This window comes from Acomys minous, assembly GCF_964271855.1.
Source record: "Acomys minous genome assembly, chromosome: 17".
Classification (NCBI taxonomy): Eukaryota; Metazoa; Chordata; class Mammalia; order Rodentia; family Muridae; genus Acomys; species Acomys minous.
Window position 1 is genome coordinate 19862796 of NC_140500.1, and position 144179 is coordinate 20006974.

At 47.0% G+C, this 144179-nt stretch overlaps 2 protein-coding genes and 1 pseudogene across 5 annotated transcripts; 2 read left to right on the plus strand and 1 right to left on the minus strand.

The window, feature by feature from the left end:
- The first annotated feature begins 5355 nt into the window (after positions 1–5355).
- Positions 5356–46568, plus strand: KCNA6 (potassium voltage-gated channel subfamily A member 6). 3 transcript variants are annotated; one of them, XM_084765590.1, is made up of 3 exons: positions 5356–13490; positions 39872–40157; positions 42509–46568. In XM_084765590.1, exon 1 carries the CDS (start codon positions 8775–8777, stop codon positions 10368–10370), a length of 1596 nt encoding a protein of 531 aa, XP_084621716.1. In that variant the 5' UTR covers positions 5356–8774; the 3' UTR covers positions 10371–13490; positions 39872–40157; positions 42509–46568. The 3 variants fall into 3 exon arrangements, with proteins under 3 accessions (XP_084621716.1, XP_084621715.1, XP_084621714.1); XM_084765589.1 differs by lacking the exon at positions 42509–46568 and adding an exon at positions 41040–41527; XM_084765588.1 differs by lacking the exon at positions 42509–46568 and having other exon boundaries at positions 39872–40265.
- Positions 46569–70666: 24098 nt separating this feature from the next.
- Positions 70667–92368, minus strand: LOC311587963 (pyruvate kinase PKM-like; annotated as a pseudogene). Its single transcript has 2 exons — positions 92335–92368; positions 70667–72208 (listed from the first exon to the last, which is right to left on the minus strand). The product of its transcript is annotated as a pyruvate kinase PKM-like (transcript).
- A 9672-nt stretch (positions 92369–102040) lies between these two features.
- Positions 102041–109956, plus strand: KCNA1 (potassium voltage-gated channel subfamily A member 1). Its single transcript, XM_084766700.1, has 2 exons — positions 102041–102180; positions 102557–109956. The coding sequence occupies exon 2, from the start codon at positions 103088–103090 to the stop codon at positions 104573–104575; it is 1488 nt and encodes a 495-aa protein (XP_084622826.1). The 5' UTR covers positions 102041–102180; positions 102557–103087; the 3' UTR covers positions 104576–109956.
- The last annotated feature ends 34223 nt before the right edge of the window (positions 109957–144179 follow it).

Genomic DNA, 144179 nt, shown 5'->3' on the forward strand with positions numbered 1-144179 from the left:
TGGGATTCCAGTCACTGTGTCCCCCAAACCATGGGAATTTGTGCCCTTATTTCAAATCCATCCCTTGGCATCATCAACACAATGCAGTTGTATAAGGTAATGACTATGGCCTCTTTTAGAGCCTGGTGTCTGCAATCTCCTTCTTCAATTATGTTTTCTGGCACAAACATCTCTCAAAATGTAAGGTGGTGACAAGTAGGTTTGCACAGCTAAATCCATTCAGAAACTATTGATTTAAGTAATGTACAGGCACAGCTCCTGCTGTATTCTTATCATTCAAGAGACTGAGGCAGGAGGATGACCATGAGTTTGAGGCCAGCCTGGGCTACATAGTGAGTTTCAGACCATATAGCTAGACTCTTCTCTTATTAGCTCATAACTTAAAATAACCCACTTATACTAATCTACATTCTACCACGAGGCTGGTTAACTCTTCCCAGGTGCCGTGCATCTGTTCTTGTCACATTTCCCTCCGTGAATCTTCTGTAGCTGGTTCCATCCCAGAATCCTTTCTGTCTACAGGATGTCCCACCTTCTATTCTGCCCTTTCCTGTAGGCCATAGGTTTTTTGGTTTTTAGATAGATGTTGCGTCCGTACAATGCATTCTCTGTACATGGAGGTTCTGAATAGTCCTGAAAAGCCCAGGTTATGGTTCCCCTGGCAGAATGACTCTGTTATGGTTTGGATCATAAGTCTTTCCCAGCAGCCATGGTTGTCACTGGGACATGGTGGAACCTTTCAGAGGTGGTTAGTTAGAGAAGAAGTTAGGTCATTGGGGATGTGATGGATAATCTTGATTTTTTTTTCCAGCTAGATGGGACTTAGAATCACCAGGGAAACAAACCTCTGGTTGTGCCAGTGAGGGTATCTCCTGAGAGGTTTAACTGAGGAGGGATGACCCACCCCAAATAAGAGCAGCACCATTTCATGGCCTGGGGTTCCAGACTGAATAGAAAGGAGAAAGCAAGAAGGGTACCAGGATTCAACTCGCTCTGCTTCCTGTCTGTGAACATGATGTGACCAGTGCCCACACTCCTGCCCATGCTGCTCTCACCATGATGGACTGTGACTTTAACTATAAACCACAGAAACCCTCCCTCCCCTAAGCTGCCTTTCCCAGGCATTTAGTCACAGAAGATAGTAAAAGAGCAAAAGGTAACTGAAAAGAATGATGGACCTTTAATTCCTCTCTTCTTCCTTGCATTCTTGGTGTCTGGGGTGAAAGACTCGACTACATGCTATCACCATAATGTCTGTACCATTCCAGGCCCCACGAAATGGGACCATGGGCTAGAGCCTCTGAAAATGTAACCCTGAACAAGCATTTCTTCCTTATATGTTGATTATCTCAGCTATCTTGTCGAAATGATGGAAAGCTGAGCCATGCAGACTGTCTGAGAGCCTTCTTAGGCGTTCCTCTCTGTCTTACAGACACCCCGGTGACAATAACTATGTGTTTGTTACATGTATGGTTCTTCTCAATGTAAACCTAACAGTGCAAAATATGATATTATGCGTTTGCTGTAGGAGGCTCCTCCCCCTCCTTCTCTCCCTCCCTCCCTCCCCCCTCTCTCCCTCTCTCCTTCCCTCCCTCCTCCCCCTCTCTCATTTTCTCCCCTTCCTTCCCTCTCTCCTCCCCATTCACTGTATTCGATTCAAACAACTCACTTATAATTGCTTTAACCTACCTTGTTTTATCCAGAGCCTTTGTTCCAGGAAGCAAGTCTGAGACCTAGCCAGCCTTCCTTGCAGAGACCTTTAAGTATTTGCTCACTTAATTGGGAGCTTGACAAGAAGCAGCTACCTCTGTCGGCCTTGAACCATCCCCCTCCCTACACACTTCTGGACTCTCTCTCGTATGCTCCATCTCGTCTTACTCACTGGCCAGGTCTTTACTGAGATCATCAATTTGGCGCACTACATTCTTACTCGGAGCCAACAGTAGCCACCATATGCTATTAGTGGTTTGTTTTTGAGCCTTTTGCTAGATAGGCAGATTTTATCGGCCTTCTAAACTGCCACAGGTTTTTTTTTAAATATTTTGCCTCTTGTGACATGTATTTCCACACAACACAGTTTAATAAGATTCTCCCTCCCCCCGCCTCCCCCCCCCCCACGGGTCACCATCCTGCCTGTGATGCAGTGTGGCTAATCGTTAATGTCTGGCTATAGCAGCTTCCCACTCCCAGGCACTAACATCTGAATCAACTTGAGTAGGCTCAGTTTTACAAAGGTAACAAGGCAGCCCTGAATCTGGGAAGCTTGGACCAGCTGGGGGTGCTCCCGCCTTCAGGCTACTGTTGCTTTGGCTAGGGGCATGAGGAATGGTCCTAGCTTCATGACCTCTCACTGTGAAATGCATCTTGGCAGAGCAGCCACCCCACTGTTCCTTGCCATGCTGGTCACTGTGGCTGGAGGAAAGAACACTCATGGGCATTTTCCCCACTGATAATGAAATGTTTCGGTTCAGAAGCCACAACCACCTCTGATGCTTATAACTCACTGGTACCACCCAGTCACAAGCAAGCCAGCGAGGACAAGCTCCCATGTTCCTAAAAGCTAGAGGGATGCAGGAATTGGCACCCCTGCTGGGTCCAGCAAGAAGATGGGAGGAAGAAGCTGATTGCTAACTTAGGATGCTAGCGAGCTCCTTTGGGACCTTCTCTGAAAGATAGGGGCTTCTTATGGATGAATTTCTTGGCATGGAGAACCCTTTCCGGAGACTGTTGATTTGCAGGGCGCAGATGTCTAATGCATTCCTTTCCCAATATATATCTTCACTCAAGTGAGAGCTGTTGAATTCTCTCTGGCAGATTCTCCAGCCCTAAGATCAACATTACCATCTGGCTAGCAGCACCTTCCTCATCATCATTAAAAACCTCAACCTTAGAGTCCATTATAAATAGCACTCATCTACAGGGTAGGTTTTTGCATTTGTTTTTCCTTGGTGTACTTGCTCATGGGGAAAGCTTAGGAGAAAGGGAATAGTCACATCGTTTCCAACCACTAGCTGAATAGGACAGGACATTAGCGCTGAGATTCACACCATCAAGTGGTGTTCACGTAGCTTGTGGGCACTACTGGCAGGAAATTCACCCTCAAGTTTAGGATATCTGGTTTATCTTTAATGCCAGTGTGTGTATGTGTGTGTGTGTGTGTGTGTGTGTGTGTGTGTGTGTGTGTGTGTGTAGGGAAGGTTGAAAAAAAACCAGTTGTCTGTGAAGTATAGAATCATCTAATTGCCCAGACCCCCTCTGCCACCCTGGCTTTCTAGGATCTAAAGCTTTCTCTTTCACCACTGCAGCAGAGAAAATATGGAAAAGCTGAGAGAATGTAGAAATGGCCTTAGTCTTGGGGAAAGTAGTGAAAGAGGCTAGAGCCTGTTGGCCATGACCGCATTGGGTCAGAACGACTTCCAAACAGTTCACGGTGCATTGTTGATCTACAGGCATGAATCTTGCCTAGAGAGGAGACAGCACTGCTAGACTGCGGCTCACCACTCTGTTTCTGGCCAGCTCTGATCTGTCTGTTCTCTCCAGTGGGAAGCCCAGGAATAGAGCACACATCTGATGGAGGGCATGTTTTCACACTCAGGTGACTCAGAAAGAACAGAACCGTGACCACTAAAAAGCAGCGCCCTGAGAGGTCACTCAGAACTGCCATCCTCCTCTTCCCCCACAGGGGACTCCTGGGGTCTTATGGATGGGATAAAGTCAAAGACTCAAATTTGCACTCATACACAGAAAAGTAAAAATGAAGCTTAAAAAAAAAGAAGAAGAAAAAAGAAAAAGAACAGAATTGCCATTTGTGCATCCAGACTGATATATTTTATGATGTGTGGCCAAGCTAAGGAAATAAATTAGCCAAGCACTGTTGCAATTCTAGTATATTCTACAGGCTGAGAATACAAGACCAGTATGGGCTACCTACATACTGAGTTCACGGACAGCTTGGGATACATAGTGGGCTCCTGTCTCAAAACAACAACAGGGGGAAAAAAAACCAGCCTGGAGTGAGGCCTCACACTTACAATCCTAGATCTTGGGAGGTGAATGTGGGAGAAGCAAGAGTTCATCGCTCTCCTTGGCTGCATAGTGAGCACAAAGGCAAGCCTGGCTTACAGAGAGCCTTCTTTCAATAAATAACAACAAAACCACAATAGAGTGCAAATCACTATCAATTATGGCCCATATTAGATGTGCCATCTTGTTTGTCACATAGCTCCAGGTGTCTATGTTCTGTCTTTTCTTCTGAAAGACTTTAATGCCGTAGATTTAGATATGTCCCAAGTTTAAAAATTCATAAATCATATATTTCTCATCTATGTCCCATACCCAAGTCAGCCACTACCTCCATGATGTGTCTTTGTTTGCATGCTTACTTTTCCTCTCCAGTTTAACATGTCTAAAAACAAGGTCTAGCCTGACCCAGCTGGCTTAGTCTCTCAAGTTCCATGTTTAATTGACTGCAACCATAACCCACCTTATTACTCCAACCAAGGCTTGGCACGGCCCTTGCTTATTTTTTCACAGATGACCACTTCTCAGTGCTACATCTCCTAAGGTCATCTCCTCCCAGAACCTCTACCCACTCTCCTTACCCAATTTCATTATCGTAATCCAGTTTTCCATCATCTTGTCTTTAGAATACCATGCATTTCCCAGTCTTTTTATTTCTCCCTTTGTCCCTGTGGTGGTTTGAATGAGAACGCTTCCAATAGGATCATATGTTTGAATGCTTGGTCCCCAGTTGGTAGAACTGTTGGGGAAGGATTAGAAGGTGTGACCTTGTTGGGGAAGGTGTGTCACTGGAGATGGTCTTTGAGGTGTCAAAAGCCCACATCAGCCCCCCACCCCCACCTCTGCTTTTGAGGATCAGATGGAAGCTCCCAGCTAGACTTGATGAGTGTGAACTCTTTTCCCTGAAACCGTAAGCAAGCCCCTAATTAAATGCCCTCTGTTACAAGTTGTCTGGGTCATGGTGTTTCATCACCACATAATAGGACAGTAACTAAGACAGTCCCTTGAGTTCTTTCTCATTTCATCCTTATTGTGTAAAATCACATCTCTCCCACATGGGAACCATCATTAGCATGACAAAACCTAAGCAGCTCTTATTTCTCCATCAGTCTCACTTACTTTTTCCCTTTGCATGGTCTTTATGAGTCTTCAATGCCCACAACCCGGCTACTTTGCACTTGTCTGTCCAGCATGTTCTCTTCCCATGATTAACATGGCGGATTCAGGATCCATTCTCTACTTTGAATTTCTCAATTAAAACATTCCTCCCCTGCCAGGGGAGCTGTGTTCATTACCCCTGTTATCACTGTGATAAAATAACCAACAAAAACAGCATGAGAAAGGAAAGGTGTATTTTTTGTCTCACAGGTTTGCCTTTCATGATGATCTGAAGGCATGGTGGTGGGAATGGAGGCCAGTCACACTGTGTCTGCATCCAGGAAACAGAGAGAGATGGATGCTAGTGGTCAGCTTGTCCTGCCTTTTTTTATTTTGTCTGGGACCCCAACCAATTACATAGTGCTGGCACATTCCAGGTAGTACTCAGTTAAACTCTGCGAATGACCTCTCACAGACATGGCTAGGCTAGTCTGTCTCATCAGCGATTGAGTCCAGTTAAACTGACAATTAAAATTAACCATAGCAAACTCGTTCCCTATCCGCCACACTCTTTAAAGTTCTATCCTCTATGTTCATCCTTGAAATAGCATCCTATTTATTTTCTTTACTTTGTATCTTCTTCATTGTACGCTGGGAAGAATTCCTGCCTAGAATGGAATGGATTCATTCATGGTTAACTGCTTAGCACCTGATACTATGGTGGCCACCCAGTAGCTGCTTAATTAATTAATGACTGACTAATTAAACAAATGACTGACCTTGGTGGTCATTGCAGATGTCTGGTTTTACATACAACAAAAAAATAAATGCTGAAATGAAATTAGAGCCCAGCAAATGGGGAGGAATGATCAAGTCCCAACTACCTGTCACTAAGAGTGATGACACAGTGTCTACAGGGGGAGGTGAGTCTAGTGCCTTCCTTCGTCAGGGAGCAGGCACTTCTGAAGGTGTGATTCCTTAAAATGCATCCTTAAATATACGTATGAGGAGCTATCTAGGCACAGGGAATAAATCCATTTCACAAAAGAACTAAAAACAGAAGTCTGATTCATGAATTTGCTAATGGTTTCTGCTTCCCAAGGGAACCTCCCAGTGCACAATGAAACCTTCCTAGGGGCCCAGCCTTACGTCAGATGTGAAGGTAACCACGATTCGGAGTGCTGCCTGTAGGATGGCAGGCAGCGCCGACCGATCTAACACGAGGATTCAAAGGGGTAGCTGCCATCATGTCAGACCCCGGTGTACGCTCTAGAAGAATGCAACTTATTCACATACCTTTGCTGCAATATTGCTGATCTCATCAACAGCCAATTGAGAAACAGTGGCCATGAGGAGAGCAAAAATGCAAATGAACCATTCATGATAGAAAGTGGAAAACAAACCCAAAGAATTATGGGCAAGTCAATTTACAACCCAGAAAACAATTGCAGAGCACAGGTCAGCGGGTGAGAGTGTATCTCCTGTACTGTATTTGTTGCTGCTCTATTCTATGGGTTTTTCCCCCCTTTGAATGGAGTAACTTTTGTGTAAAGTCTAAATGGCTTAATTACATAGCCTGTCAATGGGGAAACTATCGACTGGGTAAATACAGTATACTTGCTCTTTCACCCTTCATTGAACTGTGCGACGGGAGGGGAGCAGAAGGCATGAAGACCAAGAAAAACATATGGGAAGGAGAGGCTGCAGTCTGGTAGACCCGGGCAGGGACAGGGTAGACTACAAATTGCAGTGAGTGTCGAAGTCAGCATCTTTGTGATCTCTCGACTTCATTTCCTCCTTCCAGGTCTGAGACAATAAGATGGACCTTCAGCATCTTCATCCATGGGATCTAGGGAGGAAGTCCTCTAAAGCGTTGGCAGGATACATGGGATGTCTTTCTGACATTCTAAGAGAGGTGGAGTAAGGGGCATGGTTTCCTTCAAAACCCATTTTGTCCATCCAAATCCTACCAAATGAGTCTCCATGGCTCTGGAAAAGAGGCCATCTCTCAGGTGAAGTACCTAAACTGTGTGTCTTTTGATTGCTCATTGGACACAGCTGCGTTTTAAATTGACATTTTAATGTACTCCCTTTCCATTTATCCTTTCCTCCCCTTTCTTGATACAGATATGTATTTCTTCCCTCCCCCCTTCCCCCCAGGGAGGCTTGGAGCAAAGCTTCCTGGCTGCAATTCCCTGTATATAGTGTTCCGTCGATACCATGATCTTTGGGTTCTTTTTCAAGGAGCTGGTGGTGGATGTTCCCAGGACTCCATGTGAGGAGGGTTTCCCACTCCTTGGGAATGGGCAGGCTTTCCCATCCCTGTTACAATCACTATGCCTCGAAGGCGAGCCGCAGCCCCGCCTTTCCAGGTTGCCAAAGCAAGCGAGAGTCTATAGGGGAATTAACACTGGGACACCGCCTAGATGGAAAGCTCTCAAGACGTTTAAAAATACTTCATTTCCCCCCCTCCCAGTAGAGCTTGAAACTGGCAAATGTGTCTTCATAGATATACAAATATGGATCTCCCCCCTCCCCCGCCCAGTAAATAGCTGTTGGGGGAGTCAGATGCCCTGTATGGCTTATTGGGGAGGGGTGTTTGGGGGCCAGGTTGCGATTTCTTTTTTATGAAATACACTGCGCAGGTCAGCCCGATGAACAGAACTGAGAGGACTGTGAAGGATGGAGGGGGTGTGTTATTAGGATACTGCAGCTTGGTTGGGGTGGGGGTGGGGGCGTGCGTGTGAATGTGAGAAAGCGAGAGGCATGCCAGGAGAGCGCGGGAAAGATTACTGGGGAGGCAAGTTTACATATCTTTCCCCAGCCTTCAGGCTTGCTGCAGCCCCTGGCTGGGTAAGGGGTGTGATGTGAGAGTGGGGTGGGAGGGGGCAGCAGGCGGGGCCTGCCACGTCACTTGGAGAGTGTTAGGGAGGAAGGGCAGAGCCCAGAGCTGAGTCTGCTGCTGTTGCTGCTGTTGCTGCTGCTGCTGCTGTTGCTGCTGTTGCTGCTGGTGCTGAGGGTGCAGGCAAGGCTGGAAGCGGTGGGGAGGTGGGTCTCGCGGCTCGGGAGCCGGGGCAGCCCCAGGGCGGTACCGAGGCCCGTGGAACAGCTTCTGTGGAGAAGGTGGTGGCTGGAATCGCGACCTTGGCCAGACCTAGTTCGGTGGTGGACGTAGGGCGGAGGCGGAGGCCGAGCCCGGGCAGGAGTCTTCGGTGAGCCGGAGGGAGGCGCAACTGGCGATTTGGTACCTTCGTCAGCCCGGGGTCTTGTGCGGCTAGAGAAGCTCAGCGGGACCTGGAGAAAGCCAGCAGATCTGGAGGGCGTACACTTGACTCCCCGAGCCCAGTGTTAGGCACCATTGGGAGCTAAGCCACGCGTCTTTTCAGGCAACCAGTTTCACGCGCGCGACAGTTTGCGGGTACCTTGCATCCCAGAAATCTTAAGATACGGAGGAGCGGCTAATGGGAGCCAGAGCCACATCCCAAACCTAGCTTGGCAGAGGGATCTGCTACAGGGTTCATCGACCTAACCGCCAGGTCAGAGCACCGGCCCCACCCTAAGGGAGGGCGCACCCTGAGCTGGGAAGCGGGTACGGCGCTCCTGAGTTCGTGTCGTGGGCGCCGTCCTAGTGGCGGGGAGCGCACCGCCGAGGGGACATGAGATCGGAGAAATCCCTGACGCTGGCGGCGCCGGGGGAGGTCCGTGGGCCGGAGGGGGAGCAACAGGATGCGGGTGAGTTCCCGGAGGCCGCGGGAGGCGGCGGCTGCTGTAGTAGCGAGCGGCTGGTGATCAACATCTCCGGGCTGCGCTTTGAGACGCAGCTGCGCACCCTGTCGCTGTTCCCCGACACGCTGCTCGGAGACCCTGGCCGCAGAGTCCGTTTCTTTGACCCACTGAGGAACGAGTACTTCTTTGACCGCAACCGACCCAGCTTCGATGCTATTCTTTACTACTATCAATCCGGGGGCCGCCTGCGGAGGCCAGTCAACGTGCCCCTGGACATCTTCATGGAAGAAATTCGCTTCTATCAGTTGGGAGACGAAGCCCTGGCGGCCTTCCGGGAGGATGAGGGTTGCCTGCCCGAAGGTGGTGAGGATGAGAAACCACTCCCCTCCCAACCTTTCCAGCGCCAGGTCTGGCTCCTCTTTGAGTACCCAGAGAGTTCTGGGCCCGCCCGAGGCATCGCCATAGTCTCAGTGTTGGTCATCCTCATCTCTATCGTCATCTTTTGCCTGGAGACCTTGCCTCAGTTCCGTGCAGATGGTCGAGGTGGAAGTAACGAGGGTAGTGGGACTCGCATGTCCCCGGCCTCCAGGGGGAGCCACGAAGAAGAGGATGAGGATGAGGATTCCTATGCATTTCCTGGTGGCATTCCCCCTGGGGGGATGGGGACCGGAGGAGGAGCATCCTCATTCAGTACTCTTGGGGGTTCCTTCTTCACGGACCCCTTCTTCCTGGTGGAAACTCTGTGCATCGTCTGGTTCACTTTTGAGCTCCTGGTGCGCTTCTCTGCCTGTCCCAGCAAGGCAGCCTTCTTTCGCAATATCATGAACATCATTGACTTGGTGGCCATCTTCCCCTACTTTATCACCCTGGGCACCGAGCTAGTGCAACGTCACGAGCAGCAGTCCATGAGTGGTGGCAGTGGTCAGAATGGGCAGCAAGCCATGTCCCTAGCCATCCTCAGGGTGATCCGCCTGGTCCGGGTGTTTCGAATCTTCAAGCTCTCCCGCCACTCCAAGGGGCTGCAGATCCTGGGTAAGACTTTGCAGGCGTCCATGCGAGAACTCGGGCTGCTCATCTTCTTCCTCTTCATCGGAGTCATCCTCTTCTCCAGCGCTGTCTACTTCGCAGAGGCAGATGATGATGACTCGCTCTTCCCTAGCATCCCAGATGCCTTCTGGTGGGCTGTGGTTACAATGACCACGGTAGGTTATGGGGACATGTACCCCATGACGGTGGGAGGTAAGATCGTAGGTTCACTGTGTGCCATTGCTGGGGTGCTCACTATTGCATTGCCGGTACCGGTCATTGTTTCCAATTTCAACTACTTCTACCACCGAGAGACGGAGCAAGAGGAGCAAGGCCAGTATACCCATGTCACTTGTGGGCAGCCTACACCAGACTTGAAGGCGACGGACAATGGGCTTGGCAAACCTGACTTTTCCGAGGCTTCGCGAGAACGGCGGCCCAGTTACCTTCCAACTCCACACCGAGCATATGCAGAGAAAAGGATGCTCACCGAGGTTTGAGGGATGCAGGCAGGGCCTGTAGGAAAACGGGAGCTCTGAGCAAGCCACCTCTCAGGCTTCCTTCTCATGCCCACTCCGCCCGCCGTAGCTCCAGAGGACCTCAACCTCCCTCCCCTGTACCCAGTACATGGCATCCTGGACAAAGTATCTGGACTATAGACTGTTGCTCCATCCTCGCAGCATTCGAGGTTTCTCCACCTTAGTGACATTTTGGACATTTCAACGGTGCCACCCAATCATGTCCATCTGTCACGCGGATGAGATACACATCTCTGACTGACCTTCCCTCAAGACTGAATTTTCATACCCGGGTCTTGTACTATCTCTAGGAATGGTGACATCAATAGAATAGAAAGAAGCTGTACTCAGGTCCCTTCGTTAGTGTCCTTTGCTTTGGGTCATGTACCTTCCTTAGTGTCTGGTCACTTGGTCCCTGGCAGAATCTGAGAATGAAAAAGAATTCAGCTTGCTGTTTTAGTGGCCTGCCCATCTTCTGGCTCGTAGAGCTGCTAGCTGCACAGCTTCGAAAGACACTCACGGTTAAATTTGGATGGAATTAGAGAAAATACTACCCACCTGGATTATTTGAAGGACATGTGGGTCAGGTCTAAACCAAAAGCGCCAGGGGGATTCCTCTAGGTGTGATCTGGCACAGGAGCCACTGACTGTGGGTCAAGTCATCCTCCGTACTCTGATTCCCCAGCTCCCTTGAGCTTCCAGGAAGACACCTTCTCGGAGCCAAGTTCTCATTTTGTGCAAGCGCTTTCAGGTGCAGAGGAACTGGAAAATGGAACCAGGGAGCCAGGAGAAAAGGCCAGAGCCAAGTGACTGGCTGGACCACACATCTGAAGCTAGGTGTCACCTAGGTCACCTCGGACAGGCAGAGCGATGACTCTCTGCTGCAGACAGCAGCCAATTTGCCCTAATTAGGCCAGACCTCCTCTCTAAGGTACACTCCACCCTCCTTCCTGGGAATCTGACCTAGGATTGCAGATGAATTTTCAGAATTCAGCCTCAGCTGTAACCTGCGGTCAGGTTAGTTCACTCATGGGGTGCCAGTGTAGCTTTCTTCTCATGCCACAGGCAACAATTAGTTTGGAGCCCGGAACAGGCATGGCTGTTTTGTTGACAGCCTCTCTCTTAGAGGGTTTTGCTGAGTCAAGCAAACATTCGTCTGCTCTGCTCTTCTTTAGGATCTGCATTTGGCCTGCTCTAACTGCTAAGGTAACTTGGTGGTTCCCACTTGCACCAAGCCATCTTCTCCCATTGTGAAACCACTGCCCCCCCTCCCAGCTGCCCACTGCCCCCCTCCCACCCCAGTAACATTACCATTCTGTTTTGCCTTTGATAAACTGTGATGTACTATTCTCAGTTCTCATGGGTGTGGTTCTGACTGTTACCATGTTTTAATTTTATATTGATGCTTTAAGGCTCTTTGAAGAGAATGCTTTTTTAAAAAGATGCTCTTGAAGAGCAACTTATGAGGGACTGACCTTGGGAGTTGGCTTAAGAGGGCACCATGGCCCCAGTAAGTGACAGGCCACAATCTGGATTTTTGCCAAGGCTTTACAGGGTAGCTTTGGTGTCACAGTCCCTCTTTGTGCCTCAGTTTCCCCACCCATTAAATGAGAACATTAATGTCTTCCCCTCCTTACCTTATGAGGAATAATCAGTAACTCACCCAGGAAGGTGTGGGAGATGCTATGCAAATGTATGAGTTATCGTAATGGTCTTGAGTTTTAGCTCATTATCCTGCCTTCCTGTCTCCCAAAGGCAAGGCCTTTCCCCAGAACTTTCTACCTTGGATCCAAAGCCTAAGACTAGGCCATTGTAGACCACCAGCTCGCTAAGTCTCTTTGTGGCCTTTTGGGCTGAGCCTCCATCTTTTCTCTTACTCTTCAGAATGGAATGTATTCTTGAGGTAGACTTGGAGGCCAGAGGTCATTTTTCTTGGGAGCTTGACTTCTCTGAGCCTGCAACACAATAAAAGAAAGATGTTTAAAACTTAGAGACCTATTTCAAGGCCAGTAAGAAAGTAGTTTTTGTTTTTAATCTTTTCATTTACCCCTGAGCCCACTCCAGCAGCCAAAGGGATGCCCCCAGCTGAGGATAAATGTGGGGACATGTGTTCATAGACCTCTGTGTATGTATATATCATCACCCTCATCATTTTCCTTGTCCTTATGCAAACATTGCCTTTTCAAGTCAGAGCATGCCTGAAAGTAAAAGGTTTGTGGAAAGCCAGGCTTTCCAGGGACTCTGGTTGCTGTAGCAACCTTCCAGACTATTCTCTCTACTGATTTGCTTATCAAGGGAGAACAGACTACATATCCCAGCTTCTCAAATGGGAATACCTCCCATCTATTGGCTAGACATTGGTAGAACTAAGACAAGACTCAGGACCTTTGAAAACGTGGAGGAAGTAGATTCTCAACACTTCCTGCCTGGACCTTTTTTTTCCTGGTTCCCTATTTGGTCTCTAAAGCAGCCACATCTTACCCCGAGTCTTCAGAAACTTGAATGCTTAAAACTTTCCCAACTGAAGCCAACAGCAATGTTAAGGTTTCCAAAAGGACAACCGGGGTGGGTGGGTGGGGGGCAGGTACAAAATGTCCCCTCCATAGCAACCAGACTGGGCGTTGAGGACATGGATGACCCTAGCCTGGGGTGTCATGGCATTCTCATCACAGATGCAGGCTCTTCCCAGCTCTAAGAGAGACCAAGAAGAATGAAATTTCTCCCTCCCAGGGAGCAGTGTTGCTCCTGGCAAGAATCTCAGAGGTGGCTCTTAAGATACCAGACAGAAACTGAGAGCCTGTGACTCAATCTACTTTTTGTAGAGAATTTTGTCCAGTGACCCCCCTCCCTGCTTCTGAGCCTCCATGTGGACGTTGTAACCTTGGCTTCAAGAGGATGTGCACTGTGTGCGGCCTCAGCAGCTGGAATAGGATCACAGCTGCCCAAGAAGGTGGCAGTCTGAGCCATCCTAACAACTGAAGTAAGCCAGTGGGGGCTCCCAGAGGACTACTGGGGACTGCTAGTTCCTGCTTGGGATGACGACACTCCTCCTGCCTAGCATCCCAGAGGAGCAAGGGACAGCTGGCCTTCCTTGCATCTGAGGTAGGTGCCTCAAGTAGAGTTATTTTACCTCTGGCAGGGTGAGGAGGGGGTGGCCTCGGTGTCTGGTGAAGCAGGGCTTCATTGTTCATCTTTCCTGCTGTGTGGTTCTGTCTGCCTTCATCTGTTTCTGTCTTCTTTCTTTCACACTCCTTCCTGTTTTTCACCCAACTCTTCTTGTCTGCAGTCTTCCTTTTCCTCCCATTTTGTCTTTTTTTTTTCCTCCCCTGATTACCTCCCCTCCCCCAACACACCTCATTTAAACCGCATCTTCCGTCCAAGAGAGACATCAATCTCTCTCTTTCTTCCTAACTCCACCCTTTTTGGCTTTTGGGAACCTTTTCAGCATTCCTGGGAGGACCATACCTTGAACTATAGGTCAGCTCTGACCCAGGATCATAGTCAGAAGGTTCCCTGTTTTCTTGGCACCTCATGGTACCGTACTCCCCTTGCAGACTTTCTGTTCCTGGAGGGGCTGCACTTACACAATAAGATGAGATTCTATTTGGTTAGTAAAATGTCTTTTGGAAATTTCTTGAGCACGAAATGCTAGGATAAAAGAAGAAAGGTGGCAGGAATAAAGAATGTGGTGAGAGACAGAAATATAAATAGAGAGATAATAGATAGATAGATAGATAGATAGATAGATAGATAGATAGACAGACAGACAATTTGAATCTCAGAATCTCAGACATTTAGCACTAGACAACGTCCACATTAGGGTCCCCCAACCTTAGGAGCTTTGCAGAGAGGTTGAAATCAAAGCAAATGTAAAATGGTAAAACAGAAAATTGGGCTATCCTGGAGAAAGCCTTATCTCGAGGCAGGTCTGGTAACTACTCTGCACTCACACGAAAGCTTGCTCAGCCTCTGGCTGGCTCCTTGAATGCTCAATGCAGAGCAGGAAGAAAAGGCACCAATCCTAGAGCTATAAAGTACAAGGCCCGTTCTTGATGTGGCCAGAGATTCACTGGCTAGTCCATAGGGAGAGTGTGTGGACTGTCCCTGCCCCGGGGCATAGCGTGAAGCCCTATTGACATCAAGACATCCTGCTGGCCATCAGGACACACAAGGATCAACACAGGCTGTTACACTAGAGAACTTTTGAGGGTGACGTAACCGTTCTGAAACAGATGTGTTGATAGTCACATGACTTGGGTGAGGGAGACATGAGTCTAGTAACCCAAGCCTTCTCATGAACTGTGACAAAGGTCTGGTTTTATACATTGGAAAGGATGGAACATGCAGACTATCTGGATGAGAGTGAGGGTTTTTTCTTCTGCTGCACGGGCACGCTTTAGAGCTATCGTGAGGCTGGTCCTTGCAGCTGCCACAAAAGACCAAGAAGTGGTGTGTGTGTGTCCATGTCTGTGTGTTCACGTGTGTGTGTCTGTGTGCTTTTGTGGTGTATGAGTGGTGTGTGTGGCGTATGTATAGTGTATGTGTGGTGTGTGTGATGTGTGTGTGTTTGTGTGTATGGTATCTGTGAGGGTTGTGTGGGGTGTATATGTATGTGTGTCTGGCGTGGAGGTGGGGATGTGCACATGGTGTGTGGCATGTGTGCATGTGGAGTGTGTTCTGTCTCTGTGAGGTGTGAGTGTAGTGTGTGATGTGTATGTGTGGGAGGTCTCTGTGGGCTGTGTGCATGTGTGTATATGTGGTGGGTGTATGGAGTGTGTGTATGTCTGTGGGGTCTCTGTGGGGTGTCTGTGTAGTGTGTGTGGTATGCTGTGTGTGTGTGTGTGTGTGTGTGTGTGTGTGTGTGTGTGTGTATGTGTGTGGTGTATACATTGTGTGGGGTCTCTGGGGGGTGTGCATAGTGTGGTGTTGTGTGTGTGTTTGTGGTGGTGTGGGTTCTCTGTGGGGGTGTCTGGGTGTGTGGGAGGGGTGTGATATACGTGTATGGTATATGTAGGTATGTGGTATGTGTGTGTATGGTGTATGTGTGTAGTATATGTATGTTTGTGGTGTGTATGTGGCATATGTGGGGTGTGTGGTATATGTATGCTTGTGGTGTGTATATGGCACGTATGTGCTGTGTGATGTGTGGTCTGTGTGCGTGTGTGTATGGTATATGCATGTTTGTGGTGTGTATGTGGTATGTGTGGGGTGTGTGAGGATGTGTGCTATGGTGCATTATTTTGACTGTCAAGCTTTCATGAGATTCACAAGCTTAGCAGTTCTCTGCAGACCCACCAGGGCCATCCTCTGCATGAGCGCCACTGCAGCGTCATGGCATACAGGAGCGGTGTCAAGGCTTGCCCAAGGAGTTTATGCTTTGTTCTAAGACAAAGCAACCTCACAGAGCTTCCCAAGCTGCCTAGTCCTTAAGAACTAAGTTTAGTTATTCTTCACCCTCTTCCACTCTTCCCTGAGGTCATCATTAACCCTTAACAGCCCTGCGTGGCAGGAGCTAGCAATCCTCCTCGGCTTTAAACAAACAGAGGTGGCTGGAGTTAATCGGACTTTTCATATTGGCCGCTAGAGCTCAGCCTGGTCTCCCTTTGGAGTCTCAGTGCCCACCGGCCCTGTCCTTCTTCCCCTGGGCTTTCCCTCCACCTGGCCCCTCCCAGTCCTACTGCTTCTCTTCTGCAGGCAGCTCCTCTCTTCTCTGACCCAGGCTTTGCTTTAAGCACTCTCTTGCTCACCTTGCATCTGTATGTAAATGCCAAGAAAGATTCCCAGGAGATGTCATCCTCCTCGGACCGGGTGCCTGGAGTTGCTGGGTAGCTGATTGGTCTTGACTGTGCGTTATTGCCTGAGGAATTTCCCTTCTGTTGTGACATGCTCACTTACGGGAGGAAGAGCAATTCAACTGTAGGATTCACTGCCCACGTCCCCTTTGGACTCCTCTGTGCAGACGCCTCGTGGCAGAATGAGGCCTGGAGAACAGGGTTTAGGAGGAAGGGCACACATTGCCAGACAAGGGCCACTGGGATAGGGACAGATGGGAGCCTGTTTCTCATGCTGTCACTTTCCTGCTCTGGGCTTCAGGGCCTCATGGGATTGGAGACTGTGATGTTTTCCTGCTTCTTTACTCTGCACTGGAGAGATTGTGTTCTTCTGGCCCCTCTGTTTTTTGTTTTTGTTTTTGTTTTTTTGTCCTCATGGCCTTGTTTACATAGCATCCTACAGAGGGAGCAGTGCTGCTGTTCCCAGGTTTTGAAGGGTTATCCCTGTAGGAATAAAGTGGGCAAAGAGGCCTGCCAGTCAGAAACTCAATGTTAATGTTGGTCTAACCTTGACCTCTTTGGGGCCTAGCCCGCCCTGCTCACGCTCATGACAATTTTTTAAAAACATAACTCAAACCTCATCACTGATAGTACAGAGGGGATTTCCCTTAGTCAAGTCCATAGGCCCATGCGTTCAATTGTAAGATTTGTTTCCCACAGCCCCATGCAGACGCCTGCCCTAAGAAAACACCCCAGAACCTTAAGCGATCTGCCGCTGGCTGCCCAGAGTGCGTTCAGACCCGGGCTTTGAGCGAAAGCAAAGCCGACATTTCAAAAGGAAATTGCAGCCACGCAGTCTGCTGGCGCTGCTATTTTTGACATGCTTGCTGTTCTCTGGGGGCTTGACAACCGCTGTCTCCTGGAGACAGACAGCCCTGCTCCTGGAGGTAGAGATGTGCTCTGAGAGAAAGCACAGCATGGCCGTCATTCGGCTGGGAAGGGCAGGAGGTGGAGCCATCTTCTTCATCCTTTGGAGGGAGTGAACCATGGCTAGATGTCTGCAGAATTCTGACTGGGCTCTTATACCCTTGCCTGAGGAAGCTGAAGGTGCCCCTGCATCCTCCTGAGTGCAAGGAGCCCCAACAGTTCGTGTCATTTGCGAGCTTCAGAAACATCGTCAGGGCTCTTTGGCATTAGGCTTTAGAGCACTGGTTCTCACCCTTCCTAATGCTGTGACCCCTTTAAGCCACTTCCCCGTGTCGTGGTGACCCTTCCCCAACCATAAAATTATTTTCACTGCGACTTAATAACTGTAATTTTGCTACTGTTAGGAATCCGTAATGTAAATATCTGTGTTTTCCAATGGTCTTAGGTGACCTCTGTGGAAGGGTCATTAGACCCCCCTCAGCCCCGCAAAGGGGTCCTAACACACAGGTTGAGAACCACTGCTTTAGAATAAAGTGGTGATGAGCCAGGAGTGCTGGTTCAACTCCTTCCCTGCTGTGTGACACCACGCAAGTATGAAGCTGTCCCATGACTCAGTTTCCCATTCTGTTACACAGGGGTGTGATGATAGCACTGGTCTGATTGGGCTGTTCTGAGGACTGAGCAAGTTAATATATGCCATCTCTGTCTAAAGATTGATGATTTTTGAGTCTGGAGAGATGGCTCAGAGGTTAAGAGTACTGGTTGTTATTCCAGAAGACCTGGGTTCGAGTTCCAGAACTCACATAGAGATTCACCAGTTCCAGGGGATCCAACGCCTTCTTCTGGTGTCTGCAGGAACCAAATATGCACAGAATGTACACACATGAAGACAAATCACCCCATACATATACAATAAAATAATAAAAATTAACTCAGGAGGCAGAGGCAGGTGGAACACTGTGAGTCCAAGGCCAGCCTGGTCTACAAAGTGGGTCCAGGACAGCCAAGGCTACACAGAGAAACCCTGTTTCAAAAAAACAAAAAAACAATTAAAAAATAAAAATTAAAAAATAAAAATTAAAGATTGATTATTTTGATTATTATTGAGTTTTACATAATAAAATAAGATAGGTAGATAGGTAAGCAGGCAAGCAGTTGTCTTCTTTGGTGAACAGGAGAAACTGAGGCAAGAGGGGTTATGGCATGTTCAAGGGCTCATAGATATGTGTGTTCACTGCCAGTGTTAGAGGACAGAATGTATGCCAGGGTGTTTCTGGTACTGAGAAGAGCACAGTGGCGTCTTATGACTGTGCATCAGTTTTTATTTACCCACCAGTTTATCTCTAATAGGAAAGCTGCAGGTATTTTATGTTTTCCTCTATGGGCTTGGAAGGTGTATGAGCTCTCTAGCTGCATCGTCATCTGTGTATGCACCTAAGTCTACACCTATATCTTTATACACCTGCATCTCTGCCTGTGTCTGCATCTGCACCAGCATCTGCTCCTGTGTCATCATCTGTATCTATCTGTATTTGTGTCTGTACCTGTATCTGTGTCTGGTTTTGATAATGTGTCTCTGTCTGTATTTCTCTGCACCTGTACCTGAACATGCATCTCTGTCTGCATCTGTCTGCATCTGTGTCTGCATCAGCTAGTGCACCTCTGTATCTCTCTGCATCTATATGTGCACCTGCATCTTCATCTCTGTCTGCATTTGCTACCGTACTTCTGTCTGCATCTGTGTCTGTCTGCATCAGATACTGCATCTCTGTCTGTGTCCATCTGCATCAATATCTGCATCTGCTACTGCACCTCCGTCTATATTTGTCTGCATCTGAATCTGTACATCAGCATCTGCTTCTGTGTCTAACCGTCCATTTGAATCTGCATTTGTGTCTTTATCTACATCTGTACCTGCTCCTGTGCTCTGTCTGCAATTGTGTGTACATGCACCTGCATCTGTGTGTGTACATGCACCTGCATCTGTGTGTATATATGCACCTACATCTGTGTCTATATATGTACCTGCATCTGTGTATGCATCGACACCCCCAGCTGCACATACATCTATCTGCATCTACTAACTACATCCACATCTGCATCTCTCTCAACACCTACATCTCTTTGTACATTTGTCTTCTATATGGAGCTTCTTTCTATTGAGCCTCTTGTTCCTGTAAGCACTATTATTGCATCCTCATCACCCATTTGTTCCCCAGTCACCCTCATGTTGCCCTTTGCATGCTCTCCTTTGCTAGTTGGCAGCCTTTAGCACCCATCTCTTAGCACAGGCACCAGATTCTCTGCCCTCCTTTAAGATGGAATGCACAGGGGATTCTGCAGCTGCAATACTAAGGTAGTTTCCCATTTACTTGTCTCTGTTTGGGAAATTCACCTCTCCTTAGGGGATGGGTCACACACTGCCCAGGATGTTCTGCCCACTCTCAACTCACTTCCTCCATCCCTACAACTTCTCACGAGGGATCCAGCCTAGAGAAGGGGAATATGACTGCCCTTCTGATTTTGCACTAAGAGCTGCATGGTCTGTTTGCCTTTAACATTGAACTTGAGTCTGCACCTCATTTAACGCCACTAAGCTCAATCTTGACATCTGCAATAGGAGGAAGCTCATAACACTGCTCCTTAAGGTAGCATTGTGAGGCCCAGATGAAACTGCCAGTTAAAGGGTGTACTGAGGAGCCCTCAGTGGCACTAAGCAAGAGGCCAGCTTGGGAGCAGGCAGGTCACCTGCATCCTCAAAGGAAGACAGTATCCCTGCTGACTGACTATAACTACTTCAATGAACTATGATATAAAAAAGTAGATTCTGGATAGATCGTGGTTGTACCGGAAGGTTGCCTAGAGGAGTCACAGCAGAATTTCTTTAAATAATTTTCCCTAGGATGTGATCTCATATGCAAAAATGTGTGGATGCGTCTTGGAAGACTGGGATGGGTATAATAGGATTTTTAAAAATTTGTTTCTAACTAAACCCAGACTGAGGGTTCTAACTTTCCCTTCCTGAGCTGCACAAGAAACAGTTCTGAAGGTTAATAGACAGATGGGGTGGGAGAGCTGCCAAGGGGGTGGCGGCAAATATCTCACTTGAAAAAGAGGAAACTGAGGCAGAGAATTGAAAGGGTTAAGCTTCGAGATTGCAGTGCTGCACTGGGGCGGAGCTGATTCTAGGACCCTCGCTCATTATCTGATCTCAGCACCTCCCTACAGCAAATGGAAACTGAAGGATCATCAGAACTTAAACAGCCGTGAGCAACTTTGCTCGTTTCCTACCCAGCCATACTCTTTGGCAGAGTGGCCCATAGGAACATAATGAAGTGATTTTTCAATTTTATTTTTCCCCTCTCCCTTTCCAGCAGGCCTGGCTGGGAACTTCTATCTGACAGCCGCCTTCTATGGTAAGGAAGGGCTAGATAGTGTTGCTCTGGGGAGGACCAGCCATATTCAGCACTGAGCAAGGAGACATGAGGGTGCTGACCTCAGTAGTATGTGCTGGGTTTCCACTCTCACCTGCTAAGAGTTTTCTTAACCTTTGAGGTTGGGGTTTTCTGCTAAGTTGAGTGAGTAGAGTGGAGGAAATGGTCAGAGATTGGAGCTCAAGAGAACAAGAGGTTGTTAGGGACGAGTGTGTTTGGGGGATGAAGGAGGGAACGAGGAAAAAGTAGCATCTTATCCAGGAGTGTGGTGATCTGCTGAAGCTCTGGGGGCCAGAAACAGCAGCTTCTTGATGCTTTCCTGCTCTCTGCTGCTCTGCAGTAGGAAGAAGGAGGCGCGTGCTCTTGTTGAGTTATAGAACTCTTTTTATAAATCACGGGACTAGGGGGCAGGAAAAAAAAAACAAAAAAACAAACCAAAGCTTCCAGAAGCCACGGTGGCTGAACTATAAATCAGACAGGCTCTGAGCTACTTTAACATAATTTGGCTTTGCTGGAAACAAAAACAAACATCTGGAAAGACAGAGGAGATAGTTTGTGCTACCTATAGATGGCTGTTGTCTATGGTTCATGGCAGAGAGTGTGTTTACCCATGAGCCCACCTGTGTGTACTGACAGGAGCCCAGCACATTCCCCTGAATGTGGGTGTGTGTTAAATTTATCCACTCACTCATTCGTTCACTTTCTCCCCGTGGATCCTTCTGGTACTTTGAGAGACTCTCCAAAGAGCCACCGAGGGGTGTCTACCCCACAGGCTGCTCCATATAAGTGGCCCTAAATGGTCACTTTTGGTTTATGGGCCAGATGTGGCATAACTTCAAGGAACAGAGCTTTATACACAGATCTGGAGTTTTGCCGTCTTTCTTTGGAAAGACAAGATGTTTGGTCCACTCAGTCCTCGGTTCTGCTTTCTAACTACATGGGAGGAGCTGAGCCTCCCAAAGACCTCTTCAAAGTTTTCACTGCTTCCCAGGAGCACCAGAGCTGAAGCTCCAGCACACGGGCTTTCGGAGAGCCTGTAGATGCAGACTATCAAAGGAGCTGGAGGATCAGAGGTCCAGAGTCATCCTCGTCTCCATGTGAATTTAAGCTCAGCATTCACTACATAAGACCCCGCCGCAAAACCAAAGCAAAACCAAAGCGAATGAGCAAACAAGACCCGGGGCTGCCTGGGGAGATGGCTCAGGTGGGAAACGGCTTGCTATTCAAATATGAGTATTAGGATTCTATTTCAGTACGCCTACCTATGATGCCATTGCTTACTTGCCACAGGGGCATGGCCCTGCCCAGGGCCCTATAAAAGGAAAAACCATCTCTCTACTTCCTCTTACTCTCCCACCCCTTCCCCCCTCTGTCTAACCTCTCTCTCTTTACCTGCCTCTCTAACCTTTCTCTCTTCTTACTCCCATGCTCATTTAATAAACTCTGTATAACATAGTATCTGGTACCTTGTATCTGTCATTGCTTTAATTATCATATATAAAAATGAGGACCTGACTTTGGTCCCCAGCACCCACATTAGAAAAGACCCAATACATCAGTGGATCCTGTAAGTCCCTGCGCTGGGGGCAGAAAAGAGGATCCCCAGGGCTTGCAGACTCACTATCCTGGGAGCATGAGTGAAGCTCTATGCTCACTGAGAGACCGTGCCTCAAAAATAGGTGAATAGTGACAGAGAAAGACACCTGGCACTGAACTCTGGTCTCAACACACACACACACACACACACACACACACACACACACACACACACACCGCTAAACAACAATAACAACAATAAAGATACTGCTAACTCTAGCACAAGTGAAAACAAAACACCACCACCACCACCACCACCACCACCACAACAACAACAACACCACAATAGTGGTTGATTTCATTGCAGTTTTGCAGCTTACCTTCCATGAGTCAGGGGATGAGACACTACCGCTCCATTCCTGCTGCCCAGGGCCGACAGGGATTAAGAACAGGGACTCAGCCATGAGAGTGTGTGGGTTTCCTGGATGAGGGTTAGCACTTGGTACCCACCTGTCTTGTTCTCTGTGCGATGTCATACTGGCCTCTGGCTTTTCCCTTGCCTCTCTGCCTAGGATGTTTGCAGTTGGCTTCCGCTATGTTGTGTTTTCAATATGAAATGTCCATATAGGCTCCTATATTGCATGCTTGGTCCTCAGCAGGTGGTGTGAACTTGGGGAGGTGGGGCCCAGGTGTAGGATATACATCACTTGGGGGATGTGATTGAAAGCGTATCCAGCTGTGATGGTAGAGTATTGAATGCTCTGTGTTACAAGGTATATCCCAGCCCCTTCCTGTTCACTCTGTCTGTTTCTGGTCTACCATGAAGCAAAACTATTTCTAGGCCACACAATTCCTTCTGTTTAAGTGCATGAGGCCCAGTAGCCAAGGGCCGAGCCTTCAAAACCATGAGTCCAAACCGATTCTTTCCTTGTGGACTATTCTCAATGGTGCAAATGTGACTAATACAAGCTTTCTGGTTGAACTTCCTGCTTTGAAGTTTGTTGCTCAGAAATTTGATGGCTGCAGAGTGGTAACTGCCCCAGCCTCAGGAAGGAGCTTTACCTATAATTTCATTAAAACGATTCAAGCCTAGAATTCAAAAGGGTAGTTAAGGCCGGAGTTGGTCAGTGCTAAAGCCTTAGGATTCATGAGTCATCTCTCCCCAGGGACAGCTGTCATTTCTGAAAGTCAGAAGCCAAAGGGCCCTCTATTCTTCTTTTCCAAACATTTGCCTCTTGCAGCAGAGCAGACGTTATATCAGGACTGTATAACAGAACACCTACGATGAGCTGCTGTCATTCAGTGCGTATCTGCCTCATTTTCCCCAGTAGGCATGTGTTGGTTAACTGCTCTCAACCTTACAGAAGCTAGAGTCCGGGAACAAGGAACCTCAATTGAGAAACCGCCTCCATCAGATTTGCCCCTAGACAAGTGCTGATTGACAGTTGATGTGGGAGGGCCTGGCTCACTAGGGGCACTACCATCCCAGGGCAAGAGGTTGTCTAAGAAAGCAAGCTGGAGGAGCCAATGGGGGACGCCTGTCAGCAACACTCCTTTATACCTTGTGCCTCAGTTCCTGCCTTCAGGTTCCTATTGTGAGTTCCTGTACTGGTCCCCCTTCCCAATGGACCGTAAACTGTAAGGTGAAATAAACCCTCTCTCTCTTCCCCTTCCCCCACCCCCCACAAGTTGCTTTTGGTCATGATGTTTATCAAAGCAATAGAAAACAGACCAGGACAAAGTGTGTGTGTGTGTATGTGTGTGTGTGTGTGTGTGTGTGTGTGTGTGTGTGTGTGTGTAAAGTTGTTGGTGTAGGATAGAATCATTTTCCTATTGGAACTAGTTTTTACTGAAAGTGGACTCACAAAAAAAATTTAAAAATTTGCCCAGGGTAGGCAAACTTGCAAAACAACACGCAATCAATAGAACCAGGATGCAGAAATATCTATTATATTCACAACCTTCATTCCTCCTCTGCTAGAACCAAAAGAAAAGACAGCTCTTGTCAAACAGGTCTGAGGGTCTTTTCTCCCACTGGAGAAACAACGGGGCATGTTTTGAAGTTTATGTTTCAGAGTGGGGACTCTGAGAAAGAGTCCTAGCTGCATTTAGACTCCCCAGGTGACACATTTGCTGGAGTGCAACATGACACTTACCGCCCCTGGGGCCATGCTGGGTGAGGGTACCATCCTGACACCAGTGCCTTCTCACAGGGCAGGAAGAGAAAGAAGTGTGACAGGGACTGCCAACAACATCCTGTGAGCTGTGTGACTTTGGGATAGTTGGGACCATCTCTGAGTTTCTCCTCTTCTGTGAAGCTGAGTGAAGAATAGAAGTTCTTGTGGAATTATGGGAGATGCTGTTAACCTGGGGTGGGGTGGGGTGGGGTGGAGTGGGAGGTAGGGAGAGAGAGACAGAGACAGACAGAGAGACAGACAGAGAGACAGAGAGAGACAGACAGAGAGACAGAGAGACCAGAGAGATACAGAGAGAGAGAGAGAGAGAGAGAGAGAGAGAGAGAGAGAGAGAGAGGAGCCTTTCTAGTACTGTGTACATTTTCATGTTCTCAAACACCTGGTTCTAACAAAGATACCCTATGTGAGGAGGCCTTAGCATCCTTTTACAGAAAACTGCTTTCCTCCTGAAAATGCCAAGGACTCAGAAATGATCCTACAGGGAAGAGTGTGAATGACAAGATGTTGAAGTCACAGAACACCTCCCACGGAAGTGACAGCCAGCTGAGGGTGGACAGCTCACATGGGTCAGCGCAGTCCTTGCCTGACATCGGGGCTGCTCTTGCTGGCCAGAATGATTGGAAAGGGTTGTCTGTGAGCACAGATGGAGGTAAGGTGCTTCCTGCAGTAGGCAGCGTGCTCATGAATGTGCCTTTGAGGATGTGTGTGAGGTCAGCATTCTTCTTTGGGATTACAAGTCAGTGGAAAAGATGACTTGGTTGGCAGTTAAAGCATTTGCTCTATATACAGCCTTTCAGGACTTTTACTTGCAAGGAAGTCAGCTAAACTCATTTAATGACATATGGCAACTAAGGCAAAATGACATCAAATAGTTAGGCAGGAAGAGACTACCAGCCACACAGGATGGCACAAGCCAATAATAACAGCTACTGGAGAGGCTCAGATAGGAACATTGAAAATTCAAGGCCCACCTGGGCTACAGAGTGGGTGTAAGGCCAGCCTGGGCTCCTTAAAGGCCCCTGTCTCAAAGTATCTAGAGTGTAGCTCATTTGTATACCACTTGACTCTCATGCAGGAATCTCTAGGTTCAATACAGGTGCTGAAGGAGAGCAAAAATGGGGAGAGGAAGGAGAAGAAAGAGAAAAAAAAGAGATGGGAAAGGAAGGGAAAAGAGAGAAGAACGAATCTAAAAGTCTTGGCGTCCTTTACTCTGCTTTACAAGTTTCCTAATGATGCCAGGCCTCTTCTGAAAATCCAGAGGGAACATTACCCAAATGTCAGCTCCTTGAAGTAGTTTTTGTCTGAGCTTTCTGGTCTTCGCTGTTGCCCTTGTTTCCCAGTCACACGCCACCTGCTGCAACTTAAATTTCTTCCCTCCTGTTTGCTCAGCCAACCAACTGACTTAGAACAACTCATCTCAGAGGTACCCAGCTGTGTAGACCGTGTCATCTTACATGACATTCCACGTGAAAAGCACCTCCAGGCACTGGTTTCAGGAACACTGCCTCAAAGATGTACACACAATGCATATGAATACAAATGAGATGCTTGGAGAAGCCCAGTAGCAATTAAGCCCCTTCTTAATTCTTTCATCTGGTATTTTTCCCCCTTCCTAAATTAGTTTGTACTGTAGCATCCCCACCCTCTTTTTGTCTTTGTTTTCAACTCACAGAAAAGTATAACCCAAGCAATCTATTGGGCGACTTCATGGAGAGAATGGAAGCGCCTTCCGGTGTATTTGAGTCCATGGGAACACTAGTCATTAGTTTCCAGCATGGCCCATTTTCAGGACCACTCATCAACACTCTTAAAGGTGTCTGGTGTAGTTTCCCATCATGCTGAAGCAAAAAGAGTGAGAGAGCCAGCTGTTCTTGCCTGTTGGTGCTGTGGTATTTGCTCCTTTTCTGAATTCCCCGAACCTTGTAAGAGTTTCTGATATTTAGTTACTTTGATCCTTAAATCTAGAGGTAGTCGGGGCAGATGAGAGTCAAATGTCATCCTAGATCTTTCTGCTGTGTGACCTTCAGGAAAAGGCACCTGCTGCTCTGTCTAGAAAGTACTGGCCATGGGCCTTATCCTCTGGCCTGTGGTCTTGACCTGTGATGTGAAGTGATTTGCAGCGGATGCTTGAGTTGCTGCTTGGAAAATCTGTGGCTGTCCAGCACCTTGACTGGAGGCACAGCTGCCTTCCTGTACACCCTGAAGGCACGGCTGCTAAGCAGTTGTCACTGGATTGCTCTTTGAGAAAAAGAGATGTGCTTGCTGCAATTTCAGCTTCGTAGAGTATGATTGCACTTCACAGCTTACCCACCCTATGGCAGCTTCCTATCTTATAGCAAAGAGCAGAATACACATTTGAAAGAATATACTGACCTGGTTATATAGAACAGTTTGAAGAGAGACATAATAATTTTATCTAGTATCAAGTGCAATGAATTTGCATTTCTACTTTTCCTTCTTCCTCCATCTCCTCTTCTCTCCCCTCCATCCCTCCATCCCTCTCCCGCTCTTCCCATCTTTCCTCCATCTCTTCTTTATTTCCTTTCTGTTTTTCTTAAGACGAGGTCTATCTTAGTTATTAAGTGTTTCCAGATCCTTCTTTCTATTTTGACACTGCAAAATAAACACTCGTTGCTTTTTGGCTGTGTCACACACCTTGGCATTGTGATTGGAAAAACGTTGGGCACGGACAGGCTCTTCTATATTAAGGAGAAACAGGGGATGCAAAGCAGACAGATGCTAAGCAGCATCTCAGGCTTTTGGAAGGGAGCCCATGGCAGGCAGGGGTGGGGGGGGGGAAGAGATTGGTGCAACACTCTGGTATCCTTAAGCAAAGTCAGAACTGGTTTTCTGTTCCTGGGAGAGTAGCCCCACAGGCAAGGCAGGCGTTGTGCTGCGTGCCACACGGTGGCTGGCTCTATGGTAGAAAGCAGCTTTGCCCAGGAAGCTTCAGGATGGACCCTGCCACTCTTTGATATTCATCCACCATCCTTGGCTTCTCTTGCCCATTCGTCTTACAGGGGCAGGACGTAGAAAACTCGAGTGGGTGTCCTAGTTTCATTTTTGTTCCTATGATAAAATACCTCAACAAAAACAACCCAGGGGAGGAAAGTGTTACTTCAGCTCATGGTTCCATGTTACAGTGCATTGTCGCAGGGAAATCGAGGCAGCAATTGCTTGAGACAGCTAGCTGGTCACATCACATGCCCACTCAAGAGCAGAGAGGGATGCATGTGTGAACGCTAGTGCTCAGCTAGCCTTTTCTTCCCGTGTAGTCCCCAGAATCCCTTGACTAGGGGTGCTGATGCCCACAATGGGCTGAGTCTTCCTACACCAACCAACAAACAAGACTTTCTCCTTCAGACACGGCTACGGTCAAACCTCATCCAGGTGATTCCTCATTAAGGTGAAGATACTCTCTACACATATGCCCACAAGGCCAGCCTGATCCAGGTAATTCCTTATCAAGACTTGCTTTCGAGGTGATTTTTAGAGTGTGTCAAATTGACAGTTAACACTAACCAGCACAGTAAGCTTCTAAATTGCTCTTTGACATGGAATATGTTGCCAGAAACAAAAAGTCTGGATTTTGACTCTAAAAGTAACATCTCATTATGAAGAGCAAATCCAATTCAAAAAGTAAAAGCTCCAGCATCCCACAACCAAGACACTGAGATGGAGAATTTAATTTCCTTGTGCTTTTCTTTTAGACCTGCTGTCTCTGCTTCTGATTTCCTGCAGAAGCCATACAGCATATCACTTAAAAGACATCTTAATCCAGATATGGGGGCATACAACCAACACCTGTAACCCCAGCACCTGGGAGGTAGAGGCAGGAGGATCAGGAGTTCAAGGTTGTCCTCAACTACATAGTGAGTTCAGGGCTAGCCTAGACTAACTGAGACATGTCATAAAGAACTAGGAAAATGCCGGGCGTGGTGGCGCACGCCTTTAATCCCAGCACTTGGGAGGCAGAGACAGGCGGATCGCTGTGAGTTCGAGGCCAGCCTGGTCTACAAAGCGAGTCCAGGACAGTCAAGGCTACACAGAGAAACCCTGTCTCGAAAAACAAAAAACAAAACAAAAACAAAAAAAACCTAGGAAAATAAGAAAAGGAAAGTAAGAAAAAAATTTGTTTATTAAAAAAAATACAATAAAGGGGCTGGAGAGATGTCTGAGCAGCTAAAAGTACTTGCTACTCTTCCAGAGGACCTGAGTTCAGTTTCTAGTACCCACACTGGGCAACTCACAAGCATCTGTAACTTCAGCTCTAGGGAATCTGATAGCTTTAGCCTCCTTAGGCATCTGCACTCACATGCACACACCCATGTGCAGACCTATACACCCACCCATAATTATAGTTTTAAAACACCTCTAAAAATACAATACAAAAAAACAAAACAAAACAAAACATGACAACTCGTCTTATCCAAGTTCTCAGTCACAGTAGGACAACAATGCTGATACGGAGAACACTCAGTATAGACATTTGCTCCCACATAAAACCCTTTTCTGAGTCTCCCCAGGGTCAAACAGTTGGAGCAGATGCAGTTATTGGCTCTGTCCCAGATTCCCCCAGCTGGAATAAACAATTGCTGTGTGCCGTGCACACTCCCGCCCTGTCTGCCCCGTTGCCTACCAGTCATCCATCAATTTCATACTGGGAAGTAAGGTGGCGGTGTTTTGGTCCAGATAGTCAGCCACTCGGGTCCCTCTTTTAATTGCTAAGCTAATATCACACCTGGGAGATGGAAGAACTGAACAGCCTCAGGGATGCCTGGCAACATCACATCATCTGTATTTCCCTGGAGCGCAGGTGCCGATAGGAGTTCATAGGCTTTTGTGTTCTCCATTTTTCCATTGCTATGTTTGATGAGGTGTGTGGGCATGTGTGTGTGTGTGTGTGTGTGTGTGTGTGTGTGTGTGTGTGTGTGTATACTCCAGTGAATGGAGCACAGCCATCAGGGAGAGTGTGATATGAGCATCCCCAAACAAGCTGTTGACAGAATGTTAGAACTACTGGGGAAACTGAGGCAGACAGGCACTGAATGAAGACTTAGGGGTGCTGTAAGCTACCATAGCTCATTTGCACTCCCTTCTGTCTTAACCTTCTCTCGTTCTTTGCCTGGGCAGTCTGTCACTCTGGTGGAGCAGGAGGAACAGGATTGGTTTTGGCTGACCAGTGTAACTCCAGCGCAGAGCACACAGCTGTAGGTGCCATTGGAGGTGTGATTCTTAGCAGCGAGGTTCTGCAGGCCTTTCCTGAGGCATGGCCCTACTGCTTCCATTACATGCTGAATGTTTCCAGCTCTTATAATCTGAGGGGGATTTGTTTCTAGACCCTCACAGATACTAACAGCCATTGATAATCAGGCACCGTTATTTTACTTATTAATTTTTAATGTAGATCATCCCTAGGTAACTTACAATACAGCACCGTGAGAATACTCATTCAGTATTGTTTAGAGACTGATGACAAGGAAGAGCTGTAGATGTTGAGTACAGAGATATTTCCCCAGGCTTTTGTGATGGGAATTTGGGTGAATCTGCAGATGGCAACCACAGGGCCACAACATCTCTGGGAGGGGTCTGTGATGCTGCAGGCTAGTGCTGCACGTGCCTGCTTCTCAGGCAATGCCAGCAGTAGCACCAGGGTGCCAAAAGAGTGGGAAGGCCCCAGAAAGTAGGTCTCCACCCTCATCAAGGACCAGGCTCACTCCCTGCCTGATTGCTCTCTACCAACTGAATTTACATAATTGGCCCAGATTGGTGTCTCAGTATGGGATTTAAAAAAAAAAAATTCTCAAAAGGCAGATATGAGAATCTAGAACCCACAACACCAGAATGACACTGCTTGTATAATTCCTTTTTGTTTTTAACCGTGGACTACTATAACAATCTATGAGGACCAGCAAAGCAGGCAATATTATGAATTTCCTTGGCTAAGAGAGGTCAACCCAGTTGTACCAGATGACACAGCATTACCCTTCACTAGCAGCACTTGTTTTCTACCCGGGCCACAGACAACTCTGTCAGGCACTATTCGCTCATTCATCTGTCTGTTTGTGTATATATTTATTTGCAGTGGTGAAGATTAAACCCTTTGCCTCATAGCATGCTAGGCAAGCACTCTTATCATTGAGTGCCCTTGTGAAATGGGTAGTCTCCTCCCCCTCAGACTGGTCCAAGGCGAAACAATCATAACCTCTGTCTATGCCTCTTCTGCCTGCTGTCACCACCCCTGGCCCTCAGAGAGTGTCCCTGTGGGCCAGCAGCTGTGCCACCTCTGGTACTCTATCCTATGTCACAGTAAAGAGATGGCTCTGAGGTGCAGCCTGGTAGTCCATATCATATTAACCCCTGTGGTCTGACAACAGATCTTGTTCTCTGTAGAAAACCCAGCACCTCGACAGTTCCAGGGGGGGTCCCATTTAAACTGTAGCAGCCCCACTACTGTGTCCTCTCTCTCCCAAGACCACATATCACCAACTCATATCCACCATGGGAGTGTCGCTCACCCCTATGTTCTCCTCAAAAGCCCCATAGTTCATCCGAGTCCTTCCTGTGAGGCTACTGCATAATGTTGGAGTCACTGTAACCGAGAGTCCTCTGGTTGATGGGAATTCCACCAGAGAAAGCAAAGCGCAGCATACCCAGAAACTATGCCCTCCCCCTATGCCTCTACCCCCAGCACCCACCAACTATGGGTTCAGCCTCTCTCCTTGACTCTAACCAAGACAATCTTCCTCTCCCTCTTCTCCTCCAAACCTTTTTTTTCCCTTGCCCAGACTAGGCTGTGTCCTGGAGAAGCTCCCAGCTGCTGCAGGCTTCTGCATAGGGCTCCCGGCAGCCTCTATCCTGGGATGCCTGGGAGGGAGGGAGGAGGTGGAGTTTTGCTTCCCTGTCGATGATGATGCAGGTGGGCCTTGCAGCATCTCTGCTGCACAGGGCAGAGGACCAAGACTGCAGCTCCCATCTCTTGTACCCATGATATGCAGCTTTGTCCCATAGCAGAAGCCACTGTCAGCAGATTCCTGCACTGGGGCTTGCGCACTGTGGGTTGGCACAGAAGGTGGCTGTGTCCTCAGTGACTTCTGATGCCCAGATCCAGCTTTTGGGAAAGGCTCACTCTCAGCTAGCAAAGCCACTCTGACTCTATCCCTCTCCTCTTATACAATGGTCCCTTGTGTAGCTGGGACTTCTGCTGGGTAGGAAAATTTGAAGGTAGAGGAGAGGAGGAGAGAAAAGGCTAACTCTCCTTTCTTGAGGTAAGGAAGGAAGGGACAAATGGACAGGCAGAGTGGTTTCTGCAGCTGCTGAAGGTCCAGGAAAGCTTGCTTGGTAACCCTTTACCTGTCAGAGTGGCATGGAGGCCTTTAGAGTGAGCCTCTCCCTGCCCTTCCCCCACTAGGCTGAGTCCCTGGCAGGCAGGCAGGCTGGTGTTCCTGAACTTACCCCCACCAGGTTATCATAGAAGTTGAGTCAGTCTGTGCCTCATTCTAAAACCATTAGTGGGTAGGAAAGGTCCAGGTTGGCCAGTCTGTGTGAGAGGTAGAATTCTTCCAAGCCATAGGTACTGAAAGGGATCTGATCCATTCGCTGGCTTTATTTCAGTATACAAGTGAGAAAAAGAAGTAAGGAGCTGAGAGATGGCTTCACTGGCCCAAGGCCCCAGGGCTGTTGTGACAGCTGTTATGTAAAGGAGGGTTGGTCATGGAGTCCAAAGGGTTAATTCACACTTTCTCTTGACTAAGAAGTAAGGTACTAGCTTAGAGTGTGAAGAAGTGACCCTAGCCAGGTGCTGGGTGAGGCATAGTGGAGAGGGCACAAATCAGTCCATCTGTCCAAGCCTCCCACTTGGTGACATTGGGACCTTGGGTCATTTCCTACACCTTGAGTCTTTTTTGAACTAGAAAAATGGGAAAATGTAGGGTTATTATATGGCTCGGTGGTAGAGTGTGTACTACGTGAGCCTCTGGGTTCCATTTCCACCCCTTCCACGTGCCTGAAAAGTCAATTAAAAAGAGAGACCTTCATCTTGCCTTATCTTACATCATAGGCATTCCTGGGGTGTTCTGATGCAGATGAGGGGGGCTCAGCACATAACCTGGGCTCAGCAGGAGAAAGGCTTCTCACTCAAGTCAGCATAGTCCTCTCCTTCCTGCCGCTCTGTTCTGAAACTGGCGTGGCTCTTAAATCATTTAATGTCCCCACCGTGGCATGTTTGGAATTAGATGTGGTTACTCCGTCCTCTTTTTCATCCTCAGGGGAGCTGCTATGTCAGGGAGCTGCTGGCTGCTTCTGCCTCTGACAATGGCTTTGTGTGTGCATGTGTATGTTTGTGTGTCTCTCCGTTTGTGTTTTTGTGTCTGTATCTGGTTGTGATTCTGTATATGTGTGTATGTATCTCTTTGTGCATGTGTTTGTGTATCTGTAGCTGTGTGTGTGTATTTGTGTATCTCTGTATGTGCGTTGTGTATTTGTGCCTCTGTGTGTATGCATGTGCATGTGGAGGCTAGCAGACAATCCTGTGCCATTCCTTAGGGAGGCTGTCTGTGGGTTTTTTTGTTTTTTTTTTTGTTTTTTGTTTTTTGTTTTTTTTTTTTGAGATAAGAGCTCTCATTGGCCTGGAGTTTGCCAAGTAAGGCTAGACAGCCAGGCCAGTTAGCCCACTGATCTCCTGTCTCCTGTCTCTGTCTCCCCAGGCCAGGGTTGTAAGCACACACCATTATCCTTGGCTTTAAAAAAACATGCATTCTGAGGATTGAATTTAGGTTTTCATGCTTGCAAGGCAATCACTTTATTGACTGAGCTCTTTTCTCAGTCTTGACAATGACCTTTAAAAACAAACAGGAGGACTTAAAAAAAAAAACATCAACCCTCATAGAAAATGACCCTGCCCTAGGAAAGACAGCTCCAAGACTGATAATGTATCTGTTAGCTTATGCTGTGTAACTCACACTTCTAAGAAAAGAGCTTTAAAGCAGCAACTATTGGCCTTTAGCTTCTGGTTCGGCAGGGCTTCCCTTTGGGAGTGAAACTTCCAGCTGGAGTAGAGACAGCAATGAGAAAGGCTAGCTGCCTGTGGAGGTGGGGGCTGGGTGTGCTCAGCTTCGGAGGGAGGCGGTTAGGTGGTCCACAGGTCAGGAGACGCATTTCACCACTAATACTGGTAAAAATAACAAACAATCTGACATTGGGGTGGTTTTATGATCGTTCATGAATCTGCTTTGGACCATGCACTCCAGAATTGGCTGAGCTGGGGCCTCCTTTCTCTGCACACTCCCCTGAAACCCAGCAGATGTTGGGGGGCAGCGGGTGGACACATGACTGTTGCAGGAATTCTGGGGCTACAGCTCCACGTGGAACACTTGTTTGGGCCCCATTAATGGAAAGGCCTCGTGTGGGTTCTGCAGCCTGGAACAGAAACTAGCCTTTGTATTTAGGGTACTGCTGAGCTGAGCTGCAAAGACCTTCAACTCTTCAAGAGTTCTCTAGAGTTGACAGCATCCATGATGCCCTGGAAAATAGGCATGGGGCATGCAGGGGAGGGAAGCTGCTTATGGCCTCACAGACTCCATGGGTTGTATAGTGAGTCTTCCTTTCATTTCTTTGGATCAAGCTAAAATTCTCTTGGCCAGTCCCTTAGGTGACGTGTGTGTGTGTGTGTGTGTGTGTGTGTGTGTGTGTGTGTGTGTGTGTCTATGTGTGTGAAGCAGTCTCTCTTTCCTGGAACATCCTTCATAAAATATTAATGGTGGACAGGAAGTCCTCAAGGGGAGAGGCTTGGCAAATAAGTTTATTCTGAAACAAAGGGAAAGGCTGGCCTGCCAGTCTGCACGCCTCTTGGCTTTGCCTAATGCATTGGACACCTTGGAAATAGTTGCCTACATCGGAGCCTGCTATGCCGGGCGTGGGGGTGGGTTGGGGGGTGGGGGGGTGGGGAGGTGGGGGGGCATGCTGACAGCAAGACCACAATAGCAGCAGAGTTTTTCCTGAATTCTTGCTCTTCAGGTGCAGCTCACACAAAACTTGCTGTCATGTATCAGTGTGTAAGATGTATATGTATATACACACTACAAATTATGCATATAAACTATACATATAATTAATATATGCAGGTAACCATAGCTATTTTGATAGGAATGTGGTGATGGCTCTTCTGGTCTTTAATTTGCATTTCTTTGACACAGTAAACACCCTCATATGTTGACTGGCTATCTGTTTAATCCTCCCAGTAATATGGTCTTTTTCTCAATTCTTAGTTAAATATTTTTGTTTAAACTACTGAGCTTTTATAATCCTTCAGATATTCTGGAAATGAATATTCTATCAACCATGTGGTTTGCAGATATTTTCTTACAGTCGGTTTTTGTCTTTGGGTCCTTGAGAGGATTAGTTGGATAATTTTAAATTTTGATGAAGTCAAATTTATCGACACGCTCTTTAGGGATTGAGATTTTTTTTTTCTTTAGCTATTTTAAAAAGGATTCATGAACTTATTTCATTTTATCTATTTATTTGTTTTGAGGCAAGTTCTCATTATGTAGCCCCCGCTGGACTGGAACTCACTGTGTAGACAAGCTGTCCTCATCTATCTCACACTGAGACTAAAGGCCCCACACTCAGTCTGTATTTTCGATGTGATGTTCAGGAGTTCTGCATCCAGCTGCGGCTCCTTGGGCTTTTCTCTTGCAGTCTAAGAGTTTCCTGGTTTCAAATGTTGTGACTGAAATCTATGCTTGGCTTGAACTTGCCTTTGTGTAAGATGAGAGGTTTAAGTGAAAATCCATTTTTAGTGCAATGGTTACACAATCGACCTATTCTGCTTCTACCACCTGACTCGCCCTCTACCATTCAACTATTTTTTTTAAACTCTTGCAAATCAGTTGCCCATACTTATCTGGAGCTCTTTCTTTCTTTCTCTGTATCGTCCCTTCTCCCCTCCCCTAACCCCCACCATGTACTTCTTCCTGGAATTCACTATGTGTCCCAAGCTGATTTTCAACTCACAGTAATCCTCCTGCCTCAGACTCTTATTTTTTTTTAAAAAGATTCTTCAAGTATTTTCATTGTTTCTTTTTTAACAGATACATTTATATTATTATACATGAATAAAATAAACTACATACAACAGGATGAGGAGCATATCCACACTCGTAGGTAACTTACGGCTAGATCCTTGTGTGGACACTACACCTGATTCAGATGAGAAGAGTAAGATGACTCTGTGATCTTTTCCAGATCCATCCATTTGCCTGCAAATTTCATGATGTCATTTTTTTGATAGCTGAATAGTATTCCATTGTGTAGATGTACCATACTTTCTTTATCCATTCTTCGGTTGAGGGACATCTGGGTTGTTTCCAGTTTCTGACTATTACACACAATGCCGCTGCAAACATAGATGAGCAAATGTCCTTGTATGGTGAAGCATCTTTTCGGTTTATGCCCAGGAGTCATATAGCTGGGTCTTGAGGTAGAGCGGTTCCCAATTTTCTGACAAAGTGCCAGATTGATTCCCAGAGTGGTTGTACAAGTTTGCACTGCCACTAGCAGTGGTGAAGTATTCCCCTTTCTCCACATCCTCTTCAGAATGTGCTGTCACTTGAATTCTTGATCTTAGCCACTCTGATAGATATGAGACGGAATCTCAAAGTCGTTTTGATTTGCGTTTACCTAATGGCTGAGGAAATTTGCAGGCAAACGGATGGAGCTGGAAAAGATCATCCCGAGTGAAGTAACACAGACCCAGAAGGATATGCATGGTACACACTCACTTATACATAATTGGATATTAGCCATAGAATACAGGATAACTGTACTACAATCCACAGACCTAAAGAAGCTAGGCAACAAGGAGGACCCTAGGGAGGATGCTTAATTCTCATTCAGAAGGGCAGATAGAATAGACTCTGGAAGCTGTTGAAGAAAAGGAACCGAATGGGAGCCCACTATAATTGTCCTCTGAAAGACTGCACCCAGCAGGGATAGAAGCAGAAGCTGTCTCACAGTCAAACTTTGGGTGGAGGGCAGGGAGTCTTATGGAAGAGTGAGGGGACAGAAGGACCCAGAGGGGACAGGAGCTCCACAAGAGGACCAAGAGAGCCAACAAATCTGGGCCCAGGGTGGGGGTGGGGCAGCAGAGACAGATGCTCAAGCACCAAACAAGGACCACGCCCCCTACTCAGATGCAGTCAACAGGCATCTCAGTCTCCATAGGGGTCCTCTATTAAGGGGAGCAGGGAATGTCCCTACCTTGGACTCTGTTGCCTGCTCTTTGATCACATCCCCCCCCTGGCAGGGCAGCCTTATCAGGCCACAGAGGAAGTTGAGGATGAGAGTGGCCAGGAGACTTCTCTGTAAAGTGAGACGAATGAGGTGGGGAGTCAAAAGCCGGTAAAGTCAGGGTGGGAAAATGGGGGTGAGAACATGGAAGCTTCTGTGGCTTGACCTGTAGTCTTTGGGCCACAGAACATCAACTCCCATCTTTGTGGATGCAGCCGTGTGCCTGGTGCATCTTTTCTGCCCTCGCTTAATGTTTTGTTTACATCAGTGTATATGTCATTATCACTACCCGGCATTATTTTCCACATTGCCGAGCAGCGCATTGTGATAATAATGTTCGTTTAATCTCCTGTAAACACTTGGTTAATAATTGCCTCATTTTCTTCACCTGATTAATTGTCTGGGTTCATATTTATAGTCTTTCCGAGCTCTCTGACAGCTGGAAAACCCCTCTGTATCATTTTCCATTCAGGCTCTCTTGGTCTCCCACCACCTGGGTCTTCTGTTCTGGAATCTTCCCTCTCCTGCTCTCACTTGTCTGCTGTCTCTCTGCCTCAGCACAACTTATCCTGAGAATTCATTTTCCTTTTCTCTACGTCGGCCTTCCATTTTCCTGGCCCCCGTGCTTTAGCTGAGGTTTGCTTTTGTTCTGGTGGGGCAGATCTTGCATTCGTCTTCTCAAAAACGATGAATGAATATGTCCAGTTTTTAAGCTTGGCACACCTGACGCCAACACTCAAGATTGATTTGTGACTGGCTGGATAGGAAACTCCGGGCCAGAATATCACATTTTCTTAGAATTTTGAGGCCACAGTGCTCCTGTTTTCGAACTCCCAGTCCTGTCTTGAGAAAGGTTGAGGCTTTTTCTGCTCTCTTTCCACGTGAGCTTGCTGCTTCGCGTCAGTGTGTGGATCGCCTTGTCCTGGCTCTGCAGTCCTGGCTCCGTGCCTTGGTGTGTATGTGCTGGACCAAGGGTTGCTGCATAAAGTGGAGGTGCTTGTTAAACCTGAACTTCAGATCAACCATGAGCAGTGTCTGTACTATTTCAGACACAATTATCCTAAAAGACATCGATCTGTTCTTCCAAAATTCACATTTTTGCTGGATGTTCCTCTTTCTTTTTTTCTTCTTTCTTTCCTTCCTTTCTTTCATCCTTCCTTCCTTCCTTTCTTTTCTTTTTTCTTTTCTTTTCTTTTTTTTTGTATGTGATAAATCTGACAGGCTTGTAAGTTGGGCTTTTTTTTTTAACTTGAAGCTGTGTTATTTGGGCTTGAGAAATACTTATATATTTCCCTTTCCCTCTAAAACAGTGGTTTTAACCTTCCTAATGCTGCTGCCCTTTAGTACAGTTCCTCTTGTTGTGGTGAGCCCCTCTCCCCCAAGCATAAAATTACTTCCATTGCTCCTTTATAACTGTGATTTTGCTACTGTAATGAATCATGATGTAAATACCAGATACGCAGGGTACCTGACAGGCGGCCTCCGTGGTGAGAGGGTCGTTCAGCACTCAAAGCGCTTGCGACCCACAGGTTGAGAACCGCTGCTCTAGAAGGCAACGAAAATGGTTCAAGTTTACAAAGACCGTTTATGTGAGTAAGCCTTGTAACCAACACTAACCACCACAGCCCTCACACTTCCCCCTTACCCTCTTAGAAATGCCCCCTCCTTTACGTTAGTGTTCTGTCTAGACCTACTGCCGTACTCCCTGTAATTCACTTATGTTGCTTTCGAGGTTTCGTTCTCTAAGCCCGAGAAAAAGAACTGCTCCCTACCAAGGAAGATGCCACCCACTGTTGCTCAGTACACACAAGCACCATGTATACCTTCCCCACCCACTTCAGTATAGATGTCACAGTTTTTTTTTTATTATTATTATCTCTGCATTCAGTTCTTCTTTATTGTGACTGTGTAAATAGTGTTCCCCAGGGAGGCACCTCTAGAGGCTGGGGTATAATTATATTTCATTTCTCACATGACTTATTTTCCTCTGGAGCTACTAAGCATCTCTTCTGTATTCTGGGTATTTTCTATATACATGTCACCTTTTGGTCTCTGAGAAGAGAGTGGGGCTCAATAAACTTCTCGCCATCATTGTAAATCTCCTAGTGTGCAATAAACGTCTTCATGCCAGCAGTGTGAACTCCTACTGTGTGCAGTAAACTTTGTCAGGCCATCAGTGTAAATCTCCTACTGGGTGCAGACACACTAGGCTGAACTGGCCTTTATCTTGACTTCCTTGGGCTCATACTCTCCCGCTGAATAGGCAAGACTTCTGTTCTGAGGAGTAGCATTGTAGGTGGAAAATCACTGCGCTTATTTTCTAGGTGGTTTTTTGTTGTTGTTGTTTCAAAACAATCTATTCTTTTCTCATAGACAGTATCTCTGTTATTTATTGGAGAATTAAAAAAAAATTGGTGGTGGTGGTGGTGTGTGTGTGTGTGTGTGTGTGTGTGTGTGTGTGTGTGAGAAAGAGAGAGAGAGAGAGAGAGAGAGAGAGAGAGAGAGAGAGAGACAGACAGACAGACAGACAGACAGACAGACACAGAGAGACAGACAGAGACAGAGACATAGATAGTGAACAGATGTGTGCTAAGGTCAGAGGACAACTTACACGGGTCTCTTCTTTTCCTTCCACCATGGCTTTCAGAGATCAAATTCCGGTTGCCAGCCTTGTGCGGCGAGTGCTTTTTTCCTCTGCCAGTTTTAGCTCCAAGTCAAATGGTGTTAATGTGTCTTGGAGGAGGGAGGTAGCAATCACTCTGCTCTGCTGACCTGTGGGATTGAGTTCACGATGAGTAACTTAGGTTCCATCTTGAGGGAGCCGCGTCCAGGCACTGAAGACGCCTGCTTAGGGAGTGCTTAGCTGCCTTCCGGCTTCAGTCAGGTGGGAGGAGATGGCTTTGGGTTGCCTGTGCTCAGCTACAATTGGACAGTTCTGCAGTCGGAGTACATGGTGGCATACAGTGTGGACACGCTGGAGAACAGAGGTCTGATGGTAGGTCCATGTGAGTACCAGAGAGGAGGAAAGAAGCTGACTTTTAAAGATTAATTAATTACTGAATTAATTATATGTGCATTAGTATTTTGCTTGTAGGTATTTCTGTGTGAGGGCGTTGGGTCCCCTGGAACTGGAATTGCAGACAGTTGTGAGCCACTATGTGGGTGCTGGGAATTGAACCCAAGTCCTCTGGAAGAGCAACCAGTGCTCTTAATGGCTGAACCATCTCTCCAGCCTCAAGAAGTGGGGTTTCTAATTTGCATGATGACAACTCCCATGTTTATGTCCTTATGTCCTTAACTGAAGGTCCCTTGTTCTCCTTCCTCCATTGCAGGGCCATGCTGCATGGGGGCCACTCCAGAAAACCTATGCATTCCTCTCTGAGAGCCGCTGGACAGAGACGAGCTGGACCTGAGCTTCTCTGGAGGATGAGACACCCACTCCCCACTCAGTGACTTAGCCTGATAGCCCCTGGTGGCCTTCCACAAGAAGCAACTGGGACAGGAAAAAGGCTCAGATTGGCGGGGGGCAGTTCCTTGCAGTGAAAGATGTCATTCCGAATGTTGGGGTGGGGCCACAGGAGGAGAGTGCGAGCTGGTGGCGCGATCAAGAGAGAAAAGGTATTCGGATGATGTGGGATCATAAGAATTCATGACCGGGCTGTAGCGCCACCCAGGCAGGAGCTGGCTATGGATAAGTAACTAGTAAATAAATGGCAGTCTCAGAAACCGTGCCGTATGCTGTGTAACAACCCCAGCAACTAAGCCCAGCACTGGTGTCCCACGGCACGGCCTTGATCAAGGCAGGCAGACAGGAGATACCAAAGCACTTGGCTAGCTTCCCAGTGTTTATCACCCACTCAGGTGCTGGCCACCCATCCATGGGCCCCCCAGGACAGGCACTATTTCAGCTTATGCAGATTGCCTCATGGACGGGGTACTTCCCAAGGAGACCAGAAATAGAGCCCGTTGCCTAGCATGATCTGCTTCTTGAGTCTACAGCACAACGCATATGTCAAGGTCAGAACCGAGTCTCAAGTGGCTTCCCAGCCCCACCCACCCCAGACCTCTCTGGGCAGGGAGAATGGTCTCTGTTTTCCATTGTTGAAACAGGCTTTCTCATGTAGCCCAGGCTGTCCTCCAGCTCACTATAGAGAAGACCAAGATGATCTTGAACTCTTGATTTTCCTATCTCAACCTCTTTAATGCTGAGATGACAGCGTGTAGGTGCCACCACGCCGAGCCCTTCTAGGGACACTCACTGCTCTCTTTGGAGCCCATAGCTGACTTCTTGTCTTCATGAGAATAACAGTAATATTGCTTCTAGAAGTCCCCAGCAAGCACTCTTACACTCTTCTGAGGTCTCTAGAGAGGGACAGCTCCACCAGTAGCCGCCCGCCCAAGCATTCGTTCTTGTGGGTCTAAATTGGCCTCCTAATCAGGTATTATGAGGGATGGGGTGTGTGCATTCGGTGGTCTTCCTTAATGCTAAAATCCTCCCAGATCTGATCTCACTGCCAGGCTGGCTACCCTACCCTAGGAAGTATGTTCCCAACCACAGCCTACCTGGTGCTCATCAGAACATGCAATGTGGAAGGACCCATTCATGAACGTCAGCTGGATCAATGACAGAGAGAATGAATGGAGAGGCGTGGGCTCTGGCTCACAAATACAGTCAAAGCACATATTCAGATGATCAAGTGTGCTCACAGACTGCCGACTACAAGTGAAGATGGCTGTCAATCATCTCCGACACAACGCACACTGAGACACGCACACACACAGCCCAGCCCTTTCCCCACCAGGATTCTCTTACTAAATAATCCCAATGGCCAATATCTCCTGTAAGGGTCTAATGCTCCAGCTGTGTCTAGCCTCTGATTGTTCTTCCTTATGTGTTCCTCATGCATCTGCTGTATGTGGGACAGTTTTTTGTTCTTGTTTTTATAGTTGCCAGAGATTCAGTAACAAATAAAAGTGATAGGCTTGGGCTCTGTGCGGAAAAGACAGGAACTCAATGCAATAAACTATTAGATATTTGTACAGTACGTGGGGGTTATCTGCAATCTAGGAATAGTGAGAAAAGGGAGGCAGGAAAAGGCTGGACGAGGAGGTGGCGCTTGAGTAAAGTGCTGGAGGTCATCAGATGAGCAACATCAATAACAGTAGGAAATACTCCTCTCCGTGCACACGCAAAGGTAGGAACATGGCTGCTGTGTTGCAGGCAGAGGGAGGGGGCCCAGGGTCTGGGAAGGAGATAATGCAGAGACAGCTTCAGGTGGGCATTGGGGACAGCCAGCCGGCGGGGACTTACAGGATGTGTGCGCACAGGCACTTTGAGACAGTAGGAAGCCATCTCTGCGGGGACTTTGAGAAGTGACTGATGACAGTTTAAATTTATCAGGCCCAACAGTGACGAGCCTGAACAATTTTAGAGAGTGGATCTGGCTGTTGCTATGGAGCCCTGTGACACATGGACAGACCCCCATCCTTAGGGAAAGCAGTACCAGTGAGAGAGGTCAGTTGTCGGGTGTGTGAAGGATGGACAGCAAGGGTGACTCTGAGGCCTTTGAATATGAGGTGATGTGGGGAAGAAAAAGGCAGCCAAGGCAGCACATGGGCACCACTGTCTGGACCCCACTCTTGGGCTGCCACTGAAAGATAGACAGTCAGTCACGGAGGAGGGGCTCTGACTGACTCTCTACCCATGGCATGGCTCTCCTTTCCTCCCTACTGCTCAGAGCAGGTGCACTATAGAGTTTGAACACTTTACAGATCCACCTCTTTTTCTCCAGAAAGCCAGTGGGAGGGGACAGCTGTTGTCACCATGCCATCTGTCATCCTGACCCCGGGCCTGGGTTGGGAGACATCTGAATTGCCATGATTCATTCCCTGTCTCTCACTCTCCTCCTCCACACAGCCCTTCCTCTCATGCTTCACGCGTCTCTTCACGTTTCTCTCTCTTCTATCAGACCCAGAGCCGCGGTGGTGAGCCCGTTTCTCTCAGCCAAGTGGCAGAGCACACCCAGGAAAAGTAACCAGAGACTCCCGGAGCACTGTGGGTGCAGGGGACTTAACGCCAAGTCAGTGGCCACAGAATGGCATGGGCCATGTGACATTCCGGGACCGACTCTTAAAAACCTGTTTCTAGGGTGAGCCGAAAGATAAGTGACAGAACAAAATACTCTTGGGTGACCGGAGAGCTCCCTGGGGGTGTGGTGAGACAGACCTCAGTTCTGTTCCACCATTCAAGTTCACGGCAGCTATATAGCCTGAGAGTCTGAAGACTGGGCACCAACTCTGTGTGACACATACCAAGCCTCCTCATGTCCTCACTCTGCCTTGAGCCCGCATGGGAAATGGGCAATGTGACCTGTGACACCCCCCACCCCCACCCCCAGTGTCTCTTCTTGATTCATAGCTCTGAAGTTTGGGACCTCCATTTGCAAGCCACCAACATGAATTTGTTCCTAGGTACAAGCACACGATGGGAAACAGGAGCCATCTCTCGCCTAGAGAGGCCCACGTTGGTTCGTCCCTTGTCAAGCTTCTACATTCAGAAGCAGGCGGGTCTAACAACCAGACGACTTTGGCTAGCATTAAAACGAGTCTGGTACCCAGGCAAGAGTGGCAGTTTTATAGATTCCTGATGACACAAGGCTTTTCTGATGATTAAATGGATTAACACAAGTAGAGTGCTGACTCACTGGCTGTAAGCCTCTGTAAGTGCCAGCCGTCATCTTTCCTCCCCTGACTATGGGATGGATCCTGAGGCTGTTCTCTTCCTGCCAGTGTGTGTTCCTCAGTCCCATCTTCGTAATAGCCAACAGCCCTGATGGCACCTTTAGCCTGCTGCCTTTTCCGGTCCAGCCACAGAAGAGGGCTCTTGTCTTGCAGCTTGTCCTCAGAGTACAAAACAAACCTGGTTGATTGGAGCAGAGTGGGTGAGACGAGGCGAAGGGACCATGATTGGTCACAATGGTGGCAAGGTGTGGCAAACATGGTGAGTGTGCTTGAGGTGAGACTCCCTGCACCTGTGGGAAGCTCCGGTGTTCACTGAGTCACCTTCATGGAGACCCAGCATTCCGGAGCACCGCAGGGACGGGAGTTGCTTGGCTGCTCTCTAAACTTCCTGGCATATGGCGGCGGGAAGCCAGCCTTAGGGAGTACCACCTTTGGCTTATTTACAGCCTAGTGACAATGGCGCCTGTGTAGGGGGAGCAGCAGCGCCCCCTGGAACTCTGGCGGCCCTGCTGCTTGATCGTTAGAACAGCCTCCATCACCGAGGCATTCTGTGCTGGGTGTGACGGGAGCAACTTCCTCTGAAGACCAAATGCGTGGTAACTTGCAGTGACTCCCAGCGGCTTGAAAGCCCCTTCAATTCCACCCTTCTTCACGTCGGATTTCTGACAACAGTCCACTAGAGGGAGCTACAACCACTTTCCTCGCCCAATGCTTGGTAGCTGCAGCTCCTCCTGAGTTAGCCCCTCCTGGTTAGAAGGACCAAGCAACCCCCTCCCTCTGATCACCCCGCCCCCGTCCGCCCCCTCCTCCGCCGCGTAAATCTATCAGGGACCATAGTCTGCACGGCCAGGGGCTTTTAGGCTCTCTCCTTCACAGAGACGATGTGTCGCACCTGCCCTGATGTTGTCCATGACTAGGGGGAAATGGGTGACAAGCTGCCCATGGAGGTGCTGCATAAACACGGCGGCTCAGACATCCTGTGGGGACATGGAAGCAACTAAGGCACCAAAGGCTCCTTGTTTCCTGGCCTGTGACAGTAGGCGGGTAATTTCTGGAGCCCTAGCCCGAGGGTTGTTCTTAATTCTTTGGAAGGGCCAAGGGAATCAGTATGACACTGTGGTGGAAATTCCACACAGAAGCCTGGTGGCCAGGGGACCATTTTGCTCTCTGTGGAGGAGAAATGGCCCTAGGAACCAGGAGATGATAAAGTAAAAAAAAAAAAAAAAAAAGTCAAGCATTCTTGAAAAAACAATTCTCCAACAAATACCAGTTGGTCATATTTTATGGGATCTAAATGGGCCAAGAAGCCAGTCAGATCAGTTAGAGCTCCTACCTGGTAACTGGACCTGAGTTATGAGGGGTCTGAGAGAAACTTTTCTCTCCAGAACAAGTCTTTGAGTCATGGCCTCAGTTTCCCGCCTTGTCAAGCAGGGCGCTGAATCAAATGTCCCCACATGCCTTCTTATAACAGATGTGTGTTTGATCTTGTGCACGGAGGCTCACTGGTCACCAGTCCCCTGCTTTCTAACAGTTGTAGAGGAGTGTATCAAAAGTGGCCCATCCACGGACATCTTTTCAAAACACCAACCCCTCATCTCCTGCCCTATCTGGCTTCCTCTCCAGCCATGCACCCTCTTTGCAAGCTGGTGCCCCCTTAAGAGGCTTTGGTATGGAATCAGACATGTCAGGGGCCGGCCAGATCTCCACTCCTCCCAAATTCCAAGTGTTACATCTTACAGTCGCTCTGGTGGCCTAACCTCCATTCCAAGCTGGTTTTGTATGTGTGTTTTGGAGACAAGGTCTCACTATGTAGCAATGTCCGGCCTGGAACATGCCATGTATGCAAAGTTGTCTCAAATTCACAGAGATCTGCCTGTCTCTGCATCCTGGGTGCTAGGATTAGAGGTGTGCGTCACCACGTCCCCTCCTCTTTAAAATTTTGAAACGGTGTCTAACGCATCCCATGTTGGCCTCAAACTCACTATGTAGCCAAGGATGGCCTTGAACTTCTGATCTTCCTACCTCTGTCTTCCAAGTGCTGGGACTGCAATCATGCACTACCATGCCCAGTTTATGCAGTGCTGGGATTTGGGGCAGTGAGGCAGCCTACCAACTGAGCTACATTGCCAGTTTCTTCGATGGGTTCCAAAGAAACAGATAACAGTAGGAGGGGCAGGGGCAGGAGGAACCCAGAAGATAGGATTCCTATTCCAACTGATGCGTTGCTGGTAGTTATTGATTGATAGCAGTATCTTCCAGTTCTGTTTTGGTCAGCTCTTTAGTACTCACAAAGGGTTTCTGAAAATCAATAGGAACAAAACACCAGGGACTTTGCTTGACCTGGGAGACCCTGCCCCACTCTTCCTTGTGGGCCAAAGTCATCCAGGGGAGTATTAAACTGCAAATTCCTACCTGAGCATGGAGTTTCATGCCTGTCATCCCAGCACATTGGAGGCAGAGGCTGGAGAACTGTTAACTAGAGGCCGGCCTGGCCTACAAAGCCAGATGTTGTGGTGCAATTCCAAGAGTTGCTGAATGAACAGGCATGAGAAAGGCCTTTTTAAAAAAAATGTTAGACAAGGTTTCAAGTAACTTGGCTTATCCTGGAACTCACCGGGGCTGCATGCCTGCACCACTACTCCAGATTTATGTGGTGCTTGGAGTAGAACTTAGGAATTTGTGAAATCTAGGTAAGCACTGTCAGTTGAGCTACAGCCTCAGCTAAGAAAAGTCCAAGAATGAATGTATCCATCCCAGGCAAAGGCCGTTCTGTAGGTCAGGGGTCTGATATTTTGTGCCATTAAACATGGAGCATAATGGCAAGCCTGAGTCACTCACATCCATTACAGCGACTTCCAAAACCTTAACCTAGGAGCTTCTAAGCTTTCAGGCAACAGTCAATCCCACAGATGAGCCAGCAGTTAGTCTCCAAGGCAACCAGGGATCCTGAACTTCTGGTTTATTCAGAGAGTTGAGAGAAGGCTCCCAAGTCAGCGCTTGTGAGTTTTGACCACTAGAGGGAGACAAAGCTATTGCTTTACCAGCCGGGGGCAGCCTCGCAGCCCAGTAGAGGAAAAGTACTGAGGCACGCTGAGCAAAGCCTTTGAGAACACCAACACCGTGGCTCACTGTTCCAGGGCGCAGCACAGCACTGCAATCTGGATGTGCACAGATGCCATCAGGAGCTGCGGGCCTGGAGGGGAGGGAAGAGGAGCGGCTGTTTATTTCCCACGTCACTTGGTTTTTGCTCTGTTCCTCAAAGTGCCTTAAATCAATCCCGTTATGCAATACATGTCTGCTGCTAAGAGAAGAAATAAGGACGCTGTGATGTTTGGGGATGGAGAAAGTGGTGTATGTGTGTGTGGGCTGTGAGAGACAGCAGGGTGCTTGGACTGGCTGGATCAGGACATTTCCAGCCCAGGTGTGTGGGGACGTTGTGATGGAGGGGACGTAGATCTGCAGCAGGATTGGCTAGTTTGAGGTCTGGGTAAAGTGCCCTTGGGAAGAAGAGGACCAGGGATTCTGTAGCAGAACAGACTATGTCACACCTCTAGTTAAGAAGCCAGACGGTAGTTTACCTGCCTTGAATTTGCAAAGGCTCATGGTCCACACTGTACACCCTAGCTCAGCTCTTTAGAGGATGCCCACCAGGGCCAAGGAACCAACCGGGATTCCATGACCAGGAACTGGCCACTCAGTTTTGATGACACTCTTTTAGCCCTATCTTTTCCACATGGCCTTCTATAAGGTACTGGCCTCTGCCCTCCACATAAGCACTGTGTATTCAGATCTCTCTATTGCACATGAGCGCCCAGGACCCAGCCCTCTCTTCTCTCTATGAGCAGCGCACACTTGGTTGCCTCCTCTCAACCTGAGCACACTCAGCCCTCTTCTTTCTACATGAACGTCACTCACTCAGCCCTCTCCGCTCCACTGGAGCACGTGTGAGCAGTGCACACAGCATCAGATGCCACGAGCTATTTCAAAGTAGCTTCTATGTCAGTCACCGAGAAGCACCCCTGATCTCCTCTAGGAAGGACAGTGGTCATCCTGTAACCTCAGAGAGACGACAGAAGTGAGTCAGGTAACACTGGGGCATGTGATGCTCTGATTTATCTGAGAGACACATTTCCATCACATACATATATGCAACTGTGCAGTCTCTATGACACACTGTGGTAGCAGGGATCGGCTGTAAGAATTTAGTTTGGGGGACTTGGTGCACATTTCCTGGAAGCCCCGATGGTTTTCCTAATGGACTTCACCTAGTACTGTTTGGTTAGCATGCTCATGCTCTGGTGATCAGCAGGTGTGTGTGTGTGTGTGTGTGTGTGTGTGTGTGTGTGTGTGTGTGTGTTAGAACATGAGTATATGCGCATATATGTGCGTATGCATATGAAGGTGTTAAGTATGCATATATGTTAAGTGTGAGTATGTGTGTAACAGTGTGTGCTATGTATGTATATATGAATATATGACTACCTGTGTAGTATGTATGTGCACATGTTTACTATGTGGATATGTACATGGTGTGTCTGTGCACATGTATGTGTGTAGTGTGTGGAGTGAGCGTGTCTTTGTGTGCATGCGTGTGTATAGATGAATGTGCCGGTATAGAACCTATCTGCTTCCATCTCACACGTGCTTCCCTTTGACAAGTGAAACCACATCTCCATGTAAGCTCTCTCATCTCTCCTCGCCACAAGCTGCAGAAGGAACCCTGCACAACGCACTCTGCATCCCTGTGTATCCAAGTCCTGGATAGAAACTTGGCTTTCCAAGAGTTCATTTCCTAAGGGCCCTCACCCCCACCCTCTGCTTGTTGCTGGACAGCACAGGGCCACTCTGTTCTACGGATCCCCCCAGACTTGAATCCTTGGGTCTCTCTCAGGGGATGCCTTGTCACGTAGCTCTCATCCCCACAAAGCTCCCATCAGCCACTTGGGCATCTGCTGATGTTCTGAGCCTTGTCTTGATCACTGCCTGGCTGTTTGGGTTGGGAAGGAATCAATGACCAGAATCCAGAGGATAGCAAAAGGTGTCTGTGCGGATTACTGGCCTTCCAGCCCTGAAGGAGCCCTGCCCCCTCCTCTCTCTTGCAGCCTTCTCCATCCTGCAACTGGCCCACAACATCTGAGGAAGGAAAGCCAGCGCTCCAATTGAATTTTTCTGCAGTTTCTTTCTTTTTTCTCCCCTAGATGCCGAGAGCTATTTTTAGCCAGGGACTTTTTTTTTTTAAATTAGGGGATCCACAGTCTATTTTTAAAGCCCTTACGGAGGCCAAATCACCCAGTGTTCCTCATGTGGACTTGGGAGAGCAATGTGGGAAAGCCTGGGGCAGTGTGTAGGGGTACCTGCCTGCAATAAGTGGTACTCAGGAAAGGCTTAGGAGGGTAGGAGGAGATGGGTCTCAGGCAGGATTGGGCTGCTTTCTCACAGGGCACAAGAATAAGAACTTTCCCTGCCTCCACGTTAAGCTCTCAATCTTAGAGTAACAAAGGTCTGCACCCAGCCACCGAGATGACATTGTTGAGTTTGTCACATTGCCTTTTCCCCGAGTATCTTTACTCTGTCTCTTCTTCTGGTCTGACCACATGTGTTGGGCATGAAGCCAAGCCTGGACTAAAGCCCTGGGTGAGAAGTGGGTCCTACGTGTGTTGACATGCAGGCCAAGGTACACGGGTACCACACATGGCAGGAAAAGGGCATCTGACATTAGAGAGGGGAGGAAAACAGGCAAATGAGGACTGGGTGCCCTGCAGTCCTTTGATGTCTCCCTGGGCCTGTCACTCCAATGGCCATGAAATTTGGAAGCAGGTTTCACAGGCCTTGAGTGGAGGTGGGCAGGAGGGCCTGGACAGAACATTTTAGATGGTGAAGCGCTTTAGACTAACCCCAAATACTTCCTTGTCTCTGCTTTCACATGAATGGGCAGAGGGGATGGCCTAGCCAGCAGCCTGGCAGCTACCCGACCAGTCGGCCTCACATGACCCTCCTCCCTCTCTCCTCATAAAAGTCAGTCACTGGGGCTTTGTCTTCCCTGAAAAGGACCAGAGTTCTTGATGACACCTTGAGTCTCTTGTCCCTCTCTGTCAGTCTCGAGTGAGGAGAAAGTGAGATAGAGACGAGGCCCCCCCACTAAGAGATAACTACTTCTCACCTCTCAGCACGTAAATTACATAAGTTACCTGCTCACAAAATCTCTCTTCTGCTAATAATATGTACAGCGACAGTCGAGTGTGCCCTCACCACAGAGAGGAAGCCTACCCACTATGGGGATGCCTCTAAGGACACAGTAGCTACTGAGCTGAGCTACATGGAGCAGGTCCCAGGAACCATGAGTAAGATTTCTTAAAATAATAGCATCCTCAGGGCTGGAGAGATGACTCAGCAGCTGAGAGTGCTTGCTCATCATGAGGATTGGAGTTCGGATCCCACTACTGGTATAATAAGTTGGCCGTCTTTACAAATGCCTGCAGCCCCCACCCCAATGAGGATGACGATGGAAGGGTCACGGAGGCTTACTGTCTTCTAGCCTAGCCCTGACTTGAGCTTTGGATTCAGGACCTGCCTCAAAAGACTCGGCAGAGAATGATGGAAAAGGACACCCGATGCATGTGCACACACACCACACACACACACACACACACACACACACACACACACACAAACACACACACGTAGCCCACTCAAACACACGTACACACACATGCAGAGACACATATCACACAGAGACACACATACACAGACACACCGACACACACCACACACACACACAGATATACACAACACATACACATACATACACACCTTACACAGACACGCACACTACATACAGACACACACCATACACACACACACACCACACACACATACCATACACACACCACATACACACATACACCATACACACACAGACACACATACATACCACATGCATGCACACACACACACACACACACACACACACACACACACACACACACGAGAAAATAAAAACCTTCAAAATTAGTAACAGAACTACTGCCTATGCCAGTGTTGAGACCCTGTATGCAGAGAGCGTGCAGCCTTGAAATCATAAGCATACAAACAACAAAAATGTGCTCTCTTCCCCTTCCTCCTCTTTCTCTCCCTGTGTGTATATGTGTGTGAGTATGTGTGTCTGTGTTTGTATTTGTACATACAGGTACATATAGATGTGAAACAAATATACAAAAGAAAAAAGAAGTTAACGACTTGAGAGGGGTCATTGGAAGGGTTTGAGAGAGGGGACTAGGAGGGGCTGGAGGCAGGAAAGAGATGGAGAAATAACGTAATTATATTTCAATTAAAAACACTTTTAAAAACCCCTCCGCAGGAACAGGATTTGGGAGAACATTGAGGTAACAGAACACGGGGAGGTGCCAGGACCTGGTGTTCCCAGAGAGGGCATGGAACCACACACTTCTCTCGGACTGCCTCTCCTCTCACGGCCCACATAATTCTTCATCAGCATCTTTGGCCATGTTCTTTATACCAGCTGGTAGTTTCCTTGAATTCTGGGAACTGCTCAGGTAAATTCATCAAAGCTGAGGAGGGTGTCCAAAGGACCTTAACTTACAGTAGGAGGATCAGAGGGAAGGCAAGCCGAATTTATGACCTGAGTCTCATGTGACAAGCGTACAGACAGAGCACTCCGCCGTGAGTCTTCTGGCATCTGCAGGTAGATGGTGTCACATCTGATCTGGATTCGAGCACTCCAGCTGTTCACTTCTTCTAAGGTTACAGAGAAGTGTGCTGGCCTTTGTGGTTGGCGTGAGAGCAGAGACAAACCATTACCAAAGAGGTAACCACTGCCTTTCTCACACAGAGCGGATCTGCTCTGGGATCCAGGGCCCAAGGAACATGGACTGTCACCCCCCAATGTCAGAGGAGGACAGTGAGGAAGAAACCATCAAATATAAGCCCCACTTCCCAGAAGACAGGACAACAGAAGGCCAGACAGTCAAGGTGATTTGCTTCACGTCACAGCTTGTGAGTGACAGTGCGGAGGGTGCAAGTTCTCTGTTCCCTCCCTGTAATTGTTTCAGGCACTCAAGTGACCTCTTGGTCTCTCTCAGCTAAAATCATAGGAGATGCATTTTATTTCCTAGGCCATGGAGGCAAGAGCTTTTCTGATGCATCAAGGGAATGCATTCGCAGCATCCTGACTGGGGTAAACAGGGAATGAAGGAAGAGGTGACACAGTCACACGTCCATAGAAAAGCTGGTTTCAGGGGGTCTGGGCACCCAGGAAGCTCGGCATGTGAGTCATATATGGTTAAATGGGGCTTATGGCGTATGCTATACAGTTGAACAGGGCTTATGGTGTACGACATACAGTTGAACGGGGCTTATGGCATATGCTATACAGCTGAACAAGGACAGAGGTCTGCTGAAACTCACTGGGAGCAGTCTCTGTTGTGATGCCATCTTCAGCCATAATCATCCGGGGACATTTTCTGCACACTTGGTCAACATTTTCACTTGGACTAGAGGAAGCCTTTGCTCTTCCACTAAGGCTCACCCAGTGAAGGCTTTGCCACTCACATGGGGCTGAGGCACCCATCCTAGAAAAGACCACGCTGCTGTCAAATGATACACGTTTACCCAGGCCTTCCTGTTCTTATTTCTCAGATGTCTAGGATGAATCTTTAACTTGGTCTAGAGGCAGTGTGCAGCAATGTTGGACCCTGGACTGTCAGGATGATAATGAAGGTGTGAAGGAGGTTACAGCAGCCACTGTGCCCCCAAAAAAGGAATACTCCAACAGGCTAACGGGATTAAAGCCTGGATGCTTAATAAGGGTGTTTTTGCAATATTCCTGGAGAAGCCAGTCTGATCACAAGCTTTTCTATGATGTGCCTATGCAATTGGGCCATATTTTTACTATCATGATTGTGGGTCCAAACACCCAGGAGGTGGGTCCCCATCAATTCTCAATCCTCCTGTCTAATCACGCGACTGTAACCCACCCTGAAGACTTGAATGGAACCCCTCAGGACTCCAGGATGGTTAGAGCAGTAACCCCTGCCTCCCAAATGAGTATAAACACTCACTAGTATAAACAGGTACAGAAGGATGTGACCACACCACTGGTTTAAAACATGTAAGAATAGCAAGGCTTCTCCCCTGACCTGCCTCACTGCATGGGTACAATTGCAAGCGTGGCCAGTGGGTTATTTGGTAGGGTTGTTCAGAAGCTGGGTGGCATTTAACTCTGCGAAGATTTCCCACTTCAGCTACTTATGCCCTCTGACCATAAAGGTACTCCAGAGTATCTAAAGGTGACCTATGCCTCATGCTAACACCAAAATACACATCCCTGGGTGGAAATTTAGGATGCTAGTGAGACATGCAATGCATGAAGCCGTAGGTAGAGCAACACAACACAGGTAGAGCATCCACAGAAAAGCCCGTGCTATCAGGCCCATCTGTTATGTACCAGCCCTTTGAGCTATTAGACCTTTCCCTGCCACTGGCCCATTTCCTCCTTTGGAAGTGTATCTTCTCCTAATTAATGATTGTCTGCTTCTGCTGCAATGGAGTGTCTCTTCAGTCTGTGACACGAGATCCTTAACTCCCTTCAGAGCTGCCCTCCAAATCCTGATGTCTGCTGATAGCAACCTGTCCCCTGGGACCTTCGAACATGACCTTATCTGAAAACAGGCTCTCTGCAGACATAACACAGTTGTTCACCTTGAGATGCAAGTGCCCTGTGTGATGTGGGAACAAGCACTCTTCCTAAGCATCTACGCTGGAGTGACAGAGGATGAGAGACCCGGGACGATGGAAATCGAGGTGGCAGGACCAGTTGTGGACACCTAGGCCAGCAGGAGCTGGAGGAGGTAAGGGAGGCCTTCTCCCTACAGCCTTTGTAGGGAACACGGCCACGATGGCATTTTGGTTTCGGAAGCCTGGTCTCCAGAGCTGTGAGGAGATGGGTGTTTTTGTGAAAGCTATGAGATGTTGATGACCCTTTGGGGAATGACAGAGTGAAGCATGGTGCTGCGAGCTCCCCTCAGCCTGCAGCTCCACCTGCATAGAAAACACATCCTTGTCATGCCACGAAGCCACTCTTACTTAGTGAGCAGTGCTCCTCCACATTTTCTGCTCATTTCCTGACTCCAGGTTGTTGCCTTTAGTTTCCATGCTGGCTTTCCTCAGTGATGGACAGTGACTTGGAAGTGTAAGCTGAAATAAACCTTTTCTTCTCCAATCCAAGTGAGGATTTTATTATAAAAATAGAAAGCAAGCTAAGATTTATGGCCTTATTTTGCACGCTCATGGGACCCACGACCAGTTAGGTTCCTGGCAACCGAGATATGTGGGTTAGAAGGAAATGCTAAGGAGTGTGAGAGCATGGAGGGTCAGGGGTCAGAGAGCAGGAGTTACTGTGCTGGCAGAAGCATGGCTTCAGCCATGTCTGAAACAGTGACTCTAGAAAGGTGAAAGGGACATGGCAGGTATTCCATGAGGAGGAGGTCAGTGCAAGCAAAGCCACATGCTCACACGAATAGGTGACAGGCTGGAGGCCACAAGGCCTAAGCAGATGCTTAGTTAAGGCTTTTAGCAGCCTCTGTTGTCATACTGTCCTGCGGAGCTATTTGCTGAAATATGTACGACAAGAAGCAACTCGTGGAGGACAGGGTCTGTTATTTAGTGTACAGCTCTTAGCCTCTCACTGAGAGAAACCAAGGCAGGAGCTTGAAGCAGAAACCATGAAGGAATGTTGCTCACTGTCTTGCTCCCTCCAGCTTATTAATCTTTCCATTTATTATATATGTATAATATATAATATATATCTATATATCCCAGGACACACACACACACACACACACACACACACACACACACACACACACACACACACACACATCCCAGGCTCACCTGCCTAGTGAATGTACTACCCACAGTCAACTTAGGCCCTCTTATATCAATTAGAAACCAAGAAAATGCTCTGTAGATACGTCCACAGGACAATCTAATGGATACAGTTCTTCCATTGAAGTCCCCTGTTCCCAGATTTGACATCCAAGATTAGACATCACAGCCATCTGTCTATGGGTTCCTATGAATTGGATAGAAATCTGCTTTGTGGGCACTGAGTCCCTGGGAACCTAAAGGTGTGATGTGTGCATTGTCCTGATGACAGAGAGAACAGAGGCACAGGGAAGGGAAGTCAATTTGCATAGTTTCTAACAGTCACAGAGAAGGAGGGATGCAGGACTACAGACTCTCTGCAGATGTGTAATTCAGTTAATTGTCTTGAGAGGTAATCACCTACATTGCCTGGGGGATGCTAGAGACTCACAGTGGAGTGAGGAAGTTAGGGAGAGTCAGGGGAGATGGAGACAGAGCTGGGAGCTGGAAAAGGTGGGTGAGTTGAGTCCAGGAGCTCCTTCCAGGCCTGTGATGCTGTGCTCTCCACTCTACGGTGCTGTTGCTGCCTGTGGTGCAGATACAGAAAACACAGCATCTTCTTGCATGCTGGGCACTTCCTTTGCATACCCTATATCCCCAAGCCTCCCAACTACCCTGAAAGTAAGGCTTACTGCAGGAAAGAAAGCAAAGCCCCAGAGAGTCCAAAGGAACCACTCAGGCCCAGACCCCTTCTTAACTTAAAACTCTCATAGGTATCCTAAATGGAAAGTGGAATTTGCATGTATTTTCAACATCTCAGTTTACTCTCTGGCCCATTCCTGCCAAGCAGCAGTCTTGTTGCCGAGGAGGACTGAATGTTCCACTCCGGATTCCATCCCACCTCTTTGCTGTGTTCTTTGCTCCTAGAAAGAAAGTCTCTATATAGGCAGAGTGGCTTATAGTAGTAACAGATAGTGGAAGGAGTGGGGTTAGGAGTTCGAGCCCAGTCTGGGTTATACAATAAGCTCAAGGGAATTAAAAATGTAACATAATGTCACAGATTTGTGCCACCGAGTACAGCTCTCCTACAATGACGGATGAAGGCAGGGGTTTGGGGCAGAGTCTGCGGGGAGATTATACACCATCTTAATTTTCATGGTATGCATATTAACTCCTTGCTCATTCAATGACTCATTTAGTCGTCACTCAGTTGTCTTGAGAGTGGAGCTTAGATGTTGAGATGATTGGCTACAGAACAGCAATGTCCTCAGGTACTGAAAAGTAGCTGATGTGTAAGGACAGAAGGCCAGGTTGCCATAGTCCTCCAAAGGCTGGGCCCTGCCACTCCTTCTCAGCATGCCAGTTAAAGAAGCAAGGGGGCAGGCCATGGCAGCTCACCCTTGTAATCCCAGACCCCGAGAGGCGAAGGCAGGAGGTTCAAGGCTAGTCCAGGCCACAGAGTGAGTTTGAAGCCATCCTGGGTTTCATTAGCCCATGTCTCAGAGACAACGATGACAATGAAGGTAACGGCGACGAAGAAGAGAGAGAAGGAAGAAGAGGAAGAAGAGGAAGAAGAAGAAGAAGAAGAAGAAGAACAACAACAACAACAACAACAACAACAACAACAACAACAACAACACCCAAACCAATAAAAAAAAGGGAGAGAGATAATGGAGAAAAGTATGAGGAAGAGAAATACTTAGTGTAGCCACATAAGGAAGAGAAGCAAATAAAAGGGTCTGGTGACCTCAATTCTGTCTTTGGGGTATTTAGGTTTAAATGGAGGAAGAGTGGGGGCAGGGCTCAATAGGTATGCATAATTAGGCAGTTCTGGGTGAGGGATGGTCCACTTTGTCATCTGTGAGGTGGTCTGGAGAAGCTGTTAGCGCTGTTGTCACTAAGCCACCTGGTTCTGTGAGCGGGTTAGTCAGCTCCAGGATATGGCCTTGCCATCACGGTGGGTACAGTCTTCTCAGCAGGCTTGCCTGCTGCTCAGGAGTAGCTTGAGTCCCATGCTACACAGATGCCTTTTGATCCGTCCTTGTTGAGTTCAGCCTGGGCTCTGCTCTACATTCGTCCACGCTGTGTAAAACAACAGCTTTTCGGGCTGCCTTGCTTTGCGAGGCTCCGTTTCAGAAGAAGCAGCATCTGATAGCATTTTTGAGTGCAATCCCAGAGGCAGGATGACTCTGCACCTTGGTGGACACACATAAATAACACCATCTGTCCAGTGCCACCCACAAGGCACAGACTGATAAATTACTTTTTCCTGAAAGGATGTCCCCCTCTCAATCGACCCAAGTAAACTGAGACCATATGAACACACGAGCATATTCAAAAATTGTGTCAGGAAAACCAGGACCAAGAACTTACCAAATACTCTCAGACCGAGGATGGAGATTGCCGACCCCACAAGGAGAGAGACACCGAGACAGTGGTGGCCCCTGACAAGCTGCAGCTGATCTCCATCTAGTATGTGTGTCAAGACCGGCAGGCAGAGAGATCCAGACACCCAGGAGTTTCAGCTTGGTTCAGCCAGTCACTGTTGCTGAGGGGGCCTGGCTCCCGTGGCCGTCATCCGTCTGCCTGTCTATCCACCTGGATCCTGTTCTGTACTTTGCTGTACGGACTTTATAGTTTTTCATCCAGAATGGCTCAACTCTGAGGCCCACTTGAACTTTGACTCTGTGACCTGACTCTACAGTGGGGCCCCTGGCACAGCCAATAGCATGGGTCATGTAATGCCTGAAAGAACTTGCCTTGCAGCTGGGTGGTGGTGGCGCACACCTTTAATCCCAGCACTTGGGAGGCAGAGGCAGGAAGATCACTGTGAGCTTGAGGCCAGCCTGGTCTACAAAGTGAGTCTAGGACAGTCAAGGCTACACAGAGAAACCCTGTCTGGAAAAAACAAAAAAACAAAACAACAACCCCACCCCCCCAAAAAAGGAACTTGCCTTGCATTTCTGTCAGGCTTTTTCTACCTCCCAGGGAGGCCTTTTTGAGGGCCTTCAAAACTATAGAAGCTCTTTTAACCCCTTTGTGGCCATTCCCCGCCACACACATGTAATACACACATATACATATGAACATATATATTACATATTGTGATGTGTGTGATCTGAGAGTTAACACTAGTTAATATCAGTGTATTTTCCAATGGCAAGCTTACCAAGGAAATCGGGTCTATACGGCAAATTGTAGCCAGTGTAACCGATGCAGCCACTCAGTAAATTCTGAGCCATGAGCAGACAGAAACATGCATGTCTATGCTCCTCACAAAAGGGTGCTCACAGGGTCCTGTTGTTTCTGGAATTCAAGGTGACTAAAAAAAAAAAAATCCCAAGAGAGCAAACACAGAGCCATGGGGAGGGTCATAGGTAAGAGAGCAGAGGTCACAGGGGGAGGCAGACACTTGGTCATGAATCTCTTCATGGTCATGAAGTGTGAACAGTCACAAGAGCTTCAATGCCAACAGATGGGAAGTCAGGGGCAATGGTGGGGGAGGGGCCTCAGCCGCAGGAGGAAACTATACTCAAAGCAGACCTGGTGCCAGCGTCCCTCTCACTGGATTTAGGAACCGTGGCAGGGCAATCAGTTGGATGTGTCCCTTCATGACTGATGGGCTGGAGTGGAGAAAGGCAACTAACTGTTGCCTTTGCTATGGCTGTGGGCACTACAGGAGCGAGTGTTCACTCTCCAGCCATGCTCCTGTCAGGACATGCGCAGAATGTTTACACAGGACCCGGTTTCCAGCTCTCAGAGGAGGTCCCGACTGTAAACGGAGATCATGGCAGCAGCTCGCAGATGCCGGGGAGCCAGGCACGGGCTGACACTCGGATGGAGAACAGGGACTTCTTGTTTATATGACTCTCCCTCTGGACAGCAAAGCCACATTGGAGGGAAGGCCTCAGCTGAAACTCACGCTGCCTCCCTGCCCCCTCTATGCCTGCTGCCTGCCCAGGTACATAGTAGGGGAGAAGAGGTAAGGGGCCAGATCCGGGCAGCACGGGGCCCTGCCAGGGACCGAGGAAGGCGAGGAAGGCCGAGGGTGACTGACGCCAGCAGGTGATCCCCAGGACTGGCAAGAGTGAAGGGTTGTCTTTTATTTTACTGTCAAAAAAAGAGATTTAGAGGAGCCGGGTGGGAACACGTCCTCACTAGAGGAGATGGGGATAGCACGAAGTGTGAACTCAGTGGGCAAAAGGGCATTAGGAACATTCTGGGGTTGGGGTTGGGGTTGGGGTGGGGTGAGAATAGCATTGTTGAGGGAGGTGACAGATGAAGGTGACCCTCTCCCAGTCTCCACATTATGGCCGGAAGACACGGACTCATTTCACTTGAGCAAGTGAAGAAAACTAGGGTAGTTTTGAATCTTGAGTGCTTTGCGGGGGGCACACAGGTATGAACATAGGTCTAAAGTTTCTTTGCTCTCTACCATTGTGGCCCCTGAAAGTACGGAACAGTGGACAACCCCTATGCCATTTTCTTTTAACGGTAGGGTATTTTCTTTATTAGTGTGGTTTTGGCTAATTTGAAAAATTATTGTCCTTGTGCATTGGCCAGGAGAGACAGTCCAGATAACCCAACAGCTCTCAGTACACTGACATCACTTATCAGGCAGGCTTGCATCACTGCAGTAAAATCCCTCAGGCAGCTGACTTACAAAGAGAACATATTTGTTAAGCTCGTGGTTTAGATTGGCCAGCTTCAGTGGCTTGGGGTCTGTCGAAGGCAGTGGATGACAGCACATCATGATGGAAGCCCTTCTGGAACCAGAGCGAAGAGTGGCCTGACAAGAGTCCCACGTAGACAAGAAGTCCAGGACAGGGGTGGGAGGGGGCGGGGGCTCAGCAACAGCAAGAAAGTACACAGGAGCCGACTTAATGTTGGGGCGGAGACTGGTCCCCCACCCCCATCATTTTCCTGTCTTCTGCTGAAATAAGAGACATCAGGGCTGCTCCTAGAGGCATTGCTGGTGTGGCTGCTGTGTCACATGTATGTCAGTAGGTGGCAGAGAGGAGAGAGAGGCTATGTGCACACTGTGTTCTGACCTGTGGACCTCTGAATGATTAGTTGCCTAACCCTCCCTAAAGAAAGCGAGCCTGAGATGACCATTCATCCAATGCTGCACAGGCCCAGATGGGCTCCCAGGGCAGGGAGCAAGCAGGAGACTAAAGTAACCTTGTCTGGGACCATGGGATCCTGACAAGAATAAGCACAAAACAAAGGACCCTCATGTGGGGCTAGCGGGGCAGGCCCAGGTGAGGAGCAAGCCTGACATGACCACCAGTCTGGCGCTGTACAGCCTGGTGGTGTAGCTCAAGCCTGACATGACCCCTGCCTGGTGCCACAATGCAAGAGTGAACCATAGCACTCCTGAGTAGACTCCCAAGACAATCTGAGATACCTAGAGACCCTGGGCATCACTGTGCCACTAAGAGGAGCGAGTAAGTGATGGAGGGATGGAAGAGAAAGAGAAACAGAAGGATGTGGGCACAACAAAGAGAGGCAGAACTGGAGACTCGAGGCTAATGAGGAACAGCCTGATGTGAGTGGCCGGTGATGCCACCTGGGACCATGGTGGAGTCCTGGCCTGTATTGCCACCAGGGGCCACATCTGGGTCAACAGGGGTCTGTTACCACCAAAGGCCAGGCAGGCGTCTCTGGTCTAGGCTGCTGCCTGGTAACGTGCTAATGTCTGAGGGCTGTACAGAACTGGCCTCACCCCTTGCCTGGGCATCATGGGAGAGCTGGTCCTGGGGGCGTGAGAGGAGGAGAGCTAACCTCACCTCTAGCCAGATGCAGTACTCAGGAAAGTGACCTCTCACATTGCAGGAGCTGCTGGTCAACCAGCCCTAAAGGTATGACTATGAGAGAGCTGGCCCTACTACTTGTCTTCCATGAGGCGGCATGGAGGAGGGAGAAATCTCTTCCTCCCCACTAGGTCCTCAATACCTGCCACAGGTGGGAGACCTGGCTTTGGGGTCATGAGGGCCGGAGAGCTGTCCCTGCCCCTTATCAGCTGCAGCATTCCAGAGAGTGGGGCCCTGCACCTGCACCTGCCTGGACAGCACAGTAGAGTTGACCATGAACATAGGGCTGCAGGTAAGCCAACCCCGCGTGTGTGAGCATGGGCCTTACTTCTTGTTCGCCCTCCTCCCCTCCCTCATCCTTTGCCACTTATGGCAGCTGGGAAAGCTGGCCCTGTCCCTCATCTGCTGCAACACTCAGGAGAGCGGGCACTGCATCTCTTCCGGACAGCAAGGTAGAGCTTGCCCTGGTTGCAGGGTGGGGTGGGAGGTGGGAGGTGTTAGCTGGTAATTCAGCCCTGAGGTTGTAAGAGTGGGAGAGCCCCCAGCTGACCAGCTCAGATACCTCTCAGGTTCAGGTCCAGGGCTTTGAATTGGCTCACCCCAACATCTACCCCATTGAAGAACTACTGGAGTGCATGAAGAAGCCAGTCCTACAGATCTGAGGGCTGTGCAGAGGTCCATGGGATCTCCATGACACAGGGCAACAACAGGATATCCGGGAGGAGTCTCAGTGAGGTTCCAGTACCGATAGAGTATCAGAAGCCAGACGCCTCATACCAGACCAAGGTATCATCACAATGAACATTTGCAAGCAAAGAAGTGTGGACAAAAGGGTACACTGAGGGACACACTGTGACACACCACGGCTTCCACAATGATAAATTTCTCTATGCTTGAGATGAGGGGAGGTTTGGGAAGGGCAAGTACAAGAGAACAGAGGAGATTAGTGGGACTGGGGTACATGATGTGAAATTCACAAGGAGCCAATAAACAGTTAAAAAGGAGAGAAATACAGAGAGACATCAGGGAAGGTATTGTACTACAGTAAACCAGGGACAAGGAATGTAGACAAGACTTACAGAGATGCTCCCAAAGATCTTAGGCCATCCTACAGGGCTTCACCTTTTAAAGGTCCACAGCAGTATGGGGACTTAACCTTTATGGACCCATGGGTGGTGACAGTAGAGCAGTTAAGATCCACCCAAGTCTTAGTACTAAGTAGCCTGTCCACACATCATGCTGACTATGAACTGTTGAAAGAAGAGGAGTCGGGAAGGGAGGCATGCTGTCCCATGAAGTCCTTTAGGGGACCAGGCCCTGCCATTTCACAACTCCACAGAATCCCATTGCTTGTGGCTAGAAGGCAAAGAGAGAAATGCCTCGAAGAATTTTAGGGACTAACCTTAGAAATGACACAAACTACCCCTGATTACCTTGTGTTGTCTACAGTCATCATGCAGCTCCGTCTATCTGGAAGCAAGATCAGAATCCAAACACAAGAAAGAAAGAAAGAAAGAAAGAAAGAAAGAAAGAAAGAAAGAAAGAAAGAATCCAAACACTTGCAAAGACTTAGTGTTCCTGACCCCATGTCCTGTGTGTTAAGAGCTGGTGGTAAGTTGACGTGCTCTAGACTGCCCCCTACAGACACAGGCTGAAAAAGCACCCTGTGGTAATGGCTTTAAATCAGGGTGGACAGTTTCTTTGCTAGTTCCTGGATGCTGGAGGTGGACTCAGCCGTGCATGACAAAGCCACCTAATGTTGGTAGCAACTCTATCGTCAGTATTAGGACATGCTTGTGAGCCTGGCAATTCATGAATGCAACCTTTGGTGGGTGGTTGCATGGTGGTCACATATAGCTATACACATGACCAGTTACAGTTAGTTTATAGGGTCATGAAGCTAAGTGACAGTACAAAGACCTGCACAGATGACATCCTAATCCTAGGCCACCCTCTCTTCCTTTGTGCTTGGATATGAGGTCTACAGTGTCTCTTATGTAGAGAAGATACGAGCAGGCAATCAGACAAAATTCTGTAGGAAGATCAAAAGTCAGATGAACAGCTCCGCAAGGATCTAGGTCATGGTTAATTTATAGATGTTATTATAGCTTTCTAGAGCCTCTCTCTGAGTCATTCATCAGTGTCAACCCAGAAGTCTTGTTTGCATAGAGTAACACACGTGTCCCCTACTCTGAGAGGGAGAAAGGAGATGTCTGCCGTGTGAGAGAGGAGTAAGACGCAAATGCTCTAGTTGAATGTCAACACCAAAGAGTGTCCAGGAGAAGTCCTGTTTGGAGGACAAGGGGCACGCAGGACACATAGTCAGATAAGTAATGAATATTGTCTCCAGCCCATATGGTGACCAACACGGACCTTGCAGCATTGCAGCCCTCATTTGTGCTGTGGTTTTATGCTGAGTTTGGATGAACTGTGGCCTTGGCTCTCTTGGAGCTTTCTGTTCACCTTTTCTAGAAAATGGGAAGGATGAACCAGAGGGGAAAAAAGACTTCCTCGCTTCTGGGGTATTGCTTCTTGCTCTGAGGGTACTTTTGGGGGCTGGGGATACAGTTAAAAGTTTCTTTCACGCTAACATTCTTTAGATCTGGGAGAGACTTACCACCTGCCAACTTCCAGACATGATCGATTGTACTCCCATGCAAGGGGATTCTGGGAGCCGTAAGTACTTAAAAAAATACCCACTCATGTACTCAATTAAACATGGCTTAGAAAGGACGTTACAACCATCACTTCAAACCCATCCGTCCACAAGTGGTATTGATTAAGACAAGGCAAGTGCTTAAGTAAAAGAAGGCCAATTTATAGAACAATGGTAGTGATTAAAGTTGGTTCACGGATATGTCCAAAAGGCGACTAAGACAAAATGAATAAAGTCTGGAGAACGTAGATCTGGTGTACACATCTTGCTTTATACATGGGTAAACTGAGGCCAAGTCAAAGGAATGGCCAGTCTAGGCCTACCTTCATGTTGCCCATCAGCCCTCCAGGGCTGCTTTCTGAGGCCATTTTCCATTAAGCCCCATAGCTGAAGAATGATGTGTGGTCAGTATCTCAGCCTTGATTGGTTCAGCTTATCTTGGAGGTGGAGCCTCTGTTCCTGTTCTTACTGGAGCCCAAGACTCCTTGTCTTTATTTCTCTAGTCACATTTCTGTCCTCTGGAAGATGGACTATTTTCTTTGGGGATCTTAAACAGGAAAGTGCAGTTCACCAAGAGCTTCCCTTTTCCCAAAAGTTTTGGATAAAGCAAAACACAATATTTCTGCCTGCTCATTTCAGGAAGGGCAATGCGCAAAGGAAGAACCTGGCTTTTTTTTTTTTAAATGAGCAGAGCTTTGGTACCAGCAGAGCATGTTGTCTAAGATGCTGGGTCTTCATCTCCATCAACACAGCCAAGAACTGAGACATGGCAACCATCTCTGAAGCCTACTCTACATGGTAGAGTCTACAGGATAGTGTTCAGCCAATAGCGGTTCTCCTGGCTGAGACCTTCTCTGTGTTCTGAGGCACATCATCGCCACCTACATGGACTATAAATATCAGAGGCAGAAATGCCTGTGCTGACACCTTACAATTGGATCTTCCTGGCTCTAGTTTGGCCACTGAGCATTACCTGTCTCCTGACTGTAGGCTGCTGGTGCCTGCGTGACTTCTACTGTCTGCTCTCCTGTCATGGACTGGAGACCACAGGCCTCTAACTCTATCTCACGAACCTCCAGGCACCTCAAAGCTCCTAGCTAATGTCTTCATATTTGGATGTATGTATCATGTGAACACATACAAGTTGGCAAAGGAGAATGGACCAGGGAAAAGAACAGCCTGAGAGACAGAAAATATTAACGAGGGATCAAGGTTGAGAGAAAAGGAATGGGAAAACTCAGATAAAGCAAATAATAAGAGAAAAGCCATGATAGTCATATAAATACCACCAAGAAAAGACATAAGAAAGGCTTTAAAAAAAAAAAAGATAAAGAGACACTCCTTAGGTACTAGAGGACTAATTTACCATATATAGCAATTTTATACTGAATTGTGCCTAATGACCCTATATTGTCCAGCTAATAGTAGCACTAGACAGTGTTGACAAAGACTTAATACACTTTTCGTGTGTGTGTGTGTGTGTGTGTGTGTGTGTGTGTGTGTGTGTGTGTGTGTGTGCGCGCGCGCGCGCTCACGCATGTGAGGTTGCAGATTGACATCAGCTGTCTTCCCTTGGCACACTCTACCTTGATTTTTGAGATAGGCTCTCTCATTTGTAGGCTCAATTTTCTTAACAATTATATTTTATTATGAACTTATTAACCGAGAGTACCTCAATTATAACCCGACCAACCTAAACAAAAGGAAATGGAGATTAAAGAACACAATAATGAAACTTTAAAGGTATCAGTTTTGAGGGACAATTCTCCTGGCGTAGATGGCAGGATTTCTTCTGCTGGAACCTGTCTCAACCGAAACCTGGAGCCTCTGCTGGAGCCCAGATCCCAAGTGGTTCTCTCTAGAAGCATCTCAAAGTGGAGTGATGAACAGCTAAAACTATCTCCAGTCTCCAGAACAACCACCCTGCCTCCCGTCTTGGGCTCCTATATATTTATCTCCCTCCAGAGTCTGGTCATGGGTTTTGGTCACGGGTTTTCTTCAGCTGGTAACAATCAAGCTCCTACACAAGGCAGTTCGTCTTCTAGATTAACATCACCTGTTCTCTCACAAGTTCGTTCCCCATCCCACTCTTGGGTTCATACCAAAAAACATGTTTATCTCTCCTTCACTCTTTGGACCTGGAGCTCACCCCACTGGCCTGCCAGAGAGCTCCAGCAATCTCCACAGCCTCCTCAGCTCTGGGATTGTTGTGCTATGCCCACACCCCACCTCACTTTTAAATGTGTGTTCGGGGATCCGAACTCAGATCCTCGTGCTTGCAAGTTGATCACTTTGCCAATTGAGCTGCCCCCAGCCCATTTATACCTTGCTAAAAATAGATACATTAAGAAGACAAAAATATTTTATTTTGCAGTGCTGAGCACTGAACCCAAGACCTTGTGCATGGTAAACAAGTGCTCTCCTACTAAGCTAGATTTAATCCTGCTCTTTGAATGGCACAACGAGTAATGTCTTCCCAGTGTACACATGTGAAATCCCACACCCCAAATCAGAGAATTCAGTCTTTTTAATCAAATATAAACCAAGGCCAAACTTTTCTATGATCTTCATTTGCTTTTACATTAGCTCATTCTGTTTTAGTTTCCAGGGAATATTTTCCTTCAAATGTGACAATGTTTTATTAATTCTTTGAGATCTCATATACACAGGTACAACATTTTGGTCAAACTTACCCCACACTTTTCCCTATGTGCTCTCAGATCCATCTCTACTCCCATCTGCCCCAACCCTTCTTGTTCTTGTTCTTTTTCTTGTCCTTGTCCTTGTTCTTCTTCTTCTTCTTCTTCTTCTTCTTCTTCTTCTTCTTCTTCTTCTTCTTCTTCTTCTTCTTCTTCTTCTTCTTCTTCTTCCTTCTTCTTCTTCTTCTTCTTCTTCTTCTTCTTCTTCTTCTTCTTCTTCTTGTGCTTCTTTCTTCTTCTTGTTCCTGTTGTTGTTCTTCTTTTTTCTTCTTCATCTTGTTCTTCTCATTCTTTTTCTTCCTCCTCCTCTTCTTCTTCATAACACCCAGGTCCAATTTATATAGCCCATATTCTCAAGGAAGTGGGACCATCCATTAGATTATGGTGGATTTACCAGAGCCACACCCTTAAAATGAGTCTCTTTTTCCCAGAATCCATCTATTCACTGAAGCTCCTCAATTAGGAGCGAGAGTGGTGGTATTCCCCTCCATCCTCCATACTGGACTGTTGACTGGATTGACTGAGTACCGGCCTTATACAGGTCTTGTGCAGACAATCACAACTTCTTCGAGCTTGTGAGTCAGAAGACACAGTCCTCAAAGTTGGGCTCTTACAACTTTTATTTTCTGTTTTATGATTTACTCATTTTTATTTTATACTTATGAATGTTTTGCCAGCTTGCATAACTGTGCACCACATGCATGCAGTGCCTGAGGAAGCCAGAAGAGGGCATAAGATTCCTTGTAACTGGAATTGAAGTGGTGATGAGCTGCAGTGTAGGTGCTGGGAGCTGGGTCTGGGCCGTGTGCAAGACCAGCAAGTTCTCTTAACCAACTGAGCCATCTCTCTACCTCTTCCTACAATCTTTTGCCTCTTTTTCGGGATGTTCCCTGAGTCTTGCTTTGTAGGGGGTGATACAAATGTCATATTCGTGACAAGACACAGATAATTATTCTTTCACTTCAACCAGCCGCAAGTTAACCACAAGCGCTTTTTAGATAGATGTCAGTGGACTGAGTTCCGTCTTTTAATTGATGGCTTACCTACTGTGATGGCTGTCAAGTTGCTGCACCTTCAAAGAGGGAACATACACTGGCTCTCTCAGATTGGCCTGTAGGTGCGTTTGCTGGGGGCATTTCCTTGACTGATGATTGGTGTGGAAGAACCTAGCCCACTGTGGGCAGTACCATACTTAGGCAGATAGGCCTGAGATGTTAAAACAGGATAGCGGAATGTAAACCTTGAAGTAAGCCAGTGAGCAGTGTTCTTTCATGGTCTCTGCTTCAGTTCCTGCTTCCGGGTTCCTGCCTTGCCTTCCTTCCATGACAAACTACAACAGTAAGTCCAATAAGCCCTTCCCTCCACAAGTTGTGTTTGGTCAGTGTTTTATCACAGCAATGGAGAAATAAAGTAGGACACCTACTATAAGTGATGCCACCTGTCCAGTTTGAGTTCTGTTGGTGTGACAAACACCACGACCAAAAGCAACTCAAGGAAGAAAGGGCTTATTTTATCTTGTAGATTATAGGCTGCCATGAAAGAAAGCCAGGGCAGGAACCTAGAGGCAGGAGCTGAAGCAGGACCATGGAGGAGCCCTGCTGTATGACTTGCTCTCAGTCACACACTCCCTCCAGCAAGGCCATGCGCCCCCCCCCCTCCATCCAGCTCCTCCATAAACAGCACCACCAGCTGGCAGCCAAGTATTCAGTACTACAGCCTATGTGGGTCATCTCTCATTCCAACATGCCACCCACAGACGATTGAGTTTGATATGATGCTGTATTCTGTTTTAAGAGGCAGCTTATCAGGGACGTGAGCAGTGCTTGGTTTAATATTTGAACTTGTCCAACAAGCTAAGAAGTGATAGTACTCCACATCCAAAAGTGCACATGCTCCCTGGGAAACTCCAGGCATCTGACCAGCATGTGCATTACAAGTTTTGAAAACTGCTGAAAAATCACGAAGCATGAGTCTGAAAGATTAGAGATTGATTAGTCCAATGGGAACAGAGGAAAGAGTAAACACAGGACCAGAATGGGTATCGCAAAAAGAAAGAAAGAAAGAAAGAAAGAAAGAAAGAAAGAAAGAAAGACTAAAACAAGTTGGTTCTTTGAAAAATAGTGACAAAATAAATAATCCTCTGGCAGTATTTTGAAAATAAAAGAATGTTCAAGAACCAAATATAAATGGAGCCACTTCGACATGACAGAGTAGCTATGATGGACTTTATGCAATACATTGGAAAACACAGAATATGGCTCACTGGGGCTGAGGGGGTGAAAGGGTTGCAAGAAGCTTGGAATTGTTAATGAAGAAGTTAAAGGGTTACCTCTTAAATAGAGCAGACAAACAGTGCTGTTCTGTGCCCATAGGGTTTCACAATGGAGTCTAGTAATAAGCATTCAAAGAAGCAGCTTCTGCCTCATGCAGACTTCTTCAAAGGACAAATAAACAGACTATACACTTTCATATCAGAATCATGTAAGGCCGGCAAACTATGAACTGGTCTTGCTTTTTAAGTAGATGCACATAGCCTAAATCAAATACATCAGTGCATTAGGGAAATGTATTGTGACCGTGCTGAACTTATCCCTGGAATTTAGTGATAGCTAGTTTAATAGAATTAATATTACAAATTAGAGTAGCAACCTAATACAATCTCACAGATAGTATTTCAAAGGTCATGGTTTTCTATTAAAAAATAACTCTTTTATGATTCTTTGTGAGTTTCATATCATGCATCCAGTCCCACTCATATCTGGTCTTCACCCTTGCAACCTACACACACACACACACACACGCACACACACACACACACACACACACACACACACACACACATAATGTCATTGTGGAAGCTTTAGAATGTCACAGTGTGCCCATACTCTATCCCTCTGACCACACATCTTCACCTGCAAATTTTCATTGCAATGAGTCATTGGTCTGGTTCTGTGACCCATCAATATTGGATCCTCCCTGGGACTCCTCCTGGCTTTTCTATCGTTGCTCCGTGTCATCGAGATCCTGCAACTTTGCATCAGCAGGCCTGGCCTTTTCGTAAATCCCAACAATTCACAGATGATACAGATTTTTGGGTAAGCCAACTCAGAGCCCTGGATCTAGGCCTGGGCGGTAACTGAGCTAGCTGGTCAACGTGCCAGCTCTTCTTTACACACACCACCAGGGGGAGTTCTCCAGCACCACTCCAGCTAGGCCACCCAATGCCACCATGGGCAGGAGGCAGGGTCAACTCTTCTCTCACGCCCTTGGGGCTGGCTCACCCTCACCCATGCCTTCAGAGTCAGCACTACTGTGCTGCCAAGTCAAGGTGTGGGGTCCACTTTCCCAAGTGCTGCAGCCAGGGGCATGGCTAGCTCCTCCACTCTCACACCCAAAGTGCTGGTTTACCTGTGCCTTCACCATCATGGCCAGTTCCCCTGTGTTGCCCAGGTGAGATGCAGGGCTTACTTTTCTAAGTGCTACAGCCAATGAGGGGGAAGCTCTCCCACTCATGTGCTCTCAGAGACAACTCTCCCAACTACTGCAGGTGGCAAGGGAGGAGGGGGAAAGGATATCCCTGAACCCACACTAGCTATCCCATGCTCTTGCCTTTGGGGCTGGCTCACCTTCGACCCCTCCACCAGGGACAGCTCTACTGTGCTGCCCAGGTGAGGAGCAGGGCCAGCTCTCCCACTCTCATGACCACCTTTGGGCCAGCTCTCCAACTGCCACAGGTGTCAAGGTGCAAGGAAGGGAGGGCATCACCCTGCACCCATGCCACCTCAGGGCAGAGGAGTGTCAGGGCCAGCTCTCCTAAGCTCTTGTCCTTGGGGCTGGATCACCTGTACCCTGACTCCCACCAGGATCAGCTCTGCTGTGCAGTCCAGGGGAGGTTCAGGGCCCATTCTCCCTACTGCTGCAGCTGATGAGGGGCACAATTATATCTCTCACGCTCATGACCCTGTGGGTCGTTTTCCGAGCCCGTCTCTCTCTCTCTCTCTCTCTCTCTCTCTCTCTCTCTCTCTCTCTCTCTCTCTCTCTCTCTCTCTCTCTCTCACATCTGTCCACTTCATACTTGCACATTGTGGTGGTTCTGGCAGCAGGTTCGTCACGCAGCTGGCAGGCCTCTGAGTGATGATATGTTGACAAGCAGGTGTCTTTGGCCTGCCTGTGCTGTGTGCCAGAGGGCGGGTCTATGGGTGGTGTGGCAGTCCGCAGGTCTCGGTCTGTCTTCCACCTCCCTCACTGTGCTGCATGGTGGTTGGTGGAGTGCTGCGTGTCTATGGTCCAGCTCTACAGTGGGGTGGAGCGCAGGTCTGTGGGCATCTTCCTCCACCTGCACTGCATAACATGGCTGAACACAGATCTCTTGTCTGACTTCCTCCTCCCTCCCTGCATTGCCTAGCTTTGACTTGATTTGCTTTTCATGTGTCCTAGGCATAAAACAGTTTTGGTCACCCGAGGCAGGCATCAAGCTAGGATGAGCAAAGGACTGTCATTTGCTTTGCTCCTGACTAATATAAGAACACCACCACCACCAATCCACTTAAAAAAAAAGATTTACTTATTATATATATATACAGTTCGCATTAGAACACATTATAGATGGTTGTGATCCACCATGTGGTTTCTGAGAACTGAACTCAGGACCTCTGGAAGAGCAGTCAGTGCTCTTAACCACTGAGCCATCTCTCCAGCCCCTCCACTTTTTTTTTTTTGAGACAGTGTTTTACCATGAATCACAAACTGGCCTTAACTTTTTGTTTGTTTGTTTGTTTGTAATTCTCTTGTTTTGTTTCTTTTTCTTTTTCTTTTCAGCTGCTGTTTATTGACATTCAGGTGGGCACTATAGCTACCGAATAGAACATAGAGGACGGAGTATCTGCAGTGACAGTGGAGTGGAGTACACAAGGAGGGGTGGGGGAGGGCAGGCTTGTTGGCAAAGCAAGTCAGGGCCAAGGTCAAAGATTATCTACACTGGAACCCTCAAGCCATGCAGCACAGTGAGGGAGGTGGAAGACAGACAGACCTGCGGACTGCCATGCCACCCAAGCCCCTACTCTTGCTGTTTCCTGATTCCAAAGGCTGGAGTTCTCTGGGTAGCTTGTAATAGGAACAAAATACACAGAGAAGTTGCTGCCGTTTTGTGGCAGTTTCCAATTGTGCATTCCTCCTTCACTCCTGGCTCTGGTGGGGCCTTGACAGACAGTTGGGCTGGATTCTATGTTTCAGAGGCCTTGGTTTTCCCTTGTGTCCGGGCCCACCAGCACCACACTATGACCCAGAGTGAGCACTACAAGCGTTGCTAGCCTAATGGATGGGATTGGGGAGGGATGGGACAGGGGCTAGAAGAGGGACTCCAGAGGGCCATCAAGGCACAGGCACGACACGCATGATGTTGGTGAAGCCAGAGCCAGGGTGCCAGCCGGTCTGCACAATGACCACATCTCCCTTCTTGAAGAAGCCTCGGACCTTGCCAACATTCATGGCCAAGTGTACACGCAGGTCAAAGTCCTCCGCCTAGGCATCCTTGCACAGCACAGGGAAGATGCAGCGGTACAGATGGGCCTGGGGAGCTGTCTGGGTATTGCGATGATGACGGGAGCCGCTTGGTGAGCACTCCTGCCAGGTTGGTGGGCAGGATAATGGCCCCACTGCAACACTTGATGGAGGCCTCCACAGAGCCCACAGCGGCAGCTCTGTGGGGTCGCTGGTTAACGGGAGTTCCTCAAGTAACTGCAAGTGGTAGATGGCAGCCTCTGCCTCATGGGCAATCAGGTGCTGCATGCGCACAGCCTCGGGAGGGCCTTTCACTTTGGCTGTTTCTCCAGACAGCACGATGCAGTCTGCTCCATCTAGGTCTGTGTTGGCCACATCACTGCCCCCAGCATGGGTAGGGACGCTGTTTCGTGATCATTCTCTCACGCATCAGGGTGGCCTGGATGTCAGGCTTCCTAGCTCGGTTTGCCCAATCATCATCTTCTGAGCCGGAAAGACCTCCTCTGCAGGAATATCTCAGTGCCTAGGTCACCAGGAGTCACCGCAATCCCATCCTTGGCCTCCATGGTTCTCAGTTTTGTAGGTGTTCGGGTGCTCTTGCCCTTTCCTTCCCAGGGCCTTCCTAACCTCATGCACATGGGCTGCCTTGCAGATGAGAGACACAAACGCCATGTCTACACCCTGCTCCACTCCAAACTTCAGATCCTGGCTGTCCTTTTCTGACACAGCAGAGAGGTGCACAGCAGCTCTGGAGACGTCCATCCCCTTCTTGCTGCCCAAGGAGCCACCACTCGCCACCCCTGTCACCAGGAAGTCAGCACCTTTTTCCTTCACCTGAAATGAGCCATCATCCACCTAGACCTTGCTGCCCACCTCCACCACCGCGATGATGTTCTTATAATCCAGCCACAGGATGTTCTCGTCACACCTTTCGACGTACGCGTCGCCAAAGGTGTTCCTCAGGGTGGCTCCCTTCTTCAGCTCCACTTCAGCAGTGCCTCTGCCCTTGATGAATCCAGTCTGCATCTCAGGTCCCTCCGTGTCCAGAGCCACCACAACAGGCCAGTAGAGGATTAGATCAGATGCAAAGCTCTCTGTGGCTGTCCATATGTTCTTGGTGGTCTCTACATGGTGATCGAGAGTTCTATGAGAGACATTCAGACGAGCCACATTCATTCCAGACTTAATAATTTTCTTCAGGAAAAGCAGGACTAGTGGTACAAATGATGCCAGTGTTGTGGGCTGTGATAGGTGCGGAGTCAATGTCCAGGCAGCACATGTGTTCCAAGAAAGTGCCAGCCACAACTGCAGGGAACTGCTGGGTCTGAAGGAAGGAAGTCCCTGCTTTGCTGTGTGGCTTTAGTATGGTTCCTGAAGTCCCTGGGCATGCTCAAGATCCTGCTGAGATATTTAGATCAGATGTTTGCAGAGTCAGGATGCATCGCTGCAGTGCCAATTCTCCTGTTTCTGCTTCCAAACCGTATCTAACAGTTCCATCTAAGAAACATCGTCCTGAAAATTAGGAAGAAGATGCAATATCTGCTACTTCCCACTTCTGTGTGGTGCTTACATGCAAAACAGGTAAGAGAGAGAGGACTGGGAAGGAAGACAAAGCTGCTTGTCATTAAAAAAAAAAAAAGCCATGTTGGAAGAAACAACAAAACTATAGCCAGTGATTACAAATTTTAACTCATGTATAAGGTCAGTGTGCTATAGACTATCGCATGTATGTAATCTAATCAATAACATGATAGACTACATTGTGGCTTATTTATGAATTGGGTACTGTTGAACAACGGAAAGAAATTTATTAAATCAGCTTGTATCTCCCTGATAAAACACATGGAGTTCTGAAAAGCAAACCGCAAGAAACTATTTGCATTACCAAAAGTGTCACAATGTACTTCGGAGCCATAGGAATCTCTCAGAAGAGTGGCAGCTCTGAGGACGGGGTACAGAAAAGAGGTGAAGGGTTCATACTTTGCAGAGCTCAGTGTTTGTGAGGGCTGGAGTGAGGTTCAGTGAAGACTGCTCATTCATGGGGCCCTTCATTCAAAGCCCAGCTCCACTGCAAAGAAAGCAGGGTGTGTGTGTGTGTGTGTGTGTGTGTGTGTGTGTGTGTGTGTGTGTGTGTGAGAGAGAGAGAGAGAGAGAGAGAGAGAGAGAGAGAGAGAGAGAGAGAGAAACAGACAGACAGACAGAGACACAGAGGCAGAGACATAGAGAGAAGAGAGAGACAGAGAGAGAAGAGAGAGACAGAGAGAGGAGAGAGACAGAGAGAGAGAAGAGAGAGAGACACACAGAGAGATACAAAGAGACACACACACAGAGAGACAGAGAGAGAGAAGAGAGACAAAGAGAGAGAGAGAGAGAGAGAGAGAGAGAGAGAGAGAGAGAGAGAGAGAGAGAGAGAAGAGATGAGGTGAAAATGGCAAAATGATAATGTTTCATTCCTGTGTATATTTAACAGAGAAATCCAGCACATCCCTCATTCTAGTTTGGGGAAAGAGACCACCGAAGAAAGGGAGAAAAACAAAAACATAAAAAAAATGAAGAAATTTCAATGTCAAGTTTATTGTCCTGGACTTTGTGGATAATGCTGCAGAAGCCGGTGACGGGGTAGCCGGGACAGAGTGCCTTGGCTATCTTCTGGGTTCCATTACTTGTGAATCTCCCTTGAAATGTCCTTCCCATAATAAAACACAAGCACCAGAAGATAAATGAGCTGGTGCCTTGTGGCAAGAACAATAGAAAGAAAATGCAAGGTGTTGCAGTCTGGGCGAGCCAGGAGGGAGGCAGAGGCCCCCAGGTTTGCAGAGCCAGAAGAGGCTTGTTCCTTCTAGAATCGTGTTCTTTTTTTTTTTTTTTTCATTTTTCCCTAAGTGATTAATTTCCTTCTCCCTCTGCTTTGTTGGAACATCATACCATAAACGGTGATGGTTGGATGCAACCCTAACCTTTCTTACGAGTGGATGGGACTTCTAAAGGTCAGCTGCTCTGGCTGTGTGTCCCCTGGGAAGGGACACCCCAGTAACAAGGCAGATACACTTTCTTTATGAAAACCAGTTTAAAAGGAATAGCCCTCTCTGAGTGCTGGACTGCAGGTCTGAGGAATCCTTCCTATCTGGAACATTCTTCCTCGTGTCTAACCTGATTTCCTCGCCCTGCAGTTCTGTTTGGTTCCCAAATAAGACTGGGTGGCATTGAAATTCCACTGAATCTGCCTTTTAATAGCACAGGGCTCTGGATCACGCAGAGGAATCACCCCAAAGCTCTGACTCTTCCGAAATAACTTGCTTATGGGGCTAGAGACGAGTGGAAACGACAAATTGGATTCTATCTAGAGAAGAGCACGTGTCAGGGTCTGAGCACACTGCATTGACATGAGCTGGGGGTATGTTGAGGCTTGCGGCTATGCAGAACCTGCTGGAAATGGAAAGTGGAAATTACACAGGAGACTCTGGGAGTAGTAAATTAGTGTTAGAGAGGATTTACATTAAAAACTTGCTTAGGAAGTATTAAGCTACACGGGTAGAGTTTAGGCAAAGGAGCGTTGCCTCTAGTGCAAATCTAAGATGAACAGCATCCTAGCCCAGTTTGCTAGAAACTGCAGAGAGGAAAAGGGTTTGTACCTCTGACATGGTTGAAGTTTAGGTTTGAGAAGAGGATGTTTCTGTTACAGTTTGTTCACTAAGATTGCCACCAATTAAGGGCCATTCCCACAGCAAAAGGAAGCAGCCCAGTTTGCAGTTGGCCATTAAGGACCATGGCACTGGAAGGACAGAATAAGCCTCTACCAGGCAGTGTGTAGTGGTTGGCCCTGGGTCACAGCCACACAGTAAATCCTGGGTCACCACTAAGTCCTGTTCTCTTATCAGAAAGAGTGTATTCTAGCTGGCTGCATGGCTGTGGTCCTCTTATCAGGAAGAACATAATTCTACCAGGGGGACAAGATGACCCTGGGTGACAACACTGGTGAACCCTAAACATTATTGTGTCAATATCTTTGCAGTGTACATCTCCCATTTGTTCAAAATAGCCAAACTTGCAGTTTTCCATCTCTGAAAAGACATGTTTTTGTGGCTGGGACCTAACAGACTTACAGATGACAACAGATGTGGGGTATAAAGCCTAAGATCTAAATATACTGCTAAAAATGTCTGTTTGGGGCTGGTTTTTCTTTGGACATTAGCCAAAACTGGACAGACATTGTTATTATTATTTGACTTTTTATTTATTTACTGATTCATTTTTAAAAAATGTTTTTCATGAAAAAGTGGTTTTTTTTTCTTCCCTGAGTGTTTGGAATAAATTCTGACTTGGGGGTGTGCGTGGGGTGGGGTGTGCCACTCTACATCAGAGTGGGATGCTGGAATGACTCAGCTCACAGGACACTCTGAGACATTATGATACTTACCGCTAGGACAATGGCCTGGTCACAGGGACAACAAAAGGGCCTCTGTGAGATGAGAAATAACAACTGAAAAGGAAAGAAGAACAACACGACATGCTCCTGAGAGGTGACCTTGGAAGTGGGCTCCGTGCCCCCTCTTTGCTCAGTTGTTTCCTTCTGTGCTTTTCTGCCTTGCCAATGACTTTTTAAAAAATAAATGTCCCCTAACGTGTCGTCGTATAGTTCTAGAACAGCACACTATAGTGTGTGTAGAACTGGGCTCCAGTCAGGAGATGTGCTGGGCTCTATTCCTTCCTCTGATTAGCTGAATGACCTTGGGAACCATCCGTATCTCAAGAGGACTGCAGTACCAATGGTTAGATTAGAGGCCCTTGGCCTTGTCCCCAAGCTCTGGGTTTTGTTTCATTTTCTCCTTTATTTAAAGCTGGGGGCTTTGTATTCAGAGTTAGCTATAGGTTAATGATGCTCCATGTTGTACCCAGAGCAAACTTTTTTCATGGTATTGTCAGAGGGTTACCCTTGCTGTAGACAAGAGAGTCTGCTCAGGCCTGGGAGCTTTGATGCATGTTCTCGATCCATGCTTGATTCTTGAGTGTGTATTGGAGCCTCAGCTCCTTTCTACCTTGACAGGGATAATTCCTAGGAAAGCTGGAAGAGAAATATTCATCAAGCCGTGATGCTAGAGGCTCTCATGTGTCGGCTCCTGAATCACGGTTCTTACTTTCTCTGTTCCGATGCTTTGACACCTACCTGTGCCTTGTGAGCCCTGGAAGAACTGCCTCTCTCAAGACAGCAAACAGCCTGCTCACGACCATGCCAGTCAAAAACAGGCCCCGCCCTGGTACTCACATTTTAGACTCTTCTATTATGCACTTGCACACTTCAGGCCATTGTCAACTGCTGTACTCTCCCCAGGGCAAGAACAATTAGGGTCAATGTCTTATCCCAGATCTACTAGCCAGTTGTAAGCAGTCTCTTCCTCCATCCCTTCCTTCCATCAGGAACACAAAAAGCTTCCCCTTCCTCTCTCCCCGCCCTTTTCTCTCTCATGTATTTTCACAGTCCCAAGGCTCCTCTCTGTGTCTTCTTTTGAGAGGGGCAAGCCTAGATTAGCAACCAGGGACTATGCTTGGCTTGTGTTACACACAGTTGTAATAATGTACTTAGTCTAGAACCTGTGCCTGCATGTACTTTGTACCCACATCCCACTTTGAATAACGCACCTAGCAACATGTTAGCAACCTGTGACCCCTACCTGCATCCAGCTGCACACACGTTCTACTCTGGGCAACGCATCGTGGTTCTCTGTCCCATATAGGCCATCAAACTTAGAGAATTCTATTTAGTCATACTATGCTTATGTCTAGCCAAGAAAGGAGAGTAGGATGGCTGATCTGGCCTAAACTGGTTTTGGGTACATACACAATAAGGTAAACTTTGTCTTCAAAGTGAACTGTTAGGGAGAATCTTTTAGTTACCCCCTCATATTTATGCACAACTGGAAATGCATATGACTAAAAACCAAATACATTACAGCGGGCAAAGATTTACCTAGTCTAAGCCTGTCATTCAAAATAATGAACTGTTTACTATGCCATTTAATAACCAAACTTTTCCTTCTTTTATACCCTGTGAAAGGAAGACCCACATAATAATTGGGGACCTATGAGGACTCATGGAGCTCGCTGTCAATATTGACAGCACATTTCCTTCTAGCCTATACTATGCTTTGAGTTAAGAATTCTTGTTAGTTTGTAAGCTGTACATACCTTCATTTCATTCTTTAAAAAAAAAGATTTATTTATCTATTTATTATGTATAGAGTTCCCTGACTGCATGTACACCTGCGGGTCAGAAGAGGGCACCAGATCTCATTATAGATGGTTGTGAGCCACCATATGGTTGCTGGGAATTGAACTCAGGACCTCTGGAGGAGCAGTTAGTGCCCTGAACCTCTGAGCGGTCTCTCTAGTCCACCCCTTTATTTCATTCTTAAATGCCCAGTCCAGTCACAATGTGACATGACATGCGCTCGTGCTTTTGTGCCCCCCCCTTTTCTCTTAACAAAAACAAGCCACCTCTGCAATGGCCAGCATTTCCCATCAGCTGGCCTTGTCACTCCTAGGTGATAAGATCTTCTGAGAACACAAGGGCTTCTCAGTACCTGGGAAGTGGAGTTTCAGAAACAAGCAAACTCCTGCCAGGTTAAGTGACAAAAAAACAAACAGACCACAAGAAGAGAGCTTGGATCTGAAGCCACACTAGTAGCTGCAGTGCTCCTCTGCGGTAGCCAAGTGTTGCAGTGAGGAAGGATCCTCGGCATCCTCTGATGGTGGGTGTGCTGTGGCTGCCCTTCAGAATCCAAGACTTTGGAGACAAAACAAAGCTTCCAGTCTCTCACATAATATTCTGCAGATTTGCAAACGCCCACCCACCTCCTCCCATTTACTGAAGTCATTTAGATTGCCTTTATACCCAATACAGTGTAAGTGTCATCTGAATGGTCTCCATGCTTTGCTGTTTAGGGCAGCACAACAAAGGAAAACAAAGTCTGCATGTTCAGTTCTCTTTCTGGATGCCTTCAGAACCTGTAGGCATGGAAGGAAGATCTCCTGACTCATTCCACATCCACCTTCTACCTTTATAGAGGTAGCATTCTCTGCAGAGTTTTTAAATTTGTTTTTCTCCTTGCTTTTATTTTTAATTAATTAGCAAATTAATTAATTAATGATAAAGTTTCACTAGCTAGGCCAGGCTGACCTGGATAGAACTCATGATCCTCTGCCTCAGCTACCCTGGTGCTGAGATTGTGTCACACCTGTCAGTCCTTTGCCTCTCTTTCCTTAAACAACAGAGTTTGGCTTCATTGTCACGAGTGGCATCTTCGCTCTTTATAACATCTTTGTTATTTGTCAGTCATCCTCATCCTCACCATCATCCTCACCATCTTCCTCCTTCTCATCACCATCCTCCTTCTCCTCCTCATCACCATCATAATCACCATCCTCCTCCTCATCATCATTGTCATTATCAGTATCCTCATCACCACCATCACCACCATCATCGTCATCCTCACCATCATCATCTCTAGCCACCCAGCGAGTCCTCATGAGGCATGAATGACTGTGATCTGCAGCACAGTGACCCCTGCCAGAGGCCCCTGTAATAACCACAGTCGACCTTACAATCGCCTCCCTCACAGAGGCTCACTCTCCCAGGTACTGTACAAAGCCCTCTCACCCCAACCTATCCCACCCATTGCATTTTCTCCTGCACCCCTCAGCAGTGCTCAGAGACATGCGACTATTTCCTCCATTTTCATAGTAAGAAAACTAAAAAGCCAGCAAGGGAAGTAAGGCATGGGCCAGAATGTCATGGTAAGGAAGTGGTTACAGTGCGAAAGCAGAGCTCCCATTTCAAAGAGGACAGGAGGCAGTGCATTTCAGAGTTGAGTATGAATGACCATGGCCCAGGAACACAGATTTAGGTCACCCTGAATTCCATGTTCCAGTGTGGAAGCAGTTTCATGAAGTTTTTTATAGTAACAGAACAAAGGAAATAACAAATCAAGACATTTTTCAAATGTACTGGTAGAAACATCAGAGAGGCAGGTCAGGGAAAAGCAGAGAGATCTCATCTCTGGACCTCAGGTGCTGTCCAGAACATCCTTCGCTTTTGGGTTGGTGGAAGGTAGAATCTGCTAAGTTAACACATTCAAAAAGGTTTTTCCCCCTGTTGTCACAAGATGTTATGTCTGACACAAAAACAGGCAAGGAATGGGTTTTAGCGGGATAAAGCTAGCCTGAGATCAACTGTACTCAGGCTCTGGATCTGCAACATTCCAACCTCACCCCTTCACTCCAACCTCACATCCAGCCCGCAACATCAACCTGGACCTGCAACATTCCAACCCCACTCCATCACTGCAGGCCTAATCCGTCAGTCAGCTCTTGCAGACATGGCTTCTTTCCAGGAATTCTCATCTGCCACGTGGATCCCCCGCTCGGAGGATCTGACTCTAAAGTTCACTCTCTGTGCCATGTCTCTAACTCGAACAGGTGATGAGCTTCCAAGCCCGCTCACTTGGAGAGGTGGCCTATGGCCAGAGACTCTGAACCTCCCTTATGCTCCCCATACTCCCAGAGGGTACTTTCGCTGTGTCCACAAACCCTTCAAGCAGGGGTCACCTGGGATGTGGCATTGCCAGTGTGCAGCAGGTCCTCGCCCTGCTGCTCATGGATGGACGCCTGGGACTCCTTCGTTGTTCATTTCTAAACAGTGTCAATTCTGCAGCCGTTGTGCTGAGGCTCAGTGGCCCCTGAAGAATGTGTAAGGCAGAGAGGAGGTTTGAAGGTCTGAGGTCTGAAGATGTCAGGCCGAGCTCTGCAGCAGGGACTGGAGTGCCTCGCCACTGGATGAACGAAGTTTCAGCAAAATGCCGAGACACCAGGGCATCATCGGACCTGTCCTTTTTCATGGAAGATTTGATAAAGTGCAGGAAAACACGGAGGTGGGTGGGTGGGTGAGTAGGAGTGGGACCCATGGGGAGGGGAGTGGGAGTGGGACCCCATCCTTGGAGGAGATTTGCTGCTGACTTGTACATGAGAAAAAAAAACCACTTCTCTGTTCTCTCTCAGTGCAGGAGAGGCTTTGTGGACTGAGGAAAGGATGCTGAATGTGGATCAATGATTTGCAAACGCATCCTCTGGGAGTCATCCCATGCCACTTCACAAGTCATTGGAGGCGCGAGGTTCTATTTTATTTCCTCCCTGGAAAGAAAACTACAATGAGCATCCAACATCCACATCTTCGTCCCCAAGCAGAAGATGGACAACTTGGTGTCCCACCGACGAGTGTCTTCTTCCCCAGGGGCAGCTGGTTCTCCACGCTTCTCCAGGACTCTAGAGCAAGAGGATGGTATTGGCCAAGGGACCTGCTTCACAAAGCCAATGGCCACCGCTCCTCTTCCTCCAGCCAGCTGGGGAAATCTCCCATGAACGCCTCGCACTTTGCCTCCACATTCAAACAGCTTCCAGGCTGTGTGCTGCTTCTCTTGTGAAGTTGGACTATGTGAGCCTCTACAGCAGCTGAACTGACTCACAGCTCCTCCCCGTGTTCAAAGCCGCTGTCACTCCTTGGGTTTGTCCACACACTTTTGCCAAAAGCCCACAGCTCAGTCCCCATCTTCTCCTGTTTTCCAGACAGATGTCCCTTCCTGATGCCATCTCTGAGCTTTCTTCCTTTTCTGCAAATTCCCAGCACCTTCCAGGGCTTGCTGCTGTCAGATCAGCTCTTCCAAACTTTTGGGAGAGTTTCTTTACAGCAAGGTTTCTTCCTCCCCTTCCAGCATCTGGATTAGTACTTTATATTTTAATGGAGACACCATAAATATCAAACTAGCACATAAACTGTCCTCTATATTTTCCAATTGGCTTTGACACCCAGTCATTTCTACACAAATCAAGCAACTTTTATGCAAAGTCCCAGGGCATGAAACTGAGAGTCAGAGAGCTTAACTGCTTTCCCAAGGTTCCCAGGGTTAAGAAAACCATCCGGGTTATTTTGCACATCATCAGGGTGGCAGTGGCATCACCTGTGATCAAAGCCAGCAAGCTGGACAATTTAGAAGAGGGCACTGGAAGAGCCGGGGGGACAAGGCTGGTTTAAACAGTGTCCTGAGAGATAGTGAATTATCAGGGAGGAGGGCAGAATGTGGTGACATAGGTGGAAACTGAGGCATGCAGGTAGGAACTGTTCTCTCCACCCAACTGGGACAGCTCACAGGCTCAGAGGGACTTTCTCAGCACATATTAACTAAAGAGAGAAAGGGAGGAGAAATAAGTGGGATGGAGGCTGTGAATTTCAGAGTATAGCATCACGTCCAGATTTGCTAGAAGTACACAATGATTTTTTTTTTTACCAGTGTTAGAGATTAACCAGCTAGCCCGTGTGTGACTTTTCTACATAGAAGGACAAGTGGCTCCTGGTAGAGACAAGGCATGTGCTCCATTCAGTGCTGCAGAGGGGACAGAGTTATCTAGGGCCATTGTACTTATCATCTTCCTCCTAAACGTGCATCTGCAGCAAATGCTGCCTGGATGCTGACAGGCAAGATGCTCAATGTTGGGGCGTCATAGAAGTTGGCTTTGCCCTCTGCTGAGCCACCCTGTCCAGGCCATTTCTGGAGGATTCTAATGAACATAAAAACTGTATTAATCTGGGGAGAAAAAAAAAGCATGAACTAGGGGTCAAGAGACATGAGTTCTAGCCCCAGAACTCTTGCAAACAGATCTCTCAGGAGGCTGTCAAAGTCAGAATGGGACATACCTGTTCCAGAGGGGACCAGACAAACCAGAGTGCTTGGTTTCATTGCTGCTACATTCAGGAATCAGGAACCTGGAAAAACATGCTGACAAGCTCAGCCTATGGAAGCTGCGATACCATCTGGGGTCAGGAAGAGATTCTATCCAAATGCCAAGTGTGGGGGTTGAGTGTGTGTGGCACTCCACTGTCACAGGGTCTAAGAGCCCCTATGGGTCCTGAGGACAGCTTCCCAGCGGGTATTAAAAGAGACTGGGGTCTTTGGAGGGTGTGGAACAATGCTAAAATGTGAGCCTTCTGTTCTGGCATTTTGGAAAATGCCTGGAAAATTTGAAATGTATTCAGAGGTAGAGGGGACATAGTGTCATGGGATCCAGACCCCATTGCTCACCTTCAGCAGTGACTGACTGAAAGCCAGTCTTGTTTGCTTTACATTCAGGGTCACACCTGTTTCCTGATCCCCAAATCCACAGGCTTTTAGGAGAACAAATCTGAGCCATTATGTCACTGTGCCCATAATTACATCTGAAAGCACCAATTTCAAAAAACAACCTTGGCACAGTCAGATACAAGCTTAGCCCAGTCCACATATGACATGATAAGACCAGCCTTCCACAGTCTCTAACTGCCCCCAGTTGCATTTGATATTTGATCAATTTGAGCTAGAATTTATGATTATAATAATAAATGGAAACACTGAGAAAAGATGATAAGAGGCAAAGGGCCGGAACTGCAAGAGTGTGTCTCCTATGTATGACGGACGCTGCACTCATGAAATCTTTGGTTTTCTGTACCCCATATTTCACATTTTCACAGTGTCAAAGTTCACTGAATGGCAGTCGAATCATACACAGCTTCAGTTCCATGGGCTTTAGTTCACTGACTATGGCAAATGTAAACTCTTTGTTCCATTTCATTAAAAAAAATTCTCTCGTGTATTATATCCCACCCAATGTTTCCCCCCTTCCCTCCTCCCAGACTCTTCCCCCAAGCTCCCCTCTCCTCAAGACCCACTTGCCTTTGATTCCTTCAGAAAATAGCAGGCCTCCCCATGAGGCCTGTATAAATATATTACAACTAAACACTGCCTAACAAGGTGTGGTAAGACCAGGCACAAACCATCACATCAAGGCTGGACAAGGAAACCCGGTAGGAGGAAAAGGGTCTCACAAGAAGGCAAAAGAGTCAAGGGCAGCTCCCCTCCTATTGTTAGGACTCCCACAAGAGCACCAAGCTACTCCGCTATGACATATATGCAGAGCACCTAGGTCAGACCCTTACAGGCTCCCTGATCTCTGAGAATCCCCATGACCCCTCTGGTTCCCCCAGTGCTTCCTCCCCCTCCTCTCCAAGGCTCCCCATGCTCCACTGCATGTTTGCCTGTGGGACTCTGCATCTGCTCCCATTGGTTGCTGGATGAAGCCTTTCTGGTCTCTTTGATGATGGTTCTTCTAGGCTCTGGTCCCAGAGCACATTATAGGCAGTACAAACTGTAGGTCGGAGGTTTTGTGGCTGGGTTGGTGTCCCTAGTCCTTCCATTTGAGGCCTTGCCTGGTCACAGAAGATGACCAGTTCAGGTTCTGTGTCTCCCATTACGAGGAGTCTTAGCTAGGGTCACTGTCAGAGACTCCATGCGTTTCCATTGCGCTAGGTTCCCACCTTGCCTCTGAATGCCCCCAAATTCCAGTTGTTTCTTCCAGTGCTTTCTCTCTTCCTCCCCTGCATCTGATCACTACTGTCCCCAACCCTACCCTGAGGTCACCAGGGAAATCTGTTCTAGGTCCCCTTGACATGGAGATTCTTGTGTCCCTCCTTAAGCCCTCCTTGCTACTTAGCCTCTCTGGTTCTGTGGCCTGTAGCATGATTGCCCTTTACTTTGCAGCTAATATCCACTTACAAGTGGCAGTCATGAAATCCTAACAGTATGGTCACCTTAACAAGACATGCACAATTACAACATCAGTTAATGTGACAACATGAGCGAGAGAAATTTCTTAGGGCCCCACTCCTACCTAGATCAAGAGCTGTAGGCAACCTATGGCTGCTGAGACAAGCATTCTGATTCCAGTGGTCACAGTGCGATGTATTTATATGTAAATATTAAATACAAATTAAAGTAAACCAGTCATGAATTTGAGAGTAAGTGGGGGAGGGCATAGGAGGATTTAGAGGGGGAAGGGAAGGGATGTACATAACACAAATATAGTGCTCATGTATGAAATTCTCAAAAAATAACTTTAAACACAAAAATTTATCATCTATTATTCATAAACAGAAAAATAACAAGAAAAGGCCCAAGGAAGCACATCAATCCATATATTTAAAATGCTAGTAAGTAGCAAAAGATGATCAAGAAAAATTACATCACAGTTGGACTTATCAGAAGCTAACTGAAGAGGAAAAAAAGTTAGAAAGATTTAAAGCAAAAGGGAAAATGACAAATCACGTACAAAGGAGCAACAATAAGGCTAACGTTAGAATTTCCAGCAGACAAGATGGAGCCCAAAGAAAACGGCCTGGAGTCTATACGTTCTAAGAGCGCTTGGAGAGTGAGGGTGAAGATACATGGAGACACAAAAAGTAAAGTAAAAACTTGCACAGAAGAATGTACTTCAGGAAAAAGAAACATGACCTCTACATAGAAGTATTAAGATTCAAGGGAGAATGGAGGACAGAAATAATCGAAATGGAAAGTCTCCATACAGCATACCGGAGGCAGAGGCAGGAGGATTGCTGGGATGGTGTTGCCTGGACTAAGAGAGCTCGTGTCTTTATACACGCCCGCATCCATCCGTCTATTTATCTGTGAGTGGCACAGCAAATGTGAGGTGGTTTCTGAGACAGAAGTGCAACATTGGTGCGTGAATGACCAAAAATGGATTAAGGAGGTACAAACTATTCACAATGAGGGCGTGACTACAAATGAGGAATTAGAATATAATAAAAATGCCATTAGAAACTTGAATAAAACAAATCCTAAAATCGAGTCTTCTTAAGAAATTTAGAGTATTAAAAATAAAAGCAAATCCAAAAAGAAACAGACACTTTGATTAAGGTAATTCCCTTAATGTAACCATCAAGTTAATAGTTTTAGATTTTTCTCATAAAGTCATCATCAGGCTTAGCTGGTTTTGCTAATGTGTGCCGCAAGAATTTAATGAAAAACTCTGTACAAAGCCATTCATCATGCACCCACGGAAGATGAAAGAGAAGATAGTCCTACCAATCCTATGGATCTAGTGTGACTTTGATACCTTATCTGGCAAGCACACTTGGGAAAGGAAAATAGATGCTACCCATCTTTTGTGTTAATTTTAAAAGCTTAACTTTACATCTAACAGCTAATTAATTTGTGAGTATGCATCTGCCTGACTGTGTCTGCATGTGTACGGGTGGTGGGGGGTGGGGTGGGCACCTGTGTACTTGCATGGAGGTCCTCAGAGGTGCCAAGTGTCCTTCTCTGTTGCTCTCTGCCTCTTCCCGTGAGGCAGGGTCTCTCCCTGAATCTTGGGCTCATCTTTTCCCAGCTGGACTGGAAGCCAATGAGCCTCAGCCGTTGTTCCTGTCCCCTCCTGCATGGGAGCTGAAGTGACAGGCACATGTGAGATGTCCAGCTCGTGACATGGGTGCATGCAGCAAGCACACTTAACTGTTGGGCCAGCATCTCTCCAACCTCTTAGAGTGAGTGACGTTTTGAGCACAGACATGGGAAATAAAATCACAAGTTGGGGTTATGTGAAGAATCCAGGGGTTGTTTAGAAGAATTCAGGGGTTGTTTAACAACAGAGGAAATAAAATTCAAAGTAAAAGGGCAATTCAAAATCGAGTGCTATGGGTTTAACGGGCCGTGCCTCTTGACTCTCTAAAGAGATACGAGGTTGGGACACATGGAGCAGTTTCCCGAGATGGCAGGAGAGTTGAGGATTCAAACCCCTTGGGGAGACAATAGTTTTAGAGCGGAGGAAAGAGATGAGGAGAGCTGTTTTCTGGATGTTAGTAGAGTGTGACTTATCTCCCCCGGGTATGTCTTTCTCTGTAAATGAGAATACTAGGGTGTCTTCTGAGAGCAAGGAACTAGATGGAAGGTCATTTCAGAAATGAGTAGACGTTTGGGAGTTAAAGCAGGTTTTTTAGGGAGACCCTCACAGCAGGGGAGTTCAAGGCCAATGCCAAATCTTAACCTGCTGGTGGTTCCTCTTCTCTGAGCTAATTCTGGCTCTGAGGTCTGAGTGAGCCACGAGTCCAAGACTGCAGGAGACCTGGGACATGAGCTCTTAGGATACCTGCAGGTGTTGGTCAGAGGCAGAGACTGGGCGTGGCACTCGGGAAACCCAGTCACAGTGACACTGCTTGTGAAGTACCGACAGAAAGCTGCTTCACAGTTCGGGAGTGAACAAACAAACACACGCGGCTAAGTTAATTACTGAAATAGATGGGCTGTGTCATCTCTCAGGCTGCCAAGGAAAAAGCTCTCTTCCTGACAACAATAGGCACGGCTGTCCCAGCAGTGCTGAGAGATGCTGAGATCTGGGGGGAACTGCTGAGCTGGTTGCCTCTGCAGAGCAGAGAGGTTGTGCTGGGCCCGTGTGCTCCTTTGCGTAAGCGATGGAGATGGAATTCATCTGTCCAAGCAAAAGTATTTAATTTTGTTGTGCTGCAGCCTATAAAATATTTACATTGTTATTCCACATAAACACACTGCTTACCTCCGATTTCATCTCTGCCCCCATGCACTTTAGATAAGAGCTGGGCTCCTGACAGCACCAGCCAGGCCAACAGTTAGGTGAAAGACTAGGAGACATCGTGGCTCCTAGAACCCCCAATTCATTGTCTTTAGGTGAGATTGACCCAAATTAGTCCATAAAGAGGCCTGTCTCCTAAGACTGAGACATTCAGGGGGACAGAAGGGTAGGCGTTTTCCCTCATTTGCATGAAAGTTCAGAATAGCCTGCTTTCTTCATTCTCTGACTAATATGCGTTTGCTAGAAGGCCTAGATGAAAGGGGAAATGTTGGGAGCACTGACAGGGTCTCTCAGTTCCAGATGCCAGAGAGATTAAAGTAGTGTGGGGTAGATAGAGAAAGGTTTATGAGTCAGCTGGGGCTCGGTGACCCCAGGCTTAACACACACACACACACACACACACACACACACACACCTGGATAGACTAAAGACACCATTTTGTACCACTCAGAATACCTTAATATTCTTCTTATTTGGTAATAACCAATGCTTGCTGCCCCTCCCTGCAACAACGTGTTACTTATTTATTTATATTAATGGTGTGTGTGTGTGTGTGTGTGTGTGTGTGTGTGTGTGTGTGTGTCTGTGTGTGTCTGTGTGTCTGTGTGTTTTGTAGATGCATGAATGCTGTAACAGATGTGATAATCATAGAGCAACTTGACAGTCCTTACCTTCTGCTGTGGGACTCAGGCCTCAAACTCAAGTGGTCAGGCTTGTGTCGAAATTGCTTTTTCTTCTGGAGTCATCTTGCAAACCTACTGGAGAGTTTATGTGAGACCTAAAGAATCGTTTCTAACCGAGGGCCCTGGAAGCATAGGACACAACACAATGGTGAAGGTCTAAAACTGCTTCTTGCTGAACGGCCAGCACTGTCAGAACTCTGCCTCCTTTCGCTGTCTGCTTTCTCTCATTGAGACCTGGATGTAAATTCTCTGTGACACTCTGAGGTATATTCTAGAGTGGACTGCCAGGGGCGCAAGGCTATCACAGCTCCTTCCTCATCTTCCATCTCCCTCCTGCCTGGCTCTGTCATTTTGCTGCTCAGTGGCAGCTCTGCCTGAGTGTGCTTCCACCGCATTGACTGATTCATCCCCCACACAGAGGCAACTCTACTCTTGCTTTCTCTCCTTCATCAACTACACCCTTTTCTTCTCTCCTTCCTGCCCGAGACTTTGACCCCCACAGCACTTGCACAGTGCTGCAGCATCCAATCAGGGCAGCTCTGCCCTGCCCTGCCTGTCTCTAGCACCTGCTAGGTCACTTCAGATTGCTATATGTACTTGCCCACTTTTACACACTGTCATTTAGACAAGGCTCATCTACTCAGGGGGATGTGACAGGAAAGAAGGGTCAGACTTGGTTTGGAGAGTAATGAATTGAATGGTATTCGATTTTTCTTTTCATCTTTGTTTTATTACATTAGCATTAATTAAATGTATAGCTAAACCTGGTATTTATTTATGGATTCATATACTATATAAGTAAAATGTATGTCACAAAAAGGTGGGAGAGAATAGTTCATGAGAAGATTGTAGTAGTTTGAAGTCAAGACAATATAATTGCTCTTCTAAATGATTGAGAAAAAAAAATACACAATGGGCTGGCCAGATGGCTCAGAGGGGGAGATGCCTCCTTCCAAGCCTGGTGACCTGGGTTCCATCCTTGGGACTTATACACATGGTGGAAGCAAAGACCTGGGTCCTGAAAGTTGTCATCTGACCACCATGCGTGTGCCACAATAGATAAGTGTAATGTTGTTAAGACACCAGTATCTAAAACATACCAAAGCCACTCTAGACATCATCAAAATCATTCCCGTGGTCTGCCTGGTGTCAGCCAACAGGGCTAACTATTGGCTAGGTTGCATCTGGAAGCCAATCAATTTATGCTATTAGGTTGTAATGTTTGTCATTGTGGCTGTGACTGATCTGTTACATACGGAAAAGTGATGGTTTGGGGTGTCATCCCGGGTAGTTGGCAAGACCCTAGAGTGATGAATTTCAGTGCTCAGGTCACATGTAAAACAAGCTCTATGCTCTCAGTCATGTGTGTAACTACTCACCGGGGATGGATGTCTGAGTTATTTAATATCACCATTTCAGAAGGTCCAACATGGGGTTGAGAGCGATAGCTGTATACGTACAACTATATTGCCATGAATGCCACTGCACACTTAGTGTGTTTTACTTCTGTGTTGGGAAAAACTTACAGCATTCAAAAACATACAACCTAAACACAAATATTGGAGAGATAAGTTCAGAAAATGCCCCCCACCTCTCATGCACACACAAACAGGTGAGAGGGAGAGAGACAGAGGGAGAGGGAGGACAAATGACTGTAGTGTCCCGTTTGATGGCTTCAAATATGGCACAAGGTTCTCCAAGGTCAATAAAGTAATGAACTCAGCTTCCAGACCCACAGTGGCTACACTGTGAAAACACCCAGTCTTTACTGGATTCAGGGATGTGTCTAATACCCAGGATGGGATTTTTTTTTCCAGAAATCTTTATGAGAGGAGTCACTGTGGCGGACGACGCCTTCCACAAAGTCACGGCAGTAGTTGTTACCAGAGTAAATAGGACCCTTGCTTCCACTGTACCACCTTGCGAACTGAAGACAAAAAGACAATTCTTGCAGCCACACAAGCTGTGCTGTCTTCTGTGAGATCATTGGTGGCCTGGAGTGACCCAAGGCCAGCTTCTCAGAGGGTGCTTTGTCTGTAAGGCGTTCTACGGTGGCGGACATGTCTGTTCACTGTAAGATGCAGTTGCCAACAGCCACATGTGACTGTGAGGCTTTTCCTGCAGCCTTGGGGGTGAAGAACAGAAGTTCAGCTCTGACCTAACCTTACTTAAATATGGCTATGTGGCTAAAGCCAATGGGTGACGGATAGCAAGAAACAGTCTCAAGTACACATCCTAGGGATGAGCTCTCAGGGGCACATTTCTTGTGGCTGAGTTTACTAACATACAGGGCTGAGAGAGAATCCAACGCAGAAACAATTTCTGCCTCTGAAAACATTTCTGAACCATGGGATGGGTGGGTCAAAGGTTAAAGGTCACAGGGCGATGTATTCTTTCCTCAAAGGCTTTGAAAGACTAGCACTCCATACCATGCTTATTGCTTATTTAGCATCAATATTTGTTTGTTTGTTTGTTTGTTCGAGACAGACGCTGTCCTGGAACTTGTATCCCAGGCTGGTTTTGAACTTGAAGCAAGCCTCCTGCCTCCATCACCAGAGTGTTGAGATTACATGTATGAATTACCACACCTTTCTCAGATTACGTACTTTTTGTTTCAGATTGACGCTCTGTGTTCTGTGCTGCTATGACAGAAATCTTAGTCTTGGTCATTTATAAAATATTGAAGCTGATTTGGCTCACAGGACTGGAGGGTGGAAAGCTCCCAACAACACACATTTTAGAAGGAAATGGAGCTAGAACTTGACACTGATTATCCCAACAGTAGCATGTGGGTGAGGGCTTTTGTCATGTAGCATGTCCAAGGTCAAAGAAGTACCCCCCAAAAAGAAAGAATCAAAGCAGCCATACTCTTTGTGCTGGTTAGTCTTGTGTTAACTCCACAGCAGCTGAAGTCACTTGGGAAGATGGAATCTCAGTTCAGAAACGCTTTTATCAGACTGGCCTATAAGCAAACCTGTAGGGGAATTTTCTTGATTGATGGTTGATACTGGAAGGTCCAGCCCACTGTGGGTGGTGTCACCCCTAGGTAAGTGGCCCTGGGTTGTATAAACAAGCAAGAGCCTCAGAGCAAGCCAGTAAGCAGCATTCTTTTATTGCCTCTTCCTCAGTTCCTGCCTCTAAGTTCCCATCTCAAGCTCCAGCCCTGACTTCCCTCAGTGAGGGAGTGGAGTGGGATTTTCGAATTGTAGGATGAAATAAACCCTGTATGCCCTGTATGCCGCTGTCTTTATCACAGCATTAGAAAGCAAACCAGGACACAGTTATTCAGCACTGTGTTTTGCATGCAAAACACTGGCTCTAATACTGAGAACATTTCCAGTCCCAAACTCACCTTTTTATCCTTAACCTACTCTTGTAGTAACTAGTCCATTCATAAATAGCAGCATCAGCCCATTCATGAATAGCAGCAGCATCCCATTCACGAAGGTAGAACTCTCAGGATCTACAAGGTTTCACCTCTCAATACTCTTCCCACAGCCACGAACTTCAACAGTTCTTTTGGAGGTGACTTCAAGCCACAGCAGAAATGATAATCTATGTCCTCATGCTCTGACTTTTTAAATGCTTTTCAGAGGTCTGCATCCTTTTAACATTTCTTTTAAAAATTTATCAATACATTTAGCTTCCTTTTCTAGTCAACACTTGAGATACTTTTTTTTTTTTTTAGAAAAAAAAAGTCACAGAACACACACATCCTGGGTGTGCTCTTACTAAGGCCTTCAGTGCCTTTTTGGAATTGTTTGAACATCCCTCTTTCATATTTTCATTCTTCCCATTCTCATTGATGGATGATTTCTTCAAATGGGAAATGGTCAAGAGAGAAGCTGGCATTATCATAGGGACCGTTCTGAGGGCGCCAATAGTGTCCTGCAGGGGTAGAAGCCAACATGTAGCTCAGCACAAGTTGCAAAAGGTTTCTCTAGCATGCCCCCAGGGAAGTCAAGATGGAGCTGTGGAAGAGACAGGGAGTGAGGGAGGGGGTTGCTGGGGAGAGAAAGGACTCTCGAGTTTCCACTTAGAACGGCATCAGAGTGCACTGTAAGTTCTTCTCATGGATGTGGCAGCTAGTCCTCATTATCAATTTGGCTAGTTTTAGAATCTATCTACACAGCTGTGGGTGTATCTGTGGGAATGTTTCCAGGAAGGCTTAAACGAGGATGGAAGACCAACTTAGTAGAGAAACAGATGATTCCAGGCGTCAGATCCTTCTGGATTTGTCCTGGTCCATGGGATAACGTTACCATGGCAATGGGCTGCATACCTTCTAGACGATGTGGCCTGACACAGCAAGGGCCCTCACCCCTTCCTAATCTACCATTTTTTTTCCATTATTCCCAGGGCCTGTCTTCCACCTTCCATGAGATCTTTTCATCTGCCTGTCACGAGATAACACCACTGCAGACATACAGTGGAAAACTCAAGAGCTCTCAGGTCTCCTTTGGTTTTCCAGACTCATTTGCCCCCTTCAGGTAGCCATGCATTCATACCTCTCCTCACCTCATTGCCCACATCATCACAGTGAGAACGGTCCCTTGCTCCTCTTGAACTGCAGTTGATCGAGCTGCATGATGGATAGCCCTGCTTGTTGCCCCTAGAGATCCCACACCATCGCAGATCCTATTTGTCTTGCGGACCTTCGCTTATGCTCTCTCTTCTATTTCCCACTCATTCCTCTGCATTTAAGCATCCCAAGACGCTTCTACTGTATTGGTTACTTTTCTAGGCGCTGTGACAAAATAATTAACCAAAGCAACTTCAGCCAGAAGAGTTTTATTTTGGCTCATGGTTTATGGCGATGCAATCTGGTCCAGCCTGGTGTGGAAGGCATGGTGGCAGGAAATGTCAGCAAGTAGAGAGTGATGGGTGCCGGTGTTTTATTTGCTTCATTTATTTCTTCCTCCGACTCTTTCACTCATCCGGGAACCTTAGCTCATGGGACGATGCTACCCGCAATTCTTAGTTGATCTTCTCTCGTCCATTAAAGCCTCTCGAGAAACCTTCTCACAGACGTTCAAGGTGGCTCTCTTCTGGGTGACTCGAAAACTAGTCAAGATGACCACATCATACTTATACATATATTGTATACATACACTTGACCCCTTCATACTTATACATATATTTTTAAAAGGTGAACTTCCATATGCGTTCCTCCCGTCCCTCTTCTGCTCTGTGGTTCCAAGCTTCTTCAAACAGTGCCAACTGACTGTGACATCTCCCCATGGCTCCACTCCCTTCACTAGTACAGTTGACATCTTCACCCAAACTGCTGTGTCAACCAAAATAACCAGCGCCTGGGTGGTAGCTACCTCTTGCTGTGTCTCTTACCTTGCCGGATATCCAGAAGTGCCCCTATTTCCATTATATGCTCCTTTCAAGGATGCTCAAGCCAGAGACCTAGGAGCTGTCTCACCTGCCGTACTGGACACTGATCGGTTCCTCTCCGGTGTGTTGTTCTTTCTTTGTCATAGTGCTCTGAAGCACCTAGTTTCATGGCTTAGATGGGACGAACCCCATTCTGTCTCTAGAGTAGAATCATAGTTTCCTTTCATCTAATCAGGACATCCAACCTCCCTGACTGCAGTGTTTAGCTTGAGGCTCAGTAAATAATCCCAACCCAGACCACTCACTAAGATCCAATTCCAAAACTTTGGGTTATGACAGAAGTAGATTTGCTGGTAGTCATCTTGGATTTGCTGGTAGTCATCCTGGAAACACACAATAAAGAGGCCTAATTGATGAGAGCAGAGTCATCATGAAGGATGGGAGGAATGGAGAAGCAGAAGGAAAAATAATCACCCTTTCCAGAAGACATATTCTCTCTCCCTCCCTCCCTTTCCCTCCCCCCTCCCTCTCTCCCTCCCTCCCTTCCCCTTCTCTCTTAAAGTCATCACCAGGACGTGTTCTAACTGGCACAGCTTCTTAATCCAGATCATTTCTGTAAATATCCACACTATTTTGTAGGTGTCTGTATTTAAGCCTTTATGTTTTAATCTCGCAGCGGTGAAGATGGAGCCTGTGGCTCCATACCTATCCAAAGAGGGCTATACCGTTGAATAGTTACTATTTAATGAGACATTGCTTCATGAATGTCATGACTGAGATCAGCTCTAATGGCATGACGAGTGATAGTTCTGGGCTTCCTAATAAGATGTCATGGTATGGAGGCCTCATGGATGACTGATTCATCTGCTTCTTGATGTCATTGAATTCCAAGCTTCTCCCCCTCTCTTGGCTATGACATCATCACTACTGGCTTAATCATCCAGGCTGGTGAGAGCATGGATACAGCCATGACTCATCATGATGTGACATCTAGAGAGTATAGAGAAAAACAAGTTCCCTATGCCTTTTCCTCACTAGGACATAGTTCCTTGAAGACCTCTACCATGCATCCTCTCAGAGCTCCTCGGCTGCACTGGTTCATCAGTTTCTGAATGAGATCCCCTGGAGCATCTGAATGAGATCCCCTGGAGCATCTGAATGAGATCCCCTGGAGCATCTGAATGAGATCCCCTGGAGCATCTGAATGAGATCCCCTGGAGCAGAGAACTTTTGTTCAGGCACATGGCTCTGTGGAAGGAGCTCTGTTTGGAAACTCAGGAGGCCAATCAGGGTCCACCACAATAGTCAAAGGTGGCTTTATGAAGTGGTTCTTGAGAGCTCTGGACTCTCTGCTTCCTTGGACTTTACCTTCCAACTCTACTCCCTAACTTCCGGCCTTTTGTTTGTTTGAGCATACCTGCACTCACTTAGGTAGCAAAACCTCCAAGTGTCTTGTTGTTTTGATTTATGAGACTCTTCAGTCACCATACCCATTACTCCGCTGTTGGTGTTCCTCTTGCTGTCTGGTTACTTTCTCTGAGACGTATTCTCTCACCTGCAAATCCCAGGCAGGGGACAACTCCTCCTAGCACGCGTCCACCTACCCCTTGACATCTATGCTACACTGTGTGGTGATTATCCCTCTCTTTGTTTCCACAGCTAGATTTGACCTTGAGTTCAGGGCTTCTGGCTTGGTCTCTGATGGGTGACATAATGATCAAAGCACTGCAAATGCTCAAAAGCAATTTTTAGTTGACCCCCAACCATCACATCTCTTGCTCTGATTCTGCTCCAGTGGTCTGAGGAAGGCAGAACGTCCTTCCAGCCCTTGTACAAACGTACACTTCCTTCTACTGACTCCTCGCAGTAGTTTCTTCAAGCTACTTCCATTTACAGTGTTGGGAGACTCACAGTAGACTCTCTACAGAATCAGGAAGGCTATTCAATAGACATTCATGATGGGTGTAAAAACAAAACAAAAGAAATCTTTCCAGGAAAGGAAGAACTCCCTTAACCTGTCAATAGCATAAAACAAAACAAAAACCCACCGATGGTTTGGAAAAAAAAAAAAAGAGGCTGAGTGCTTTCTCTCTAAGATCAGGAATAAGTGTGGAATATAAACCAATCCCAAGGCAATAAAGCAGTGAAATGAAATAAAATAAAAAGTCTTCATGAGTTAAACTCCCCCAAATTACTAAAATTCCTAAGATGCTTCTGTAGGTCAATAAAATTCAATATACCATTCTGACCAAGTTTTTTTTTAATTATTTAATTCTTATTTTATGTATAAAAGTGCTGCGTCAGGCTGGAAAGATGGTACAGAGGGTAAGAGCACTGCCTGCTCTTCCAAAGGTCCTGAGTTCAATTCCCAGCAACCACAGAGTGGCTCACAACCATCTATGATGAGATTTGGTGCCCTCTTCTGGGATGCAGATGTAAATGCAGGCAAAGCACTGTATACTTAATAAATAAGTAAAACTTTAAAAGACTGCTTTTTCTGCATATGTGCGGCTACTTCATGTACATGCCTGGTGCCTAAAGAGGCCAGAATAGGTTAATGGATTTCTTGAAATTGTTGTTACAGATGGTTGTGAGCCACCATATATGTGCTGGGAACTGGACCAGGTCCTCCTCAAGAGCAGCAAGTGCTCTTAGTTGCTGAGTCATTTCTCCAGTTGTGACAGAGCATTTTGAACATGAACTTATTTGTTTATCATTCATATACAACAAAACATGCTGGTTTTAAGTATATCGATGCCTAAGTTTTGACTGGCTTAGGGTGCCCTTCACTACAGTGGAGACGTAGGGCTCCTAGAACCTTCATAAGCCACTCTACAGAGGATCCCCTCACCCTGGGTGCAGGAGTCACTGGCTCACATTTGTTTGATTCATGACTTTATATAAATGGAAACACGTGATCTTCAGAAATAGCTCCCTAGATCTTTTGACCATTTTTATTTTTAAAGGTCTATTATATCTTATTTTGTTTCATGTGTTTGTTTTGTTGTTTTGTTTAGTTTTTGCCTGCTGTATATATGCACACCACACGCATGCCTGGTGTCCAGGCAGGCCAGAAGACTGTTGTCATTGGGCGGCAGCGTAAACACGGGTGCCCTGTAGGTGTTTGCTGATCTTCTCTCTTAGTAGCCTCTTCTCCTCTAATGCTTTCCCTCAGGATTTCTGCTCATCTTTGCCTCAGCAGAGTCCACTATCAGGCTTGGTGAGGTCACCAAAGTTTTCTCGGGTTCTTTTTCTCTGTAGGCTTTATAGAAAGCGCCACTAGGCAGAGACTTAGGCCCGTCATAGGTTTTGTTTCATCTGCTTCTGAAAGACTACAGCTGCCCAGTGCTGTCATGTCTGTATCTATACCATATATACCATAGAGACATATGTCAAATAATAAATATACTGCAAAGTATAAATATACAATGCATGTTTATAAATAACAAATACACACATTTCAGCATATGTTCAAACAGTCCTGCATCATGTGCTATGATGTGGCTAAATGTTAAAGCTACCTGCAACAACAACTAATGACAAGGCTAGCATTTGATTTTCCTTCTGATCCTTGAATATTTTGGAAGCGTGTTGTCTCAGTGAGTGGAAATTAAAGGCTCGTCTAACAGGCTGGTTTTCCTGACCTTACTGCACTTCCTGTTTTGGAAGATGTTTTGGTGATCATGAACTTGGTACCAGGCACTGATCAGAATCTGATTTCTCACAATGGCCTGTGATACAGGCAACACATTTTATGCATGGAAAATTTCATTTCCTTATTGGTAAACAAAGGAGGGATATATCATATGTTTAGGTAACCGTGGTGGCTTCTGTCGGTTGTCAACTTGACATACCTGGGAAGAGGGAACATCAACTGCTGAGCAGTCTCCTGCATCTGACTGGCCTGTGACCGTGTCTGTGGGGACACTTCCCTGACTGGTGACTGATGTGAAGGACCTTCACCCACTGTGGGTTGTACCATCGCTGGGCAGGTGGGCCTGGGATGAAGAATAACAGCCACTGTCACACCAGAGGGAACAAGCCAATGAGCAGCAATCCTCTATGGTTTCTGCTTAAGCTCCTGCCTTGGTTCCCCTTGATACTAGATTAACCTGTAAGGAAAACAGAGCCTTCCCTCTACAAGGAGCTCTCTTTCATGGCCCATAAGACTTGAGGGCCTTCAGCAAGGCAGTCACAAGTGCCAGTAAAAGGGAAGACCTAGGATTGCTCACTGTCATCTTAGCCTCAGTTTCTTTCTGACCCCCTAGTAACTTTACACAACTCTGTTCTACCTTAGCCCATAGGACCTTCTGCCTAGAGCAGTGTTTCTCAACCTATGATTCATGACCCCTTTGGGAGTTGGGCAACTCTTTCGCAGGGGTCACCCAAGACCATCAGAAAACAGATAGTCACATTACAATTCATAACATAACAGAACTACAATTATGAAGCAGCAATGAAAATAATTTTATGGCTGGCGGCGGGGGGGGGGGGGGGAGCATCACCACAACATGCGGCGCTCTGTTGAAAGGACTCAGCATCAGGAAGGGCGAGAACCACTGGCCTAGCAGTACTTCCCGGAAGCTATGCCTATAGAGGAAGCTCAAAGAGCCTGGCGATGCCCGTGCTGGTGGCACTGCCCTCGGCAGGGTGGAGGTGAGCCCTCGGAATACCCCTCCCTGGCGAGACAACTTTTTTTTTTACTGCCACTTTGTGACATTTAAGAAAACAACCCCAAGAAGGAGGCTATATTTAGAACTAGTTACACATTCCCCCCCCCCCCATAAAGATCAGCAGGACTAATTCTATGTCAGCTCGCATCCAAGTTTCTGTCAAACAAGCAGGGAAGGAAGGATTGCCTCACTGCACCAGCCCTCACCACAGGGAGCCCTGGCACTGCTCCCCTCACTCCCTGACCCAGGCTCTGTTATTCTCCCAAGCAGCAAATAGTTGCTTCCCAAGTAGTAGACTTTTTCTGATGATGGTGGATGTGCTGTCCAAAATGCCTACCGCCAGATCTATTCAGTCACCTTTCTCTACGGTGCGTGCGCCTCCCCACCTTTCCTTCACGGCCCTCCCTCTTCCCGTGGACTACCTGTCCTCTCCCAAGGCCAGTGTGCTATTTCCATCTTAGGTCCCATTCTGCCTCTTCCTCTCAATTACATGCTCTAATCTTTCTCTTCTGCATCGACAACCATCCCTTTTCTCCTGAATCACTCCCATTAGCATACAAAATGTCTCGTGATAGCGCTGATCTCTTCATAAGGGCTTATCCTCCCGTTCCTCCTCAGCCCACCACCTCACTCTTCTGTGTCTCTGGATTTTAAAACTCAAGACTTGGTTTTACCGACTGTTACTGTCTCTCCCTCGGTTTCTCTTTGGCGCTACGTTTCTAAAGCTGCCAGTTCGTTCCAAGTTGCTCATTCTCCTTACTCTGTTAATGACACGCAACACTTGGTTGAACCCACTTCTTTTGAAACACAGATTCCATCCGACTTCAGAAATCCCCTCATTCTCCTTGCTTACGCTGCCCAGGCACAAGCTGACCATTTTCTGGTGCTTTCTTTTTCTTTCTTTCTTTCTTTCTTTCTTTCTTTCTTTCTTTCTTTCTTTCTTTCTTTCCTGGCCTCCTGGCATTAGAGCATACTGGAGCACAAGATGCAAACACATTTCCTCTCTCTCTATGTTCAGAGACTCAATTATATATACATTATATGTATATATTATATATGTTGAGCACACATAAGTCGGAGAGATGGGGCTAGGTACAGTGGGTTTCTCATATATATGAGAAAATATATTATATAATATATTACATATTACAATCATCTCAAACTTAGCACGTCCCAAATAAGCTTTCATTCTCCAGCCTCAGCGAAGGGTCCCGTGAAATACTACCGGAGACAGACCCAAGTGCTAAGGATGTAGTGGATGCTATGATCCCAGGTAGTGAGACTGAGGAGTAGGGATATGAAGCAAAGGAACAAGCTACCAAGTGGGGATTGTTTCATGAACACAGAGGCCCAGGCTAACGCTGGACCACAGGGTTGGTCGACCTTCCAAAGAACAAAGGCAGAGAAATTCACTCCAGCTCCTTGCCATCTTGCCTCTCTTATGGGGCTGGCTCCCATTGGTTTGTTGAGGCAATAATTTATTTCCAGGTGGCTGTTGGGCTCTCTGGGGCCTTTTTGTAGTTTGGGGCGGGGGATCCAGTTCCACTCATTTTAGTGTGGCAAGCCCATGGAAGCAAAGTGTGGCGGTCAGGCCGAGCTGGTTCTTCTGATATTGTCTTCAGTGGAGATTGGAAGGGTGTGGGGGGTGGAGGGGAAAATGTGACCAGGTGATAAGAGGGGCACGTAGAACATTCTAGGCTTCACATCCATATGGGAAGAAACTGACTCAGACTCTAGCATAGGATGCTACCACCAGTTCAGTCATTAGGGCCACAAGCCTAGGGGACATTGCTGAAAGCCTTCTCTCCCCACATCCCAGCTCCACTCCCTGTGAAAAAGCCACTTTCAAGATCTTCCCAGCACGCCCTCCCATCTAAGCCAGCACTGCTTCTGATGTGGGCCACGCCAGTTCCCCCGCTTCCTTCCAATAATTATTGTAATCTTTTAAAAACCCAAAGCAGGGTTGGTGATGTGACTCTGTGAGTAAAGAGGCTTGCCACCAAACCTGATGACCTATATACTCCATTCTTGGGATCCACGTGGTAAAAGGAAAGAAGAAATCCTAAACTCGTCTCTGACCTCCGCATACAGTGTATGTGTGCCTTCACACACTAAACAGGCAAATAAATCAAATATAAACTATTTGTAAAAGTTAAAAACAAACAAAATGGGCAGGAGAGATGGTTAAGAGCACTGGCTGCTCCTCCAGAGGTCCTGAGTTCTCTTCCCAGCAACCACTTGGTGTCTCACAAAGCGTCTGTAATGGGATCTGATTTTCTTATCTGGTGTGCATTAAAACAGAACACTCATATACGTAAAACAAACAAACAAACCTAAAACAACAACAACAAACTAAACAGAGCAGGCTGCTGTGTGTCTGAAACCCTAGCACTCGGGAGGCTGAGGCAGGGGAGTTGCTTCTACTTTGTGACCAGCCTGGGCTTCCATATAATAGCATTTCAAACAACTATGAAAGCAAACAAACAAACCACGACCTCCCCAACCCAGCCATTCTGCTAGTCATGTACATCCTCCAGCACCTTTCCCGTGTACTCTTCCTCCCAGGCCAAGGGGCCCTGCATGCCCCACCCACCATGACCTTCTTCCTTGGTAATTTCTTTCTGTTCCTGGTGAGCTTTTGTTTCCCAAGGCTTTCTTGCTTTAGGACCTGCACATTTGTTCATACATCTTTTAGTCTGCTCTTTTATCCATTGGTCTCTGTTTTCTGGTTGCTGACTTCCTGTTCCTGAATCCATGCTAGTAATGGACCTACATTCTAGGTTTATTTATTTATCGTCTGTGCCTCCTACTGAACGTGAGCTCCCTGCAATCTGGGGCTGTGTGTCTTGTCACTGGTCACCCAGTGCTTGGACATGTCTGGTCCTTAGCTGAGGCACAGCAAACCTTTGTTGAACACTTCAGTGCCTTCTAACCCTCAGCAGCTGATGACTCATGAGTTCTTATCTCAAAACCTTTTTGTCCAATTCCCTTGGAGGTTCAATTCCTGCTTTAATCATATCTATTAGGCACGTGGAGGGCGCTATCATATACAACTCTGAGTTTATGAATTGGGCAGTGCTAGAACACGCCAGGAAGTGCTCTGCAGCAGGCTCACAATGAGATTCCAGCAGCAATGACCACCAAACCACAGTGCTTGACATTTCATGGCAGAGCTTCTCGTTTGTTGTGTTGTTGTTGTAACCAACGGAGCATCAGTGCCGAAGGGGAGAGGGGCGGTGGAGCTTCTGGAGTGGAGGGACCAGAGTGCACTGGATGGAGTTTAGGATGAGAAGGAGTACTGTGCAATAGAACTTGCTGTTCACGGAAGAAAAGCCAGGGTGGGAATCTGGAGGAGAGGAAAGAACAAACACTTTTTTTTTCTTCCCTGAAATGAATGCAGGGGTCTGAATCTGGAGGAGGAATTTAACTAGCTCTATCCCCGGGATCCTTGCAGAGCCCCCTGCCTTTCACTAGCCACAATAGAGCCAGGAGGACGTATGCGATTGTTGGCTTTGAGTAAAGAGGTGGGTGGTGTAGGCGGTTGGCGACGCGAACTGCGGTGGTGCGAAGGGGCGGTGCCAAGGCTACGAGAGGAACCAATCAGCGGCGACTCTGTGTTCTTGCGGGCTCCTCAGAGGCTCTGCAGCAGTGGAAGGACCCGAGCTTCTGGCTGCCTTCTCCCGTGCAGCAGCAAGCGTTCAGACGCCGCGCCACTGGGGATGCCGCACAGGTCCCAGGCTCAGGCTGCTCTGGGCCTTCGTGGGGACCCTTGCGCGAATATGTCCAGAGCCTAGAAAGTGGTCCTGAGGGACCGAGGGCCACTAGGTTGGGGGTGGGGTGGAGGTGAGGGAGGCACAACTGAGGGTAGGAGGCGAATCGGCGACTTGCTTCTCACGTTTGTCCCAATTAGCACCAAGTTGGCAGACAACCCACAAAACCAAGATGCCTTTCTCCCTCCCCCCCTCCCCCCCATTCTCTGCATTTCAGAATATTCTGACTGTAAGAAAACTTCAGCTCCGCCGGTAGGGTCAAGAGGAACAAACGCTTGCCACCACCTTCTCCCAGTAACACAGTGTGGATGAAAACCTGGGATCCTCAACTGCAGCGCTCTTATCAAACTGCACCCTTCCGGAGTGCGGCTGGCGTGGGGGTTGGAGGGACTAGGGTGGGCTGGGCAGAGGAGGCCTCTGGGGGGAGGGGCGGGGTGGCGCGGAGGAGCGAGATGCAGGAGGAAGATTGCCTGTGTGACTGCATCTGAAGCAGACCGGTCCAAGGAGTTCTGCCAGGGCATCACCGCCTGCATTGCGTCGGACCTGACCATCTCCAATGTGAAATTCCCGGGGAAGGTCGCGCGCAGCTAAGGACCGTGCGTAGGCGGGGCTGCGGGCCACCAGGGAAGAGGAGTTGGTGGTGGGCTTTTCGAGGAGGAGAGGGTGGAAAAAGAAGAAAAGCAGTGCTGGCAAGCATAGGAACTGAATGACAACCCCCCTCTGCCAAACCACCCCCTCATATTTTCCATCTACCTCCTCGCTCCTGCCCTCCCCCGCCCTCCCCAACCCACGCCCGGGTGGGCCAATCGCTGCTCCGCATTCCAGGCGCTTTCTCAGGTTTCTGCTGATCTTGCAGCGCTCAGAAATGGACCAAGCGGACCTGCGGCCGCAAGCTCCCAGCCCCACTCCGAGCTGCTGAAGGCTCCCGGCGTGCCGCGGAGCGAGGTCCATGCGGTGGTGCGGAGAGTGCAGGTTACCCGAGAGCCATGTAGAGCCAGGCTTTGGGCCGCCCGCCTCCCTCGGGATCGAATCAAGGGCTCCGGTAGTGTTCGGAGGGGGCGAGAGTGCTGCTTATCGCCATTTGCTTGGGTGACTCGGGAGAAGGTGGCCTTTTTGCTTCTCCACCCGGCATCCTCCGGAACTCCCTGCACAGGGGAGAGGACCACGTCTTCAGGTTGCCTACGCCGAGTGAGGATGGGGGTAGGGAACGGACGTCTCCTTCGTAGCTGCTCAATACAACGACCGGACCCTTGAGAAGGGAAGGACGCGGACCACGAGGGGCCCGGCGCCTCTCGGATGCTGCTGCGGTAGTGGCCACTGCTGGTTCGGGCTGCTGCAAAGGCGACCTGCCGCATTCCGACTCTCCGCCGACTCAGCACCGCCCCTGCGCCAAGCCGGCCCGCCAGGTAGGGAGCTCCCCAGTTCGGGGCTGCAGAATCTGTGGAGGTTGCGGTGACAGGCTGAGAGGGTGAGGGGTTGCTGCCCGGGACCCAGAGCTCCTCCAGTATCTATCGCTAAGTGCTTTTCCGATCTCCAGTTTAACGGAGTTGTAAACAGATCGGCTCTTGGGCATTGGGGAAAGTGGGATGGAAGATTTCCAAACTTGGATTTCTGGGTGTCTGTTGTGTGTCTGTCTGTGAGTGTGTGCTAACCCCCCCCCCCCCGTAAAAGTCCAGTGTGTTCTACAAAAGCTACTAGTCTGTGCTCTTCGGTGTCTGTAGGTTCGTCCCATTGGAATGCTTCTGATTTTCTACCCTCGTATCACTTCTTATTTCTCTGCAGCGTCCATCGATCGCCCCGTTGGGAGCTTAGAAGGCGGCAGGCGAAGAGGGGTAGGAGGGGGCAGAGCCAAGGAGCAGCAAAGTGGGTGACAGGCCTGGGGATCTGCTGAGTTGGAACTGCACCAGGTCCTAGGAGGGCTGCTGGAAGGGAGGGGAGCCGGGGCGAGCCCCGAAACGATGCCAGGTGTGCGTTAAGGCAATCAGAGCAGGAAGAAAAAAAAAACCCCACACGCCAACACGAACACAGAGCACACCTCCAAAACCCAAGCCTAGGGGGAAAAAAACCTCACTGGTGGCCCTCAGGCGGAGGGGTTTCCAAATTGGGTAAAAGGCAGAGTGGAGGAGCGGGGAAGTGATAACTAGCAAAGTTGCAGACCTCTGAACCTACTGGCTCTGAAGCCTCTCCCTGTGAGCGTGGGGGAGACTCACTCTCCGGTGGGGGGGGCGTTCGGGTCCCCCCCACCCCTCCTCCCTCGCTCCTTCACACCTCAGGCTTTCTCCTGGCCTCCCACCCCTGCACCCTGTTTCCATCATGACGGTGATGTCCGGGGAGAATGCGGACGAGGCTTCGGCCGCTCCGGGTCACCCCCAGGATGGCAGCTACCCAAGGCAGGCCGACCACGACGACCACGAATGCTGCGAGCGCGTGGTGATCAATATCTCCGGGCTGCGCTTCGAGACGCAGCTCAAGACCTTGGCACAGTTCCCCAACACGCTGCTGGGCAACCCAAAGAAACGCATGCGCTACTTTGACCCCCTGAGGAACGAATACTTCTTTGACCGCAACCGTCCCAGTTTCGATGCTATCCTTTACTACTATCAGTCGGGGGGCCGCCTGCGCAGGCCGGTCAACGTGCCCCTGGACATGTTCTCTGAGGAGATCAAATTTTACGAGTTGGGCGAGGAGGCCATGGAGAAGTTCCGGGAAGATGAAGGCTTCATCAAGGAAGAGGAGCGCCCCCTACCGGAGAAGGAGTACCAGCGCCAGGTGTGGCTGCTCTTTGAGTATCCGGAGAGCTCCGGGCCTGCCAGGGTTATCGCCATCGTGTCCGTCATGGTCATCCTCATCTCCATAGTCATCTTTTGCCTGGAGACTCTCCCTGAGCTGAAGGATGACAAGGACTTCACGGGCACCATCCACCGCATCGACAACACCACAGTCATCTATACTTCCAACATCTTCACAGACCCCTTCTTCATTGTGGAAACCTTGTGTATCATCTGGTTCTCTTTTGAGCTGGTGGTGCGCTTCTTCGCCTGCCCCAGCAAGACGGACTTCTTTAAGAACATCATGAACTTCATCGACATTGTGGCTATCATCCCTTATTTCATTACCCTGGGCACGGAGATAGCTGAGCAGGAGGGAAATCAGAAGGGCGAGCAGGCCACTTCCCTGGCCATCCTCAGGGTCATCCGCTTGGTAAGGGTGTTCAGAATCTTCAAACTCTCCCGCCACTCTAAGGGCCTCCAGATCCTGGGCCAGACCCTCAAAGCTAGTATGAGGGAGTTAGGGTTGCTCATCTTTTTCCTCTTCATTGGGGTCATACTGTTTTCTAGCGCAGTGTACTTTGCCGAGGCGGAAGAAGCTGAGTCGCACTTCTCCAGTATCCCCGATGCTTTCTGGTGGGCGGTGGTGTCCATGACCACTGTGGGATACGGTGACATGTACCCTGTGACAATTGGAGGCAAGATCGTGGGCTCCTTGTGTGCCATCGCTGGTGTGCTGACAATTGCCCTGCCCGTACCTGTCATTGTGTCCAATTTCAACTATTTCTACCACCGAGAAACTGAGGGGGAAGAGCAGGCTCAGTTGCTCCACGTTAGCTCTCCTAACTTAGCTTCTGACAGTGACGTCAGCCGACGCAGCTCCTCTACTATCAGCAAGTCCGAGTACATGGAGATTGAAGAGGATATGAACAATAGCATAGCCCATTACAGACAGGCTAATATCAGAACTGGTAACTGCACCACAGCTGATCAAAACTGCGTTAATAAGAGCAAGCTCCTGACCGATGTTTAAAAAGCAACAGGCAAGCAAGCAAAAGCCCCAATACGACCCCCCTCCCCCTTGGCGACTCTGGTCCCACTCTGTAGATACTTTACTAAAAAACGTTAGTCTTTGAATGCTTTATTTAACTGTCAATGCATTGTTGCATTGTGAATTTGGGGAGTGGCAAATCCGAAGCTTTCAAGATCCATTAAAAATAAAAATCCCAACTATTTTCATTTTATCAAAAATGAGAAAAGAAAGAGTATTTTATAAAACTGGCTTAAATGCTGTCCATTAAGTAGTTTGTGTGAAATATGGCTCATGCTTTCCTTGTACTGAAATATTTCTAATTTTTTGACTTAAGTTTGTTTTTTTTTTTTTAATCTAAAGATCAGATGACCACTTAGGAATATAAAAAGGCAAATTTGCATGGGACTCCATTCTAAAATCTTTGCAAAACCGCACAGCACATTTCAGATAGTGTACCATGTGGAACACTCTGTAACTGTCTCAGTGGTCAGTGAAAAAAAAAAAGCTTTTATTTTGACCAACTGAATTGCATACAAGGCAAAACAAAATCCGGACTAATTATGACTGGTTCAGAAAGCACCTTGAAAAATCTGTTACTGGTCCCAGTCTGTTGGGATTTTCCATCTGCCCCTTTCTCCTTAACTCAGTCTATTCTTTCTAGAAAAGGGTAAATTGATTAAATGAGTTGATTCATCTGTAGGGCTGCTAAAGTTCTCTCAACTGCAGATGATCCAAATATAGGTCTTTTCTCACCAATCCTGCACCCTGACCCCTGACCTTCTGAAGTGGATGTAAAACCTTACCCTCCTTATTGCAAGAGCACAAGAGTTAACTGGTAAGCATGTTTGAGTCTGATAACATTTATTTTATAATCGCATGCTGAGAAAGTTAACCCAGACAATAGAGAATAAGCTTACGTTGAAATTGACTCTTCTAAATATAGGCCCTTTTTCATTTGCATTCACCAAAAGTGCACTCCTTCACTTATTAACTCTTCTTAGCAACTAAAGTACTGTATCTAAGTACATACATTAGTCACATGGGAACAATCCCTTTTCGGAGCTCAAAGCATGTTCTCTTAGCATTATGGCCTATTTGATTAAGATATACCTTGACTTAATTAATGCATGATTTCAGTAATAAAAAAATGATAAAATACTAAAAATTACACAAGTCTGTGGGATGAAAGGCCCAAAAGAAACAATGGGGTGGGGGTGGAGGTGGGGTACACTCCCGTCAAATTTTCCTGCCTTTGCTCAGGGAAATGTCAAGCTTCTGTGTAGGGATAGGCAGAGAGAGGACCAGCATGCCCATCCTTTAAAGGAAAACTGTGGAAAACTAAATAAGTCATCAAGGTATTTCATAGACCTAAGACAAGCATTCTTTCTAGCTGAATATCAATACAAGCAAACAAACAAACAAACAAACAAAAAAAGGTGCAATACTGCATGGTTTTTTGGTGCATTCTTAGGATGTAAGTGATAATGTTTATCTCTTTATGCACCCCCAGAGCTGAGCTGATTTCTTTTTGCAGTCATGATTTGGAGTCTATAGAGACTTCGTCCCTCCCCTTGAGGCTCCCTGAAGAAACTCAGCCAATTGATTTAATAGTTGCTTAGTGCCTTTATCTGTACCCACAGTCAACTGCAGAAAGTGCCTCTGTAACTCAGCTGGGATGTTATTTAACAAAAGGGAGGAAGGGCTGGGGCACAGACCTTTTGCTTTTTGTTTTGTTTGTTTTTTCCATCCTCACACTCTCACGTCACCACTGTGAGAAGACCACACCACCCTCAGAGCCCCAAACAAGAGAGAGAGAGAGAAAGAGAGAGAAAGCAGGTGCTGTCTCTTTGGCCATCTACTGGACTTGGTCTCTTTGGCAGCCTGACCCTGGATATGACCTGAGACCCATCTTTGAACTGGACACGGACCGTAAACCTGTTCTGTTCTGTTTTGTTTTGCTTTGCTTTGCTTCTTCTTTATCGGAAGCCAAGAGAAACGTCTTTGGGAATGTGGAAGGCCACTCTGGACACACAAAGCCTCCTCAGCTTCAGTGGTCCCTTCCCCTCCCCATCTCCCTGTCAGCTATAGCACTTTGCAGATCTCCAATAGTCTGGTCTTTGGGGGGTATTGTTGTGAATCATGGGAACCTTTATCTCACAGTGAACCTTGCATAGGCCAGCCACCCAGGCCAAGCTCCTATAGATAGTTCCTGTGATGTTCCTACGATTGTCCCTCTTGGAAGTCACTTTACTGGCTGACCACCTGACTGCTGCTGCCCCAGCCACTGAATGCAGAGAATGTTGGGGACCCCATGTCCAGATGAAAGATCGTCATACCACACAGGCGCTGGGGTCCAGCAGCTTTACACCAGAGGAGAGGTATCCATTGCCTTTTAAAGGACACTGGAGTAGGGGACCCTTCATCCTGTTTTAAAGCATGTGGCCGCCTACTACTGTCTGCCTTACGTGCTTGCCTGGCTTCTTCTGGAATCTTCCCTGGTACTTCCATCTCCACCCCAACCCCACCTCCAGTCTTCAGACTAGAAGTGGGACCATCAAAAAAGAATCCGTGAGGACATCCAGGCTGTCTAGCTCGACTGAAAGAAGATGGGCGTTTTCTTCCTCTGTGCAACCTTTCTGCGTCTTCAGGGTGAACACAACACATGTCCTAGAAGCTGAGGTGCCAAGAACTAACTGCCCAGCCTCTGACTGTAGGGTACTAAGCCCTCCCATGTGTTGCCTACTCTTTGAACCTTAGATCATCACTCTGATCTTTCCCTCTTATGTACTTGCAAGTTTCTAGTTGGGAGAAAAATGCCAGCTCCTCCCCCCCAAAGTCTCCAGGGATATCTTGAACTTTTATTTTGACTCTGAGATCTCGGACACAACAGAACTCTGTCAACAGCAATAATCCACTGAGTACTACGGGATGGACGAGTTAGAGGATGAGGCAATGAGGCCAAGACGAGGCAGCCAGCCCCTGGACACTTGGCCTGCCTCTTGTAGTGGTGCCCCGGACAGGTTGAATCTTCTGTATATGTTACAAGACAAAAGTGCTGCCCGTGGTGAAGTGGTCTGCCTGGGGCTGGGGGGAATGTGCTGTTGTTATGACTTTGGAGCGGATGGGGGATACAGATGCTGGTTATCCATCTGTCGCCCACTGCGGTGAGCGTGATGACAAGGAGTACAGGGATTATCTGTGTAGCATAGGCATGCGACCTCTGACCAAGCTCTTACCCCTGCACTGTAATGTGCTGAAATGTCTTTGTAGACCTGAAGGTGCACTTAACTAAACTGCCTACTAAGGAATGACTCTCATTTGGTCCGCTTCATTACTCCCTTTCCCAGGTTTTTGCCCTTTCATCCCCTTCTTAGGTACTGAGCCTTGAGAGCTCATGTCCTGATGCTTATACCTGTTTTCTCTGGAAGGAGAAGACTTCTGATGCACGGATAGCCATAGCCCAGCTCTTCCAACATGTAGGGCCCTAGTTCCATAGGGTACCCATGGAAGGCTCAGGTCACCCTGTGGCTATTAGCCATCCCAGAATCTCTGAAATGCTTGACTTACTTCAAGTGATGTGAATCAGAGAGACCAAAGATATTAATTTCCTCTGTCCTCGGATTTCTAGAAGACAGACAATAGCCAGGGCAGGGTTTGGTTTGGTTTGGGTTTTCTCCCCCCACCTTCTCCATCTGTGCACAACACCCTGCACCCCACTCCCCTTTGAGACTTGAATCCTGAAGCTCAATGACATTTGTTCACTGGGAGTGGGTTTTTGGATTAGTCCAGAGCGACAGGTCAGCCATTCTCCCACATTGTAGTCAATGGACTGTCATTTCTCTAAAGTAAAAGTGTGTGTGGTGGGTTTACATTCCACTGAGGTGGAACCGGGCTCACCACAGCCTTGATGCTCTTGAGACTAGAGAAGAAGCAGTGTGACTGGTGGCTGAGAAACACATTTTCTTAAGCAGAAATGAGGTTCAACCCATAAAGGACTTTCTTCATATTGGGTGTAGTTACACGTTTTTCAAATTAGTGTCTAAAAGAATCAGTTTAAAAAAAATAGTTTCCAACCCTCATGCTTAATATAGGAGGCCTCAAAGCACATGTTTATTTTTTTTAAAAGCAACTTTAAATTTTAATTTCTTCTTTGGTAGATTGGATTGAACAGAAAGTAGAAAGGGAACATTAGCAGAAGGCAATTCCCCCATTTTCTTCCAGGAATGACTTATTCCTGGGAATGGTGAGGATTGGTGGGTGGTAACCATCCATAGTCTAAAATTGTTAGAAAGAGTATAAACTGCCAAACAACCACGTTATCTTCCAGCCCTTTCCAAGCAAAGAGTGAAGCCTTCTGATATTTTTATTCATTTTGAGAAGACAAACAAAGCAGACGTTGAGGAGCAGCACAAGCTAGGTTGAACTGTTATCTCAGGCAGTGGACTCTCACCTACAGGGTGGTACAGTCATACTTACATTTATAGCATGGGACTTCAGGGTATACGCAAACGTGTCTAGAATGACTCAGGTAAAATTTCAAGGAATGTACATAACTTGCAGTTTTTGTCAAGAAGCAAGCAGGAACTGAATTGTTAACCAAAACTATTCCATTACCTTGGGCCACTGTGCAAACTAATTCAGGGCATAGACTTAAGGTTAAAAGCCTTGGGATCAAATGGCAGCCTCTTTGTGCATTGCCTCATGGGAGTGCCGATGTGTAAGCGAAGCATTGGGCACTGCTGCCTTTAGGAAAGCTTCGAGAAGGTCAACCCTAGTCACAGCGATTTTCATTTAGGGGCAGGTTACCAGGGAATTTGTGATGTGAGACTTCAAAGGATCTATAAAAGTTGCTTTCCCCTAAGTAACCGAAAAAGAAGAAAAGGAATAAGGAAATAAAACGCAAAAGCCCTTGCAGGATACACCAAGTAGTAAATTGTTTCCCCCTTTCCCCAAACTCGCAGAAGTCTCTTTCTTCTTCAGCGCACTGTGTAGGGACCATAAGTGGGTGACATGGACTCTGTGACATACCTCTAAGATTAAAGATAAAGTATTCCTGGGCTACAAACTGAGCTCAAGAAGTATCCGTTTGAAGTGCACCCTCAGGACAACAAACCATTGAAGCTGAAGAAGTTCTGTTTTATTTTCTTGGCTTTGCCAATTGCTTTACTCCTTGAGTTAAGGACATTTCTCATCTCGTCTCCTCTGCGCTTGCCCTGCCCTAACCGTTTACCATGTTGGGTCGAGGATACTGAGCGTTTCGAATGGAGAACCTAATGACGCGCATAGTTTTCATCTATGCAATTTTACTTGGTTCTGTCACTTCATGATCTGTTCATATTTGGCATCAATTAAAGATAATTTTTAAGGATCTTACCATGGAACCTCTTGATTGTGTTTTGTGTCTTCTTTAACTGGTCTTTTTTTGGGGGGGGCTTCTGCTCATACCCTCTGTTTTTGGGGTCTATTTAAATTACACAGTGATGACTCAAGGTAGATGCCAGGAAGTGACCTCATTTTTGGAGGCGGGGCCTGGTCAGCAGTTGCTGCCATTTGAAGAGGGGTTCTGGGTTTGTGTTTTGACAATCAGCTCACAAGTTGGTTTTAGGTAGGACCCCAGTCCCTTCAAATTTACCCTGTGCAAATGGTGGAGAACCTAGCTTTGAAAAACGGAAAGAAGCGAAGGCGAAGGGGGTGGGAACTTTAGTTATCCTTGATGAAATGGCTTTGAATTTGAATAATTTTTCAGCCCTTCCCTAGAAGCTTTGCAGGAAAAGAGGGTGTGTGTGTGTGTGTGTGTGTGTGCATGTGTGTGTGTGCGTGTGTGTGTGTGTGTGTGTGTGTGTGTGTGTGTGTGCAATCCGGGCAATGCTTTCTATGATGTGTTATTAAATGACTTGTTAGACATACATACAGTGCAATTAGCAATGGTTTTGATGTAGAAAGTGGAGTTTGTAAGTGCTCTTTACACACACTTTCTCACATAGTTCTCTGTGTGGTTAGCATTTCTTTCTTCCCTTTCTTATTTATTTGTTTGTTTGTTGATTGACGTATTTTGTTGTTGTTGTTTTTCAAGACAAGGTTTCCCTGTGTAGCCTTGGCTGTCCTGGACCCATTTTGTAGACCAGACTGTCTTTCTTTCCCTTTCAACAAATAACTTGAAGCCATTTTCTAAAATTTAAACCTATCTCTTCCCTTGAGAATATCATATCACATCTTATTCCACTTTTATGTCAGAGCCAACAGGGTTCCATGCTTCAGGTCTTCAGGATGGGGTCTGCTGTGAGCCTAGTGCTCTCAGTGGCTGGGCACGTCATGGAGTTGACTTGCACAATGGTAGAGATGGTACGGGTAATCTGGAGATGGTGCCTGCTTTTGCTGTAGAAGTTGCTACTAGAAGCCGAGACGAAAGAATAGGGAGGAATCTGCCTGTGGATTTTCAGTTATGGTCAAATGATAGGTCAGGCTAAGGCGAAGGAAGTCGAGAGCGAGTTCATGCCAGGAGTGATGGAGATTATAAGGCCAGAAAAAGTACACCTTCCAGTATATTCATTAGGGAGCTGCATTAAAATGGTCTAGAGGTAGAGGCAAACAGATCTAGGTAGGTGCCAGAGGCAGAGCTGCACCTGGCAGCTGTGCTGGTCATGGAGCTTTCAAAAGTTAGTCATGCCAGTTTCAGGGGAAGCCAGACAGAGAAGGGAGAGCCAACCAGAGGACGGGATTGGGTTGCAGCTTGCTGCAGTCTGATTCTACATGGTCATCAGGCTGGAGTGTGGAGGAAGACTGGTGCCAGGCTGAGCAGAGTGCCTGGCTGAAGGCCTTAGGAAGACAGGTCTCAGCATGGTCAGACTGACCACCACCAAGCCCCATTGTGAACCTGCTGAGAACTGGTTTTCAGAACACCCTACTTCATTCCCAGCCAAAGGTGCTGCTAGGGTGTGTGTGCACCATTCTCTGACGTACTTGTCGGGGAGAGGACAGTGGTGCTTAGCACCTAGCTTCACATTGATTTGTCCCACTTTTAGGGATGTAAGAATATATGCCTTTAAAAAAAAGATTTTATTTATCATAGATACACAGTGTTTTGCCTGCATGTATACCAGAAGAGGGCACCAGATCTCATTATAGATGGTTGTGAGCCACTATGTAGGTGCTGGGAATTGAACTCAGGACCTTTAGAAGACCAGACAGTGCTCTTAACTTCTGAGCCATCTCTCCAGCCTGAATATATGCATTTAAAAAAGCAATCTTAGAATAGAAGAGAGCAAAAACCTTTTGGAATCATTAACAACAGACCACTAGCTTCCACCAACCCCAAAGCCGAGCATATTGTCAGATAGTATCCTGGGCCTATAGAAATGCCTCCCTCATGGTGCTGTACCTGCCTTTCTGAGGCACTCACCAATATATTTTAAATTTACCTTGATTATGGCTTTCTTTCTTCTGTAAAACAATAAAGCTTCACGAAACTGCTTCCATGTTGGAACATGGAATTCTGGGTAACCTAAATCTGCATTTCTGGGTCTGTGTCTCTTAAAATGGCTCCAGAATGGACCACCACCCATTCGTCTCTATAAAAACCAACCAGCCAAACAAACAAAATAACAGCTTGGTTCTTTGGCTGGGGGTGTAGCTCAGTGTCATAAACAGGGAAACGAACGAAAATAGACACATCAGCAATGGCCATAGGTTATTTGGTGGTTTGGTTCTTGAAGTCTAAACCCTTTAAATTTGGCAAGTTCTTTTGATCCAGAACCCTGGCTACTGTCTGTCTATCTGTCTGTCTGTCTGTCTATACCTCTGCTTCTGTCTCTATGTCTATCTCCACCCTCAACCCCCACCCCCATCTTCTCCACCCCCACCCCATGCCTCAGCCCCACCTCCACCCCCACTTTCATTCCCTCAGACCTGAGGAGCCAATTTGGAGCCCAGCACACTCCAGGCAAGCAAGTCACCCCTGCACCCCTTGACCATTTAGGTCTTCTTTTGACAATGTTTTTATCCCACATGGCCTTGGCTTTGTCCTGCCCCAACACTGACTTTGGTCTAGATCTGGTAGATGCACCACTCAGGAGATCATCGTGTTCTTGGGGCCATTTGCTCAGTGAGGGCCCAGAACATAGTTGTAAGTATGGAGTGAGGTTTGGCCTTTCCCCTCTTCCTCCTGCCTCCATCAGCACTCCTCTGATACAGATCTCTAGAGTTGCTAGCAGCCCTTGGCTTAAAGTCAAAAGCATAGCCTCTCCCCATAAGGTGCTAATAGCAACACTCCAGGTCTGTGTAGCTCTCTTAGCAGTTTCTAAATCACCTTCTCCTTAATTGTGTTGCGTCCCCTGCCCCCTGGTGGATTAGGCAGGGCCTTTATGAGTTTTCCCATTTTATAGATTCAGGGTCCTGGCCAAGGTGTCAGGGTGGAGGGGTGGCCTGGGTTTATTGTAGAATTGAGGTCTGGTGATTGCAGGTTGACTGTTGGAAAACATTACCATATGTAAGGAAAGATTGGAGGGCTCTGGATAGGTCCTTGGCCTCTTTTGATTGCTCTCATTTCTGGAAGAGAAATATAGATCCCTCTAAGGTCATGTGGATTCAGTGAGAGATAATAGGACCACATGTTTGATACATCCTATCAATGTGCTATGGGAATTTGAGATAGTAATCTGCCATTCATTACAGTGGTTGAGCACTGTTGAGGATGAGCAGCAGTCAGTCCCTCCTTGTAGCAGGGGTACTGTCTTAGAGGAAGACTCCAGGCAAAAGAGATGCATTTCTCACATGCCTGACTGGGTGATGGTAGAGTCTGAAGCTCTGGTGGGGGTGCAGTTTCCAGAGGAAATTTCCATACATTTTTGCACACAGTATTAGGCGGTCAGCAGTCCTAAGATGCTCAGCCACACTTCCCAATTCTGTCCCTCCCTTGCCTTTGACATAACTTCTGTTCTCCATCTTCAGGCCCTAAATATCAAGGGCAAACTCTGCCTTGCAGTATGTTGAGGGACCAGAAGGTATCTGATAATGACTTCAGTTAGGATTGCAAAACGTTGTCTGGTTTGGTATTTTTTTTCCCCCATTCCACCTGTGAATATTGAGAAATAAAGCAAGATGTTGCTTGGAAATTTTTCTCATATGCTTGTCTGAGAGACATTTTATAAATATATAAAAACTATTCTTAACTGTCCTCACTAAAAATAAAGCAACGCTCATGAGCATCTATGAGTCAATATAGTCTTTTCCTGAATAGCACGTACTACTGAGATGCTTATGAAACTGGTACATTATGGCATCTCTATGGTGGTCTAGCCCTTCCCTCCTAAAACTGGTTGGATGTAAACCACAGAGAAGCTCCTGGCAGCTTTTCCCAAGGCATTTTTGTTGTGTGTAGTTAAGCAAGAAGTTGAAAGGTTCATGAACCGCCTTTTTGGAGAATAGCATTCTCCAATAATAGTTCGATTGTTTTACCCATTAACGCCTTTTAGAAACAGGTTTTATGTGGTATGCCTGAGTCTGCTGTAGTGGATAGCCTGCTTACATTGTTCACATTTCAGCAACCACCCGGCAAAGTCAAATCTGATCTGAAACTTATTGATCAAGGAGGATAGGCCTAAGTTTAAGACAGTTGTTTTGAGCTTAGGTCCAGTTTAGAATAAAGATTATTATTTCTCAATAGAGTGCACTGAGACTTTGGAAATCCAAGATACTTCAACTATTTGCAAGGTAGTGGTTGCTTTCCCCGCCTGCTGCGTTCCAAGGCATGCCATCATTTTCCTGCTTCAGCAAGGACACAATGTTGTTTTATATGCGTTTCACAGGGAAGCAATCTGAGACTCAGAGTCACTGCACAGTATGTTCCCCCTTCGTATTAGCAGGCAAACAGTTCTTGATCTCAGGGAAAGTTGTGCGTATGTCAACCCTTCCGAGATGAGACGCCCACCCCTGTTTTTGAAAAATTACAGGATATTAGCTTATTGTTAAAGGACATTTCTAGTGAAACTTGAATGGCTGTCTTTAAAATCCATCAGGACAAAGATCACATTAATTGACTTAAAAGTTAAGACCCTTGGGATAGGAGATAGATCACTGGGTAAATACAAATACAAGGATCTGAGTTTGACTCCCCAGCACTGCTGTGCCTTAGTTAGGGTTTCTATTACTATGATGAAAAACCATGACCAAAGCAACTTGGAGAGGAAAGGGTTTATTCAGCTTAGACTTCCACAATACACTTCATCACCAAAGCAAACCAGGACAGGAACTCAAACAGGGCAGGAACCTGGAGGCAGGAGCTGATCCAGAGGCCATGGAGGAGTGCTGCTTCCTGGCTTGCTCCCCATGGCTTGCTCAACCAGCTTTCTTATAGGGCCCAGAACCACAAATCCAAAGGATGGCCCCACCCACAATAAGCTGCCCCCCCCCAATCAATCACTAAGAAAAAGTCCTCCAGCCTGATCTTACGGAGGCTTTTCCTCAATCTAGGTTTCTTCCTTTCAGATGATCTAGTTTGTGTCAGGTTGAAAAAGAAAGAAAAAGAAAGAAAGAAAGAAAGAAAGAAAGAAAGAAAGAAAGAAAGAAAGATCCAGCACAGCATGTAAGTCTGGGTACAGCAGTACTCATCTGTCCTCTCAGTGATCTACAGTAAGATGGCAGGACAAAGGGAGGGGGACCCCTGGGACCTTGTAGGCAAGCTCGTGTGACACACAGGAAGCAACAAAGCTTCTATCTTCAACAGACAAGGGGGATGGCAAGGGCTGGGACCCTGAGGTTGTTCCCTGATCTCCACACGTGTGCCACGGCATCCATGCATGTACACTCACCCATGAAATTGTGTGTGCGTGTGCATGAATAAGATCAAGTATGTGACCATATCATTCAGTCTTTGTGTTGGTCACTCCAGAACCAAACCAGGTTGCCATTGCATGATCAGTGTGTCGGGAGCACTCATCAGAATAGAATATCTAAAGCCCCAGCCTGGTCTACAGAGAGACTTTCAGGACAGCCAGGGCTACACAGAGAAATCCTGTCTCCAAAAAACAAAACAAGCAAACAACAGAAACTGGAAGAAGACTATTTAAAGTCAATGGGCCCACTGTACATGAAGCAGACGCGGACACAGGCTATTTAGTATGTAACCGTCAGACACCTGACTTGTAATTCTCAAGGGTTTACAGCGAAAGGATGGTGGAGTGTGGATGTGCTAAGCATATGTGCTTGGAGGTTTGACCAGAACTTTTTTCAAGTGAATGCTTAGAAAACAAGTTGGCATGGGGGAGCCTGGAGACACTTGACCCATTTGGTGAGTAGTAAGAAGCAAATTAATTGAGGATGGTCATTATATTCATTAATGCTCATGGTTATTTTGGTGGCTAATTTTATTAATTGTTAAGTGATGGATTCATATGCTAAAGTGTGATAGGGCTGGTACTGTACTATGGACTAAATTATCCAGAAGTTCGTGGTATTCACTAAGATGGGCTTCTGGTTATCACAGATCACATGGACATTGTTGCCAAGAGGACGTGCAGGACAAGAAATGATGTTAGGATTTGACCTCGAGTTCTAGAGCTTAAAGATGAGGAGTAACATTTCACCATGTCTTAGGTCTGAATATTCACCTGAAGGGGGAAAAGATTAAAGATAAATTATAACAGATAGAGTCCTACAAGGATTAAAATTGCTTCACTGTGTTTTCTGTATAAGCCATGACTGTACTGGATGCAGTCTTTGCTGGTTACATAAACGTTCATGTATGCGCTACATGTACAGTCACAGACTCTACAATTACTCTGTGATTGGAGGTCCTGAACTTCTAAGCCAGTTACAGCCATTTTAAGTTCTCTAGCTGAGTCGGCATTTCATCTTCTCTGCGCTGAGATCAATTCTCCAATTCAGAAAACACAGTAGCTGAGATTGTCAACGAACTGATGTTTTTATGGTCTCTCTTTTGGGGAATGAATCTTCACTGTGGTTTGCTTTGAGAGCAGTTCTCAGTTCAACCAAAATAGTCCATTGACAATTACATTCCTGTTCAAGGCCCACACACTAAACACTTCCACAGGACAAAGTTCTTCGTCCATTCTGAGTAAGACTATATTGGTACAACTCTTCACATACATTCCACCTCCCATGACAGTCAGAGATTGGTACCTAATTTTGCTAGAAGATCGCTGCACATGCTTTCTTTGTTATGACTGACTTCATCTTGACCCCTGGGACTCATGCCTACCCATAGTCTAGTTTTACATGAGAGTCTTTGTGGTTGTTTTACTGACACATTAATGAAAGGAGAAGAGGGAAACTAGACATTGAACTTGAAGATGGAAAAACAGGATTCCAATGCAAGTTAGTGTCGGTGAAAGAGTCTGTATAGCTGTATCTTTTCATTACTTTTCATTACTTTCTCATGTTTCTAGATGCAAATTGAGCACCTACCCTTGTTTATAGAAAGATACCTACCCACAGCTTCAGCTCATGCATCATCCAATATTACACACACATGACCCATACATTTACACACACACACACACACACACACACACACACACACACACACACCCCTGCATACTGTGATTTCTACTCATCTAGCTGTCCTTGAGGCTATGCTATGGGCGTTACCAGTGCTATAGCACAGGTCTACATCAACTCTCATCAGATGGTACTTCCAATGATAGTAAAATAGTAAGAAAGTTACCATGCCCTTTGGATAATGCAAAAACCAAATTTATAAAGACATCAAGACAGCATTTACCACTTTGCAATGAGAGAATCTGTCATATAAAGGGAAAAAATGACCTGCAGATATCGGGAACATTGTTCTTTGGGACCTGGGTCCCCAACTCAGTGACTGTGATGAGAGCTGCTCTGATTGTCACCTGCTGGGACTGACATTTCATCAGTTCTTCATGTGCCTTGAAGGCACAGTGATAGACAGTGGGTCCAGGACAGAGTGAAATCCGGAAGGGACTGGCCTGTGGCCCTCTCTGAACACTGCTTCAGTTCCTACCTGGGCCATTTATTTTCCTGTGTTAGATTCAAATAGCGTATGCTTTTTATCCTGCTCAGGGAGGGACATTCCTAAATGGGACTCTTAGGCCTAGGTTATTGCCTTGAATTTACAGGAATTTGGGGTTGTGGTCCAATTGTATATCCTAGTTCCCTAGTTGAAGACTTTTACTTCCTGAGTTATAAACATAGAGGGTAATAAGAGCAAGCCGTGGCCATGCTCCATGACTGAATCACTAATGCAGGGCTATATTGATGATTTATAAGGACAGTCCTTTGCTCTTGCAAGGCTGAGCAACACTCCTCACATTTGTCTGAATGGAAGACTTGTCATAAAAATGAATAGTTACTTGTGGGATGGTATATGTGCAGTCTAGTGTCAGTTAAACCCACAGCTTTGTGTGTGGGGGGCCATCTAGTCTTCTCTAAGCCCTAAATGTATCGATCTAAAAAACAAAAACAAAAACAAAAAAACAAACAACAACATCAAAACTCACAACAATCCCCCATGTCCAAGTTAGAGGGAAAAGGTAGCCAGTGTCCCACTTACATCTTTAACAACTTAAGAAAGACTTCCATGAGGGTTATTCATTAGAACCCAGTGCTGGCCTCTTTGATGACAAGTGAGCTATCATGTAGCTTTCCAGGTGTAGACAGGGCTCTTATGACACAGATCTGGAGGTGGAGAAACATATTATATGCAGGGCTGTTATTGGGCACTGTTCCTAGGATGATATTTCAGCGAAGAAATACAAGCAGGGGTGAGCAGAGAGGAAGCTGGGCTGCAAACATCTAAACGGAAGCACAGGCTCCTTGGAGGGGGCATTGGAACAGGGTGTGTGGTCAAGTCTTCTTTATTCAGCATGGAAAGGCCAAGCCTCCATGTTTTCTCATTAACCTATGTCTGGACACAGCTGCCCAGGGAAGGAGCGTGACCTTGTGGAAAGCAGGTCTCTTGTAAGCCATCCCTGATCAGACCTAAGACTGTTATATAACCTGGCGGAGGTTTGGTGGGGGGGCGGGGGAGGACACTCAAGACTGGTGCATGAAGGCTAATACACTTATGTGTGGCCAAAGGAGAGGCATCACGGGAAGCATGGTGAATGGGTGAGCGGATGGAACATTCCGAGTGGATCGTCTGCTTCTAATGAGCGCTCCTTGACTGTAGTTTATAGATTAACTTGTTAAATGGACAGAGTGCTCACAGGCCCCCAGAGATGCTCCATTCTAATGTACAGTAGCCCCCCCCCCTCCAGCCTGGCCTGAGCTCCTCTGAATGGATTGAATTCAATTATTAATCAGAGGTGATGGGTGATGCCGGCTAATGCGGCCTAATGGCACAGGCTGGGGCGTCACATTGCTTTGTAATGTGTGTTCTGAACACAGGCCTGCTTGTCCCTATGTCTGAACACCTCTGCGGTGCAATGCTTCGAGGGCCGAGAGAAGTGCATGAAACCACGGTGTGACTTAATGCATCTGTGTGATCTTAGTGTTTCCTCTTAATGTGTCCCGGGGATGCTAGAGCAGGGCCTGGAAGGAAGATGCTGAGAAGGAACCTTTTAAAGGCAAACTCTGGGCCCTCACAGCACTGTCGCCTCTCCGAGAGCCCTGGAGTATTTCGTGGCCCATTTAAAACTACCCTCCATGGAATTCACACACCGGCATCCATATCAAGAGAGTCAGCTTGGCATGTGGAGGAGAAATGACAGCATTATTTAGATTAAAACAAATTTTTTTTAAATCTGAAAACAAGACCCCCAGGCCCTGTGATAAATGGTGATTTCTGCAGCTCTAGGCTTTAGCCTGTTAGCTCGGAATTAACATTTTGGCTGGAAAAAAAAATAAAGAAAAAGCCCAGCTTTTGCATCAGACACAAGTCAGATTCGGAGAACAAAGAGGATTTCTCAGTGCCCGCCCTTGTGTTCTGTCACATCGCAGTTGTGTTGGGAATTTTAGCTGTTTAGTACTTGACTTGTGGACTGAAATCTCAATTTCAGGCCTCGTAATACATCCTGTAAGATGAAGGATCTCTGAGAAGTCAAACTAGATTAGCCATACTTAAGAGAAGCCATCTTTAGAGATGTCAAGGATCCAATGTTTTCTTGGTATTGCTAAGGCCCATGTGACCAGCAGGACCTGTGAGCCCTGAAAGAAGGTATGGGGAGGTGGGGCAGCCACCTGACCTTTTAATAAAGTTTATCCAGCCATCAGCAAAAGAAGCACTCTCTCATGATCTTATTTCTGACTCAGAAGCTACTAGAAAAGTGACTACTGGGAAAGACGAGTCGGAACAAGAACTCTAGAAATTACATCTCATTCTTCCTAGAAACATGAGCAAGATCCCCCAAACGGGTTGCTTCTCTCAGAGCTCAAAACCCAAAGGGCTCCAATCAAACGGCATCGTTAACATTGATGCGTCGTGTGCGTCTTCTGGTAACGGAAGAGAACAAACTAAACAGACACAAGAAACTGCAGGCCAGAGGGATGGGACAGACTTGACAAACTGCAACCTGTATGCCTATCTAAGGTGCAGTGCACAGAGGGGCAAGGTTCTGGGTTACCTGTTCTGGATTCTATTGTGATTAACGCTGGCTCTGTGTGTGTGTGTGTGTGTGTGTGTGTGTGTGTGTGTGTGTGTGTGTGTGTGCGCGCGTGCGTGCGTGTGTCTAGATATGGTAATTAGATGCCAGGTTTTGAGGAGACATAAATATGGTAGTATGAGATACAGTTGTTGTCAGTGCTTTAAAATAACCCTAAGTCCTGTCAGGGCCAGATGAGACTGGGAAGTAGCCTTCCAGTCTAGCGTTGTAACAGACAATACCAAGACTGGGACTCTATCTGTTGCCAGGCAGTGAACATTTCCTGAGTACCAGCTCATTAAGACGGAAGGTCAAGAGGGGCACAACTGTTGTGTTTTTGCTCTGAGTGTCTGCAGCCACAGGCAAGGGTAGCTCCAGGCTTCCAGTGACACCAGGGGCAGTTTCAGGGGGGCTAGTCACAGGAGTGCTGCTGTGGCCAGTAGTACTGTCTCCCCCCCTTAAGTCAGAACAGTGTGAACTACAAAAACCATTCATTAGGTTGTTATGAGGGTGTCCTCAGCCTTCTCAGTTGGTCCTTCTTGGTGAAATGTTAAGAGATGACTTCATTTCCACTGCAGCCCTGAAACTTTGTCTCGAAAGTAGCTGAATGTGCTTTTTTGATGTCACCTGCAAGCCATTGACCACAGAGCAAATACTAATAATGCCTTGGCTAGGTGTCAAGGAACCACTGACTCTTGGAATTCACCAGAGGCCTAAGAGTTCTTCTCCTTCTCCTTCTCTTTCTCCTTTCTCTTCTTCTTCTTTCTTCTTCTCCTTCTCCTTCTCCTTCTCCTTCTCCTTCTCCTTCTCCTTCTCCTTCTTCTTCTTCTTCTTCTTCTTCTTCTTCTTCTTCTTCCGAATCATCTCCACAGCATCCCTGTCACTGTCAGGCTCTCACTTTCTCAGATGTGTTGCCTTGAAGGCATGGGGAGTTTCAAATCCTGTTCTTTACCATCACACCAATATATTATACATTTGTTTGTGATGATGGTAAAGGCCAGAACTTTGGGGAGTGCCTGACTGCTCAAGGTCATCCAACTCACTGGTAGAGGTCAAGGGAGATAGGTGAACTAATTCTTAAGTATAATTGTGATTACAGGATCTTATATGGATGCAGGGTAAGTGATAGAATGCTTAGGATGGTGATTGAAACTGTGATTAACATATTTTATTTGTATGCTCTGGTTGAGTCAGCCCCTCCTGACTCAGGGCTTATGTAGTAGATGTTAGTAAAATTCATGTATTTCCAAAATGCATGTTCTTGTACAAACAGAAATGTTTGTGAATTGTCAAAAGCCACATTTTAAATAAATGTTTGAAGTCTTCCTCCTACAAGATAATATATACATAATGGGATTATATATATATATATATATCCAGGTCTCTGTGTTATAATATTAAATGCCAGAAGTTTCCTCTTACATATAAAATATCATCTATTAGTCTAAGCATTTGGGCATGAAGTAAATAAAACAAGGCTTTTGTTGACTAACTATTGTGGTAGAAAAAGGATGATTTTAGGACTAGCATTCTCTGCTTTAAACATACGGGTGCTTCAGAGTTCAAACTCCTTAGAGTGGTAAAGAGAGACAATAAAATTTCAACCCAGCAGAACTGCCACACAGGACTTCTTTCCCATCTGTCAGCTAGCAACACTTCCCAATGCCTTCTCTCTGTGCAGGCTGCGTTCATTCTAAACACACAGAGCAACTCGCCGTTTCTCGAAGCTCTGTCGGTGATGTGTTTGTTATTAAAGCCATTATGCCTGCAGGTGAGCAGCCCTTTGCTAGTGCCTGGCCCTCTCCTTTTATTTTTGCTAGACAACAATTCATTCCATAAAGATCCAGCTTAGACATCACCAGTACATCTCAACATTTTTTAAAAATGCATTTAGAGTAATTCTTTATATCTGTCACCTCTATTACCCTGAATTCCACTGGGAAAGGGATTGTGTTTAGCACACAATGTTTGATAAGCACTGAATGAATGAGGAAAGAAATAATATTTTGCTAAGTTGGATGCTGCGGAGAGGACTCAGGGAAATTCTGCAAGCAGGTAAGATTTTTAAGTGCTTATAATATATTATTTATACAACAGCTTTCTTCAAGGAGCTTAATGTTCTAAAGTCTCCAGCTATACTTTCTCCTTCCAGATTAACCATTTGACTTTTGAAAATAGGCTAAACAGTTCTCCATCTGTTATTCCTGCGGGCAGGAAACAGACTTCCTCTTTCACACAGCCCGCCAATGTCTTCTTATTAATCTTAAACCTTGATACAGTAAATTAAAGGCCGCATGGGAAGGACACCACAGGGAAACAGAAAGGGGATAGCAAGACCTTCCTGAGAAAAACAAACCAGGCTCAGATAAGGAGGGAACCTGCAAAATCAACACCATGTTAATGGCAGACCTCAGGCTGGTAGCCAGAAAGCCCCATGGGACAGAAGACTGTCTGTGTTGCTATTCATGGTTCAGCGGGGGCTGCTTTTTGTCTTTCTCTTCTCACTGGAGTCCAAGGGTGGTGGGGAGATTTCCATTTTATGCGTTCTGATTTTTGTGGTTCATAAGAACAGATTAATTTCTCTCTACGCATCCAGTGTGAAGCCAGCCCCTACCAAAACAAACAAACTAACAATCCCTCAAACAAAAAACCTAAAATGACAACAACCATCAAGCATAAAAACATTGTATTAGAAGTTTTTTAAAAATAATTTTTCCTCCAAAGAAATAGTTTCCAAGAAGATAGACTGTTCCTTGCAGTGAGTGGTATGTGGGTTGAACGCTGCCCTGCTTCCCTCAGCTGGGATTGGCCCCATCACACTGACCCTGTACAATTCCATGGTCCTTTATGATGTTCGCTGCACCTCCTGATTTAGCATCCTCTAATGACTGTATTGTTGGTGTTTTCCTTCTCCCACCTCATCATTAATGAAGATGCTGATGGAAACTGGGCCCATCACCAACCCACCAAGCACTCACCAACACCTCCCACCTCTAGCAGCATAAGCATTTATCACTACCCTTTGTTTACAGTCCTTTCAACTGTTTCTAACCCATGCGTGGTACTTATATCGCAGCCAATGCTCCCTCAGTCTTCTTCTATGAGGGAAACAGAGAATCCTGTACACACTCTGCAGCTATCTTGTAATTAGTGGGAGAACCAGGGTGTAGAAGAGAGAGAGAGAGAGAGAGAGAGAGAGAGAGAGAGAGAGAGAGAGAGAGACCCTGACAGAGTATTTGTGCACACACAGCTTCCTGTGACTAAAGAACGGGCTCAGAGCAGCCTTATGTATTAGCTGCTTCCATAGTCATTGTGACACAACTCCTGACAAACGCAAGCTGAGGAAGGTGGGTTTGCTTGGGCTCACAGTCTGATGGGACAGTCTGTCATGGTGCAGAAGGCATGCAGCAGGATTGTGTGGTGCTGGTCACATTGGACCCATAGATGGGAAGCAGCAGGAAGTGTTGGTGCTCAGTTTTCTTTTTCTTTTTTCTTTTGTCTAGAATGCCTGGCAATTGGGTAGTGCTTTCTATATTCAGGACTGACTCTTCCTCCTAGAAAGTTAAACTTTCTAGCAATACCACACACACACACACACACACACACACACACACACACACACACACACTTTTGCATGCATGTACACACATAAGTATGCACTCATGCATGCAAGCAAGCATGCACACACACATGCAAGCACACACACATACACTTATGTATGCACACATGCACACACTCATGCATGCAAGCAAGCACGCATACTCACACACACACACACACACACACACACACACACGTGGGGGTGGGGCATCCAGATCTGTGTCTCCTGTGTGAGTCTAAGTCCAGTCAAGTCTATACTGACTACCATCACTTTGACTCCTAAATGTTCAATGAGGAATCATACTCTGCTGGTCCCTTCTTCAGACCAGATTGTGTTTAATTTTGATATTAGAATTCTAGACTCTGGGACTGGAAAAACCAATTCAACATTCTCCTTGTCCATAGAGAGTCTTGTGGTAGCAAGACAGACATGAACTGTAGATGCCACAGGGCCAGTGACCTGAGGTGTGGGGAGGCAGTTGTGAGGCGGAGAAGCATCACCTCATTCTGAAAGGAGGGTCTCAAAGCATCCTTAGTTACCTGGTTTTGGCTTAAAACAACAGAAATCCCTTCCACCCAATCTTCTGGGCATGGTGTCTGAAATCAAGACACCAACAAAGCCATGATCTCCCTGAAAGCCCTGGAGAAAGATCCTTCCATCCCTCCCTGTTTCTGGTGGTCCCTGGTGATCATTGGCATGTTTCTACTTTGCGTCACTCTCCATCCCCAGTATTCACTCAGATGCCTTCCCTCTGTGTCTCTGTTCAAATCTTTCTTGTGTGAAAGCATGTGGCCCATCAGATTCGGCCCCTTGTAACTTAAGAAGCCTCACCGCGGCTCATTATCATAGCTCCTTCCTCTCTATGGTCATTGATTATTTTAGTGTGTCCATCCATTTCCTGCCTCTCTTCAGTTACACTTGCCCAAATTGCATACTGCTGTCCATGCATGGACAGACCCACAGGGCAGCAAGGCATTTCACTTACCTTTTTGTGTGTCATATCTGCTTAGCTGGAGCAGATCTCCAGACTGGTTGCAGCCAAGTGTCTTTCTTTGTCCTCTAAACTCCCACGAAACTATGTTGACCTCTTTTCTACCGCGCAATGCTTCATAACTGCCTACATCTTTATCTCTCACACACCGTGTGGTCCTCATTGGCAGTAATCACGCTGCCTATACACGTGTGACCTTCTACAAAGCATGCTTGCTTACTACTGAGTGGATGAGGAGACGAATAAGTACAAGGGACAAAGGGGACTGGCGAACCAATGAGTAGATAGCTTGGTTGTCTCTGATTCAAATACCAAGGAAACTATTATGTTACTGTTGTTGTTGTTGTTTCTGAATTCTTTCCCTCCTGGTTCTGCTTTAAAATTGCAACAGATGTATTCATTCATAGAGAAAGGGGAGGTAGGAAATACGAGTTTGAATTGTGAAACAGGATGTGTTTGATACTTACCATTTCTTGTGTGCTCCATTATCTGACCTTCTTGCTCTTTCTTCCCATCGTCCTCGGCAGTCCAGGGGCTGCTAGCACCTCTCTTTTGGTGAGAGGGCTGGATGGGTGACACTTGAGAGAGCTTGCCTAACACGCTCAGAACCCCGTGTGCCGCCCTCAGCTAAGGCATGAGAGTTTACATCTGTATACAGCTTCTTAGTCTTTCTGCAGACTGCTTTGTCTTCTCTTTCTCCCCACCCCTCCAGCCACTCCTCTCTCTTAGCCAGCTGACCTCACTTGCATGTTGGAGTTTGAATACAAATAGTTCCCCTCAGAGGCTCATGTCTTAGGAGTTTGGTATCAGCTACGGGTGCCAGTTGGGGAGTTCTGGACACTTTAAGAGGTGGGGCTAGCTGGAGGAAGTAGGTCACTGGGGGCCATGTCCTTAGGTATATCTGACCCCTGGCCACCTCTTGCCTCACTGTCTACTTTCTGCCTACATTAAAGTGGGCAGTCTTTTCTGTCCTGTGCTCCCACCGCCGTGATGCTCTTCCTCACAATAACACAGGCCAGTGAGCGTGGGTAGAGTCCTGGGAAGCTGTGAGCCAAGATAAAAATTCCTCCCTTCAGTTGTTTACTATGTCAGGTGTTTGGTCACAGCAGTAAGAAAATTAACACACACACACACACACACACACACACACACACACACACCACATCGCACTACACCATACACGTTGCTTAACATTGTATTTTTCATATTTTTAGCTGACAAGGATAGCGGGCACAAATGAAAACATAATTCTTTCTCTTTTTCACTTGAGGATGAAGATACTGGGAGAGAAGTAGAAAATCACACGGGGAGGCAGGACGTTGTGGAGGGAGCAGATCATGTGGAAGAGGTCTGTGGTCGTCGCACATCTAGGTTCTGGGCTAGCTTCACCACTAATAGGCAGTGTGATCCAGGGCCTCAGGGTCTCTTTTTTAAGCCCTGGTCTCTATCCATGTCACTGTGAGTGTGCCAGACAGCAAGATACTTCCTGTTTAGAGTCGCCACTTCTATGTGTCAGCACCGATTTGTGATTTCCAAGCAGGCCTGGCTAGGTATTATCATGGGACAGTTCCTCATTCCATGAGTGGTGTTCTTGCTTCCCAGAACTCCTTAGACTTCTTTCTGATCAGGCGAGAGGAACAAAGGCTGTAATTACATCAAACGTGACTTCGATTTTTTATTTTTTATTTTTTATTTGGTATCATGTTGGGGAGGAAGATGGGAGGAGAGTTCTTAAGCAAGTCTTTTCAGTTCTTTGTGGATTTGCTTTTTAAAAACATTTAAACATGCTGTCCCTTTGGTGGATTTGGTTTAAAATTTTTTTAAAAAAAAAACACACTGTCCCATGAGTCCAAAGAAGTAGAAATTGACAGTTTCTTTTTAGCAGTAATGGTCTGGACATTTAGTGGTTCTTAGCAGAATGACTTCTGCTGGCATTTATAAAGATGGTGATGATGCAGTGGCAGGCTGACTAAGCTGAACCCATAGAGCTACATTTATTCACTTATTAATTATTTATGCCTGGAATTCTCCAAGAGATAATAAAGAGAGGTATATAATTTTTAAAAACTTACATTTCCAAAGGGCCATAGAGCCTAAGAAAATGGAGCTGTGGGAAGATAACATAAGAGACAGATGTGCAGGAAAGGTCTTCTCTTCTTTGACTACATCTTCAAGATTCCTGTGAGACATGGGGAGAGAAAGGGAGCACAGCTAGTGACACAAGCATCCTCTAACAACAGAGGAAACAGTCTCATATTTTCTCTCATACCAAACTTTAAGAGAAATTTAATATCTCATTTTCATGTTACTTGATGTTATTTTAGCACTTTGATAGTGCTTTTAAAACACACACATAATATTTATTTCATAAAATTATATTTTATATTGACCTTTAAGGACAGCTGCAGGCCTGCCAAACTGTTACTGTGGAAGCGTTTGTACTTGGGTTGAATTGAGTAGACCAATGGCATAGGCATTTGTTTTCATGCAGTGAATTTGATAATTTGATTCACTGCAGTCATTGGGGTTAGAAACTAGAAGATGGAACTGTGATTGGGTTTCTTCTGTTATCTTCCTGGAGGATTAATGTCCACCTGTAGGCTTTTGATGAGTGCCAGGCATACAAAAATCCACTTGCTCATGGAAAAGTCACCATATGCCTAAGATATAGGGCAGGCTGCTGGCAGAGTCATAATTTTTTCAACAAATTTTCTCTTATATTCTTTCCCTACAAAAATCTATTCTGTGAAAGAGGGAGCAGGCAGCTGAGCATTTCAGGCCATGTTAGCTTTTGATGTTAAAGTTAAGAACAGCTATGGAGGTAGAGGAATTTCCTACATAGCAAGATGATGGCATTTGGTGAGATGGCCTTGAGGAAGAAAGTCGGTTCTTTCATATACTTTTATATTATATGTATGAGTGTTTGCCTGTTTATAGGTATGTGCATGGTGTGCGCAGTACTCACAGAGACCAGAAGAGGGCATCAGATCTTCTGAAAATGGAGTTATAGGCAATTGTGAGTTGCCATGTGGGTGCTGGGAATTGAACCTGGATCCTCTGGAAGAGCAGCCAGGGCTCTTAACTGCTGAGCCAGTTCTTCAGCTAGGAAAGCTCATTCTTGAAGCCCATGCAGAGAACTATGAAGCGGCACTTCACAAGCACACAAAACCAGGGAACTCGACACTTACAGTATATTGATAGCCTTTCAGGAGTCGCCTATGGAATGTAAGGCATGCTGATTGTGTGGTATCACAGATGAATTCATCACTGTAAGGAGTGATCAAAACTTGATCCATATGTTTAGTATGCAATAGGCAACGACTAATGTCATAAAGATACATTGAAATGATAAACTGGTGTATAACTTAGGTTAGTGGTCTGTGAAGAAATAACACTGTTTGGTGCTAGTTCCTGTTGTTAGAAGCAAGTTTGAGATTTAAGCCCATTTGCTTTTATACGTTTATTTGGGGGGGGGCAGGAAATTTATGGTCTAGTTCTTTTTGTTTTTTGTTTTAAAGGAGGAAAGGGTTTATTTCAGGTTGTTGACTACAGTCAATCAAGAGAAGCTAAACCCAGCCTTAAGCCAGGAACCTAGAGGCAGGAATTGAAGCAGAGGTCTTGGCAGAACACTGCTTGCTGGCTTAATTCCCCTGGCTTGATCAGCTTGTTTTCTTATACAGCTTAGGACCAAGCGCCTAGGAATAGCATTGTCCATGGTGGTCTGGGCCGCTCACATCAGGCAGAAACTAAGAACATGCTCCATAGACATGGTGAGATGCTGATCTGATTGAAGCAGTTTCTTGGCTGAAGTTCAATGTCAAGTTGACAAACCCAAATCAGCCATCATAGTAAAGAATGAGCACAAAGTACTAAGACAAATAGGGACCCACAAAATAGCTTATTACCCAGGCTTTGCCAAATTGAATTTCAAGACACCCACAGACTTAATTTAGGCAGTGCTTTCTCCTTTTCATCTCTGTGAACTGAGCCCACCCAGTCTGTGAGTGGTTCGTCTTCACCACACACTCAGTGTTACACTGGAGTCACCCACGTATTAACTAATCACTTATTAATTTTTCTAAAAAGTCTTAAGCCAAAGTCATTACTTCAAAAACCTGTAGTATCATCATGTGGTATGTTGAGGCAGGAATATTAGGAGTTTGGGGCTAGCCTAAGCTACATGGTAAATTCCAGCACAGCCTAGGAGATAGTCTTAATTTTTTTATATAAACTTGAAATTAAGAAATTATAAGCAAGGAACAATAACATGTGTTCCTCATGTTATTGCATATGTCATTTTGGTTACTTACTTGTTTAATTTTGTTGTGCTGAGAAGTGAGCCCAAGACCCTGGGCATACTAGGCAAGTGTTCCAACACTGAGCCACACCCCTAGCCAAGACTATTGATGTCTCATATTTGTAGAGCATGTCTTTCATTCCACTAAAGAACTCAGTGACCAATGACACTGACCACAGTGGGAGTACTTACACCATGGAAATTGGATAATGCTGCAGACTTTCTTTGTGTATGGAAGAGCCAACTGTGAGACATTTCCCAACCCTACCGTGCCCACCGGACTGTGCCTCATGGCCTTAGTTTCTTAGGAAGGAAAACAAAGCAAAGAAAATGTAAGCAATTAGCCTAAGGCCACCATAACTAACCTGGCAACTGGCCTAGATCTTATCACACTTTCTATATTGTTACTGTATGTGATGAGAGTAACATCTCCACTCATGGGACACATGGTTCTTGTGCAAACTGGATGCTAGGCAGCAGTAGATGATGGTAACTGGTTTTTAGAGGCACCAAAATATTTACCTTATTCAGAAACCCTGATGTTTCCACTGTACTAGACCTGAACTTTGGTCCTAAGAAGATCACAGATTGGAGGAGACCCAGACAAATCAATATGGGCTCCATTTTTTTTTTTGCAAGGTAAGTGTTTCGATTGGAAAAATACAAGATCCTCTGACAGTACAGAATGGAGAAACCCAAGACTGAAGATCCAGGAAGTCAACCTGCAAGAAGCAGCTTCTAACCTTTGATGGGAAGGGCAAGCAAGACTTAGCCGAGTAAACAGGGGCAACAGCACATGCTGGGGTGTGGTGAAGAGGGGAGTAATAAGGAATCCAGACCCTGGGAGGCCAGCGTACATCGAGTGTGGAGACCAGCACAGGGCAGAAGACAGCTGTTGGCTGTGAGAGTCAGTTTCACATTTTACAGTTCATTCTCTTGTTGTGTAAAAAACAGGGCAGAGGGGTGGGACTAAAGGTAGAGCTGCCACACAGGGTCCTGGAGCACAGACATCCCCGCCAGGGAGCAGTTTATTAGCTATTCTGGGTTTTTTGTTTGGTTGGGTTTTTTTAAGGGACACTGTTGGAAGCAGTTTTCCCTAGAACGGAGAACACAGAAAAGAAAGACGTGGCCAGCAAGATGGCCTAGTGGATAAAGGTGTCCCCAGGCAAGCCTAAATACCTGAGATCAAGTCCCAGGATTGCTTGAAGGAAGGAGAAAACTTCAGAAGGTCTTCTCTGACCTCCACATTATGTGGATGCATGACACACATGTGGGCACACACAATAAATAAGTGGATAAAAGAAAGCTCAAGGTGGGGAAATGCAGAAAGAGACAGCGTGGTCACGTGAGGTTGGGAGCAGGCACTTGCCCTCACTACGTCCTGTAAGAGCATTAGAATTTTGTTTTCTTGTGTAGAATGACCCTCACGTCCTTTTGTTGATTAGCCAGTGTCCAAATTCCATGTTGAGCCACACTAAGTTACTTCTATAAGCCAGTCACAGTGCCCTTCTAAAACTAGACCTGGCCTCCAGAATATCCTCTCTTGGCCTTACTTGGCAAATGTTGATGTCCTTGATTCTCAGTTTTGCTCATTGTTGACTCTCTAAAGACAAGACCTGTTCTTGTCCATTTCCTGTAACATGTTACTCGAGGAGATACTTTTATGAAGAGGAACGGTTTGCTTTGGCTCAGTTTGGGAGAGAGTGTTGTTCGTGACTATTTGGCCCCATTGCTTACAGATTTGGGGGCAAGCCAATGTGTCATGGAGGGAGCTCACAAAGAAGCAAAGCTGTATGCTGAATGGCTGGGGGGAGAAGGGAAGTTGAAATCTCACAGCCTTGTTCAAGGGTGTGGCGGCCTCCCACCCTGGTCACACCAGTAAAGATTCCCTCACCTACCACCACCACCAGTAGGCCATCTTGAGCTACCACCACCTTCCAGGGGTGTTGCCTGGACACTAAACTTGTGAGCCTTTAGGAGACAGTCCAGAGCAGGGTCCATGCCCTGCTCATGGGCCTAGTCCCACACTTTACTCAGAGTAGACACTCAGTTTTTGTGGCATGACTGATTGATGACTTACTAAGTCACACTTAGATAAGATTAACTTTAAGACTTTGAGTTCCAAGAAGGATTGCCTTGTTGCTACTAAAAGGGCATCTCTTAAACTTGTGTCTCACATGGGAAGGAGTAAAACAAAGCTGCATGGCAAGTCAGGGCATCCGTGGTGATCCAGAGCATCCGTGGTGAGCCAGGGCATCCGTGGTAAGCCAGGGCATCCGTGGTGAGCCAGGGCATCCGTGGTGAGCCAGAGCATCCGTGGTGAGCCAGGGCATCCGTGGTGAGCCAGGGCATCCGTGGCTCCTTCTATTCACTCTTGCCCACTCAGCCTCTCTCCCTTTTCCAGGCTGGTCCCTCTTCTCCTGTCCCTGTTTCAAAATGGAGGGATGCAGTCTACACACATGATCATGGCATACTTCCAATTTTGAAGTGGCACCTAGACTAGCCCTTCACAGTAGCCCTCAGCAAGTCTCCCAAGCCTCCGTCTTCAGTGGAGCCTCAGCATGCTCTGCTGCGCACACCTCCCAGGTACATATCCTGTGCTTAGAGGCCCCTTGTTGGCCATGCTGTGCTCCCTTGGTTGACCTTCTTTCTCTAGACAGTTCTTAGCTATCATTGAAGACCTTGATCAAACATTCCCTGATCATGAAAATTCACCCACTCATCTGGCCAGATCTTGTCAGTTCACTTCTTTCAGCAATAGCCATGAATACATTGTCAGGTCAGTAATCTGTTTACATGCCGCATTTACTCCTAAGTCATGGACTCCTTTTTGAATAGCACCCAAGTGCCTGGCACATCATAAACGTTAAATAGCAAATATAGAATGAATAAACGAATTAGGAAGGCACTTTGTAGCAGATCCCTGGAAAATCACTCTGCTTCAAGAATATATCCTCTGCACTCTCCTCCTCTAGGCAAAATAATTTGATTAGCTCCTCAGTTCAGCCTTGAGATGTCCTGATGCTCCATGGCTTGCATGGCCTGTAATGCTGGTGTGCCATGTGCCTTTGAGTACTTCTCCAAGAACACGTTTGGATGCTTTTGCAGCATGAAACTGCTTTTGTTACACTCCACTATAATTAGACTCTCTATATAATGGGACTTGCTAAATCTAGAACAGTTAGAGCTTGTGTGGGGGCAGGCAATAAGACTGATAGATTATATTCAGCTCAAACTTTCAATCACTCCTGAGATCTGTTACAGACATGGCAGATGGTGGATGGCTCTAAAAAAGACCCAGAGAAAGGATCCACAGGGTGCCGTGGAGGGAAGGCAAAACACAGTCGAACAGTACATGTGGCGGTCAGAGGCGAATGAGGGAGTCACTCATTCGTTCCACAGGCATTAATTCACAGGTTGGGTGCTCGCCTTTTGAGACACCCTGGAGGATGGAAACCGGGCAAAAGTCTCTGCCTTGAGGAACATACACTCTTAGAAGAGGAGGAAGACTGCGGCTGTACCTAAGTGCATGGTCTAGAACAGTGCTTCTAGAGGTTTTCTTGAATCTGATGCCTGAGAAGGGATGGCCTGGGGAGAAACAGAAAAGCCTCTGAGGCTGAAACAAGCTGTGACTTAGAAGGCTCTGAGGCTGGGGCAGTGTTATACTTCTTGGCCCTAGACATAGAGTAAAGGACCAGTGTTACCTGTGTGAAGAGAGCACAGGGCATGAGGTAGGTGGGAGCAAGATGACCAAGGGCTCTCTAGGACTTTATTCTAGGGGGAATACAACACTACTGGACTTAGCTTTGAAAAGAGCATTGATTCTGGCTACAGGGTGATAGATAGATGCTAGGAGAGACTAATGTGGTGACTAATGGGATCTCCCTGGCAAGAAGTGATGGAGGCTGTGTGGAAGAGAAGTGAAGAGAGACAGACATATCTTCTGGTATACACTAGGAAGTATGGTGAACCAAATTTGTGGACCGATTGAATTTGTTGAGGTAGGAGATGCAGAATAACTCCCAGCTCCTTTCTTAGGGGCAGAAGTCTGACATAGAAGACACAGGAGGATGAGCTGGTATGGTGATGGAGATGTGGAACCAACAACGGACCAAATGATACAGACAGGGTGTGAGGGGATGCATACTGGAAGCACATGGTAGGAAACCTTTGGCTCATGGAGAGCTCTAGCATCCTTGACTGTGGGGATGTGATTATTGAGAAGGACCTCCTGTGCGATGGCTAAGCTTGAGGCTCCAAGCTGTTCACAGCAAGCCAGGAGAATAGCATGCCTTTGAAATGGCAACTGGGGGCGGGGTAGCAAGGATGCCCATCTATTGCTCTCAACCCTGGGCCTTTGAACTTGAGCCTTTAGTCTCACACGTTCCTAGTTCTTGGCCCACACACATCCAAACAGAGGTTGCCCACAGGCAACCATGGAGAGCAAAGGGAGTAGCTTTAGGCCTCGTCTACCATATCAGGAGAATTTAGGACTCTGAAAATATTTAGTGCACATGAATATGCAGTGGAAGCCCTCATTTAATTTAGCAGAGGTGAGGACTGGTTGCAAGCCATTGGAACAGTTGCTGAAGCACAAACAAGCAGTGACCCAGCCGTCTCCCACTGTGTCCTGGGTACAACAGCTGATACAGACTCACAACCTTCTGTACTCCATTTTCAGGGGATCTGGCCTCCTCAAGGCCTAGGCACACGTAATTAAATTCACACAGGTGGCCTTAGTCACTGCTTTATTCCTGTGAGGAGACACCATGACCAAGGAAATTTTTATTTAAAAAAAAAAACAAACCATCCTAGAGCATCTACACCATCAGTTCTCAACTTGTGGGTCTTGAGCCCTTTGGGAGTTGAATGACCCTTTCACGGGGATCACCTAAGGCCATTGGAAAACATGGGTATTTAGATTCTGACTCATAACAGTAGCACAATTACAGTTTGAAGCAGCGACAAAAATAATTTTATGGTTGGGGAGGAGTCACCACAACATGAGGAGCTGCGTTAAAGAGTCCTCGCATTAGGAATTTTGAGAACCACTGCTCCAACCTTTCTTTCCTTATTAGTAATACTCCCTTTGTTTGGTTGGTATTTTTTAAGACAAGGTTTCTCTGTGTAGCCCTGGTTGTCCTGGACTCACTCTGTAGACCAGGCTGGCCTTGAATTCACAGAGATCCACCTGCCTCTGCCTCCCTGAGTGCTGGGATTACAGGCATGCACCACTGCACCCAGATAATATTTCCTTTTATGGAGAAGGAAAACAGTTTTTTTTTCCAGTTGGCCATTGCTTGGTTTGTTTAATTGGCAGATGCATGTTCTTTACCAGCACCGCTGATAACGTCTACCCCTTGGGCTTTTGTGTGGCTGGAGTGTGTGGAGAGACAAAAGGGGCTCAGTCTTAGGTGCATGGTGAATTGCTGTCAGGTTGACTTCTACTCAACTTTCCTTACACATCAAGGCTTCACAGAGAGAAACCTAATGTCACTGTAGTCTGGACTCATTTGGCAGGGCATCTGCCATTTTCTCTAACCCGAGAAGGCTAGGAAAGGCAGGACTGGAGAAGAAAAGGCAACATGAGAAGGCTGAGGATTCTGCACCCCTCCCCCAGTCATCTCCCGACACCTCACAGATGGGGAGTGTCCGGTCCTCAGGAGGATCTCATGTCACACCCACATAATGAAAGCTACTCAGCCATCAGTGTTAAGTATGAAGCCAGCATACAGAGAGGGCTGGACCTGAAAATAGGAACTGGGGTCTCCGAGAACATTCGGGAAGCTGAAGACAAGTCCCAGGGAGGCAAGCTGCACAGCGGTCCCGACAGGTGATCATTGGTTTGCATGTAGATTTTCATGAGCCATTGATTCTTTTTAGTATTTCTGCGACCTAAGCTCCTCAGCAGGGAGCTTTTCATCCTCTGTAATCAGAGCGCTTCCTGTCCTTATTCCTCCTGAGCCTTTGGGGACAGCTCCATTCAGGCTTGGTGCAGGACAGTAAGGAGAAGACAGCAGGATATCCTTGCATAGCCTGGCTGCCTCAGCTTTGGATGGTGGAGTTGGCCTCTAAAATAGAGATTGGGCCTGGAGAATTAACCCTTACACTCACAGAGCCCTCAGCAGCCTGGTGTGTCAGATTCCTGACACCGATCCCCAGGGTACCACTAGGAGCCTTTCCAATCGGAAGGGTTCTGTCCTGGTTCCTGAAAACGGTGTGCTGTGAGAAGTTTGTCAAATCTGCCCACATTGGTTGAACCCATCCTGCCTTGACCTCTTTGTAATTTCTGCAAGTGCAGTCTTTTCACTTTTAGCTCTGTTGAGCTAGCCTGGGGTTCCGTTCTTCTAAGAGCTGTTTATGTCTGATTCCATAGCAAGGGAACCCATTTCTTGGGGGTAATATGATGGAATGTGTAATGATTAATCAGGGTGTTTAGAATATTCATTGCCTAAAATAGTCACCATTTCTCTGTGGTAAGAGCATCCAGAACCACACTGTTCAGCTGTCTTGATGATGAGCATTTTAAGGTTAACTGCAGTCACTCTGTAACAGAAGGTTCTGGGTCTTTTCATCTGATGATCCTCTGACCTCCATGCTCGCTCTCTCATCTGGGTCTGCTCTACTCTGCATGGCTATGCCACCACCTGCTTCTGAGTCAGTCCTTGAGGGAGGCCATGGGATTTATCTTTATATTACACATGAGAAAGGTTACGTGGTGTCTAACCTTCGGAGTCTGGCTGGTTTCAGTTAACAGAAGGTCCTCCACGTTCATCCTTGTGGCCACAAGGACGAAGCATATCTTTCATCTAAGCACTTGGGAGGCAGAAGCAGGCAGGCAGATCCCTGTGAGTTTGAGGCCAGCTTGGCCTCTGCTTTCAGGGCATTGGGATTAAAGGCATGCACCATCACACCCAGCTGGAAGGAAGCTTGGGGAGTCTAGGGTGGGGCATGTGGACAGTGACACTGGGTGATGAGGAGACATTTGACAGACACTCCCAGACATTACAGATCTCCTCACTTCTTTGGAGCACAGGAATAGAGGATGGCTGAGAAAGTGATAGGATGCCTCCCAAAAAATTTTAAGTAAGGGTGGAGAGAAGAAAGGGAGGGACTTCCTTTTCCTTCCTTGCTAGCTTGAGATTGAGAAAAACCACTATGATTGAGTGGTTGGCTGGGAACTGCAGAAACAGTTTGAGGGGTCTCTATGGACACTGGGCGTTACTTTCAGGGGAAGAACTAAAACCTGAAAACCTCATTCAAATGTGATTCATCCTCAGACAGCCAAGTTATACTGTTTCATGTATACACACATCAGGTTACAGTGTCCTTAAAAGTGAAGTCCAGAAGGAAATTAAGCATTCAGAGTCAAAAGTAAACTTGTATTTTGAGAGCAATAGAGGAAGGAGGTGGGAGAGAGAGAGGGAGGGAGAGAGGGAGGGAGAGAGGGAGGGAAGGACAGGGGTAGGTGGGTGGGAGGGGGTGGTGCAAATCTTTTGTCCTGGTATAGAAGGGACTGCAGCAAAGTGCTGTGCTGCATCCCCTCTTATGAGATGGCTAAGCCTCAGCGTGGCTTCTCTGTACTGTGATCTGGGATGTCTGTGTCCCCAGACCCCTGTGCTCTAGGCTTTCTCAGCAGTAGCAGTGTGGCAGCAGGTTAGAGGAAGGGCAGCCCGTGGGTGTGCTAGATGCCTACAATGGGCACTGTGGCATTGCTCAGCTTGAATGGGGAGAAGGTAGATCAAAGCAGAACAGAGAGAAGAGGTGGGGGGGGAGGGTCTGTGGTGTGCACCAGGCAGAGGAGACCCTCTTTCCTGTGCAGTGGGCAGCAGAGGGGATGGCAGAAAGGCTTTCCCAAGCATCATCCAGCTGCAATGTTGCTTTGTATCCTTTAAACACCAACTCCACTCAGATTCTGATGGGGCTAGCATCCTGCATTCGGCTCTCCCTCACCAAAGAGTGTCCATCTGCTCTGGGGTTAGGAGAGCTTCAGTCCTTTGTCAGTGTGTTGGTTTTATTGATATTATTCTCTTCTTTCCAAACTGTTTGAGCTGTGTATTACTTTAAAGTACAAATGACTATGCAAAAAGGAAAAGCTCAAACGCAGGTTTCCCCAAAGTCTATTAAGGCTTAAACAAGCTCACCATCACCAATGGATGTGTTAAAAAGCACTCTGTGGTAATTAGCTTGTAAATGAGGCCAAAGAATGTGGATTAATTTTTCCCATCGGGTAAGTGATTGCTGATTTAGCCTGCGTTTTGTTGCGACGATGTATTTATCAAGTTATTTTACATACATATTATTGGTTTGTACTCATTATGTACAGTCCTGGGCTCCGTAGGAACATTTTTATACAGGTATAAAATGTGCCTTGATCATCCCCCCTCCCCCATAAAACTCACCCCCCCTCCATCCCACCCTGCCTCTTGTTAGTCCCTATGTCTCCTGGACAGTCTCATTTCTACTCTCATGTCATATCTACATAGATAATTTTGGGAATCCATATAAAGTCTAGGATCTACAAATAAGAGAAAAGGAGATATCTGTCCTTCTGAAATGGACTTAATTTGTCTAATATGAGGATTTGCAGTTGTATTTATTTATTTGCAAATAACACAGCATCTATATTTCAAACACATTTTTTTTTGAAGCAGAGCTGAAGGCACAGGGCTGGAACAGAATCCCCCTAAGACTGGGAGTTGCACTTGAACTTGATGATTCTTCTGCCTGGAAACCAAAGGGGGGGGGGTACTAGTTTTTAGTGCATGGACATGCACACTAAATGGTGTACCCTCACTGGGACAGCAGTCGGCTAGCTAGAAAACAAAATACGACCCAATTTGGCCATTGATTCCCTGTCGCCGAGGAAGTAACCACTGTCCTTCCTGACAACCTCAAGCTGCAGAACGTAATTAACACTATAGCCCAGTTTTTCCCCACTCTGGAAGAAAGACCTGGTAGGAAACTGCAAAGGTTATTTAGAGTGCAAAGGGCCTTACCTGTCAAAATTCATAATTATTAACAGGAACAATAAGATGGATTATTTAGCATTAGATGCAGGTGGGTGGGACTTGGCAGCACTGAAATCTCAAGTTCCAGGCTTCTGTGGAGATGCGGAGGCAGGAATTCTCTCCCCCAGTCCTGCCACCAGCAGAGTGTGGTGGTGCCAGCCCTGCTGTGGTTTTGCGCAGTGCCGGGAGTGATTTGTTTGTTGTTTCTCCTGCCAGGCATTCTAGCGAGACTGAACACCTCTCCGGAGCTGGGCTCTGGTCCTGTGTCTGATCTGCAGAACCACCGGAGTCAGTCCTCTGCAGAGAGCCTGGCAACCTGGGGTGGGGAGAACAGCTAGGAGGGAACATTCTGTGGCATGAAAAGGCGACCTTAAATAGTTACACTGTAGAAAGTGCCAGACACATAGCACCTTCAGAGCTAAGAGCCACGGGAAATTGGCAATCTTATGGCATGGTGTTCTGTGGACCCCTGTAGGCTGACATGGAAGGCTTTCACCCTGAGTTTGATCTCCATGGTGCTCTGGTGAGCTTGCATTTCCTCGCCTGTGTCTCGGGGGACCAGTAGCCCAACTACACTGGACTCTTAGCTGTACCTCACACAATCCTGGCCAAGCTGGTCAGTCTAGAGTCCAGCTGGTGGGAGGAAGCAATTCAGTTTCTTCCACGAGGAGCTCTCACGGGTGTAAAAGTCTCCTGTTGGGATCAAGGTGGTGACCTAAGTGGGTGGGGTATGTGCTGAGAGGGGACACAGTCTGAAAGAGAAGGTGGGCTGCTCCACCTGGCTTCAGTCCCCAGTCAATATATAGCATTATCTAGAGAAATGCTTGCCTAGAAGAGATGAGATAGCGGTACTCTTGGCATCTAGTATATAGACTGGGGTGATGCTAAATAGTCTGTGATTTCCAGCTCCCCTCACTAAACACTAATCTGGGCATGGTGGCATACAACTGCAGTCCAAGCATCCAAAAGGCCAAGACTAAATTTGAGATCAGCCTGGCCTATATCATGAACTCCAGGCTAGCCTCAGACACCACATAAAACCTCCCTCCCCTTTAAAAAATATCTAAACCAACATATTAATTGTGCAGAGCTTAAGGAAGCCAGGTTTACAAAAAAGGGGTGAGCCATTTGGGGGACATGTGTTTTGACACTGGCACAGTTAAGGCTTTACAGTTCTTCTAGATCTTTTGAGTTAGTTTGGTTTTTGTTTGTTTGTTTGTTCTTTTATTTCTCCTAAATTCCAAAATGGGCAGCACCAGAAGATGAGAGGCATGGAAGAAACTGAGGTATTGTTTTGATTGGGAGCATGCAAACCGTGTTGCCACATTAGCCTTTAAGAATGGAGCTGATGTTTACATGGAGGATACCGAAGGATTCTCTTTCAAATGCCGAAGAGGAGAAAAAATGGCTGAGGAAGGATTTGGGTTTGATCTAAGGAGTCATGTCTCTGTGCATAAGAATGAGAAAAACTATTCCTGTGTCCCCAGTGAATCTGTAAAGTTATTTTCGTGGCAAGCCTTTAAGGAAGCTGAGTGCAGCAGCCTCTTAAGTCAGGGGCAAGGTGGGTACAGCGTAGAACCCAGAGCATGGCAGGGGACTGGTGGCATTACAGTGTAGCCTGTAATCTCCTTGGCTTCCCTATGCATCTCAGAGAATAAACAAAATCACTGCTGCCCTTTTAAATTATTGTTCAATTTCTTGTTTTCTCTGCCAACCTCACCCAGTATCTGTCTGAACACACTGAGAACCATTTGTGTGGTTGCTGACCCTCCACTCCTTTCTTTCACCACTGGCTGTGGGTTGAGGAGACCAAATGCTGGGCTATAACTGTAATCCACAGGGGTTCTTCCCAGAACCTGTTCCTCTTTTGAACCCCCAGCTGGTTCAGGAAACTCTGCAAATGGATCTGCATCGAATCTCTCTGTCTTATTGGATTGTAACGCTGTGTCTAATTTTCTGACCAATATATTATCCTTAGATCTTTCTTGATGTTCCTCCAAATCGCTCTTGCCTGCCAAAGTTCTGCCATTGAGATTATTATTTCCCTTGGAAAGGGTTTTTCTGGATGGATTTGGCACATGAGCATGCACGCATGCATGTGTGTGTGTGTGTGTGGCCACTGCCTCATGTTTGTGAGTAGAGGAAGAAGAATATAATTTTTGGTGATTTCTCTGAAAAAATTTAATTAAAAAAAGACTATCGGTCTCTTTTCTCTTTCTTCACCAATGCTGCCTAACCTTGTGCCTTCCACTTCTAGGCAACACTTTTTTCTAAGTATGAGTACTGGGCACAGTACATGTGTTTTGGTGGGGGCCATATAGCTTCATTTGGAGAGAAATTCTGTCTCCTAACTATTGGGTTGGGTTGGCCAAACTTAGAATGTGGGTAGTGCTGTGTAAACCAGAGCTCAGAGGGCATGCCTTTATCCCCACAGAGTTCTAGAATTGTCTTTTATGCTAAGCTATCTTCTAACTGAACGCAGGTTGGGAGCCCAGTGTTTGCAGCCACATTCTATGTGTGACCTTAGCCAGGTTGCATGATCTTTCTATGTATCACTCTCTTTATTTGTAGAATGATATAAAACAATATGGACAGTACAGGGCTCTCATGAGGGCCAAATGAGATAAAGGATGTTATTTAACATGGTGTCACATAGGCTACCATTTGATAAATAGTAACTAGGGATACCTATGTTGGCAAATGAGAAGCCAAGAAGCTTCTGGAATCCTTGAGCCTCAATGTAGAGAACTCAGACTCTCAACACTGTCTTCATCCTAGCAGACCTAAGGGTGACTTTAAGTTGGGTAGCTGTGATCACAGATGCATGTCATGCCTGTCCACACTATAGCCATCCTCACTAGCCTGTCCACACTATAGCATCCTCACCATCCTGTCCTCACTATAGCATCCTCACCAGCCTGACCAGAGTATAGCATCCTCAGCAGCCTGCACACAGTATAGCATCCTCAGCAGCCTGCACACAGTATAGCATCCTCACTAGCCTGTCCACACTATAGCATCCTCACCATCCTGTCTACACAATAGCATTCTCGCCAGCCTGCACACAGTATAGCATCCTCACCATCCTGTCTACACTATAGCATTCTCACCAGCCTGCACACAATATGGCATCCTCACTAGCCTGTCCACACTATAGCATCCTCACCATCCTGTCTACACAATAGCATTCTCACCAGCCTGCACACAGTATAGCATCCTCACCATCCTGTCTACACTATAGCATCCCCACCATCCTGTCTACACTGTAGCATCCTCACCATCCTGTCCTCACTATAGCATCCTCACCATCCTGCCCAGAATATAGCATCCTCACAAGCCTGCCCACTGTATAGCATCCTCAGCACTGCCCTTTTGCCCAGTTCCCCCATCTTTCTGTGAAGCATGGCCATTTTCCTGCATGTGTCACATTCTTGCCTTCCAGTAGCACAGCTGATTTATCAAGTTCATTATTGAGGTCTGGCTTTAGATGTGGTCAGGAAAGCTTTAGATGGGAGGGCTTGGTATACCAACCCTCTCCTTCTGTAGGAAATACTGTCTTGTCTAGACTCACCTCCCTTGATGCAGAGGCATAGGCATTTTGTACCTTATCTACAGGTCTTGCTATTGTGTCCACTATGCTAGGCTGGAACCAACATATGAGGAAACTTTAACCATTATGGAGATTTTCTTGTCTGGCTAATTTATGGAATGGGACTGTGTAAGAAGCCTTTTAAAGAAATTTATATATATTAGGTGCATTTGGTGTGTGTGTGTGTGTGTGTGTGTGTGTGTGTGTGTGTGTGTGTGTGTGTTGATAATCTCATGTAAGCATCTGTGGGAATGTGAATGTGTGTTTTCAAACTCTTCATATCCCAAGATGGTTCACTGGCCAATAACCAATGGCACACCGACTGTTCTTTAATCTTAATAAGGGGGTTCTAGGACATTACAAACCTAGAGAAACACCTAGATATGGAAGACCTTAGTCATGGGCAGCATCTTTTGTTTCTTTGTTTTTGAGACAAGGTCTCACTGTGTCACCCTGACTGGCTTGGAACTTGCTATATTGATCAGGCCGTCCTTTAACACACAGAGAGACCCACTTACCCCTACCTCCCAGCACTGAGATTAAAGGCTTGCACCACCATATCCCCCTTTTATGGGATGTCGTAAACCTAGTTATTGCACCTGACTGGGATGCTGAACCTCAATAAAGATGGTTAGAAGAAGGCCAGAGAGTGCGGGCAAAGGAGGGACGGCTCACAAAGAGACAAAAGACCTTCCCAAGCCTCCTTACAGACAGCATAGCATCCTGACCTCCAATTCTAACCCACACTTGCGGGCAGACCCAGAAACTCCTCCTGCCACTCAAAAGCTTTCTTCAGCTGCTCTGTCTTCAGGAGCGGTCAAACTGGAGCTGAGCCGGGCACTTTGCCCCTTCTTTAGCCACACTTAGGCAGACTTCTCTGCAAGCACGCAGCTGTTGGTGAAGCCAGCACTATTCCGTCTCAACATCTGTAGCTCTCAGGCCACCAGGGAGCAGAGAAGATGAAGTGTCAGGGCAGAGAGTCAGGTGCAGCATGTTTGCTCCTGTTGGGACCTGCTGACTCCCATCTCTTTGCAGTTGCTTTGCCTAAGGTGTTTTGAGAGTTCTTAGGCCAGCAGAAAAGTTACTTCTCTGTCTACCCCTGCTCCATTCTCTTCTGTTCAGACGCATGAATCTAGAAGTTGGTTTTTTTTTTTTCTTAATCAAGCCCAGTTAGTTGCGTCACGGAGACTTTATGGTCAGGAAGACAGTCTCTAGCCTCATAGAACTCCACAAGGAGCAGAGCAGTGTGAACATGGCACGTGGCAGAACAGCTGGGGCCGGGAGGGGGCAGGGGGCGCTCAGGGAAGGGCTGTCCACCTGGGGTGGCTGAGATGTTGGGTAGACCAAGAAGGCTTCTCAGGACATGGAAAATCCAAATGCCATTAGGAGTGACTCAGGAGGACATCCTGGGAAGAGGGTGAGCACGTGTGAAGGCTGGAAGTATGAGAGAGGCTAGGGCATTTGTCATGTGACTCAGTATGGGTGGCAAGAGGGAATGAGGAAAGATTCTGGGCAGGAAGATGGGTACAGACAGCAGGTGATGAATGAGAGAGGCACGTGCCAGGCCAACTATGATGGTTCTCAGGGCACCAAAAGGCTTTAACAAGTAGGTGAGAAGGACATGTCTATGATTTGGTAAAACCCGTTCCACTAGAGCAGTTGCAAGTTGAGAATACAAGTAGATCCGCTCAGGACCATCACCTTATGTTGGCCAAAACTGTTACCTAAGCAACAAGGGCTCTCGTCTTCCTAAGGGGCAAACACAGAAACAGGAAGCTGAGGGCAGATCAGCTTGCCAAACTGAGCTCACTGGGCCCCAGGGTTGGGCCCTGACTGCTTCTGTACTCTTTGTCTAGGGTAGATGGCATGGAAGGGTTAACCACATGAGAACGGTTGGGTATATGCGGTATGTGAAGAGATTTGTGATTGAAAGCAGAAAGGTTTGGGCAGAGTGGCGGGGGAGACATTGCCGAGTAGCAGCAGATGACAGCAGAAATGTGAACTTCACCTAGGGAGAATGTCTATGACTCACTCTTGAACCTGGAGCTAAGCTGAGAGAGCTGCCGGCTCTCAGGAAAGGTACAGGGAACCTTAACATTTCAGAGTGCTCACGCATCTGAGAAAAGCCCAGTCTGATGCATAAAGAATTTGACCTCAGAGGAAAGTGGACTTGGGGTGTAGCATCATCAATGGTGATTCCAGGGGAATCTTGGGAGAGGATCCTTTGACGGTGCTGTTTCAGGATGTGAAAGTGTCAGAAGTCATTTCTCTGGGCTGATGTTGTTGAGGACTCAAAAAAAGGTTCTTAAGTTTTCTATGCCCTGCCTTTCATTCATTCTCATAGTTACTTGGAGAGGGAGAGAGGGCTCCTGGTCAATCTTTCTGATTTGTAGGTGAAACATACAAACACAGACACACAGACAGACAGATGCACACACAGACACACATACACACATACACACACACATATGCATGTGCACGCACATACACCTACCTAAAACCAAGCCACAGAGCTTATGTAACTTGTCTAAGGCTACACAGCCAGT

Coding starts and splice junctions, on each gene's coding strand:
- KCNA6 (XM_084765590.1), top strand. CDS start 8,775: ATGAGATCGGAGAAATCCCTGACGCTGGCGGCGCCGGGGGAGGTCCGT.
- KCNA1 (XM_084766700.1), top strand. CDS start 103,088: ATGACGGTGATGTCCGGGGAGAATGCGGACGAGGCTTCGGCCGCTCCG.